The sequence below is a fragment of the Puma concolor genome, chromosome A3, assembly GCF_028749965.1.
Source record: "Puma concolor isolate L17-30 chromosome A3, mPumCon1.1.hap2, whole genome shotgun sequence".
NCBI lineage: Eukaryota > Metazoa > Chordata > Mammalia > Carnivora > Felidae > Puma > Puma concolor.
Window position 1 is genome coordinate 114,074,893 of NC_141669.1, and position 139,889 is coordinate 114,214,781.

Genomic DNA, 139,889 nt, shown 5'->3' on the forward strand with positions numbered 1-139,889 from the left:
TAAATGGGATTGGGTTGTTTTTTTTTTTTAGTGTTTTTATTTATATTTTTGAGAGAGAGAGAGAGACGGAGCATGAGCAGGGGAGGGGCGGAGAGAGAGGGAGACACAGAATCCAAAGCAGGCCCCAGGCTCTGAGCTGTCAGCACAGAGCCCGACACGGGGCTCGAGCCCACGAACCGTGGGATCATGACCTGAGCCAAAGTCAGACGCTTAACCGACTGAGCCCCCCCAGGCGCCCCTAAATGGGATTGTCTTTCTTTCTTTCCTTTTCAGGTAATTCATTGTGAGGGTACAGAAACACAACTGATTTTCGTCTGTTGGTTTTGTGTCCTACAACCTTGCTAAATTTGTTGATTAGTCCTAAGCTTTTTGGTGGAGCCTTTAAGGACGTGTTTATATACACAATCCTGTCATCTGCAGAGGAAACTTCATTTCTTCCTTTCCAGTTTGGATACATTTCATTTCTTTTTCTTGCCAGATTGCTCTGGTGAAGACTTGTAGGACTATATTAAATGTAAGTAGCAAGAGCGGGCACCTTTGTCTTGTTGCTGACCTCAGAGGAAGAGCCTGCAACCTTCCACAGCTGAGTATGACCCTCTCTGAGGTCAGGAGGTAGGGATGCTGTGGCCGGCTGGACTCTGTGGTCGGGTGGGGCTGCTGGCTGTGGCCCCTGGTCGAGAGGAACCACTACAAGGGCTCTGCAGTCCCTCTGGTTGGATGAGATCTCAGGCTGCGTTTCCTGACAGGGTGGTGCCACTGAGTGTTCTCCACACTTGGGCCCAGCTACAGGCTGGGGGTGGGGGCTGGGGGCTCCATAATTAGCCCCGCTGGGATCTCAGGCTATCTCCTGGGGCCACACGGTGCCGCTGGCTGGATTCCGTGTTCAGGCCGGGCTGCAGCAGGCTGCCAGGGTCTCCGGCCAGGCTCCTGGTCAGCAGGACCGAAGGCTATACTCAGCAGTTGGCGAGGGCTGCAAATTTGCTTCCCGGCCGGAGCAGGCCATAGAGTGTGCATCATTGGCCAGGGAGCTGGCAACTGAGCTCCCTAGCCGTTTGGAATCACTGGCTCTGCAGAGGGACAGAAATGCTGGCTGAGATCTCTGCTTGGGTCTGCTGCAAGCAGGAATGCAGTCTGAGAGCGGGTACTGGCTGCTATAAGCCCCGCTCCCTTCTCCATCTCTATCTGATCCCCAGTACTCAAGCCGTACAGATTCCTCCCAAAGATCCCCGTGAAACAAGACCTAGCGAGCCCCTCTGGAAGCAGCCCACAAGGCCCAGCTGGATGCCCAGCTTAGGTTCGCTTTCTCCCCCTGGAGAAACCATAGACCCCGGGTATCCCTCTTGTTGCAACACTGTGCTGGCCTTGGGCGGGGGGTGGGGGGCAGGGTACCATCAGAGTGTATGTTTTTTCTCCTTTTCTGAGGTCCGGGGGTGCTTCAATCTTACCCCCAAGTTCTCAGATTTCCACAGTGCTGTCCTGTCTATGGATAGCGGCTAGTTGGTCTTTCCGTAAAGGGGACTGAAGTTTAGAACAACCTACGCCACCATCTTGATAACATCACTTTCCCCTCTTAGTCCCTCGAGGAACTCAGGAAATCAGGGGGCCCTGATTGGATGGCAATCAGATTTCCACTGTCTGGAGGAGTGAAGGTTTGTAAGTGATACAGACCGTGTTATAAAAAACAAAGCCAGTCACGCGTCTCTCGATTTCCACTCAGGTCATGATCTCGTTGTTCGTGAGTCAGAGCCCCACGTTAGGCTCTGTGCTGGGCAGCCTCAGAACCGGCCTGTGGTACTTCCCAGAGGTGGAGACCAGCCCGCATCCTTGCCCTACAGCCTTGCCCAGTTGCTGAAAATCTGCACAATCCAGATCTCCTCTCCCGTGTCACACTGACAATCCTCCTCTTATCTGAGCAGAAAACGAGAACTTTCTTATCTGAAGAGGCTAACACGTGGTCTCTGGATGGGGGGAGGCAACAAGGCGCCCTCTGAGAGCAGGGGGATCGTATTGAACACAGGAAGAGAGTTAAGTGAAGTTTTACCTATTTAAGGGTAAGATCTGGCCTTCTTTCCCATCTCTGCTTTGAAGACACTGACAGGCAGATTTGTACATTTTGAGCAGGATTTTGGAGGACAGTTTCCAGGGAAATCTGACCAATCCCAGAGGAAAAAAACCCTGAAGATACAGACACTGTATTTGCTTCTGTTTCAACTGCTGTAACAGACTACCATTGACTGGGTGGCTTACACAATAAGCATTTTTTTTTTTTCTCCCAGTTCTGGATCCTGGCAAGTCCAAGATCAAGGCACCAGCAGATTCAGTGTCTGGTGAGGCCCTGCCTCCTGGTTTATTCATAGGCTCTTCTCACTGTCTTTACAGGGCAGAGAGGGTGAGAGAGCTCTCTGGGGTCTTTTCTTTTTTTCTTCAACTTTTTTTGTTTTAATTTTATTTTTGGGACAGAGAGAGACAGAGCATGAACGGGGGAGGGGCAGAGAGAGAGGGAGACACAGAATCGGAAACAGGCTCCAGGCTCTGAGCCATCAGCCCAGAGCCTGACGCGGGGCTCGAACTCACGGACCGCGAGATCGTGACCTGGCTGAAGTCGGACGCTTAACCGACTGCGCCACCCAGGCGCCCCTGGGGTCTTTTCTTATACAGACACGAATCCCATTCATGAGGGCTCTAAGCACCGCCCAAAGGCCCCACCTCCTGACGCCATCCCACTGGGGGTTGGGATTTCAGCATATGAATTCGAGAGGAACGCACACTTTCAGGTCGTAAAGATTGCAGAGGATTCTTCCAGGGGAGATTTGACCAGTCCAAGAGGAAAAAAAGACCTGAAGACACAGGCACTGTGTGTTCTTTGATAAATGAAGCCAGTTGGTCATGGCCCACTCACAATATAAGCAAATAACCAAGAACTACTAACTAGATGAGGAAAGCTTCTAACATACCAGAAAAAGAAGGAGGAGGAGGAGGAGGAAGAGAGGGATGGGTGGCAACAAAATAATAATAATAATAACAGCAACTAAAAAGAAGTAGATTATGCAGGAGACAACGTCATCGGAAAAATCATCAAAATGAGAGAAGCGATTAATACCATGAAACTAGAACAGGATTATTTTTAAAAAGAAAGAAAAAAGGGACACCTGGGTGGCGCAGTCCACTGAGCATCTGACTTCAGCCCAGGTCATGATCTCACGGTTCATGAGTTCAAGCCCCGCCCCAGGCTCCATACTCTCTCTCTCTCTCCCTCTCTCTCTGCCCCTTGCTCACTCGAGTTCTCTCCCTCTCAAAAAGTAATTAATTAATTATTTTACAAAAGGAAAAAGGGGCGCCTAGGTGTCTTAGTCGGTTAAGCATCCAACTTCAGCTTAGGTCATGATCTCGAAGTTCATGAGTTTGAGCCCCGGGTCGGGCTGTGTGCTGACAGCTCAGAGCCTGAAGACTGCTTCAGATTCTGTGTCTCCCTCCCTCTCTGCCCCTTCCCCACTGTGCTCTTTCTCTCTCACTCTCTCTCTCTCTCTTAAAAAATAAACATTAAAAAATAAATATTTTTTAAACAATAAAAATAAACAATAAAAAATAAACATTAAAAAAATAAATAAAAAGAAAAAAGAATAAGAAAAAAATTTTAGTGAATAAAAGTACAAAGATAAAATTTCTAGAAATTAGATTAAATGAGATAAAAGCAGTAGAGAAAATATAAGAAAATGCGAAAATTAGGGCGTCTGGGTGGTTCAGTCAGCTAAGCTTCTGACTTCAGCTCAGGTCATGATCTCACAGTTGGTGAGTTCGAGTCCCACATCAGGTGAGCTTAAGCCCTGCTTCGGGTGAGCCCCACTTCTCTCTCAATCTCTCTCTCTCTCTCTCTGCCCTCCCTTATTTGCACCCTGTCTCTCTCAATTAAAAAAAAAAAAAAAGAAAATGAGAAAATTAGGGAATCCCACATTTGCAAAATAAGAATTCTAGGAAAGGAAGGAAGGAAGGAAGAAAAGAGTTACATAAATAGGAAGCAAGAAACACAAAAGGCAGGAAATCATCAAAGAAATAAGTCAAGGAAAAAAATGTTCTAGAATTGAAGGACATGCATTTCCAAACTGATGGGGTCCATTGAGTGCTGAGTAGAATTGATTAAAATAATCCTACAAAAAATTTAGGCACATCATGATGAAATTTCAACACCCCGTAGTAGAGAGAAAATCGTAAAAGCTTTCAGAGAGAAAGAACAGTTTATAATACCGAGACAAGGGGCGCCTGGGTGGCGCAGTCGGTTGAGCGTCCGACTTCAGCCAGGTCACGATCTCGCGGTCCGTGAGTTCGAGCCCCGCATCGGGCTCTGGGCTGATGGCTCAGAGCCTGGAGCCTGTTTCCGATTCTGTGTCTCCCTCTCTCTCTGCCCCTCCCCCGTTCATGCTCTGTCTCTCTCTGTCCCAAAAATAAATAAACGTTGAAAAAAAAATTAAAAAAAAAAAATAATACCGAGACGAGTCTCGGAACGGTCTCGGATTTCTCCACGGTGACACTCGATGTTGAAAGGGAAATCATTTCCAATATGGAACGAGCAACCAAACTATTAACCGAGTGTGAGGTTAGCACATGGAGGCCAGATGTTTTCCAGAGCCCATCAGGAGGTGCTCTGCCAAAAGTAAAGGGGCAAATCAAGAAAGGTCTAGGATCCAGGAAGCAGGGCATTTATCACAGGAGAAAATCAAAGAGAATCCCCAGAATGATGTCAACAGAGACCCAGGATGGCAGCGGGTCTGGAGGCACCCAGTTCAGTCTGGAGGAAGTCCAACTCCAGGCAGATAAAACTGATACTGAACCTGATGGTTCTGATCTTATTCAGAGGAGATAACAGACAGCTAAATTCTCATTTTTCATATCAGGAATTCAATGGGGAATACGTAAAAATAAAAAAATAAAAAAAAGGAAATAACAATAGTACGTAAGCATATTATTTGGAGATATGGAGTGAAATCCAAAGAAACAACTAAAAGATATGAGGGGCACCTGGGTGGCTCGGTCGGTTAAGCGTCCGACTCTTGGTTTCGGCTCAGGTCATGATCTCACGGTTCATGGGTTCGAGCCCCGCATCGGGCTCTGTGCAGTCAGTGTGGAGCCTGCTTGGGATTCTCTCTTTCTCTCCCTCTCTCTCTGGACTTCCCCTGCTTGTACTCTCTCTCTCTCTCTCTCTCTCTCTCTCTCTCTGTCTCAAAATAAATAAAAGATTTAAAAGATAAGAAAGTGGTTCTCTTTGGAACACAAGAAATGGAGAAAGGGAGATGTGTGGGCTATATGTTATTATAGCCCCTTATTCAAAGCTGAGTCCTAAAACTACGTTTGGCTTTGATGAAAATCCAAACTAAGTATAAAAAATTAAACTAATACACATAGAAAGAAACAATGGATTAAGAATCAGGCCTGGGAGTGAAGATAACTTCAGCTTAACTCTTCAGCTTCTACAGCAATCCCAGAACATAAGACCCCTTGTAACACTGCCTGCCCCAGCTTCCTATCTCAGAGGTTCAAATAAATACGATACGCATCTCTGTTTATATTTGCCATGGTCCAAGAGGCGAGGAGCTATTTCTAAGCCTGTACGCGGACGGGTATGTAATCCCAGCATCTCCCCATGATAGTTATGTGAATGGCACTGAGTAAATCACTTCACTACTGTGATCCTCAGGTTCCCTATCCATAAAATAAAACTGATAACCGTAACTACCTCTCAGGTAGGTCTAAAGGGACGATGAGATCATAGATGCATCTAACGTACAGTAGATCTGGTTTCCTCTCCTGTATCTACTTCCTTACCCAAGCCTTCCTTCTACTCGACTTTGATTAGGTGTGCCAAGAGACGAACACAGAAAACATCCAAAGGTATTTTAATCAAGCTCAGGAATCTGCTGAGGTCAGACTCGGGGCAGGGTTGTCTTCATTTCTGTGCCCTCGGGCTCAGAGCACTAATTCACGTCTGTAACGACTTTGGCTGAAACTTGGGCTTCACGCAGCACAGTTTACCACTCATGCAGAAAACGTAAATCTTTTCATTCTTGATGCATTTCTCACGGCAGGAGCCACGAAGATTCCAGCATTTTTCAGTGCTGCCTGATACAAAGGGCGGAAAGGGAGAGAAGCCGACATCAGTCCTGAGGGGCGCTAGGTCCTGGCTTGAGAAGGCTAATTAATAGCCACGCAGAAGACCCTAGAACATGGAGTCACCTCCCACGATGTATAGGGCGGTGGTAAAGTCTCACATCCTTTCTGGACACTCATGCCACTCACTGCTCTTCCTGAATGTTCCGTCTCATGGGTACAGCGGGTCATAATAATTAAGGGTCATTGGGGTCCGGTCATAACACTTAGGAACACGGACTGTCAGAACCCATCCACCTGGTTTTGAAATCTGTCTATACCGCAGCCAACTAGAAGAACTCAAGCAGGTTACTTCCTTTCTCGGAGCACCGATTTCCCCTTTTCTAAAAAGAAGATACAGAACCTGCCTCAGACAGTTGTGGTGGGGATCAAATGAAGAGCGTATAAAAGCCATCAGCATGAAAAAAACTTCAGATATGACACGATGGTATCTCGGAAAGAATTGTACATTAAAAAAAAATTTTTTTTTAATGTTTATTTCTGAGACAGAGCATGAGCGGGGGAGGGGCAGAGAGAGAGGGAGACACAGAATCCGAGGCAGGCTCCAGGCTCTGAGCTGGCAGCACAGAGCCCGACATGGGGCTCGAACTCACGGACCATGAGATCATGACCTGAGCCGAAGTCGGACGCTCAACCGACTGAGCCACCCAGGCGCCCCAAGAATTGTACATTTAAAAAAATCGCTTTAGGGGCGCCTGGGTGGCGCAGTCGGTTAAGCGTCCAACTTCAGCCAGGTCACGATCTCGCGGTCCGGGAGTTCGAGCCCCGCGTCAGGCTCTGGGCTGATGGCTCGGAGCCTGGAGCCTGTTTCCGATTCTGTGTCTCCCTCTCTCTCTGCCCCTCCCCCGTTCATGCTCTGTCTCTCTCTGTCCTAAAAATAAATAAACGTTGGAAAAAAAAAAAAATTAAAAAAAATCGCTTTATTAGTAAAGACTAAACTAGAAGGAATACATGTCAGGTGAATTAGCAGATAATGGCATAAGAGAAATACAGAGTGAAAAAGAGGCTGTGTTTAAAAAGAAAGGAAGATATGGGTGGCTCAGTCAGTTAAGCGTTCGACTTCAGCTCGGGTCATGATCCCTCCTTTGGTTCGTGAGTTCGAGCCCCACTCTCTGCCTCTGTCTCTCTCTCTCCAAAATAAACCAAATTTATCGACACAGGACTAGTAATGAACATGATTAAACAGAAAGTTAGAGACTCCGAGGGTGACCGGGGTAGAAGCTTCTGTCAGATCACAAAGAGGGGACCGCCCTAGCACCTTGGGCTGGGCAAGTTTGACATGGGCTCTTCTCTACTTAAAACCTTTCCAAGGCTCCAGTACAGGGCCTGGCACAGACGGGCGATGGGAGTTAGGAGATTCTGTCTCTCTTCGGGCAGCTGTAAGTGGGGCAAAAGCCAAGTGATTCCAGGGACTCGTGTGAGAAGAGATCACTATTGCCTTGCCTCCTTCCTGCTTTCCCACTCCTCCTCCCACACCTGACCTCCTGCCCTTGGCCCCTGGAGCTGACCGAGGAGTGGAGGTCAGGGGGAGCCGGCAGAAAAAACGGCAGGTGACATTCGGCGCCTAAGAACTGGCACCTGCCCCGGGAAAAGGAGACTGGCTGAGCGCCAGCCCTCCTCTTACGTGGGTTTAGAAAATAAAGAAGCTACATTCGGGGGCGCCTGGGCGGCTCAGTTGGTTAAGTGTCCGACTTCGGCTCAGGTCATGACCTCGCGGCTTGTGGGTTCGAGCGCCGTGTCGGGCTGTGTGCTGACAGCTCGGAGCCTGGAGCCCGCTTCGGGTTCTGTGTCTCCCTCTCTCTCTGCTCCTCCCCTGCTCGTGCCCCATCTCTCTGTCTCTCTCTCTCAGCAATAAACATTAAAACAATCAAAAATAAATAAAAAAGCTACATCGGTTGCATAAAATTTCTTTGTGTTCCATGTGGATCTCTCGAACCTGATTTATTCTAAACGGAAGAACGAGACATTGCAACTCGGAGGGGCCAGGTAGTTCCCCGGGGACGTCACAGAGCTGGTAAGTGGTGGGGCAGGGTCTCTCCCAGGATCTGGGGGCTCCTCTGTCTTCCCCGGATGAGCGGTGTTCCGCTCTGCCGCCCACCAGCCCGTCCTCCCAGGCGCTGGGGGTCCCCAGCTGAGACCCACCCCCGACCCTCCCCCGAAGAGGTCTGGGTTACCTGGAATGACCCAGGACAAGAGCAGCAGCACAGCCAAAGTTAGCAAAAAGCGCTTCATGACTTCAGGTGGCTCAAGGGCTGGTGTCTGGCCTGAGGAGGTGACAAGCAAAGGAGGACAGGTCTGGACTCTCTGCCCCCTCTCATCACATGGAGCACACGTCACTTACACGTGCCTCAGCGTCCCACAGTTACACGCAGCCCTGGAACAGCCTGTCTCCCTCGGACTTCTCGGTCACTGCCCTGACTACGGCCCGCCCACAGCCGGACCAGCACCCCTGAGCTGACACGCCTGCCTGTATCCACTTTCACCTGTTAGGGTCCGGCGGGAAGAAGTCACACGACAGCCAGAGAGGTTTGTTTTTTTCTGTATGTCAGCACTTTTTATGACTCACCTTGATAACCCTCCAAGACCCCATGTCATACACAGAAAACAAGGCACCGTCTTTTCTATGTGCTACAAAGTAATGAAAGTTAAGTAAGCGCCTTTTTTCTTCTCTTTAATGCTTTTAAGTGTTTATTTTTGAGAGAGAGAGAGAGAGAGAGAGAGAGACAGGGCACAAGTGGGAGAGGGAGACACAGAATCCGAAGCAGGTTCCAGGCTCTGAGCTGTCAGCACAGAGCCCGACGCGGGGCTCGAACCCACGAACGGAGAGATCATGACCTGAGCCGAAGTCGGACGCTTAACCAGCTGAGCCACCCAGGTGCCCCTCTTTTTTATAGTTGTTTAAAGACTTCATTTTTGTAGAGCAGTTTTGCAATAAAATTAAGAGAATACAGAAGTTTCCCATATGCCCCTGCTCACACTCAGAAATAGCCTCCCCCGTTCTCAACATCCTCTACCAAAGGGGGACATTGTTTACAACCAATGAGCCTCCATTGACACATCATAATCAGTCAAAGTCCATAGTTTGCATTAGGGTTCACTCTTGGTATCCTACATTCTACGGGTTTGGACAAACGTATGACACATCCATCATGGTGATATCGTACAGGTTATTTTCACCGCCTTAAAAAAAAAATTCTCCGTGTTCTGCCTATTCATCTTTCTCCTCCTCCCTCCATCCTGTCAATCACTGATTTCTTTCTTATTGTCTCCAAAGTTTAGCTTATGTCATACAGTCAGAATCATACGGTATGATTCTAAGCCTTCTCAGACCGGCTTCTCTCCCCCAGCAATATGCAGGTAAGATTTCTCCCTGTCTTTTCAAACTCATTTCCTTTTAGCCCGGAATAATATTCCATTGTCTGGATGCACCGCAGTTAAGTTATCCATTTGCCTACTGAAGGATATCTTGGTGGCTCCCGAGTTGTGGCAATGGTGAATAAAGCTACCTTGAATGTCATGTGCGGGTGTTTGTGTGGACGTAAATTTTCAGCTCCTCTGGGTCAATACCAAAGAGTGTGTTTGCTGGGTCTTATGGAAAGAGTGTATTTAGTTTTGTAGGAAACCACCCAAGGGTCTTCCAAAGTGGCTGTACCATTTTGCATTCCCACCAGCAACGTATAAGAATTTCCGTTGCTCCACGGCCTGGCCAGCACTTGGTGATATCAGTGGTCCAGATGTGGGGCACTCTACTAGGCGTGCAGTGGCATCCCACCGTTGTTTTAACTTGCGTTTCCTCAGTGACGTATGATGCGGAACATTTTCTTTTCATGCGATTATTTGCCATCTGTCCGTCTCCTCTGGTCAGGTGTCCGTTAAGATCTTTGGCCTATTTTTTAATCAAGTTGTTTGCTTTCTCATTATTGAGTTTTCCATATTTTGTGACGTGAACTCCTAACACAGGCCTCTCTAGGTTCTCTTAGAGGCACGGCACCGGCTAGTGCCCTTACTCATAGGTCAGAGTCCCTGATCTGCAAAACATCTCCTCTGAGCTCTGGAAACTAGGAAATTCCTTTCCCTCAATGTCTAGGTCCCAACCCTGTGGGGTTTTCCCAGCTAATACTCCCAACCTCCTTCTTTTTAAATAAAGTTTGTTTACTTATTTATTTTGAGAGAGAACATATGTGAGCCTGGAGGGGCAGAGAGAGGTGGGAAGAGAGAGAACGAAGAGCAGGCTCCACACTGCCAGCGCAGAGCCCGACGTGGGGCTCGAACCCACGAACCGTGAGATCAGGACCTGAGCCCAAATCCAGAGTCAGACGCTTAACCAACGGAGCCACCCAAGCGCCCCATCCAACCTCCTTCTTTTATTCCCTCAGCCTTTGGGGCTGAAGCTGCATGCAGCAATTGCTATATTTGCGTCGCTGCAACATCCCCTTTCCCTTTGTCAATTCACAAATACCTGTTTAACCAATTCTTTCTATCCATCCCCTTCGTGGAAATATCTGGCATAGCTTGTTTTCCTGAATGAACCTTGACTGTCACAAGTAATAATGGGATTAGAATTACAGTAATGTTTATCACAGCGGTGTCTACAATGCAGACAATCAGAAACAACCAAAGGGTCCACACAGAGAGAGGCCTGGGTAAGTAAACCGCGATGCAGCCATCTGGTACCAGACGGGCCAAAAGAGGAGTTCGTGACATTTCCTGAGGAAAGCGAATTCCAACGCATAGTCCCTGAGGTTAGTTACCACTGTTCATACGAAGTGCTTTGTTAGGGAGATGGAACAAGTCGGTGACTAAGTCACACTCAAACCCTCCTGACGGGACACCCTGGACCAAAGAGGATTTCCTGCCAAGGCAAAAAAAAAAAAAAAAAAAAAGAAGTCCCCAGAAGCAGGAGCTGGCAGAGGTCATGCGAAGTCAGCCAGAGAGTTCATCACTCACTTTTGGGAACAGTCTGGTATATGCATCCGTCAGCGTGCCTCCAAAGGACCCACAAAGGGGCCCCACAAATAAGCCAGCACTGGATGCCCACCACTATTGAGAAGGAATTTCTCATCTGTCCTTGGGGAACTGGGAGGTCCTCGGGCAATGTCACAGTTGAGAATGGAGCGAACAGCAACTGACCAGCCTCCACTCCTCACTGCCCTGGAGGCAAGGCCCATGCAAGTCCCTTCTGGTCCAGACAGAAGACACCCTCCGACCCCAGCCTTCTCACGCGGCTCGGCAACAGCCTCAGCAGCCCCCAGCCGTTCTGAAAGCAAGTCTCTTCAGCCTGAAGCTGCCAGGGTTGTCCAAGGGAACCATCTACCTAGCTTCGCAACAGATATCTGGTCCTGTCTTTTCCCTTTTGCCTAGAACAAGCGGTACGGGTGGTCGACGGAATCCTGCGCGGGAAGAGGGGCCTTGTTTTGAGGAGTTCTGGAACTCCCGGGTTGGAGGTAAAGACCAGGCTGCCTGCCCATGACTCTCTTGGTTTCCTTGTCATCTCAAGGTGCCACATGGGCTGCCAGGCCACAGTGCCCATGTGACCCCTGGCAGACACGGCCTTTGACAACATCAGCACCCCCAACAAGGTTGTGGAGACCCAGGTAAACGTTTTAAGGAAGGCACCCCAGCCTGGGTATCTTTCTGGGAAAGCTACAAATTGGCCTTCATTACCGCTACCAACACCAGCCCACAATCTCTTCTCACAGTTGGCTTCATAGACTCTTGATGGCGGCCAGACCACGATGACATTCAGCTTTAGAGGTTTCTGTGTTGTCCAGAGGGCACCGGGGTCCCACTTCTGGCATTACTCAACATTAACATCTAGTGTATGTGACTTCAATATTTATTCAAGATTTTAAAGATGCAGCAGAGGGCGCCTGGGTGGCTCAGTCGGTTGAGTGACCGACTTCGGCTCAGGTCATGATCTCGCGGTCCGTGAGTTCGAGCCCCGCGTCGGGCTCTGTGCTGACAGCTTGGAGCCTGGAGCCTGCTTTGGATTCTGTGTCTCCCTCTCTCTCTGCCCCTTCCTTGCTCACACACACTCTCTCTCTCTCCCAAAAATAAATAAACATTTAAGAAATAAAATTAAAAAAATAAAGATGCAGCAGAAATGTCTTCTTTTCAATAATTTCTTTGGCCGGAGTTGGAGACGGGGGCAGGTGGGCTATGGGACGTGCAATACATTTTTCTTCTTTTTCCCTTCTCCAGAGGTGAATTCAGTGTCCAAAAGAAAGCAAGTGAATACATTAAGAGTTTGCTCGCCTACGTGGCCTGTAGCAGATTTTTTTTTTCTTTAGAAAAGGAGGAGGAACAAGGGCACCGATGTTTCCATTTGGGCAGAGACTGCAATGTTCGTTGTTCACTGTGGCAAACACCTAAAGATACATTGGTACCTGGGTAGGATGATGTATCCGTTTCCCGGGATAGATAAGTCCAGATAAGTCACATTCACAGGTACTTGGGGTTAGGATTTGAACATATTTCAACAAAAAACAACAGATTTTCTTTAAATTCCAACTATGAGTGAAATTGAGTATCTTTTCACACGCTCAAGAGCCTTCTAAATCTTTTTCGTGAATGGTCTATTCGTATTTTTGTCCATGATTTTTCACGACTTCTACACCAGCTCCCTTAGCGACCCCACCAACGTCCTGAACAGATCTTTACTTTCCTAGGTCTTTCTGCAATTGAATAGAGTCCAATTCTTATAATAACGTCCTCGTCCCATAATACTGATCGTAGTTCTGCTTCCCAGATTGAACCTCAACTGACACATGTTTAAAAAGATGAGCCTCCTTGGGGGCGCTTGGGTGGCTCAGTCGGTTGAGTGTCAGACTCTTGATTTCCACTCAGGTCATGATCCCAGGATGGTGAGATCCAGCCCCAGGTAGGGCTCAGCGCTGACCATGAAGCTTGCTTAAGTTTCTCTCTCTCTGCCCCTCTCCCTCCCTCTCTCTCTCTCAAAAATATAGATAGATACATAGATACATAGATATGCAGATACATGGATAGATAGATAACCCTCCTTAACAGAAATGAACACCCCCGTGGTGGATTTCCAGGCTTTAGGCACCGAGTCCCTTCCTCCCCACTGTCTCCTCGTCCTCATCAAGGTTCTCGAAGGAGTTGTTTACACTTACTGACCTCACTCTTTTGCCTGTTTTCAGTCTTCAACCTCCTATGTTGCCCCTTTGTCAATGGTTCTCGGGTCATTTTTGTCTTGTAAACCCTATCTACGCTTTTATACCCTTGAGGTCTACATCAAGTAGCCTCCAGTTAGGAAATGGAAACCACGCGGGATATTCAAGGGAGGGAACTGGTCACACGTTGCTGGAAGGCTGAAAGAACAGGAGGACCCTGAAAACAGACGAGAGTGACTACAGGAACTGAAGGGAGACGATGGGCTTTCCAGATCCGGGAGTTCAGAGCGGGGACACCAACAGCTGGTCCTTGGACCTCGGGGGGAGGGGCTCAGCCCCGGGTCCAGACGACGTGGCCCTGGGGGTTGGGTCCACTGCAGGGTTAGCGCTGGGTTAGCTGAGAGCACCGCCAGGCTGGTGCTGGGGCTTCGTCTCTCCCCACGGTCGTCCGGGTTTCGCTCCAGCTGGGTCGCGTTTCTCATTTTCCACACCAGCGTAAGCCCTGGGGCGGACTTCTCTGCCCGGGACACGGGTGCACCCCTCTGCAGGTGCCACTACCTTCTCTGTGAGGCCTTCCCCGCCCCTCTGGGCTCCACATGAGTGGCGCCCCCTGGCGGGCCCTCGGTGCGGGGGGGGGGGGGGGTGTTTAGAGCCCCTTGGAAGGACCTTGGACCTGATTGCCTGCCCCCCTCCCCGCCCCCACCCCGCTGACCTTGCCAGCCCTTAGTATGTGGCTGCACACCCTGAGCTCGGGCAGTGCGGGGGCCGGACCCGTGGGTGGCTGAGGGCACGTGCGGGTGGCATCCTTCCGGTTGAACAGAAGGACCGACCGCCAGAGAGGCCGGAGCCCTGCCCCATTAGCTTTGCTGTCGCATCGGACCCGCAGCCTCACCTTGGGCCACTTCCAGCCATGAAGCTCCTCTCGCTGACTCTGGCCGCCCTGCTGCTCCTGTCCCAGCTCACTCCAGGTAACCTGGGCCTCTTGGGGAGGGGCAGGGTGTGGAGACTGAGGCCGGCTCACGGCGTCCCCAGGCTCCTGGCCTCAGGAGCTTCCCTTTGGAACCACGTGGAGGAGGCGCCCTGGCCGGCAGCAGGTGCCAGATCTTAGGTACCAACCAGACATCCAGAGTTTCTTGCTCAGCCACCCATCCATCCCTGCTCTCTCTTCCCGGGAGCAGGTGCGGGTGGCCTGGCATGTGAGAAAGAATGGAAAGGGGGGGGGGGGGGCAAGAATACAGAGAAAGACAGATACCATATGATTTCACTCTTATGTGGATCCTGAGAAACTTAACAGAAACCCATGGGGGAGGGGAAGGAAAACAAACAAAAAAAAAAAAAAAAAAAAGAGGTTAGAGAGGGAGAGAACCAAAGCATAGGAGTCTGTTAAAAACTGAGAACAAACTGAGGGTTGATGGGGGGTGGGAGGGAGGGGAGGGTGGGGGGTGGGTATTGAGGAGGGCACCTTTCTGGATGAGCACTGGGTGTTGTATGGAAACCAATTTGACAATAAATTTCATATATAGGGGAAAAAAAAAAAGGAAAGGGTGGGCAAGAGAAGGAGGAGAAGGCAACCTTTTACAAAACAGTCCCCAGAACGATCTAGGCTTTGTAAAGATCACAACCACTTAACCGGAGAGGAAAACGCACACACACTGTTGCTGCCCCCGTGACGGACGCTAGGGCCACAGAGATTAATGACGTGGCCCTAGGGGAGACAAGAGACAAGAGAATTCACACCCCGAAGTGACATGAGACAGAGGGGCTCTAAGGGTCTGAGGTGCACATGGGAGGGGCCAGCCCAGTCTGAGGGCCAGGAGAGTCCTCCTGAAGGGGTACCCTGTGTCCCGAAACGTATGCGGAGATTAGAAGGGAAAGGCGAGGAGAAGGATGCAGAAAGGGCGTCTCGGGCAGAAATCAGCTTATGCGGAAGGCCCAGCCGTGGGAGGGAGCGTGGCGCCTTCAGGGAACTGGCACGCGGTTGAGTGGGTTAGGGGCCCGGCCGGGGGGGAAGCGGAGGCAGCGTTCAAGGTCCAGGTCCGGCCTTGACTGCCAGGTGAGGGAGCCAGGGCGAGGCTAACGGGAGGGGGGGGCCGTGGTCAGACGTGCCCATTCGAGCACCCCCAGCCTGGCTATGGGGCCCCTCCCGCCCAGCTTGCGGAAGCTTCTACCCACACCCGGGCTTTCTCCTAACCTTTCTGCAGAGCCAGAATATGTGAATTTCCTCAGCCAAGCTGACCTCAGCCCTTGTATCTGCCGGTGGCAAATGTCTGTCACACCACGCGGCACAGGGCAGAGAGGAAAGCCTCAGAACCGGGGTGGGGGTGGGGGGGAGAATGCCCCGGGGGGGGGGGGAGAATGCCCCACCGCTTTCTAACCCCCTGACCTCCGGCAAGCGGATGGGTTGCTCAGCATTTCCACCTCCTCCTCCCTCAAACCGCTACAACAATGGCACGCGTGGAACACGCCGAAACGTCGGCGCGCGACACAGGGCACCTTCTTTATTTTCCACAACCCGTCTGAGTTCTCCCGGGAACCCCCATCCCGCCGGCAGAACAGTCACGAAGAGCAGGACCCATCATCAGGGGCTGCGCCGAACGTCAGCGCTTAACAACTCGTTCTCGTCTTTTCGGGCTGAAAGCGGCTTTCCAAGTCAGTGCAGTCTCTTTTGAGCAACTAACTCCTCGGTCTGCCAGCATTTCTTCCTTCTTCTGTCCCGCCCTCCCCCCTCCCCTTCCTCGGACAGCATCCGGGTTTAGGAGAAGGTGGTGGGATAGGTCATGAAGGAATTAATCGGTTTATTCAGTAAACATGGTTGAATGGATTTCATGTCCTGGGCACTGTGATAGGTTGGGGGGGGGGGGGGGAAGCAGTGAGCAAATCAGAACAAAACAAGGTGAACAAAATTTCTGGTCCTCTTGAGCGTACATTCCATTGAGGGAGGCAGAAAAGGTTTAAAGACGTAAGTGAAATAGACGTAAGGGCAGCTGCTAAGTATATGAGCAGCATGGGCTGGGAGGGGATAGCGAGTACCAGGGGGAGGGAGGTTTGCCATCTCAAAGGGGTGCCCACGAAATGGCTCACTGCGATCTGAGGGAGGACAAGGGGCGAGCTACGTGGATTTGTGGGGGAGGACATTCAAGCTGAAGGGAATATCAAGTGCCAAGGCCCTGGGGCAGGACACGAAGAACCAAGGCAACCCTGTGCTAGGCCTTCATTGACTTCGGGGACAAGGTCCCTCATTGAGTGGCCAGGGAGTGTTCTGGCACTTGCAGTGTACTGGATCCCATGGCTGACGGAAGCTCTCGGTCCTGTGGAGAGCTCCGCGACTGAGCCCTTCACCTCAGCTGTCTTCGATCTGGTCCCCAGGTTTAGACCGTTCGCCCCTCGCACACACCACCTTCTGCATCAGGGGCTACTCTTGGCAGGTCCCTCAGGCTCTCAGCCTCGTTTTCGCATCTCCACCAGACAGACACAGGAAACTTGAGGGTCTTCTGGATCTATTTTATGCCACAGCAGAGCAAAGGGAGACACACGAAGTCGATTTAAGCGCCCAGTTTCCCCTGGGGAGAGCACTGCCCTCTACTTCCTACTAGTAACAGAGACTGGGTGGAAGTTTCTTTAGCTGGACCCTCAGCCTTTACCTCTCATGGCTTATGGTCAGGTGGTTTTATCTGACTCCACCAGGTCACCTAATATCTAAAGGAGCTCTTTGAAATTGGAACCCCCTGACCCTTTCTGATACATTTGGGTTTTAGAGATCATTGTCTTGCCATGAACTAAAACAACTCATCTCATTTCAGCGAAACAAGGACTGTTATTCTATCTCTGTTGCATCCCGTTCCCCGAAAGCCCAGAAGCTGCCGGATTCTGCTTTTTGGCAACCAAGGGTGGGGGGGGGGGGTCTCACGATTAAAGGGGAATGAAATATATACCACTTTAACGTGTTCAAAATAGTAAAGTTAGGTTCAGGACATATATATAAAGAAATTCAGGAGACTGGAAATTCAGTGGAAATTCAGGACATACCTATAAAGCCCAAGAACCCAGCAGAAACTAGGTTTGGGCGGGGGCGGGGGGGACATGTCGCCTACACTTCCTCTGTGATACCCACGTTATCTCTCCTCACGGCAGCCAGAGCACCTCCTTTATAACTGTCATTACAACCCTGGGCAATCAAACATCTGGTGGCTAAACCGGAAGTCCTCTGAGGGCAGGCACCTATCTCTCACTTGTTTAGAGTGGCATCTCGAGCGACTCGGCTTCTCAGTCTGTACCTGTGAGTATTTCCCTAGGACAGACATCTAGAAAGGAGATGGCTGGGTAAAAACTGTGCATGGTTTTAAGAGGTTGTTGAGTTTTTTGCTAAGTAGCCTCCAGAGAGGCCAAAAGAGAGTGTACGAGGCCGCCTTTCCCCTCACCCTCACCAGGAGTTGTAACAACCAGAGGCGCCCGGGTGACTCAGTCCGTGAAGCAACCGACTCTTGATTTCGACTCAGGTCACGACCCCAAGTTTGTGAGATGGAGCCCCGCGTCAGGCTCTGTGCTGACAGCACGGAACCTGCTTGGGATTCTCTCTCTCCTTCCCTCTCTCTCTACCTTATCCCCCCTCGCCGCCCCCGCACATGCACGCTGTCTCTCAAAAACACAGATAAATAAAAAATAGTTAAAACAATTCTTTGCCATTTCTGTATACTTCCCTTGCTAAGGATGCATCCCTAGAGAGCCTATTTTTGACACGCCCACTTTGAAAATCCAATGTTTCTTGAGATCCCTTTCTTGTCTTTATAACTTATCTGTTGGGTCATTTGACCTATGGTTTCCCACGGCACAGATTTTGCTGATTGCATACTCAAGGTGAAGTTCAGTGTATTCCTATGACCTCTGTATTTCCTGAAAATTGGTACGTGGCTCCAGAGGTTTGACCAGGCTCAGGTTCTATCATTTTTGGCAAACTTTTGATGCTAATAAGGTTCTTTCATCAGGAGGCACACGATATCTTGGTTGTCTCTCTTTTAGTGACATTCACGGTTAATGCGCAAACTGTAGCTGATGCTCGTGACTTTGAGTTGATGCTCAAAGCCCAGTTACGTTAATTTTTTGGGCATTGCAACATGGTGGCATTCTATTATGTGATCGTCACTAGTTAGCTGGAAATTTATTATGCTGAAATAATAAAGATACTCATCCTCTACTCTTTGGTTACTCAGTGGTACAGCTTATATAAGAAAGAATACATGCTTGGCGGTTTTTCTGGGTTTCTAAAGGTTTAGGGTTTCTAGAGATTAAGGAGAAAGACAGAGTTGAGGTAAAATGTCAATGAAGTTGTGTTTTTGTTTTGTTTCAAGTTTTTATTCGAACTCTCGTTGGTTAGCATACAGGGTAATGTTGGTTTCACGAGTAGAATTTAGTGATTCGTCACTTACGTATAACACCCAGTGCTCATCCCGACAAGTGCCCTCCTTAATGCCCATCACCCATTTAGCCCACCCCCCATCTCCCCTCAGTTTGTTCTCTATAGTTAAGAATCTCTTATGGTTTGCCTCCCTCTTTTTTTTTTCCCTTCCCTATATTCATCTATTTTGTTTCTTAAATTCCACATATGAGCGAAATCATATAGTATTTGTCTTTCTCTGTGAAGAAGTGTTTGATAGACTTCTTGTGCAAAGCAGTTAACATCAGGCCGAGGCTGAGAAATGGATTCAGGGTCCCATTTCCATGGAAAATACAAAATTAAGAGAGATGTGGAATTTCATATCCTGAAACCCCTTCTCTGACACTCTGCCCTTGGCTCTGAAATCAAGGCTACTTTTCTGTGTTGAAAGACTGGCTCCTCAGAAAAGTATGGAATGTTCCAGTCTTGCTGATATGATTTCAAATACGAAGTTTCAGACGGATGTGATTTGAGACTTTGTCCTTTTGTTAGGTGACAAAAAGCAGTTTCACTGGCTCATAACTGGTTATCTGGCGTGACAAGATATTCTAGGCTCATCTTGTACAACTCTTGCCCCAGATCTTGAATTCTCCATTTTTTTTGAGAAGCTCGGACTTTTTTTTTTTTTTTAGTAGGAAAATGGTATTTCAGAACCATGATCTAGTTGCTAAAGGTATTCAATGCTATTAAATGGGTCCTTCATTTCACATCATTTCAGTAGACAGAGCCAAGTGGGAAAAGCAACACACTGAATACATATAAAATACCTCATGAGTTCATATTAATAGTGCCTATTCAAAGGGGTCTTGCTTAGACATGATAGGGCACACTTAATGAGCGGTGTTCCTATCAGGAGAAAACACATCACTAACAGAAGAGTGCACCCAGGACCAGAGTCTTATTGATAATACCCAGGAAAAGCCACCAGAAGCAAATTCATGGGTCCAGAGGTCACACTATATTGTTCAGCTTTGGTCGGTTGCCTACGTGAATGCATTTACACACACACACACACACACACACACACTAGAAAAGTTTCTGGGAAATGTGCATGTGGCTTCCTCACATGGAAGGATGATGTCTAATGCCAACTGATGGTGGACAACAGTTTTCTGGAATTCCTAGGATCATCAAGTGACTATGGAATTATTTTTAGTGACATTGTCAGCGGCGCAGGTGACTTCCCGAATGAGCACGTGGAAGACTCAGGCACTCCATTGAACTTCTCCAGTAGACTGTTGCTCTAGAAATTGCCATAGCATGAAACCTACCCCCAGTGCTGGTGAGCCAAGTTAGCTTGGTTCCAAGTGGTCCAGCTCTCTCTTCATCACCACATGAGAACGGATGTGTTACAGACAAGTGTACTCATCCCCAACCACTGAGGTCAAGAGCGAGAGTTTGACTCCTGATAAAAAGGCAATAAATCGGGGGTGCTTGGGTGGTTCAGTCGGTTAAGCGTCCGACTTCAGCTCAGGTCATGATCTCACGATTCGTGGGTTCGAGCCCCACGTCGGGCTCTGTGTTAACAGCTCGGAGCCTGGAGCCTGCTTCGGATTCTGTGTCTCCCTCTCTCTCTCTCTGCCCCTCCCCTGCTCATGCTCTGTCTGTCTCTCTGTCTCTCTCCCTCTCTCTCTTTCTCAAAAATAAATAAACATTTAAAAAGGCAATAAATTGTTCCAACTTAATCCAGCTGTGCGGCAAGGAAAGGGAAAAGAGCTGGGCAACACATTGTGGCCCTTTACAATTCTCTGGGGGAAGAAACAATAAACCTTAGACCCACGAACAAATTATGAGTCTCTTAGGCTTTCAAGACCTTATGAAGCCTTCCGTCAGTTTAGCAGGTTTTCATTTTAATTTATGTTGAGTCCTTTCTATTTCTTTTTTTTTTTTTTAATTTTTTTTTTCAACGTTTATTTATTTTTGGGACAGAGAGAGACAGAGCATGAACGGGGGAGGAGGGAGACACAGAATCGGAAACAGGCTCCAGGCTCTGAGCCATCAGCCCAGAGCCTGATGCGGGGCTCGAACTCCCGGACCGCGAGATCGTGACCTGGCTGAAGTCGGACGCTTAACCGACTGCGCCACCCAGGCGCCCCAGGGTCCTTTCTATTTCTTATGAGGGTTGAGAAATGATAAGGGCAGCATGATTTTTGGCAAAATTACCATTCCTTAATTAAAGTCCCAGTAAAAAGAGCACTCTGGTCATTAGACAGGCAAATAGGGTTTCTCAAATAGGAAAAGACAAACTACAAGTGTTTTTAGTCACAGGAGATGCTGTTGCCTCCGGGCAAGAAAAACATCTAGTCCTTCACAGAAAAGGCGGAGAATAGTGAGTCCATATTCAAATCCTTGAGATCTAGGGGGCTGTATAAAGAGTCCCTGAGACAGTGGGTCCTTTTCGTGTCCCGCTTTTCCTGTTTTTCCAGGGTTATGAAGCTGGCAGGTGGGACATATACTAAAGCTACCCTCATAATCAGTTAAAACTTCTCCACATGTTGTCTTAGAATAGTTTATAAGTTTTCTTTACTGTGATGGGTCCAATTTTCCCCCAAGCTCCATTTCAGATAGTCTAGAAACACCAGGTACCCGTCTTCGGGTCTCCGTAACACGACAGATTTCTCTCAATAGACTTTTTCAGAACGCGGTTCTTGTGGTGGCAGTTTGTTCAAGGTTCAAAAGAAATTTTAAAAGATAATTAAAGGAGGGGCGCCTGGGTGGCGCAGTCGGTTGAGCGTCCGACTTCAGCCAGGTCACGATCTCACGGTCTGTGAGTTCGAGCCCCGCATCGGGCTCTGGGCTGATGGCTCAGAGCCTGGAGCCTGTTTCCGATTCTGTGTCTCCCTCTCTCTGCCCCTCCCCCGTTCATGCTCTGTCTCTCTCTGTCCCAAAAATAAAAAATAAACGTTGAAAAAAAAAAAAAAAAATTTAAAAAAAAAAAAAAAAAAAAAGATAATTAAAGGAGCACCTGGGTGGCTCACTGGGTTAAGCATCCGACTCTTGCTTTCTGCTCAGATCGTGATCTCGTGAGTTCGAGCCCTGCGTGGGGCTCTGTGCTGATGTGTGGAGGCTGTGTAGGATTCCCTGTCTCCCTTTCTCTCTGCCCCTCCCCTGCTTGCTCTCTCTCTCTCTCTCTCTCTCTCTCTCTCAAAATATATAAATAAAAACCTAAAAACAAACAAACCAAAACTTGTGGTTGGAATAGCAAAGTTGTTCCAGATTTGTGTGCCTCTAAGTTGAGGCTGCTGGTGCCATCACAACAGCCCCCCAAACTGCTGGTGCCCCCCAAACTGTCAGAACACTTCGAGAGCTGTGTTCGTAAGCTTTGCAGTTTGTTGGTTGGTCAAGATTCCGGGCCAGGAAAGGCACCGAAAACAATATGGATGGGTTGTTGCTGGGGCACCGGGGGAGGAGAGAATGGGAGTTACTGTTTAATGAGCGTAAGAGTCGCAGTCTCACAAGATGGAAAGAGTTACGGGGGTGGATGGTGGGGATGGCTGCGCACGGGGTGACTGTAACAGCTTGTACACTTAAAAATGGTTAAGAGGGTAGACTTTATGTGATGTGTACTCGACTACATCAAAGAAAAAAACCTAAGTACAACTGCCTTCTTAATGATAGGACTTGGCAAAAACAAAACAAGAATGAAATTATGAAGAGAGGGATGGAATGTTAGCCAAAAACAAAAACAAAAACAAAAAAACAGCCAATATGGATGAACCTTGAAAACATGATGCTGAGTGAAAGAAGCCAGACACAAAAGGCCACATTGCATATGATTCCATTGGCATGAAATATCCACGGTAGGCAAATCTATAGAGAGGAGGGCAAATTGGTGGTTGCCCGGGACTGAGGAGAGGGGTGCAGAGTTTCTCTTTGAGATGATTAGAAAGTTCTGGAACTAGATGGTGGTCATGTTTGCACAACATTGTGAATGTACTTAATGCCCCTGGAACTGTACACTTTAAAATGCTGGGGATGTGGGGAGGGTGCACCTGACTGGCTCAGTCAGAGGAGCAAGCAAGGACTCTTGATCTCAAGGTCATGGGTTCGAGCCCATGTTGGGTGTGGAGATTATGTAAAGAAATAAACAAACTTTAAAAAAATAAAAATAAATAAAATGCTTAAACTGGCAGGTTTTATATGTTCTTTGTATTTTCGCACCATTTTTAGAAAAGGAAAGAAAAAGAAAAAAGGCTAAGGTCAAAGGCAAGGGAAACTGAGGACCTTCTATCACGTCTGCTTTAATAGCACTTCTCAGGACTAACGCTGTCTCCCAATTCTTCTTTCTTTTTTGTGTCAGGCAGCACCCAAAAATGCTGGAATCTTCACGGCAAATGCCGCCAGAAATGCTCCAGGAAAGAAAGGATCTATGTTTACTGCACAAACAATAAACTGTGCTGTGTGAAGCCCAAGTACCAGCCAAGAGAAAAGCTGTGGTCAAGTTCTTCGAAGCCTGAAGCCATGAAAACGCAGATGAAGCTGCCCTCAGTCTGACCCCTGGAGATTCCTAAATTCTGTCAATAAATATGTGTGGCTGATCTCTGTGTCTGCCTGTTAGTTTGCAGGAGTCCCCTTGCAGGTGGCCCAGGACATCAAAATATTTTCATCATTGGGACGCCTGGGTGGCTCAGTCGGTTGAGCATCCGACTTCGGCTCAGGTCACGATCTTGCGGTCCGTGGGTTTAAACCCCACGTCGGGCTCTGTGCTGACAGCTCAGAGCCTGGAGCCTGCTTCGGATTCTGTGTCTCCCTCTCTCTCTGCCCCTCCCCCACCCACACTGTGTGTGTGTGTGTGTGTGTGTGTGTGTGTGTGTGTGTCTCAAAAATAAACACTAAATGTTTAAAAACGCAATTAAAAGACATTCACAGAAGAAGGAAACTAGGACCCATCATCAAGAATAAAAATAGTTGGGGCACCTGGCTGGCTCAGTCGGTAGGGCGTGTGACTCTTGATCTCAGGGTTGCAAGTTCAGCCACAAGTTGGGCGTAGAGATTAGTTAAAAATAAAACGTTTAGGGGTGCCTGGGTGGCTCAGTCAGTTAAGCATCCAACCTGATTTTTGTTCAGGTCGTGATCTCACAGTTCATAAGATCTACCCCTATGTCAGGCTCTGTGCTGACAGAGTGCAGAGCCTGCTGGGGATTCTCTCTCTCTGCCTCTCACCAGCTTGCTTTCTCTCTCTCTCTCAAAATAAATAAACATTAAAAAAAATTTTTTTTTAATTTTAGAGCACGAGCAGAGAATGGGGCAGAGGGAGAGAGAGAGAGAATCCCAAGCAGCCTCCACGATCAGCACAGAGCCTAACGAGAGGCTCAATCCCACCACCCTGGGGTCATGACCCAAGCCAAAATCAAAAGTCAGTCACTCAACCAAGTGAGCCACCCAGATGTCCGGTCTGGTAAAAATTTTAACAAAACGTTTTCTAGAACTTGATTAAAATTGTGCACATATTAGCAAATGTTTTGCTAGGGGCATAGACACTGATGATAAAACAATCAATAAAGCACAAATTGAGGAAAATGGTTAACCCTAAGAATACCAGAATCGGAAGGGGTAATGCTAATAGTCTACTATTTTATCTGGATGGTAGGTATAGAGATGTTTGTTGTCTTATTATTTTTATAATATCTTTATATATTTTTTAATATTCTTTTGATTTCTGAGTCTCAAATAAGAATCAAGTTTTTTAAAAAGGAAATAAAATCTGTGAACATTAAGTACCTTAAAATTTTTAAGACCAGAGGGGCACCTGGGTGGCTCAGTCAGTTAAGTGTCCGACCTTGGCTCAGGTCAGGATCTCACGGTTTGTGGGTTCAAGCCCCGCATTGGGCTCTGTGCTGACAGCTCAGAGGCTGGAGCCCGCTTAGGATTCTGTGTCTCCCTCTTTCTCTGCCCCTCCCCCACTCCCATTCTGTCTCTCCCTCTCAAAAGTAAATAAATAAACATTAAAAAAATTTTTTTTTAATTTTTTAAGACCAGAAAAAAAAGGAAAAGAGAATCAGTCATGAGGACCTAGAGAAGAAAATATGTGAAAATTATATCATGGGAATGTAAAATAGTGCAACCACTTTGAAAACACTGGACAGTTTCTCAAAAAGGTTAATGTACCATATGATCCAACCATTCAACACCTAGGTATTTACCCAGGAGAAAAGAAAGCATATGTCCACACAAAGACTTGTATGCAATTGTTCACAGCAGCTTTATTTGTAATAGTCCCAAACCAGAAACACTCTAATGTCCATCAACAGGTGAATGGATCAACAAGTTGTGGTATATCCATACAATGGAATACTACTCGGCAATAAAAAGCAACGAACTATTGATACATGCTACACCATGGATGTTCTCCAAATAATTATGCTGAATGAAAGAAACCAGACAAACCACGAGGCATTCTTGGATCGAAAAAGTCTGTACCATCTGACCTCCATACATCCTCCAATTTTGATGGATGGCATTTTGGGTCCCTAGTTATTAGAGTCAATTCAGAAACGGTACTGCCTTTCCCAGATATATAATCCCTCTGGCCAATGGCCACAGGTGCCCTTGGCCTGAAGAAAGATTTTCAGTATGTGCTTGTGGCATTGTTACAGAGTCCTTCCTCAAAGGGACCCAGCCTCCATTTTGGTCAAGGGCCTTTGGGTCTATGAATTTAAATGAGAAGCCATGACTCTCCACTAAGGCATCTCAACAAAAGGGTTTTTCCCCACGGCAGGAATTTATCTGTTTTGTCGGCTGCTGAATCCTCAATAGTTAGAATAATGCCTGGTACACAGTAGGTATGCAATAAATATTAGTTGAATTCATGGAAGCAGAGTGTTGATACTAGGGAAGTGAAGCGGGCACCTGAGCTGACGATAGTTGAGAAGGCAATGGAAATCATGAGGCACGCCAGATCAGTGAAGCCTGAGCCTCAACCACATGCTCACTGGACCGTGGGTTCAAATTAGGAAGAAACAGAGCAAAACTAATGAACATACACACGATGCTGGAAATGTATCATTGAAAATTGCATCTAAATTGTTGTGAAACTAAGGTTTTGGTGTTTTTTTGTTTTTTGTTTTTTGTTTTTTTTTACCATATGTTAGATCTACTGAACCATAATTCCCATAAAGCATATATTCACGTGTTCGTTCAGTCATATAATAAATATTTGCTGGGGCGCCTGGGTGGCTCAGTCGGTTGAGCGTCCGACTTCGGCTCAGGTCATGATCTCACGGTTCGTGAGTTCGAGCCCTGCGTCGGGCTCCAGGTTAGTCTAGTTACACGGTAGTAAATAAAACAAACATGAACTTTGTCATCGTAGAGTCTACAACCTGTGGAGGGAAAAGGCATGAAACAAGAAATAAATTCATAATTGCATGTGGTGGTAAAGGCTATGAAGAGGGCAGTGATTGAGAACAAGGGATGGAGGGCTCACGAGGGAGGTGGACCTCCACGAGCTGTCAGAGTGACTCTCTGTGAGGAGGTGGCATTTAACCTGGGATCTGCAAGATGACAAGCCATGCTTGCAAAGAGTGGGGAGCGGGTTTGCCTAAGAAGATTCCAGGTAGAACAGCATGCGCCTAGGCCTTTGTGCCAGCAGGTGGCTTGTTCCAGAGGCTGAAAGAATGACCATGTGGCTAAAGCCTGGTGTGCAAGGGAAGAGAGATACCAGAGGAGATTTGGGAGGCAATGTGATAGGCCACACAATATTTCGATGTTCGTGTTTAAAACACAAGTTCGTGGGGCGCCTGGGTGGCTCAGACAGTTAAGCTTCCAACACTTGATTTCAGCTCAGGTCATGATCTCAAGGTTCATGAGCTTGAGGCTTGCACTTTCAAGCAGGGACCATGCTTGGGATTCTCTCTCTCTCTCTCTCTCTCTCTCTCTCTCTCCCTCAAAATAAATAAACTTAAAACGCACAGTACACACAAGTTCAGGAACAATTTATGTGTTAAGGGAGAGGATTTGTCTGCCTTTCTTCCAATCGCTTTTATTTACTCTTAGCTTCTGCTTCCTCGGATTATGCCTAACCCACCCCCTTCCCACCACCCACTCCCTTTCAGCTTCCGCTCCAGTTATAAACTGCTTATTCTCTGTATTTCCCAATTCTGTTCCAAAATTCCTGGAACAGAATCTCACTGATGCAGTTAATCCCTTTGTACCAATCCACCCCGTAGGTCGCTGGCCAGCCTAGGGGATTAGGTTGGTTTGGGAAGGTGCCCACCTCTTGTCCAATCGGCTATGTCTGGGGCATGGAGGAGAGGAGTCTCCTGGTTCTGCACAGGACTGTCACTTCATCCAGGCTGTGAGCAGGGATACAAGAGTGTAAATGGATGGGTCATGCAGCGTTCCATGTATTCACATTTCCATGTATTCTTGCTAGAAACTTCTATAGGGAGGAATAGTCTGCTTTTCCTTTGTGAAGCACAGCCAGCCCCTAGCCTTAGGGGGAAATAGACACCAATGAAATGCGTGTCTTCCTGGAGGAATTCTTAAAGAAGGGTAGGGCGGGGGGCCCCCTCCCTCTATCCCCTCATGAGGTCGCACTAACCTATTGGTGAGGGCTCACCGTTCACTGCGTCCTCCTAGACCCAATGCTTCTTTTTATAATAAATATTTTGTAGTGCCCCCTAAAAAAATACTTAAATATTGTAACCTATCTGCTCACATAATTTCAAGAAAAAAAAATCAAATGAAGCCCTGTAACTATAATATAAAGGGGAAAAGAGACTATTTTATAGTCATATGTATTTTGATGTATAAATACCCTTGAAGACATAATGAAGTATGTCAGATCTTGTACCTATACACAGCCTGAGTGCAAAAGCTACAAATGCAGCCTCCATATGCACAATTCAGATACTACCCCAACTGTTTGCTATCTGTATCCTGACTTTCCAAAAACAGTAAACAACTTGGATAAAGTTCTAACTGGAACAAAGTATAGTCATTCCTTGATTTACACAGTAGTTTCATTCCAGGAAAATTCAATGCGCAGAAAACACTTGTGAAACAGCCTTAGAGTCTGGGCTCAGAGAATTATATATGGGTTTCTCGGGGCGCCTGGGTGGCGCAGTCGGTTAAGCGTCCGACTTCAGCTCAGGTCATGATCTCGCGGTCCGTGGGTTCGAGCCCCGCGTCGGGCTCTGGGCTGATGGCTCAGAGCCTGGAGCCTGCTTCCGATTCTGTGTCTCCCTCTCTCTCTGCCCCTCCCCCGTTCATGCTGTGTCTCTGTCTCAAAAATAAATAAACGTTAAGAAAAAAAAATTTTTTTTAAATAAATAAAAAATAAATGGGTTTCTCACCTGCATAAATGTCTAGCGGAACATTTGAATTTTGTTTGGGAAATGGGTAAATACTTCGTTTTCCAAGACCGTCACACACATTGCATGCCTTCCTGCATCCCAGGTCTCCAAGATGCTAAGGACTCCATTAATTTTGACAATCAAAAAACAAAAACAAAAACAAAAACAAAAACAAAAAAACAGAAAATTCCAAAAATAACCCCTAGAGGGCAGTATCTTCCCATTGAGAATCATCGATCTGCCATTAACAGAGTTCTTTCTGGAGTGTGTTCTTTGTGAGACAGATAGAGCTACATCATAAGCCCAGATCAATTACGGAAATTTAACTGAGTGTGCTCAGAATAAAAGAGAGGAAGAAGTACGTTGCTTCCGGGGTTTTTTAAATTTTTTTTCTTACTTTTTTTTTCTTACTTTCTAAATCAACCTAGTTTTGCCTTTCTGAACATTGTATAGTCATTCAGTATGTACATCTTTGCATGTGGTTTCTTTTGCTTAACATAATGTTTTTGGGATTAATTCATGTTGTATCAGTATATTATTATTTTTGTTTATTGTTAGTATTGTACTGTATGACTGTGATTCAATTTATCCATCCACTTACTGGACATTTGGATTGCTTCCAGTTATGGGACATTATAAATAAAGCTGCTATAAACATTAATAGAGAAGTCTTTGTAGATACATATTTCTATTTAATTTTATAAGTAACTCTGCAACTGTTTTTCCAAAGGGGTTGTCCGTGTTACATTCCCATCAGTAAGGTATTAGCATGCCGGTTGCTCCGTATCTTCACCAACACCCACTATAGTCCATTGTTTGGTTTTTTTAAATCTTTCTGGTGAGCGTATAACGGCATCCCATTGTGGTTTTAATTTGCATTTCCCTGATGCCCAATGATTTTGAGCATCTTTTCATGGGCTTATTGTCCATTTGTATACCTTCTTTTGGAAAATGTCCGTTTCAATATTTGCCCACTATATAATGAGATTGCCTTTTTCCTGCTGGTTTGTAGGAGCTCTTCATCTATTCTGGAAACGGGTCCTTTGTCAAATACATGTATTGCAAATATGAGCAATAGCAGCCCAAACAAACCGGAAGAATCCCTCCTTGAGCCAGTGGCTGTGTGAATGAGACATGGGAATTGTCTCAACTCCCATGCAGGAAAAGCATGTGGTAATGAAGGCATCGCGCTGTGTCATGTGATTCCACTGTGAAGAGATACTTCTTTTCAACAGAAAGAAATGGCCCATTGATAACAGGTACTCTATAAGGTGTAGAGTACAATGGTATTGTAACAGCGCTGCATGGTGACAGATGGTAGTCGTGTGAGCATATCATAACGTATAGAGGTGTCCAATCACTATGCTGTATACCTGAAACTAATGTAACATTGTGTATCAACAGTACTTCAATTAAAACATAAATTATAAGCAGCACCTGTCTGTTCCAATGGGTAGAGCATGTGACTCTTGATCTCAGGGTTGTGGGTTCTAACCCCATGTTGGGGGTAGAGATTAATGTAAAAAAAATTAAATCTTATAAAAATAGATAAATAAGGGCACCTGGGTGGCTCAGTCGGTTGAGCAACCGACTCTTGATTTTGGCTCAGGTCGTGATCCCAGGGTCGTGGGATAGAGCCCCTGCATCAGGCACCACACTGAGGTTCTCTCTCTTTCTCTCTCTCTCTGCCCCTCTACCCCACTCACGCTCTCTCTCTCTCTAAAAAAAATTAAAGAAATCTAAATAAATACATAAATCCATAAATAAAACGAACATTTTAAAAAATAAAGTCTAATTTGGGGGGCACCTGGCTGGCTCAGTTGGTTGGGCATCTGACATCTGACTGTGGCTCAAGTCATGATCTCACCGTTCATGAGTTCGTTCATGAGTTCAAGCCGCACATCACGCTCCATGATGACAGCTCAGTCTGGAGCCTGCTTTGGATTCTATGTCTTCTTCTCTCTATCCCTCCACTCCCCTCTCTCTCTCAAAAATAAATAAACATTAAAAAAAATAAAGTCTATTTTTCTATTTTTTTTTAAAAAAGAAAATATCCCCTAAACATAACCAATAACTTCCTTTGGTGTATCACCAGAGAAACATGATGTGTTCCATTGATGGAAGAAAGTTCACAATGTATACCAGTCTTCAAAACAGTGCCCTCCTGAGCCATTGTCAAGGATAATTTGGGCCATATGTGATTGTTGCCTGGCTCTCCCACTTCGAGGTAGCCCTGGCACAATAAGAATTTCCACTCGACATTGAAAATCCAGGTGGGGAAGGGAGTGGGGAGTCACCAAATCTTACCCTGAACCCCCAACAGTACCTATCTTTGTAACTCCCTTATTTTTTCCTTTCTTGTAAGCCCAAAGGAATCCACCTGTCAGCAGAACAAGAGATTCTTCTAATCTCTAATAGAAGAATCTCCGTGAAAATGCATATATATATATGTGAATATATGTAAACATAATATATATATTATGTTAAATTATATATATTATATATATGTATTATATACGTATATAATATATACGCTAATATTATATATTATATATGTATTATATAATATATATATTATATAACATAATATATATTATATATATGAATAGTACATACACTATATATAATATAATATATGCGCGCGCACACACAGGTTTGTAACTTTTAAAAAATATGGAGGTATCTCCATCCTGAGAATATATGTAGCAAAAGCTAACAGGGATTATGAGAGTGGTAAATATTTTGAAGCTCATCTATGTTTTATTTTCCCACAATGTGTTCTAACCATTCTATTCAAGTGGTAAAAGTCGGAAAATTTTAAAGATATTTTGGGAGGCATTTTAGTGCTAAAAATCTTGTTTTGCAAGACTAAGCACATATGGAAATGCTCATGGTATATTGTGATAAATCGGTAAGTAAAAAAAAAAAAAAGACACCAAAAAATATGTGCAGTTTGATTCCATTTTATTTGCAAGTCACATTTCACATCCTTTTTTATTTGTGGGTAGTTGTGCCTCGTGAAAATACGGATGATTTTTACTTTCTTATTTGCGCTTCTCTGTTCTCTAACTTTTCTCCAATGAACATATGTCACTCTTACAGTTAGAAAAAGTTATTGGGGCGCCTGGGTGGCTCAGTTGGTGAAGCGTCTGACTCTTGATTTTGGCTCAGGTCATGATCTCGAGGCTCGCGGCATTGAGCCCCGGGTCGGGCTCTGCGCTAACAGCGCTGAGCCTGATTGGGATTCTCTCTCTCTCTCTGCTCTCCCTCCCACCATTCTCTCTCTCTCTCTCTCTCAAAATAAATAAACATTTAAAAAAAGAAAAAGAGGGGCGCCTGTGTGGCTCAGTCGGTTGAGCATCCGACTTTGGCTCAGATCATGATCTCACAGTCCATGAGTTCAAGCCCCGCATCGGGCTCTGTGCTGACAGCTCAGAGCCTGGAGCCTGTTTCAGATTCTGTGTCAACAACTCTTTGGAGAGTGTCCTGAAATAGTACTTCTGAAGGCCACTGCATCACAAAAATCCCTTCTCCAGCATCCTCCACTCACCTGGCTCACCTTGCACCCCTCCAGGGCCAGGGAGCGCTCTTCCTTCCAAAGCTTCTCCTTCACGATGGCCTGTCCTACCGAAGTGTGGCTACTGTTCTGTCTCAGAGAGAGCCTTGACCTACAGTCCGAAGATTTAAGTCCAAGTCTCCTCTCTGCGCCTCAGGAGCTGTGTAGCTTCGGACAAGTCACTTTCCCTCTTTGAGCTTGGGAGCCTCATCTGTGAAGTATCTTGAGGAACCTTCCACCCTAGAATTGCCTTGTCTCCTTGGCCTGTTAGAGGCATCTATATGACTTTGGAGGTGGGATGTAGGCTTTGATGATGGTCTGTTAGGGTGCTGGGTGGGGATCAGCCATGTGCCTGTGAGGTGTGAGCTCCAGAAAACTATCTAGTCTGTTTCGCCTTGGTTCAGCCCTCAGAAAGATGATGGCTGCCTCCGACATGACGCTCTGAGAGGGACACAGCATCCCTGCTGTAGTAGTCCTGGCAAGAATGCAGGAGCTGAGGGGCGCCTGGGCGGCTCAGTCGGTTGAGCGTCCGACTTCGGCTCAGGTGATGATCTCGCGGTTTGTGAGTTCGAGCCCTGCATCGGGCTCTGTGCTGATGGCTCGGAGCCTGGAGCCTGCTTCAGAGTCTGTGTCTCCCTCTCTCTCTGCCCCTCCCCTGCTCACGCTCTGTCTCTCTCTCTCTCAAAAATAAACATTCAAAAATGCAGAAGCTGAATCCAATCATGAGCAAACATCGGACAAACTCCAACGGAGGGACATTCCCCAAAGTGACTGGCCTGGACTCCTCAAAAACGTCAATGGCATGAAAGACTGAAGCACTGTTCCAGGTTAAAGGAGATCCAAGAAACCTGACAGCTGAATGTAATGTGTGATCCGGGGGTTCTGTGTTGCTCTAAAGGACTTTTTTGGAATAGCTGGTAAAAGCTGAATAAGATCTGAAGATTAGACAGTGGAACTTTGTCGATGTTAACGTGCTGATTTTTAAAACTGTACTGCGGTTATGGGGCGCCTGGGTGGCGCAGTCGGTTAAGCGTCCGACTTCAGCCAGGTCACGATCTCGCGGTCCGTGTGTTCCAGCCCCGCGTGGGGCTCTGGGCTGATGGCTCAGAGCCTGGAGCCTGTTTCCGATTCTGTGTCTCCCTCTCTCTCTGCCCCTCCCCCGTTCATGCTCTGTCTCTCTCTGTCCCAAAAATAAATAAACGTTGATAAAACTGTACTGCGGTTATATAAGAAAATGCCTTTGTTTTTAGGAAGAACCCTCTGAAGTATTTAGGCCTAAAGGGGATCATGTCTGATAAAATATATAATTTTATATATAAATTTATATTTATATATATAATTATATATATATTTATATAAATTATATATAATATATTAACATATATTATATATATTTATATATTATATATACTTATATATTATATTATATATTTATATATATTTATATAATTTATATGTTATATAAATTATATAAATATATATAAATAATTATAAATATATATAATTATATATAAATATAAATTTATATAAATATAAAAATTTATATAAATATAAATACATATACTTATATATATTTATATATAAATATAACAATATATATAAATATTATATATTTTTATATACACATAGAGAGAGAGAGAGGAAATGATAAGATAAAATGTTAACATTTGGAAAGACCAGGTGAAGGATCTATGGGAATCCTTTGTGCTGTTCCTGCACATTTTCTGAAGTCTGAAATACCGTGGACAAGAAGGCCAGCGGCGTGCCTCTGGCTCAGTAGAAGTGATGGCAACGGCAGTATTTTATTTACTGAGCACTTACAAAGTACCGGATGATCTCACCTGAACCCCCCTACCAGCTGCCCCCTTAAGAGTGATTATGCCCATTTTGCAGAGAAGAATTCTGACATCAGACACAGGAAGTGACCTGCCCTGATCACACGGCCCCCGTGGCCTGTCCGTGACACAGCTGGAAAATGAACTTGAATCTGACTCCTCACTCCCCCAAATCATCACCGTCTACACTGCAACAAGGTCACAAATTCCCTCACACCGTGTCTGGGACTATGCAAAAAAAAAAAAAAAAAAACCAAAAATAAAAAAAAATTTTTTAAAACACAAAAAACAACCAACATAGCTTCTTTACTTTGTAGAACAACGGAGAGGGGAGGGGTCAGCGTGGGGAACTAAATTTAGCTCAACCCAGTTTAAAACTTGGTCTCATTCAACAAGTTAAATAGTCTCTTGAGGTTTCTTGAATTCAGAGAGACTCAGCCTCTCCGGTGTAATTTGCTCAGGCTCTCAGATTCCTCCTTTCCTCCCCTGCTCCTCCCATATATGACGGTTGGGCTAAGGGTGAGGAGATTCAGTGGTCGGGGGCCGGCGGGCATCTGCTGGGATCTTGATGTCACTGAAAGCATCCACTGGCTTTCCAGCTACAGCTGGTTGCTGGTGAACTGGTCTGGCCTCCCGCTGACTCATCATACTGGCTAATGTCGCCTCACAGTAGCTCTCTGTGGTTCTGCGGCCAGCTCTGGGGTTCTTGTTCTCTTTCTAGGCTGACACCAGGCCCACCTCGTCCCTACCACATTGGGTCCTAAAACAGGTCCCTGGCCATCGGTTCAATGTCTAGGTCACCCAGAAACTAAGGGGCTACAGAGGCAGGACTGATAGGTGGTAGGCTTTGCTATTAAAATAATTCAGTGCTTCCCTCCTGGTTGGTAAAGAGCTGTTGCCCAAGACCCTTCAGTATCCCCTCGTCTGCTCCAGCTGCCTCTGGCACATTCCCAGGTCCCTGTCATACTAGAAACTAAAGGGTTAACACAGCAGGCAGTCTCCAAGACTGCTCCAGCCCTGAGGCTCAGCATCCCTCCTGATGACATTAAGTATTCTGGAATGTCACCACTGTTCTTAGCCAGGGCAAGCAGGGTCCTTTCCTTACTCCAAGACTACCTGAACTTCTCTGGAAAGTCTCAAAGGACAGTGGATAAGAGCCCCCCTCCGTCACTGGCGTTCCCCTCAACTTATTGAACGTGCCTGCCCTTTCTGGGCTCTGCCCCAGGGGAAGGTGGGTCACCACTGGGGGTCATTCCCCTCTTCCTTTCCCCACCCCCAGGATGTCTACTATAGAGGCTGAAGCACTCAAATCCCAGCCTCCCTTACACCAGGAATAGCCATGTGACCCAGGTCTGGCTCATGAGAAGGAAGCAGAAGTCTGCTGGGGAGGGGGACCAGAGACAGTTTTTGCTCTCCTGGTAAAGATGAGAAACTAGCTCAATCCAACCCTCCCCCTGCTTCCTGCTTTAAACAAGGATGTTGTGCCTGAAGTTTTGGTAGCCTTATGTGACCAGAGAGGATCCCAAGATGCTTGCCCTGATGTGGTTGCTGCCTAACGGCAGATAAGCCCATGCAAGTTGAGCTCTCTGTTTTTTCAGCCAGAGGCAATCCTGATGCAGGGCAAAGTCCGCTGGACCACCGCCCTGCCTCTGCTCCTGATTTCTACCTGCCTTCCGCGCTCACCGATCCCCGGGCCTGGCCGAGGTTGACTTCTCCTCGCTCAGCTTTCCCTGTATATGCAAAAACTGCTTTCATAAAATCCGTGGTCTTTTTCACCTGGGCAGGCCCTTGAGGTGCTAAAATAGGAGATGAAGGAACATAGAGAAATCCTTTTGCTCTCTCGGGGGGCCTGCCTTTCAAGCCAAATGCACCATCTCATTGTGAATGCCAAAGTGTATTAACTCTACCATTATTAATCCTTACTATAATTAACTCATTATTATTAGTATTAGCTGATATTATTACTATTAACTCTACTTTTTTTTGGCATTCCTTCTATAAATTCCAAATCTCATGATATTATAATTTATCCCCATTTCACGGATGAGGAGACCCAGGAGGCTTACGGAGATTGAGTAATCTTTCCCGAGTTGGACAGAGTGGAAGGGATAGAGGCAGGACCGGAACCATTTACAACAGTCACTAATACCCACTCTCCCCGGGCACCTCCCCTCCCTCCACCAACCAACCCTCTATCCCTCCCATACGGGACCTCGCCCACCCCCACATCCCCAGCATGAGGGTGGCAGGGTGGTGAGCAAGCAAGAGGAGACGGGCAGCAGCAGGTGTTTATTGGAGAGCAAGGGTGTCAGCCCAGAACCAGCTACACAGATTCAGTCTTAGAGGGCAGAGGCCTGATTCCATAGGCGACACAGCACAGGGAGGCATCTGGGCACATGTGCATGTAGGTTTCATGCCTCGTACAGTAAGTTCGGCAGGCCCCTTGGCCTTTCCAGCACCGCTTGAATTCACTTCTCCCTGTGCAGAGGAAGACCACAGGTCACAAAGCAGCCCATGGGTTGCAGGTTAGACCACTGTTCACAGGTTTGACCATAGATCAAGGGTTAGGCCACAGGTCACAGATCAGACCACTGTCCACAAGTTAGGCCACAGGACCCAGGTTAGATCACAAGTCACCGTTTAGCTCTCTGGTCGTTGTGTTAGGTGACTGGTCATACGACATCCCACAGGTCATAACTGAGGCCACAGGACATGAACTCTGACCACAGGTTAGACTAGAGGCAACAGACCAGACCACTAGTCACGGATGAGACAACTAGTTACAAATGAGCCCACAGATTTCAGTCCAGGTTAGCCTATAGATCACAAGTTAGACCGCTGGTTACAAGTTAGAAACTAATTTCTTGTCCAGGTTAACCCACACCCCAGGTACACTCTAAGCGCTTTTCATGACAACACTGTACAATTATGGTTGGTCTTATTATGATCCCTGTGATACAGGGTAAGGAAACTGAGGCACAGAAAGATTAACAACCTTGCCCAAGTTTAGAGAGTCATTAAGGAGCAGGGCCAAGATTCAAACCCAGGTAATAAGGCTCTAGAGTCCGCTTATAACCATAGCATAAACTGCTTCACACATATGGATCCATTTAATGTTAGTGGAGGAATTTCTACCCATGGGCTATGGAAAAGGTAGGGCTTTGGAGGAATGCGTCCTGTGCCCCCTCTAAGGTCCTCTAGGAGACCTCAGGTTCCTCAGCTGTATAACTCCCTTTCAGGGGGGCAGTTATAGGGGATGTAATCATTTTAGCACAGTGTCTGGCACACGGTAAATACTCAATAAATGGAAAGGTAGATTATCAGAATGACAGCTTCTGGGGTGGGGGGGGGGGGCAACCAGGACTCATTGGAGGCCAATCCTCTCATTTTTGGATCAAGAAAGGGACTCACCCAACTTTTCCCAGCCAGTAAGCGGTGGGTCTGGAATAGGAACCCAAGACCCTGACTCCCAGGTGAGGGCGGTGCCTACAACTACTCTTGACACATCATCACATCTTAACCTTCCAGCGACCCTGAGACCCAGAGGTGCTGTTTCCTCCTACATGGTCTGTATTCCCCGCCACCCTTGCTCCACTTCTCTCCTGGTACCCCCCACTCCAGCCACGCTGGCCCCCTCACTGCTCTTCAGACACCCCCGTCATTCTTCTGCCTCCTGCTGCTTGTAAAGATCTTCTTTATATTCTCACTGTAGTCAGATCTCCGCTCAAGCCGACCTTATATACAAAATCGTTAAAGGGGCGTCTGGGTGGCTCAGTCGGTTAAGTGTCCGACTTCGGCTCGGGTCATGATCTCGCGGTCTGTGAGTTCAAGCTCCGTGTCAGGCTCTGTGCTGACAGCTCAGAGCCTGGAGCCTGCTTCGGATTCTGTGTCTCCCTCTCTCTCTGCCCCTCCCCTGCCCTCTTGCTCTGTCTCTCTCTCAAAAATAAATAAACATTAAAAAACAAATAAAGAAAAACAAATAAATTGCTGAGGTTGGGTGATGAGACACAGGGTTTTTATACTATCTTTTATTTGTGTTTGGCATTTTCTAAAATAAGGTTTCTTTTGAAAACTTACATCATTACATTAGTCTCTATTTTTGCATACGTTTACATTTTTCCATAATAAAATGGTTTTTTGTTAACTCACCTTGTTTCTTGTGTTGGTCTCTCTACTTTCATGTAAATTTCAAGTTTTTCAAAACACAAAAACAAACAACCACGCAGGGCCTCCCGTGACCCTCCCCATCAGCTCTCCCATCCTCCCCAACATGCACACACCACCCTAACCCCTTGTCCTGCTTCTATTCTGCTTAACACTTACCACCACCTGACACATGATGTGTTTATTTGGTTCTTTTCTGTCTAAAATTATCAGCCCCATGAAAGCAAGGACTTTTTTTTTCCTCTCCCAGCGGTTGTCATAGTGCTGGGACACAGCAAATGTTTTTCAAATACATATTTGTCGAGTGAGTCCCATTTTAAAGATTAGGAAACTGAGGTGCAGACTGATTTAGAAAGTTGCCCTAAGGTGCCCAGCAACTCAGTGGGGGGGCCAGAACTCAATCGCTGGTCTAGGCCTCCTCTGTCCCCCAGAATCTGGGAGGCTCTCCCTCATTTCTGCACGCACACACACACACACACACACACACACACAGGTGATGTTACCTGGTGGCACATGACCCAGGACCAGGAGGGCCACAATCAGCAGAAGCAGCTGCGTCATGGCCACAGGGCTTCTGGGGAGGCCACCAAAGGAGCCAGGCTTACTGAGCCCTGCTGCCTGCGGCCCAGCCTTTATCAGGCTGCAGATCAAGGCAGGAGTGTGGGCAGCAGGAGACCTAAGTGGGAGGCCGGGGCTCTGTGGTCCTGAGGATCTAACTGGATCTCAGCCAGCTACGTGGGGAACTGGTCAGCCATACCTGCCAGAGATTGCTGAGCTCTGAAGCTACGGACAGGATTTCCTGAAGCGATGTCTGAGGTCAGAAACTAGACATCCTCTCCACCTGAGAGGGTGGGGAAAGGTGGGGCTTCAGAGAAACCTGGTTCAATGCCAGCGTCTCCCTCTGATCGCTGTGCTACCTTGGACAAATCATGTAACCTCTCTGAGCCTCAGGCGGTCATCAAGGAAATGATGACAGGCCCCCCTTGCAAGGCTAAGTACACGGGCCAGAACTCACTAACCCATTCAAACAAGCATGTGTTTAGACCGCTTGGAAAATGGAAAGAGTAACAGTACTTACCTCACAGAGACGAATGGCTACCTAGCTCATTTAGAGGATTAAGCAAAATAGTACAACGGTTCTCGAAGTGTGACACCCACACCAGCATACAGCAGCAATACCTGGGGCTTGTTAGAAATGCAAATCCTTGGGGCGCCTGGGTGGCTCAGTCGGTTGAGCATCCGACTTCGGCTCAGGTCATGATCTCACACTCCAATGATCTCACACTCCATGAGTTCGAGCCCCGCGTCGGGCTCTGGGCTGATGGCTCAGAGCCTGGAGCCCGCTTCGGATTCTGGGTCTCCCTCTCTCTCTGCCCCTCCCCTGCTCATGCTCTGTCTCTCTCTGTCTCAAAAACAAATAAAAACGTTTCTAAAAAAAAAAAAAAAAAAAGAAAAAGAAATGCAAATCCTCACGCTCTGCCCAAACCTGCTGCATCAAAAGCTCTGGGTGCAGGTCCCAGCAAGCTGTGGTTTAACAAGCCTCCAAACGATTCTAATGCACAGCTAAAATTTGAGGACCACTGAGACCATATGTGCAAATAGCTTAGAACAGTGTCCTACCCGGGCATCTGAGTTGCCTCTTGAGAAAGGAATAGCAGAAACAGAATTCCAGGCAGAAGGAACAGACTGTACCTGAAAGAGTGGGGCATGGCCAGAGAGGGGTTCATTAGGAGGAGAGATTGGAAATGGCCCTGCAGAGGATAGGAGCCAGAGCACGAGGAGCCTTGAATGCCAAGCTCAGGCTGTAAGCGTTGTGTAACCTGTCCAGATATCACTGTGAAATAAAGAAACTGAAACCTCAAGAAAGGAGGTGTGTTGCTCAAGGCCGTACAGCAATTGAGCCACAGAGCTGGGGCTGGAAACCAAGTTGCCTCACTCCCAGACAATGTGCAACATGACATCAGTCACAGCCCATCTTGTAGGTAGGAAAGGGACTATCAGAAGGCCAGAGCACAGAGCACAGACATGAGGGGGCTCAGCGTCTGCCCAGAGCCCTGCGGGGCTGAGTTAATCTACAGGCTGCTGTGGGAGTTGCTCTGAGCTGGACACCTGGACCCCCTCAACCATGACAATGAGCTCCACCCACAAGTACAGCCTGCTCTGCATGGCCCCACACACAAACCTGCCCTCCCCAGTCCCTCATGATCTCAAAGGAAGCACCCTGCCCAAGGAGCCTGGATCCTCGTCCCCTGGATGGCCCAAATCACCAGTTCCCTATAGCCAACAGCTCTACTCTACCAGCATCACAGTGTCTCTCTCCTTCAAGTGCCTAGGAAGATTTTTTTTTTTCTAAGCCACGGCGGTGAAAGAAAGGGACAGTGGGTTGCGAGGCAGAAACCTGTGTCCCGGGGCCAGGTAAGCTTCAGTTAAATATCCTTTCAGTGTTGTGTCAGGATTAAATGAGCTAATAATCTAGGCAAAGCGCTCAAATCATACTAGTCACAGCCCAAATGCTCAGTAAATATTCATCAAAGAGGGGACCGCCATTCTTCCAGACACGGGACAGACCCCTGCATAAAGAGTGCTTAACCCAGAATTTGGTGAATGAATGAATGGGATGCCAAAATCAGGTATCAGAAGTCTTCAGCGCAGACTTCCTAAGCTCCCTCCTCCCCTGGACCCACCTCCAAAATTCATTCACCATCCAGAGGAGAGTTTCTCAAAGTGGGGGCCCATGAACTCAGCCTAAAGGTCACTTTGGGCACTTGTTTGAAATGCAGATTCCCAACCCCCTCTCCCAGAACTGCTGAACCCGCCTCTCTTGGAGGGTGGGCCCTGGGAATCAACTTTCAACCAGTTCCGCAGGTGGTTTCTGCGAGGGCGAGATAAAGTTGGTGCACCCGGTTGCGGGCGTGAATGCAGAAGAGGATCCAGACCCAGGAATTCAGAAACCCCATCCTTCCTCTCTCGCTCCCTCCCCCCCCAAACCCTGACACCGCCACTACCACCCCAGGCGAAGGACTTGGGGCGTGGGTCAACTGAGCTCGGTGAAAAGTCGTTCCGCGACCGAGGCCTCGGGGCGGGGACCCCGGGGCTGCCCTGATGGGGCGGGGCTGGACGGGGCGGGGCCTCGGCTCCTCCCCCGGCCCGGGCGGCGGGGCTGGACTGGCCCGAGGGGCTGCGCGCCGAGGCGGTGGTGCAGCCTGGAGCACCCGGCAGCTGCGGCGGCCGGGGACCCTGGACCCCTCCTCAAGCGAGGTAAACGCCCGCGCAGCCCGCAGCCAACTTGGTCAAGTTGGAGCGGAGTTCGCCAGGCGCCTGCACGGGGGGGGCGAGGGAGGCCTCGAACCCGAGTCCCCGGGGTGAGGGTCCTCCGACCTGGGGCCCGGAGGGTTGGATAGCCTCGGACAAGGAACCCTCCCGGGATCAGGGGACTTACATCCAGGACCCTGGGCGGGGGAGGCCTGGACTCAGACCCCGGGAATGGCACATGCGCCCCAGGGCCCTGGAGGTCTCCTCCCCGCCCCCTTCCAGGACCCTGTCCTGTCACCAAACCTGGGGCCCGGCTGCCTCGCAACCCCTGCCCCCCAGCAGCCGCTGGAGGCTGTCGCGCCAGCATCTCCTGAATTTTTCACGTAGGGGGCGGGCCGGACACGCCGTTCCCATGGCACCAGGGCTCTCGAGTTACAGCCCAGGGAACCCCCAGATTCCCATCGCCCTTCGGAATACCAACCCACCCCGTGCTGCCTCTTAGCCCTCAGCGGAAGTGAACCCCCCAGGGGCCCTCAACCCTCCTTCGTACCCCCCAACCCCGATCTGAACCTTGGGGAAGTGAGCTGTGGGGTAGGGGAGGGCCGGGGCAATTCAGGTGTCTTTCAGAACGTAGGTCCCATGTTCCGAATGGGAGGGACACGTCTGTGGACAGGGTGTGTGCATGCTTGTATGGATCCCACCTCCCTGCTGCCCCTCTGCCTGTCTCTGCCTGTGTGTCCTGGGGTATTCGGTCATCCTCAAGGCATAGGAAGTGACCTCTGGGTGTGCATGCGTGTGCTCACAGCCTGCACGCTCACCCCTCCCAGCCTGCTCTAGGCTTACTCTGGCCCTGAAACCAGGAAGCCCCCACCCCAAGGAGCTGAGGTGCCTCCTCCTGTCATTTGAACAAGAGAAGGTTTGGGAGGAAGTCATCTCAGAAGCTCATCTGGACCCTGCAGAAGGGGGTGACAGCACCTGGCTCACTGCCCATTCCTGCTTCTTGCTCACAGAAGGAAGGAAGGAAGGAAGGAAGGAAGGAAGGAAGGAAGGAGCAAAGCCCCTCCCACCCAAGGATGACACTAAACACCCAGCAAGAAGCAAAGACCCCCCTGCGTCGGCGAGCCAGCACTCCACTGCCCTTGTCCGCCCGGGGCCACCAACCTGGCCTCCTGTGTACAGCACCTTCCACAAAATCCCAGCATCCCCGGCTGGGCCAGTCAGCCTCCCTCAATCCTCCCCCCCGGCAACCTTCACCTGCCCCCAATGGTTGGTCCTCTGAATCCAGCGACTCTGAAGGCTCCTGGGAGGCCCTCTACCGCGTGGTACTGCTTGGAGATCCTGGCGTAGGGAAGACCAGCCTGGCCAGCCTCTTTGCAGGGAAGCAAGAGCGAGACCTCCATGAACAGCTTGGAGGTAGGGACTCTGTGGGCTGGGCTGGGTTGTGGCCACAGGAGTAAAAGCCCTGTAGTCAGGGGCACAAGGCTGCCAAGAACAGTTGTGCAACTCACACACTGCTCAACTCTAAAGGGCATCATTCACATAGACTGTGAAGTGAATGATGCCCCCTGACAGTTGTGCAGGGCACAGCCCACACAATGGTCTAGAGGAGGGAAATTTGTTGAATTGTGAGAATTTTGCCAGTTTCTCAGGGATGATTAATTTCCATGTCATAAGGGAAGCAATTCTGAGCTCCATGAGTCTCAAAGGGAAAGAAATAAGTAGGCTTCCAGCCAGCTCAGAAACTCCCAGCCCCAACTTCCACCTCTCAGATCCTCCTACCTCCACAGACAACCATCCACGCCCACCATGACCAGCAGCAAAATTAAGATCTTGACCCAAATGGAGACTTCCCAGGTTCCCTTATCCTCAAGTGATGCAGTGAGCAGAGAGAGCCGGGGGCCCCAGGATGAGGGGAGAAGGGACAGGACAGAGGAAATGAAGAGGGGTCCCTACAGGACTAGCTGAGAGTCCACAGGATGAGTAGAGAGGGAGGTTGGTTAAAAGCAAAGAGACAGTGGGGACACTCTGGCCAGGCCCCTTCTCTAGCCTTGACCCCTCTGAGTGTGAGAACCCATATGAGGCATGTACATACGTGTACCTGTAGGCGTGACCGATGCGGAGATTGAGGCCCAAAGAGGGTTCATACGACCTGCCTGAAGCATGCACTAAGCCAGGGACAGAACAGGAATGAGAGAATTCCCAGCCAACTTTAACCCCACCATCTCATATGTGTCAACCAACAACCAACCAAAGTAGCAAAAGTTTTCTCAGCACCTACTATGTGTCAGATATCTTGCTGGCAGCTGGGGAGACATGGGCTCCTCGTGGAGCTTCCTGACCTGTCAGGAGAGACAAGACATCAAGCAAGTGCGGGGAGCACTTCCAACACAAGTGGAGGGGGCGCTGTGATCAGAAAGGGGACTAGGGGAGGCCACACCCTCCCCAGGCCTGCTCCTCCTCCCTGAGATCTGGCTCTTCCCTTGGTTGCAGATGTGTACGAGAGGACCCTCACGGTGGATGGAGAGGATACCACGCTGGTGGTCATGGACACCTGGGAGGCTGAGAAACGGGTATGGCACAGCAGGCAGGACTTGGGGGGGGGGGAGGTGCTGAGCCTAGGACCAGACCCCTGTCCCCTCCTCGGACACTACACAACAGGGACATGGCAGAGGCCATCCTTGGCAACCCCCAAGGCCAACAACTCCCAAGCGGCCTTTGGAACCAAAGACTGAAGAACCTCATGACCGTGAGTCCTTTCTCACTGCATTGATGCCCTCTACAGCCGTCCCAGGATGTGCTTCTCCCCCTGCCGACCCCCACCTTGTCCTCAGGACCCTCATCCCATACACTACCCCCCACACACTGTGCAGAAGGAGGAACACCGCATTTAGCACCAAAATGTCTGAGGGTAAACCGACCCCCTTTCTCTTGCCTCCCAGCTGTGTGGCTTTGTGCAGGTGACTCACCAGTCACCCTGAGCTTCAGTTTTCTCAACTGATAGATGGGTTGATCATTCCTGCCTTCCTTACCAGCTGGTTTTTTTAAGTCCTTATGCAATTTCACAGTGGTGAGCAAGCGGTGTGCAGCATGAGACAATGCTGAAAATAGGTGAAGAGATGTAAATAATGATCATTCTAATGACTCGTAACTTGGTAGCTAGTAAAGAAAGAAACCAAAGGAAGTCCTTCCCTACCCCCTTCCAGAGCAGGAAGAAAGCAGACAGGGATATGTCCCTGTTATGCTTGTCTCACCTTGTCTGAGTTTTCTTTTTTCTTGCTATACAGATAATACATGCTCACTGTAGAACTTTGAAGAAATACAACCAGAGAAAAGGATGTAAAAATCACCGGGAGTCTATCTCAGTAAGGGGTAGGCCCCGCCCCTAACATGCAGAGAGGCCTCGCCCATGGGGTGGGGCTTAGGAGGGCACTGTTGGGTGATTGGCCAGAATGGCTGACAGCCCTAGCGATAGGCAGAAAGGATGGGGACAAAGGAGCTAAGTGGCCAATTCTTTTCCGGCAGAATAAAAGAACACCCAAGTCCAAATGAGCGTGATGAGGATGATGACGGTCTTCCTAACAGCAGCTGGCATTTATGCAGCTGGGTGGAAGCCCACCCTTTTCCCAAGAGTCAGCCCCTGTGCTAAGCTCTGTATATATATTATGATGTTCAGGCAAAGCAAAATCTGTGAGTATTCTGATTCCCATTCTACTGATGAGTAAACCAAAGCTCAGAGAGGTTCAGTAATGGGTCCAAAGTTGTCAGAGAGCAAGTGGAATTCAAACCCAGATCTATAAGACTCTGATCCTGTATTCTTTTTTTTTTAAGTTTTTTTTTTTTTTTTTTTTTGAGAGAGAGAGAGTGAGAGAGCAGGGGAGGGGTGGAGAGAGAGAGAATCCCAAGCAGGCTCCGTGCTGTCAGCGCAGAGCCCAATGTGGGGCTCAAACTCACGAACTGTGAGATCATGACCTGAACCAAAGTCAAGATTCAGCTGCTTAACCAACTGAGCCACTCAGGTGCCCTCCGAGTCTGCACTCTTATGCACGAGGACTGTCCCTCTCCATCGCCACTGGGAACACCACCTTCTGAGCCTTCAGCTGGGGTTTCACCCCTTTACCCATTCATTAAAAAACACTAGCGGGATATGTATCACGGGCCAGGACACTGGAGACCCAGCAGCGTATAAGATAGATGCGTCCCCTGGCCTTATGGAGCTCACAGGCTGGTGAGGGAGGGGCTACTTTTGAATGCAATTGAAAATCCTATGGGGCAGAGTCCAGTGAATTAAGAAAAGGGATCAGCCTGGAAGTCCCATTTGGGAGGCAGGCGGGGGGAGGATTACTGGAACTGGAATTCTGTGCCCAGCTGGCTGGCTGTATGGCCTTGAGAACGTTTTCTCTCTCCTCTGGCCCTTGGTTTTCCTACAAGTAAAATGGGGAAACTGGTTCAGTTTGAACAAGTTAGTGACGGTGGAGGGTCGAGGCAATTTCCAAAAAGGGTCCACAGTAGCAGTGTCATTGGATTGAGTATTTATTTACTTAGTTACTTATTTATTTGAGAGAGAGGTGGGGGGAGGGAGGGAGGGAATCTTAAGCAGGCTCCTTGCTGTCAGTCTAGCAAGACTGAGCCCTCCTCAGAAACCAGACACAAGAGCTGAACCCTTCTCAGCAGGAAGAGAAACCAAACAAATCTTTGGTCTCCAGTGTCCAGCCCACACTAGGAATCCAGGAATGAGAAAATATAGTCAGGTGGGTTCACTAGCCCAATTTTGCAAAGAGAAACTGGGGCTCAGAGAGGGTTGGTGGTTTGCCCACGGTGACGATACAGACAACAACGGCAGAATTTGTTCCTCAAACCTGTCTAGATTGTAAGCCTCAGCCCCGGTCCACCCATCAGACCATCCATCCCAGCCTCAGCCCGGGTCCACCCATCAGACCATCCCAGCCCCACCTTTCGCAGCGACGCCCCTCTAGCGGAGAGGTAGGTACCTTACGGTTTGAGGATAGGCCTGGGGTCCCTCTGTTGCAGGATGAAAGCTGGAGCCAGGATTCATGCCTGCAGGTGGGCAGCGCCTATGTCATCGTGTATTCCATCGCAGACAGAGGCAGCTTCGAGAGTGCCTCTGAGCTCCGCATTCAGCTGCGGCGCACGCATCAGGCCGACCATGTGCCCATCATCCTGGTGGGCAACAAGGCTGACCTGGCACGCTGCCGGGAAGTCTCCGTGGAAGGTGAGCCGTCTACTCCACCCTCCTCCTCCAGCTTTCTCTCTGCCGCTAACCCTAACCCTGGCCCCATCCTGATCTACTTGCCTCAGCCTGAAAGCTAGGAACTGTTCTCGCCTCCTCTCTCACTTCCGGAAACCAGTCCCCCAAATCCTGTGAGGCCCACCTCCCTTAACCCCACGTTCCCTTCCCCCCATGCCCACAACCTCTGCCCCATCCTGGCATCTCCACCTTAGTCTGGGCCAGCCCCCCTACTTCTCTCTCCCCGTTCAGTCAGTTCTCCTCGCCAGCTGCCAGAGTTTTCCAAAACCAGACCTGACCTTGTCACTACTTTGCGTAAAAATCCCCCTATGGTTCCCCCATGCCCTTAATCAGAGACACTTTATCCACCGGACGGGATAGGTCCACTGCCTACAATCTTTTCAGGGGCTTATACCTGAGACCTGAAACAATTATGAGCTCCAAAACAAATACAGTGAGAAATTTGTAAATTCCAATTTCACAAGCTTTAATCATCTACAAAACTTCATATTGTGACAGCCAACAACTGCAAACCAAAACGTTTAGTTATATGTAAGTTGTATTTAAAGTGGGATGGGGAATTAATTTCAATACATTTGATAACATGTGGGACCCATAAAGATCTCAAAATGGCCTTCCTCACAGGGCAAAATCTAAAAAATATGGAAACTGAGAGCCAGAGAAGGTAAGCCAGCTCCACGGGGTCACCAGCCACTGGGGGCTAGAACCCAGGCCCCTGTCTCCCAGCCCAGTGGCTTCCTGGAGATGGAAGACGATATATGCCTTGTGAGCAAACATCCCCAAATTCCGCAGCAAAACCCCCAGGCGATTTTGTGAAAATGCTGTCCCAGATCTCATCCCAAACCTCCCAAATCAGATTCTTGGCTGGTGGTTTCAGGAATCCGCATTTTAACAAGCTCCCCCAGATAATTCTAATGCACAGCTTAGACCCTTTACCTGGCATTCAAGACCCTTCCCAGCCTCGCTTTGCATCAGTATCAGTCACTAGCCTGTGCACTAACTCCTCAGAGCCGGGTCTCGTTGTCCTCGGAATCCCCTGGCACCCAACGCAAGTTAGGGCACAAAGAAAAAAGTGACTCAGCTTGAGACTCAACGCACCTCTTCCTACCTTTATGTCCCCCTCCACCCGGCCCGTCTGACCCCGCCCCTCAGAGGGCCGCGCCTGCGCGGTGGTGTTCGACTGCAAGTTCATCGAGACGTCGGCCACGCTGCAGCACAACGTGGCCGAGCTCTTCGAGGGCGTGGTGCGCCAACTGCGCTTGCGCCGCCGGGACAGCTCGGCCCCGGCGCCTCCCGCGCCCCGACGGCGCGCCAGCCTGGGTCAGCGGGCTCGTCGCTTCCTGGCACGGCTGACGGCCCGCAGCGCCCGCCGGGCACTCAAGGCCCGCTCTAAGTCTTGCCACAACCTGGCGGTGCTCTGAGGCCGCCCTGCCTTCTGGGGGTGGCGGAACACTGGGCTGCATTCTGAGCTCCACCGATGCCACCGAGGGTCCTCGACGCAGTTGCCTGGACTCGGCACAGTGGGCTGTGCCTGTCCGCTGCCCCGAGGGCCGCAGCATCTCCCAGAGCTGCAGCTTCAGGGACCCCCTCCGCCCCAGGAAGGGGTGGACAGACTATGGGACCGAAGCCTCAAGTTGGGCACAGAGTAGGGTTTTGTTTTTGTTTTTTTTACGCGGTGCGTGTCTTTTTGTAAAAATCTTCCTTGTCCCTTGGCTCTGGCCAACTCACAATAAACCAGACCAGAAGGATGTCCTGTCTGCATGCCCAGACCTCTTCTTTTGGAATCTTCCAGGCATCTCCACCTCCCACTCTCCCATCTACCCTGGTTGCGGATTGGGTTAGCCTGCTGACTTGGGTCAAGGTCAGTCAAATCATTGGATCAATTGTGTGTTCAGGCCCTTCTCCCCTTCTCCGAACACTGGGCATGACCCCTGTGCGGCACCCCTCGTGCCCCCTCCCCCATCTTCGAGGGAGACCCCGTGGAGCATAAACAACCACAGTTCAGTGTGCTGACCTCCTGTTTTCTCATAAACCCATTTTTTGAGATTGTAGATTCATAAAATCTTATCTGGAAGGAATCTCAGCATTCATCCTCACGATGTAATAGCTATCGTTTGTTAGGAGCTGTGTTCTAAGCTGTCACAACTAGGAATTGATCTTCACAAACCCTGTTTACTAATTAGGAAAATAGACCAATAGACGGTGAAGGTCCGCGGTCAAGATCATTTAGCTACTATAAGTGAAGTTGTCAAAATTCCAATCCAGGCTTGTCAGGCTAGGGTTTGTGCCCTTATCTGCAGTCCTCTTGGAGAATGTGACAAAAAGCTATAGAGTCCTGGGGAAGGGGACTTTCAAACACAAGTTTGCATATGATTTAACCTGGAGGGGGATCCTTGCCTCCATGAAACCCATCCATTAATCCCCAGGATTAGTTCAACTCGTTCATTTTTCTGAGTGTGGGAACTGAAGTCCAGAGAGAGGAAGTGAGCATCCCAGCGTCACCCAGCTAGGGAGGGTGAGGACTAGACCCCAGGACCCAGCCTCCTCTCATGTCTGCGCAGGAAGTAGGAGGTAGTGAGGCATCCAGCCTGGCTGGGGCTGTGGGGCTGAGGCTGGACCTTAGGGGTCAGGTCAGGAGTTTCCAGCCGAAGGGGAAAGGGGTGTCACTACTTTGAGAGGAGAACAAGATGCGAATGGTTGGGACCGTCATGTCCCTGACGCCTGACACCCCTGCCCCCAACCAGCTGCCCGCCCGGATGCCTTGGCCACCAGGAACACGGTGCCAAAGAAGGCTGGAGCTTGGGGCAGACGAGCCCCATATCCTCCGTCTTCAAGCCCCCAGTCTTGCCAGCAGGGCACTGATGGCACTTATTTCCTCATCCTAACTCCAGCTCGGGTTAAGGGAGGAGGAGGGGGGTCTTCCCCCACCCCAAGCTGTCTCTGGCCTGCGGTTGTGGGGGAGGGGCTCCAGTTGTGGAAAGTTGGCAGAGGCAGCCGGCAGCAGCCGGAGAGTGGAAAAAATGATATCAAACCCGGAAAAATGCAAGCCGGATGGAGGGCCTGAGCCGGCCCTGGGAGGTGAGAGGGAGGGAGGGAGGGAGGGGGCCCCCACAGGCTGAGAAAGGAAGAGGGGCCAGGGGGAGAGCACAGGAGCTGGTTTTGAGAACACTGAGGGTAATCGCTGTCATTTCTTCCTTTCTTCATCCACAAATATTTATTGAGGGCCTACTAAGTGCGGGGCACAGTGCCAGGCTCTGGGGAGGTAGAGGCAAACCGAAGCAGTAGGATGCTGCTCCCTGGAGCCCCCGTCTGGTGGGGAAAGCAAGCTAGAACACAAGTAAGTGAATAAAATGGTTACAAACGGATAAGGGACTAATGAGGGTGTTCGTGGAAGGCCCTGAGGATAATCCAGTGCAATCCTGCCAATTTGCAGATGGGGAAACTGAGAACCGGAGAGAGGGGGCGGGCTCACCCCAGGCTACTCAGAGTGTGGAAGAAGTCATTGAGACCAGGATTAGGGATGGAAGGGAGGGAGGGAGGGAGGGAGGGAGCAAGGGAGGGAGGGAGGGAGAAGAGTAGACCAGGGTCAGGGGGAAAAGTATGCAGCCAACATGGCAGCTCAGTGGTTGAGGTGGGTCATGGGTCCTGAACCAGAGGGTCTGTGTTCAATCCTCTATCTCTCTGTTTCTCAGTTTCCCCACCTATAAAATAGGATTCATGACAGTTCCCTCCTCAGGACTGATGTGAGGATTCAATGACCTAAGATGTGCAAATTTCTTGGGGCGCCTGGGAGGCTCAGTCGGTTAAGCGTCCAACCTCAGCTCAGGTCATGATCTCACAGTCCGTGAGTTCAAGCCCTGCGTCGGGCTCTGTGCTGACATCTCGGAGCCTGGAGCCTGCTTCCGATATTGTGTCTCCCTCTCCCCCTCACTCTCTGTCTCTTTCTCTCAAAAATAAATAAATAAATAAATAATAAACGTTAAAAAAATTTTTTTAAACAAAAAAAGATAAAAAACATTTAAAAAATTTTATTAAAAATGTTTTATTCTATATTTGAGAGAGAAAGAGAGAGACAGAGCGTGAGCAGGGGAGGGGCAGAGAGATGGAGACAGAACCCGAAACAGGCTCCAGGCTCCATGCTGTCAGCACAGAGCCTGACACAGGGCTCGAACTCACGAACCGCGAGATCATGACCCGAGCTGAAGTCGGACGCTTAACCACCCAGACGCCCCTTAAAAAAATTTTTTTAAAGATGTGTAAATTTCTTAAAACAGTCCCTGTGTCAAGGAAGATTCAGTGACTGTTGGTTCCCACTAGCATATCTTAAGACCTTGGGGAAACCAGGGCTTGTTTTTTTTTTTTTAATCTTCTTTAAATGTTTATTTATTTGGGGAGAGAGAGATTGCGAGAGGGGAAGGAGCAGAGAAAGAAAGAGAGAGAATCCCAAGCAGGCTCCGTGCTGTCAGTGCAGAGCCCGATGCAGGGCTCAAACTCAGGAACCGTGAGATCATGACCTGAGCTGAAATCAAGAGTCAGTCACTTAACAGACTGAGCCACTCAGGCGCCCTGACCAGGGCTCGTTAAGGGTGGGATACTCTGGGACTGTAAAGATTTGCTTGGGAGTCTTTGCCCTGCTGTGACACTGGAGGACTTTAGGAAAATCTCTTCCCCTCTTGGGCTTCAGTTCTCCCATCTGTAAAATAAAGAGATTGAATGTGAACTTGTATCATATATTCATGTGCGAACCCATTTACTGTCTGCCCACCCCCCGGGAATAAATGCCCCATGAGGTTAGGGCCCCCAGTACTTCTCTTTCCCCAGCCACCTACAACAGTGCCTGGCTCATAATAGGTGATCAGTAAATACCTGTTGAATGGAGTGATTAATGGATCTGCAAAATGGCCCTTCCAATCCTGACCCCTCTAACTCTAGGAGTCTGTGAATAAAGCATAGCTGGGAAAGCATGTGACAAAACCACAATACTCCTCCCAGGGACATGACCCGTGATAGTTTAGAAAAGTCTTTCTCACCCACTAAAAAAAAAAAAAGCTAACTTTGTTTTAGCTCTTTCTGTGTGCTAGGCCCCATGTTATATGCTTGATACACATTTTCTTATCTAATTATCACCACACCCATCTACTTAATAAGTACCATTTAACAGATGAGCAGATTTAGCAGAGTGAGGCTAAGAAAACCCAAGAAATTTGTCCAAGGAAGCGTAGTCAGGATTTGCACTCAGGTCAGGTAGGAACTGCTTTCTTTATTGTATAGTTGGGGAAACCGAGGCCCAGAGAAAGGAGATAAATTGTCCAAAGGCATGTAATAATAATAGCAAGCAACTACATCACTCTTACTATGTATCAGGCACTGTTCTAAGTACTTTCCGTGTATTCAGTCCTCAACACCGGTCATATTATCACCCATGCCAGTTTGCAGATAGAGACACTGTATCGCAGAAAGAAAGGTTCACTGCCCTGCCAGGTTTGCACAATTAGCAAATAGCAGAGCTAAGATTCGAACCAGGGACGTGTCGTCCTGTGGTTTGTTAAGGGCTTGCCTCTGTTACACCATCTGTCAGTATGGCAAGTCCAGAGCAGGCTGGTGTAAATGAAGGGGCACCAGCACCCTGCTTCCCGGACTGGGGGCGGGGGTGAGGGGGTGGGGGGCAGAAAACAAAAGCACATTGAGTGTATTCTAAGCCGCCAGCTGGGACTTTCCACCTTGAAGGGAGAGTACTGTTATGGAAAAAATGATAAAGCGCTGGAAAGATGAATGTCTCCCAAAGGGCCCCAAGTCTCTTCACAGTCCCCCCCCCCCGCCCCAGCCTCCTTAGTAGGAGACGGCCACAAACTGTGCTGGCCTGATCCAGATGAGACGAAGGCCACCTGGAACTTGACACACCCCAGCCAGGCTCCCTGAATACTGAGGATCACTGGCCTCGATGGAAAGTTACAATTTCTCAGCCAAGGGCACAAAGCTTCCACTCAGGGAGCCCCCCTCCTGAGTTATCAGGTTCAGGCTGAAACTGCCTGTCCCCGGATGGTGGGAAATTCTCGTCCCCTAGGGGTAGGGGCGGCTGAAGCCTCCCTTTACTCAACAAACTTGGACAAGGGTGTGTGTTCTGAAGGAGGGCAAGGAGGGTAAAGAGCGTCACAGCTGTCTGCTTCATAAAGACCAAGAATCTCTCAGTTCTGCCACGACCGTAAAACCTTAGGCAAATCAAAACATACAGAGCGAAGGCGTTAGGGTAAAATTCTCTATGTGGTTGTCTCTGACTCAAGAATATTGGAATATTCTAGGGGCGCCTGGGTGGCGCAGTCGGTTGAGCGTCCGACTTCAGCCAGGTCACGATCTCGCGGTCCGTGAGTTCGAGCCCCGCGTCGGGCTCTGGGCTGATGGCTCAGGGCCTGGAGCCTGTTTCCGATTCTGTGTCTCCCTCTCTCTCTGCCCCTCCCCCGTTCATGCTCTGTCTCTCTCTGTCCCAAAAATAAATAAACGTTGAAAAAAGAATATTGGAATATTCTAGTACCTTAGCTTGAAAAAATACACAAGTTCAGTTTCAATTTCAGCAGCGTTCCCTTCTGTTCGGATCAGGGTTCAGTTAAAAATAATACTGATGATGGGATGGGAGCTCTGGGTTCAGCAATGTGTGCAATTTTCTCCAGTTCCATCTGGTTCAAGTTCAAGGCTAGGATAGGTCACCGTTCCGGTTTCTAGGCTGCATAAGGAACCACCCCAAAGCTTAGTGGCATAAAAACAAGCATTTTATTATGCTTCTAGATTTTGTGAGTCAGGAATTCAGGCAGGGCAGAGTGGATACAACTCCTCTCTAGGGCCTCGGCTGGGAAACTTGAAGACTCGAGTGACTGGAATCATCTCATGAGTCTGGAGGTTGAAGCTGGCAGTGTAGGGATCTCACTTACACGTGGCCTCGTGTCTTTATTTCCTGTTTTTACTGTAATGAGTTACCACAAACATAGGGGCTTAAAACAGCGCAAATCTGTTATCTCGCAGTTCTGTATAGAAGTCCGACGTGGGTCTCACTGGGCTAAAATCAAGGTGTCAGCAAAGCTGAATTCTTTTCTGGAGGCTCTAGAGGAGAATCTGTTTCCGGCCTTTCCCAGCTTCTAGGGGCCAGGTGCTTCCCTCGGCTCATGATCCCTGCCTGCCTCCATCGTCAAAGCCAACAACATCAGGCCAAGTCCATCTCATGCCTCCATCCCTCTGGTTCTCCCTCTTTTGCCTCCCTCTCCACCCCTGTGATTACGTGCAGCACACCGTATAATCCAGGATAACTTCCCCGTTTTCAAGTCAGCAGATTAGCAAACAATGCCGTCTGTGACCTTAATTCCACGTTGCCATGTAACGTAACATATTCACAGGTTCCAGGGATTGGGACGTGGACATTTTGGGGAACTGTTTTTCTGCCTACCACAGCAGGGTAGGATGAAGGGTGTGGGAAGGTGGTGACTGGGTCTTCACTTTCCCCCCAACACACACACACACACACACACACACACACACACACACACACACAGACACTCAGTCTTGTTCTAATGAATAGAGAAAACCCTAAACTGAAGGGTTTCCCTCCTAGTGGAATGTCAGAGGCACTGGAACACTGTTCCTAGAATCTGACCTTGCCTGCCTTCCTCAGGTTCCTGTTTCTCTCCAGGAACACCAGCTTCTTCAGAGCTCCACTGGGCAAATATCCACCCACCTTTCAGAAAACTTTACTCCTTACCCACAGATGTAGGTCTTGCTTCCGGATCACCCCTCTCCCCCAGCAGTAATGCATCCTCAGAAGTGGGTTATGGGGACTGGATCAAGACCCCCAGCTGCTCCAGCCGGGCAGTCAAGGGTGCTAGAGCTCTTCTGGTCTTACAGAACAGCCTAGAGAACAGCCCACGCCAAACCCAGTGTTCTTTGAGAAATCTGCCCACCTATGTGAATGAGGATAGATGCCTTGTAGACAGCCAATTGTCTAGGAAGCGATCATTGAATCTTACATACCCACATGTGCGTTAATTCTAAACCCCAAACCCAGGGGTCACTAACAGATGCTCATAGAGTCAGATAGGTAACATAAATCATGAAGTAGACTGAATGGAGGACATTAGGGAGCACCAAGGTCTGCAGCCAACTGGAAGCACCTGCCTTGTGTACGGGGAGCAACAGATCAGAGCTGCCTATTACTGCTGTTAGGAAATGAATCCAGTGTTGCCTGAATTTAGGTTTTTCCAAGAAAGCCAGCAAGGCAGATATTTATGTGAAGTATCCCAATTCTTGTTTTTGTTTTTTTTCAACAAATGGTGTTGACTGTTTATTTATTTTTGAGAGAGAGACACACAGAGTGCAAGCAGGGGAGGGGCAGAGAGAGAGGGAGACACAGAATCCGAAGCAGGCTCCAGGCTCTGAGCTGTCAGCACAGAGCTCAACGCAGGGCTCAAACTCACGAACTGTGAGATCATGACCTGAGCCAAAGTGGATCGCTTAACCAACTGAACCACCCAGGCGCCCCAAAGTATACGAATTCTTAAATACTAGTTGCTAATTTTTATTTTTATTTTTTTAAATGCTTATTTATTTTGAGGGGGGGAGAGAGAGAGAGAGAGAGAGGGAAGAAGGGAGAGAACGAGCAGGGGAGGGGCAGAGAGAAAAGGAGAGAGAGAATCCCAAACAGGCTTCATGCCATCAGCACAGATCCCGTCAACACAGAGCTGGATGCAGGGCTCGATCGCACAAACCTCTATATCATAACCTGAGCCGAAATCAAGAGGTGGACTCTTAACCAACTGAGCCACCCAGACGCCCTTGCTAATTTTAATTTTTAAAAACCCAGGGGGAGAGGGGAAAGTGGGTGATGGGCATTGAGGAGGGCACCTGTTGGGATGAGCACTGGGTGTTGTATGGAAACCAATTTGACAATAAATTATATTGAATCAATAAATCAATAAATCAATAAATAATAAAAAGCCTGGACAAGATAAGCAAAACATGTCCAACCAAATTCGGACCAGAGGCCGACAGTTTGTAACCTCTGGTCTGAACCCAAACAGTGACAGAAGAATGTACTCTCAGCCATTCCCCCATCTGCAAGGTCAACCCTCAGACCATGAAGTTAGTACTTAATTATAAGGAACAGCTTGTCCCTTTTGTTCAACTCCTCCCCTCCCCTTTCCAAAAGTGCGTCTTCAAACCTACTGGGATACCAAAGGTGCCCAGTGCCAAGTAGTATATTTTTTAAATTGAACTTTGAATTACAAAAAGAATACATGTTAATTAGAAGAATAGATCAAAACAACAGAAAAATATATGGTAAAAAGTAAAGATGCATTTATTTGTTAAGCTGCCCTCAGCTACACATGATAGAAATCCTTATAAGGATATTTTCTAACAAGGTGTCCAGAGGCCCTAAAAATGCCAGGTCACTGGGTCTGCATCTCCATAATTCTCTCGGCGTTTCCTTCATGGTTGCAATATGGCCGCAACAACCCCAAGCATCACATCTTCACCCCAGTATCTCAAGCAAGAATGGAAAGGGAAAGGTCAGAAAGAGGTTTTCTTTTTACCAAAGAGGAAACTGTTCTCCCAGCAGTTTCCCTTCATATCTCACTGGCCAAACTGGGTCTCACGACCAGATGCAAGGTGGGCTGAGGAAGCCAACTATCTGGCAAAAAGGAAAGAGATTGCCACACCTGGCTCGGGCCAATCATGATTCATCCCTATGCTACCCTAACAAGATGGTTTTTGCAAGCAAAGGATAAGTGGGGAGGGTCATTGGATAGGCAACTTTAGGATTTGCTACAGAATTCCTTTCTTCTCCCCCGGTACCACTCCTTTCCCCGGGGGTTCCCACCATTAGCAGCAGTTTGGGGTGTAGCCTTGCAGATTTTTCGGTACATACATGCAGACATTTGGTCATTTTTCTTCCCTTCCACATTGTCAGAGTTGCAATTTTACTCTGTTGTTCTCTTTTCCATGGGATCTAAAATAAATCCTGATTGCTCAGAACCAGAGATTGGTTTAAAGATGGACCTACAACCCAGCTATGGTCAATAAGACATGAGGGAGATTTTACTGGAGGGTTCTAGAAAAAAGTTTCTTTGCTCTTAAAAAAGAGCTGGGAGGGGCGCCTGGGTGGCTCAGTTGGCTAAGCGTCTGACTTTTGATTTCAGCTCAGGTCATGATCTCATGATTCGTGAGTTCGAGCCTGGAGTCCGGCTCCACACCGACAGTGCGGAACCTGCTTGGGATTCTCTCTCTCCCTCTTTCTCTCTGCCCTTCTCCCACTCATGCCCTCTGTCTATCTCAAAATAAATAAACTTTTCTTAAAAAGGGCTTGTAGATAAACAAACTAAGCTGCAGCAGGAGGAGACCATCCTTTCTCTTCTGCTGGTCATTGAAATGTATGAATGTGATGCTGGAACTGTAGTCAGCATTTTGCAGCTCAGACAAAATCTAATCAGAGGGTGGCAAGGTAGAAAGATGGGAAGTACCCAAGTCCTTGATGAGGAAGTCAGGTCACTGAATTAGCCATCCCAGAAGTATTCCACCTCTGGACTTATTGTTATGTAAAAGAATATGTCTTCAATGCTGAAGCAAATTATCTTGGAGACTTCTGCACCAAAGTCAAAATCACCCATTTGATACACATACATAGATTCGTTTGCTGTTTTTCACATAAATGGAATCAGTTATATGCATTGGCACGGAGTTCATTTGCAAGGAATGAAACCCAAAATAGCAGTAATGGAAATAAGACAGGAGTCTATTTCTCCTTCATGTAAAAGAAGTCCAGAAGTAGGCAGTCCAAGGCTGGCATAGCATTCTACAGAACAGGGACCTTGACTCCTTCTATCTTGTGGTTCACCATCCTAAGTACCGTATTCTGTTCAAGCTATAAACAGTCCCATCCACATTTCAGCCAGCAGGAAGTGGGAAGGAGCCAAAAAAAAAAAAAAAAAGGGCACAGCCTCTCAGAATATGCACACATTACTTCTGATTATATCTCATCGGCCAGTACTTAGTCACATCTTGATTGCAAAGGAGTCTAAGAAATGTACTTTACTCTGTGTCAGCTCAAAATAAGGAATTCCATATTTAAAGAAGGGGAGTATGGACATCGAGAGGTGACAAGCAATCCCTGCCGTGAAATGTACATATTAGATATAATTTGCTTTTTTCATTTAATGTACTCTGGCTTTTCATCAATGCCAGTACACATAAATTTACCTCATTATTTTGAGGTCTTTTTGTTATTCTTTTTCTAGCTTCTTAAAATAGGAACTTATATCATTTGTTTAAAAACGTTCTTCTTTTCTAGTACGAGCACTTAAAGCTATTTTAAAAGGGATGCAACTCTTAATCTTGGGATTGTGAGTTCGAGCCCCGCATTGGGTGTAGAGATTACTTAAAAATAAAACCTTTAAAAATAAAAAAATAAAGCTATTTTAGAAAAAAACTACATAATTTATATAAAGCTATAAATTTCCCTCTACGCACTGCTCTAGATGCAGCCCAGAAATTTTAGCGTGTTGTTTCCATGATCACTCAGTTCAAAATATTTTCTAATGTCCCCTGTGATTTCTTCTTCCCACAGGTGATTCAAAGGCATGTGGTTTAATTTCCAAGTACTGACGGGGGCAGTTCTACGTATCTCTTTTGTTACCGATTTCTAATTTAATTCGACTGCAAACTTGAAACTTGTTCTATAGCACAACATCTGGTCTACCGCGATTCATGTTCCATTGTGCGCTTGAAAATACTATTCATTCCATGATACTATTGAATACTGTTCAATGTCATGATTGGGTGGGGTGCTCTAAAATGTCAGTTAGGCCAAGGTAATTACTAATGCTGTTCAAGTGTTCCACACACTCACTGATTTTATCCCTATCGCTTCACCAGTTGCTGAGAAAGCAATGCCGGAACCTCCAATTATAATTGTGTTGTGTCAATTCTTTCTGTCTATTTGTTTGTTTTCACCTTGTTCTTTTTTCATGGGTGCCAGATATTCCACAATATGGATGTACATAGTTCACCCACTGAAGGACATTAGCTTACTGTAAATGTTCCGCCCTTACAAACAGGATGGCAGTGAATATTTTTGCACATATAGGAGAAATCACCAAATGCAAATTTACTAGGTCAAAGAACATGCACCTTTTACATTTTGACAGGCACTACCAAATTGCATTCCAAAAGGACTACTTTTTTTTATATTCAGACCAACAGTGCCCAATTCCCCATACCATGACCCACATTAGGTATTACTGGTTTTTTCTCGTTTCACATTTTCTTGGGGCCAGGATGAGGAAAGTTTGGAAACAAAGATGCCTCATTACTTACTTTGCATTTCCTTAATTATAACCAAGTTGAGCAGTATTCCTCTTGGTGATTGTGCCCCTTAGCTGCCCAAAACCCCAGTGAAGCTTTGAAATTACAGCTTGTAAGGGCTGGATTAAAAATCTCAGCCAGAGCTATTCTGCTCTTTATTATCTGCCTGAGGCAGAGGGATGTTCTTTCTTCCAGTTACCAGAGCCTTGGTTAGAAGAGGAAGTCTGGAATCAGCCAGATCTGGGTTTGAATCCCTCTGGCTCAGCCATATGACATCTGTGACCTTGGACAAGTTACTTAGCTTCTCTGAACCTTTGGACCCTCGACTTTACAAAGCGGGTGACAGCACCTTGCACAGGTGTTGTATGGATTAGAAATCGGATACATAGGGGCATCTGGGTGGCTGAGCGTCCGACTTCAGCTCAGGTCATGATACCACGGTTCAAGCCCCACATCGGGCTCGCTGCTGTCAGCGCAGAGCCCACTTCAGATCCTCTGTCCCTCTCGCTCTCTGCCCCTCCCCCACTTGCACTCTCCTAACAATAAATAAAACATAAAAAAAAAAGAAAAGAAAAGAAAAGAAATCGGATACGTAAAGCATGTAATACAGCATCTGGCCTCTAGTAGGCTCTAATAACAATTAATTTAAAAAAATAGGTGTTCGTTGAACACTTGCCATGTGCAGAGTGCTCAGCTTATTTTATTGCCCTCACAACAGTGAGGGACAACACCATTTACAGATGGGGAAAACTGAGGCCCCAGGACGTGTCTTGTCCAAAGTCACACAGTTTAGTAACCAGCTAAGCCAATGAATAAATCAAGAATGTCCGACTCCTGGAGTGCCTGGCTGGCTCAGTTGGTGGAGCGTGCAACTCTTGATCTCAGGGTTGTGAGTTCTAGCCCTACATTGGGTGTAGGGATTTCTTAAAAATAAAATCTTAAAAAAAAAGTCTGACTCTCAAGCCTGCTTCCCAAGGTAGCTAGCTCATTTCACAGATTAAGAAACTGAGGCCCAGGAAGATAAAATGACATACAAAATTAAAGGGTCCCAGAGCGGCAACCAGTTGACCAAGTAAGTATTTCCCCTCCTTCTGGGTCCTGGTGAGCAGCTGGAGAAGAGGCTAGAGAGAGTGGAGGCAGGGACGGCTACCCAGCAGAGGAGTCAAGGGCATGGAAAATGTCTCTTTCAGCCAATTTTCCTGAGGAACCCTGGCTGGGGCTCAGGGCTGGGAATAGAAAGTGTGCAGGGAGGAGGCAGCAGCCGCGTCCATCCGTCCATCCGGAGAAGCTGTTTGCAAAGTCCTGCTGAGAGAGACAAGTGGACTGGGGGCGGGGGGAGAGGAGCAGATCCCGGGGGCCAAGGGTCTGGCCTCCCGCCCAGGGCCTAGTCTCCTGGGAGACGGGGAGCAGGTGTCCCCTGAGCTCTCTGCTTCCTCCTTGGGCTCCCCTGCTCTGCCAGCTCCTGCTGTGCCCTCCCCACTAGTCTGGGCATCAGTCATCCCGGAATTGAGACGCTGGCAAGTCTGACTCTCTAGGGATTATGCACAGCCTAGTCCGAAGGTGCAGTGACCAGGAAGGACGGATCCTCCTCTCAGAGATCTTGACGAGGGCTTGGCTTGATCCTTCGCTACTCAGTGCCTATAATGCCACTATCAGAGACACAACAGAGGCTCGCGCTCAGCCAGTATGCAGAGTTATGGCCACCCCAGCGGTCAAAATACTTAGATATTTGCCTACTTGTTAACAACCCCTGTCCCGAGTGCCCTCCAGGTACCCCTCAAGCATACTGGCCACTCTGGACCCTCCTCTGGGACTCCCCAGACCTCCCCACTTACAGCTACTAAAGGGATAACCCCTGCCACTGCAGGGCAGTCCAGGCCTGTGTGGACGGGTCCGTGAGCGATGGCCAGTCATAACAGTTGTTAATACTTTTCCCATCATTCCTGGAAACTACCCTTTGGCTTAAAACTTTGTCTCTTATTTAAAGGCAAACTGATAGGGGGCGCCTGGGTGGCGCAGTCGGTTAAGCGTCCGACTTCAGCCAGGTCACGATCTCGCGGTCCGTGAGTTCGAGCCCCGCGTCAGGCTCTGGGCTGATGGCTCAGAGCCTGGAGCCTGTTTCCGATTCTGTGTCTCCCTCTCTCTCTGCCCCTCCCCCATTCATGCTCTGTCTCTCTCTGTCCCAAAAATAAATAAACGTTGAAAAAAAAATAAATAAATAAAAAATAAAGGCAAACTGATAGGAATCTAGAGTGAAAAGGGCCTTGTGCAACGTCTTCATTTTCCGGATGTGGAGAAAGGCCCAGAGAGAAGCAAAGACTTGCCCAAGGTTACACAGCGGGTGAGGATAAGAGAAGGCATGACAAGGCAGGTCCCTGACTCCTGACGCCATCTTTGGGCGTCAGTTTCTCTGGCCCCCACAAACACTGAACTTCAGTGGGTGATGGAAGGAGGTGACAGCGAGGGGCCTGTGTCGAGGCGGGACTGATAGCCAGTCCATTGGCTCTTGGACCTTGTAATCATAGTCATGGCAACAGTCTCCTCGGTCACTATCTCCACAGAGATAGTCGTCAAGGCAACCACCACCTAGGGCCCCAACTTCCTGACACCAAGAGCCTTAAGATAAACCAGAAGCAAGTCTTTTCCATAGCACTGACCCAGATCGGAGCTCCGAGTAGGAGAGAGACTTGCCTGACATCACACAGCAAGTTGAGGGCGAAGGCTCTCACAGCCACTCCGTCCTTTGGCTGACACCCCCACCCTTGACCCATTTTTCTGCCTGCCTTGGTGCTTCCCACATTCCTCCAGCCCTCAGTCAGGGTCTCCTTCCCACGGCATCTCACCCTTGGCTGCCTGTCAGCCAGATCACCCTCCTGGGAACAGGCTGACATGAGCTCAGTGTAGGACTCCTCACAGGGGTTTTCATCATTCCCTGGGGTTCCCTGGGGGCCAAAACGTCTTCGGCACCCTTTGCCCCCCAAAGAAAGTGATCTCTCCACTGGAGGAACTTCAGGCACTCTTAGCTCAGAATTGAGAAGCTCTTTGGGGGGCGGTCAGGCCTGTTCTCTGTGTAACACCAGAGTTGCTGCCCCATCGTGGAAAGGGCTCTGGGCTGGGAGGACAGTGGCTCATATTTCTAGCACAGTCCTGAATCTGATCCCCTGTTGCTTTTCCCAAGTCCCTTCTTCTCTCTGGGACCCTGTATCCCCACCAGAGAGACGGGCACGGGAATACTGGCCTTCTTCAGCACCACCACCGCCCGAAGGCTGCTGGAGACCAGATGCAATCCAGCATTTTAGTGTTACCAGCGAATGATGTGGTTCAAAGACCTGGCCTCCCTTCCTTCCGGGCTTCTCCTTTTAGAAGAATGGAATCTCCGGATTGGAAGGGCGGTCCTGGCACAGGCAAGAGCAGGAGCCAAAACAGACAGGCTGAAAGAATCTGGAGACCCAAGAGTAGTTAATATGTTGAAGTGTAGGTATGATGCTGGGGGCGAAGAGAGAATAGGCCAGAAGGAGAGGCCAGAGGTGAGTGAAAACAATCGATCGGCAGTTCTAGGGGGAGGACATCGCCTCAGGGACTCCCGCCTGGGTCTGACCCTTGTACTCCCGGGCGCCTTGGGACACAGCCATGCAGGAGGAGAGACGGGAGAGCATACCAGGAATCAGTCCCTCATCCGTTGATTCATGAATACTTATTAGACATGACGCAGGCTGTGTGACCTTGGGCAAGTTATTTAGCCTTTCTGAACTGCAGATTCCTCACATGTAAATGAGGGCAATGAAGATGCCTGCCCATGGGATGGCGTGAGGATCAAATGGGTTGGTTACTATATATAGATGTCGAGCGCAGTGCCCGAGAAGTAAGCACTCCATGCGTGTGCGTGACAATGACCATGATGATAATTGAGTATCCACATATGCCTGGCGCTCTCTAGACAGTAGATGTGCAGGGTGAACACGGATGAACACTGTCCGTCATTCTGCCCTCGAGGGGCTCACAGTCTAATGCAAGAAACAAACCAAAAAAGAGAGCCTCATAAAAGCGGAAATAATAAAAATAATAATAATAATTACAGACTGTCACATCAGATGTAAATCTTAACCCCCAGACTCAGGTGTGCAAGAAATATTCATTTCTTTCTTTTCTCAAAAACCAAATCAATTTCAGGATGCCTGGCCGGCTCAGTCGGGACACTATGTGAATCTTAATCTCGGGATTGTGAGTTTGAGCCCCACATTGGGGTCTCTACCCTTTAAAAAAAAAAGAAACATGGGGTGCCTGGGTCGCTCAGTCGGTTAAGCATTTTGACTTCGGCTCAGGTCATGATACCACAGCTTGTGAGTTTGAGCCCCACGCTGTGCTCTGTGCTGACAGCTCGGAGCCTGGAGCCTGCTTCCAATTTTGCGTCTCCCTCTCTCTGCCCCTCCCCTGCTCGCACTCTCTCTCTCAAAAATAAACATTAAGGGGCGCCTGGGTGGCTCAGTCCGTTAAGCGTCCAACTTCGGCTCAGGTCATGATCTCGCGGTCCGCGAGTTCGAGCCCCGCGTCGGGCTCTGTGCTGACAGCTCAGAGCCTGGAGCCCATTTCGGATTCTGTGTCTCCCTCTCTCTCTGCCCCTCCCCTGTTCATGCTCTGTCTCTCTCTGTCTCAAAAATAAATAAACATTAAAAAATAAATTTAAAAAAACATTAAAAAAATTTTTTTAAGAAACAAAAAAATAAACTTCTACCCCTACTGCCCCCATCCTTCTGGACTAGAGAGAAATTTAATCTCTGCCCTTACTGAAGGCTACTCCCCGCCAGAGGACAAGAAGGGAAGCCGGGGGGCTCTCCCTGGCACTTGGACCACGGGAGGCCTCTGACGGCTGTGCCCAAAGCCTCAACAAGCCCTAAAGTCCAAGCCTGCTTCCAAGCCTGGGGCCTCAAAGTCTTGCTGGAGTCTGGCATCTCCGGGCCTGGATCCATCCCCACAGAGTCTGGCCACCTGTTGCCGCACTATCAAGAAGGGGGCAGGAGGCTCCCCTCCCCCCACCCCATGCCAGCCTCCATCGACCTTCCTTCACAGCTTCCTAGAGCTCCTTTGTGTCTCCCACCGTCCCTGCCCTCAGAAGCAAGGAGCATTCTCTCTGCAACAAGAATTTGCAAACTCAGAGTCTCTGGAGACCAAACACTTAACAACAGCAACAAAAGTGTGAAGCTTGGTAACGAGAGAACACGTGCTCTACCTAGAGAGGGCAGCACAGCTCAGCCCACAAAACTGCCATCAGGCCATGCGGTCTAACGGTTAGGAGCCCACATTCTAGAGCTTTGTTACCTGGGTTCAAATGCTGATGCTGCTGTTTACTGCCTGTGAGTTCTTTTTTTTTTTTTTCAACGTTTATTTATTTTTGGGACAGAGAGAGACAGAGCATGAATGGGCGAGGGGCAGAGAGAGAGGGAGACACAGAATCGGAAACAGGCTCCAGGCTCCGAGCCATCAGCCCAGAGCCTGACACGGGGCTCGAACTCACGGACCGCGAGATCGTGACCTGGCTGAAGTCGGACGCTTAACCGACTGCGCCACCCAGGCGCCCCGACTGCCTGTGAGTTCTTAGGCAAGCCACTTAACCCCTCTGTGCCTGCTTCCTTAGCCATGAAAAAGAATATTTGTACCTACCTGTACAACAGCTCCAGGGGAGAAAGCACTTGGAACGGTGCCTGACATCAGTAGGTACTCAATAAATATTAGTGGAAATGCAAGCGTGAGATTGCCAGATCCTCTTAAGTGTTCAAGAGAAGCTAGAGATCCAAATTTTTGCTTTGAAATTGCGTTTTCAAAAAATGTGTATTTGTTTGAGAGAGAGCGAGAGCACGAGCATGAGTGGGGAAGGGGCAGAGAGAGAGGGAGAGAGGGAATCCCAGGCAGGCTTCGAGCTGTCAGCACAGAGCCGGACGTGGGGCTCAGTCTCATGAACCATGAGATCATGACCTGAGCTGAAATCAAGAGTCAGACGCTTAACTGACTGAGCCACCTAGACATCCCCAAATTGCTCTATTTTTGAACTTTGGCAGCAGAGTGAAAACAGTTGTTGAACCTGTGAAGGTGAAGGTCATACAAGACACATCTGTGAACAGGACTGGACCTAGGGAGCTGAGTTTCCGTTATCTGTTCTATGATGTTTAAACGTGTACAAAATGGAAGCCAGAAAGGAAACCGTCTTGGAGGCAGCTTCAGCTTTGAACTCTATGACCAAACCTTCCCTAGGCAAGAAATACAAAAAGGGGAGGAGAAAAGAGGGACAAAACCACAAACTGATATGTCAAATTACCCTGGTACACAGCACATTACCCACTGCAGTGTTATGTGCTATGAGGATTTTTTTAAGATGCTGAGATAAAGAATTTAAAGTAACATTATCGACTGATGAATGGGTAAAGAAGATGTGGTGTGTATATATACAATGGAATATTACTCGGTGATCAAAAAGAATGAAATCTTGCCATTTGCGACAACATGGATGGAAGTATTGTATTACGCTAAGTGAAACAAGTCACTGGATGATAAAGATAAATATCATATGATTTCACTCATATATGGAATTAAAAAAAAAGAACATAGGGGAAGGGAAGGAAAAATAAAATAAGATAAAAACGGAGAGGGAGACAAACCATAAGAGACACTTAAATATAGAGAACAAACTGAGGGTTGCTGGAGGGGCGGTGGGTGGGGGAATGGACGAAATGGGTGATGGGCATGAAGGAGGGCACTTGTTGGGATGAGCACAGGGTGTTATGTGTAAGTGATGAATTGCTAAATTCTACTCCTGAAATCCATACTGCACTATATGTTAACTAACATGAATTTAAATTAAAAAAAAAAAAAAGTAAGGCAACATTTAAGCTAAGACTCGTGAGAAAGAGCTAGCTTAGCCAAGAGAATCAAAGTGAGAGAAGACCAGGAAAGGAGAAACAGCTTATGCAAAGGACCTGAGGCTGAAAAGAGTTTAATGTAAAAGAGGAAAGCAATAATGGATGAGCTAAGTATCTTGGCAGGGACAGTGCATTCAGGGCCTTGAAGCCCATGGTGAGGAAGGAGCACGCGATTATCTTGAGGGCAGGGGGACCATTGAAGGGTTTCAAGCAAAGAGATAAGATACAGGGGGGGTCTCCAGGAGTTGCATGAGGAAGCTGTTGAAATGGCCTAGAAGAGACAACGTGGCCTGGATTGACCAGCAGCTTTGGGCATGGACAGCCCCAGACTTCGGTGTCTGAACTGGCCTCAAAGTCAAAGGCTGGATTTAGGCCTGAGAGCAAACCTACTGCTTTTCCATAAGCCAGGCAATGAATGGCTTTTCCAGAGTCAGGGTCCCTGGGACCATCCTGGATATCCTCCTACCGCCTATGCTGTGTCCGTTCACTGGCCTAGTCTGCCCTCTGCTGGCAGAAGGAGGCACTAGCGCAACGGGAGCATCTGCCTCTGGAAGAAACCGTAAGGGAAAGAGAGGACACCTGGGCTCCCAAATCTCCCCCATCTCAGTTCATCTTTATCTCAGCAACTTTATCATCCAGTGACTCTGTTCCGAAATGCAGGCCTCAGTTTCTCCTCCTCCCTTACACCCCATCAGGGAGTCTTGTTGATGCCGTTTCCTAAATAGAATCCTAAATCAGAAATTTCCTAAGTATATCTTAATCACACCCACTGCTCCCCATGTCCACCAGGCCACGGTAGCCAAAGCCGCTTCCCTCTCTCCTTTGGTCTACTTACCTTGTTCTGGCCAATCCATTTCCCACTGGGCAGCCAGAGCCCTCACGATACCCTCTAATGCCAAAATTCTTTCTCCTCAATGGATAGCTCCTCGTACCGCTCAGTGTGGAGCCCAACGGGGAAATCCCTGGCATACACATGCCCTGGCTTATTCATGTCCTTTCGTTGGCTCCTCTCCTTCCTCCATCCTCCCCTTCATTGCTGTTTGTCTCGTTCTCTGCCTCCTGTTCATGTCTACCACAAAGCAGTTTTGCTATTTCTGTTTCTTTGGCATTTGCCAGCCAGGGCTCTCGGGGGCTCACATTCCCCTGGTGCGAATTGTCAAGGTCTTCCCATGCTAACCATATAGACAGTTGCTTCCCTGGGAATAATACCAATGCCAAGGCGATAACACTTTCACCCTGAGTACAGTGTGATGCTAACATGCTAGGACTCTAATGTCTCATCATTCCAACATCCTATGGCTTGGCCCATGGTTACAGAAATCCTCACTGACCCTCCCAACCCCCACCATGTAATGGAAGGCTCACCCACCCCAGAGGCCTTCTGACAGTGGGGCGGCACATCATGACCACCCTGAACCAAGAGGGTTCATGAACCCAGGAGCCTCTGGGTTCTGAAGGCAAATCATAACATGTTAACTCAGCTCATGGGGGATGCCATTTGTAGGGCACAGGTTTGCTGTGAAAGAGAATAAAGACGGGGGCAGAGACGAGCCGAGAGACAATCCTGGCAGCACAGGTGCCCTGGTTTCGGAGGGAAACTGAGGCCCAGCTCGGTCCCTGACGTCCTGTCCACAGGTTCGGTTATTCACCTCTTCCTTGTTGTTCAAGAGCCAAACATTCCTGTCGCTGCCCAAAGTGTTTGCAGCTGGGTTTTCAGCCCTTGCAAACCAAAGAACCCTGACTCACTGTCTGAAGGGCACTTCATTCCTTTTGCAAATCCAACCTCTGTCCCCACCCAACAAAGAAGAAATGAGTCTTTGCTTCAAGTCTTCAGAGATCTTGTCTTTTCTTTCTTTTTTAAGTAGGCTCCATAGCCAACGTGGGGCTTGGACCCATGACCCCGAGGTCAAGAGGCACATGCTCTCCCGACTGAGCCAGGCAGGCGCCCCATATATTTTCTTTCTTGAATCTCCAAAGTAGAGGGATGAGTTCATCATTCTCCTTCCTTCATGGCAGACTGTCTTCACTGCTGTCCGGCAAAGTCCCTGTTTCATTTTACTTACGTAAGTTTTGTTGTTGCTGTTGTTGTTCAAAGTTTATTTATTTTTGGTAATCTCTACACCCGACGTGGGGCTTGAACTCGCAACCCCGAGATCAGGCGGCGCATGCTCTTCCCACCGAGCCAACCAGGCACCCCTGTTGTCGTTGTTTTAATCCCCAGTTCCCACTCTCATTCCCACCCCTCTCTAGGGAACCATTCTTTTTTTTTTTTTAATTTTTTTTTTCAACGTTTATTTATTTTTTGGAACAGAGACAGAGCATGAATGGGGGAGGGGCAGAGAGAGAGGGAGACACAGAATCAGAAACAGGGTCCAGGCTCCGAGCCATCAGCCCAGAGCCTGACGCGGGGCTCGAACTCACGGACCGTGAGATCGTGACCTGGCTGAAGTCGGACACTTAACCGACTGCGCCACCCAGGCGCCCCTCTAGGGAACCATTCTAATGTGCTTGATGTATACTCTTTTCTTTTCTTTTTTTTTTCTTTTTTTCCTCTTAGGATTTATTCAGACCCAGGGTTTGGTTTCGTTTTGTTTTTTTTTTTTATAATTTATTTATTTATTTTTTAATTTACTTCCAAATTAGTTAGCATATAAGGCAACAATGATTTCAGGATTAGATTCCTTAATGCTCCTTACCCATTTAGCCCATCCCCCCCCCCACACTCCCTCCTTTAACCCTCTGTTTGTTCTCCATATTTAAGAGTCTCTTATGTTTTGTCCTCCTCCCTGTTTTTATATTATTTTTGCTTCCCTTCCTTTATGTCCCTCTGTTTTGTATCTTAAAGTCTTCATGTGAGTGAAGTCAAGAAATTGGTCTTTCTCTGACTGACTAATTTCGCTTAGGGTAATACCCTCTAGTTCCATCCACGTTGTTGCAAATGGCAAGATTTCATTCTTTTTGATTGCTGAGTGATACTCCATTGTGTATATATATCCATTCATCATTCCTCAAGGGACATTTGGGCTCTTTCCATACTTTGGCTATTGTCGATAGCGCTGCTATAAACATTGGGGTGCATGTGCCCCTTCAAAACAGCACACCTATACCCCTTGGATAAATTCCTAGTAGTGCAATTGCTGGGTCGTAGGGTAGTTCTATTTTTAATTTTTTGAGGAACCTCCCTACCGCTTTCCAGAGCAGCTGCCCCAGTTTGCATTCCCAGATGTATATTCTTTAATATGCAAATATTCCTGTTAGATTTGCAATGTTGCTATGTGATAAGGACTTGTGATTTATGGAAATCATGTTGCACATTTCTTCATACTCAGCTCCACATTTTATTTAAAAAAAATTTTTTTTTTCAACGTTTTTATTTATTTTTGGGACAGAGAGAGACAGAGCATGAACGGGGGAGGAGCAGAGAGAGAGGGAGACACAGAATCGGAAACAGGCTCCAGGCTCTGAGCCATCAGCCCAGAGCCCGACGCGGGGCTCGAACCCACGGACCGTGAGATCGTGACCTGGCCGAAGTTGGACGCCCAACCGACTGCGCCACCCAGGCGCCCCTCAGCTCCACATTTTAAAGATCTCTACATGTTGATGAAGATTAGGGAGATTATAAGAGATGTATTTGGTGCCCCACCCAGATCCCCTTTAACAGACATAGTGGCCCATCCCCAGCTGTTGGGAGTGTTGGCTGAAAGCCACTGGCAATGGCCACCTTCTCTGGAGAATTGCCCTTGGTCAAACGGGGGCCAACTAGTCAGGGTACCTCACCCCTGACTCTTACACTTTGGCCAGTGACGGACAGATACAGGGTACAAGAGGTCAAGGCAGGAACGATTCTGTGATGCCCCAGAGCTCTCCTTGGGGTCACAGAGAACAAAGTCTCTGGCTGAGACCTCCTCCTCACTTAGCCTTTTATTTCCTGCATTCCCTCATGCCCATCCCCCTAAAAACACTCTTCCTCAAAATCGCTTAAACAATGGGGTGTCTGGTGGCTCAGTCAGTCGAGCGTCCAACTCCTAAATCTCAGCTCAGGTCACGATCGCAGGGTTATGGGATCGAGCCCCGTGCTGGGCTCCGTGCTGAGTATGGATCTTGCTTAAGATTCTGTCTCTCTTCCTCTGCCCCTCTGCTCTGCTCAAACATTCTCTCTCTCTCTCTCTCTCTCTCTCTCTCTCTCCCAAAAAATCTATTAAGTAAGAATCCTCATCTCAGGTTCTGCTTCTACTTGACCACTTGACTATAACCATTATCATCCCAACCAGTACCCTTTTGAGAGTGCAAGGGGTTCTATTAATAATTAGGCCAGGGGAGGGCTGCCTGGGTGGCTCAGTCGGTTGAGCCTCTGACTTGGGCTCAGGTCATGATCTCACGGCTTGCGGGTTTGTGGCCTGTGTCAGACTCTGTGCTGACAGCTCAGAGCCTAGAACCCTCTTCAGATTCTGTGTCTCTGCCTCTCTCTGCCCCTCCCCTGCTCAAACTCTCTCTCTCTCTCTCTCAAAACTAAATAAATGTTAAAATTTTTTTTAATAAATAATAATTAGGCCAGGGCAAAGGGCATATACCATGACTCCCCGCCAAACCAAGAGGCAGCGTCACCCCAGCTGAGCATGCTCTGAGATTGCTTCCTGTTGCTGGCTAGCGTTCCATAGACACATCCATCACATTTTGTCAATCCTTCCCCAGTGACACAGACCTAAGTTTGCTCTAACTTCCTGCTACCAAGAAAAATAACAAACACTGCTGGAAATCCCTGGGCATGTCCCTTGATAGACCCGCGTGAAAATTTCTCTAGGATTATGGAGCTGAAAATAATCCACATGAGCCATTTGGGCCTCCAAAAAGATTTTCCAGGGCACCCGGGTGGTTCGGTTGGTTGAGTGGCCAACTTCAGCTCAGGTCATGATCCCGTGGTTCATGGGCTGGAGCCCCACATCAGGCTCTCTGCTGTCAGGGCAGACCCTGCTTCAGATCCTCTGTCCCCCTCTCTCTCTCTGGACCTCCCCTGCTCATTCTCTCTGTCTCTCTCCCTCTCGCTCTCTCTCTCCCTCTCGCTCGCTCTCTCTCTCTCTCAAAAATAAATAGACATTAAAAAAAAAAAAAGATTTTCCTGAATGAGAATTCCAGCCCTAAGGCAAGGAGGTATGGAGGCACCAAAAGTGTTTCTCCCTGTTTCTTTCATCTTAGTGAAACCCCAGGGGCATTTCTGCCAGCTCTACTCTGCCAGAGATACAGGGGTTCCTTGGGGTTCCCCGATACTGGAACCTGACACAGAGCTGACATTCAACTCAAGCTCGGAGGGATTGTGGGGTGAGAAAGTGAAGGTTACGTGAAGAGAATGATATATTCCCTCATTCATATACAAACATTTATGGATCACATATATGTAAAGGCCCCATGGCCTTGGAAGATATTGAGAACAGTAAACATTTATAGAGTTTTACTGCTTTCCTGCCCATTCTCTTACAGGGATCAAGAACATGGGACTATCTGGGCCCTCGGGCAGACATATACCATCTAAGAATAAGGAGCTTCTCCTACACCAGCATTTTTCAGACTAAATGTGCATGTGGATCAGGTAGAGATCCAGTAGTCTGGGTAGAGCTGAGATTCTGGATTTCTTCCAGGTTCCCAGGTGATGCTGATGGGGCTAACCTGGGCACCACACCTGGATTAGCGAGGTCTTACAATCACCAGACAATCATCACACCTAAACAATCCACGTTTGAATTTTCCCACTCATCTCAAACTTTCCTTTCCAGCCTTTTTAAAAATGTTGTGAACGGGGCGCCTGGGTGGCGCAGTCGGTTAAGCGTCCGACTTCAGCCAGGTCACGATCTCGCGGTCCGTGAGTTCGAGCCCTGCATCAGGCTCTGGGCTGATGGCTCAGAGCCTGGAGCCTGTTTCCGAGTCTGTGTCTCCCTCTCTCTCTGCCCCTCCCCCGTTCATGCTCTGTCTCTCTCTGTCCCAAAAATAAATAAATGTTGAAAAAAATGTTGTGACCCAGGGGCGCCTGGGTGGCTCAGTCGGCTGAGCGTCCGACTTCGGCTCAGTTCATGATCTCGCAGTTTGCGAGTTTGAGCCCCGCGTCGGGCTCTGTGCTGACAGCTCAGAGCCTGGAGCCTGCTTCGGATTCTGTGTCTTCCTCTCTCTCCGCCCCTCCCCTGCTCACGCTCTGTCTCTCCCTCTCTCTCAAAATAAATAAATAAGTAAATAAATAGACATTTTTAAAATGTTGTGACCCAGGAACCAATCAAGAATGGTACATTACATTTGTTTCCTTTCATCAGCAACAATCCCCCCATAGAATTTTTCCCCCACGGCACCAACATTTTTGAAGAGTCCAGACTACTTGTCTTGTAGAACCTTCCACAGTCTGTACTTTTCTGACATTTTCTGAGGTTTCTTCATGAGTAGATGGGAGTCAAACATGTTTGGCAAGAAGACCACCCAGATGATATGTCCCACACATCACATCACCTGTTGTCATATTGTCCCATCCCATCCCATTTTGTCACTCCATTGTAAAGGAAACCTTTTGTAGCTAACAGGTAATCTGTGAGGTGACACTCTAAGACCGTATGGATAGCTCCTCAACCTTTCTCACAACTTTAGCATCCATTCACACTCTTTGCTTTTGGGGTCTGGAAATATTTAAATATTTGATAGCGTGTGTAAGTGTGAGTGAATATGTGTGTGGGCATGTATGAGGGAAAAAATTAGAAAATCTGAAACCCATTCACGGTGACTGAACACAGTAATAAGTGAACAAGAGAGAGGGACTACATCCTTCTCTGGAACAAATATTTGGCCATTTAGCTACCTCAGGCTCTCAACAGGCTCCTTTCTTGACGTCAGTTCAGAAATTGGGAAAGTAACCCCATACAACAGGCTTCAGCAGATAAAGCCTCAGGACACCCACCTGCAGAGTGTCTCATCCCCGTCTCCAGACAATATCAAGACAGGTCTGCTCCAAGCCAGAAATCCAACCCTCCGGAAGCCTTGACAGGATCTTTCTGAACTTGGGTCAAGCCCTCAGTTCCCTGGGTCACATTCACAACCTCCCACTCTGGAGTGTGAAGAGAGATGGCCGGATCCGCCTTAGAACAAACTAAATCAAGTGCTCAGCCTGGCGGGAAACAGGAGCGTCCAACTTCCGGTCACAGACTCTCAGCTGGGGAGGCACAGAGCCATGAGGCCTGGTTGCTGGGCAAATCCTGTGGCCTGAATTATTGATGGATGAATTGATCGGGCACACCACCTTCACCCATCCATTCATGTCAGGTCCAGCTTAGTGAAAAACAGAGCCTGAAACTGTACACCATCCTCCCAAAACTAAGTTACTCTGGTCCAAACTCCTTAGCCTCTTGTGTAGCTGGAATATTGCAAAGAGCAAAGCTTTGGAGTCCTACAGACCTGAGCTCAAGGGTCTCCTTTTCCACTGCTGACTGTGTGTCCTGGGCTGGCTAGTTTAGCTTACCTCAGTGAGGCTCAGTTTCCTCATCTGTAAATTGGGACCGATCAACTCCTACCAGTATTGTGGAGATAACACACACACACACACACACACACAAAGTTACTAGTACAGTGCCTGGCATGTCCTAGGCAAATAACTCTATCATTCAAACTCTTATAGTCTGACTCCTTGACTTTGTCTGCCTTCACCATGAGCCCCACACTCCAACCCCACCTCACCACCTGTCAAGCTTGGACCAGGCCATGGGATTTTATACCCTCTGTGCCATTTATCAACTTATTGCCTCTCAGCTCTCAGTCCACTCTTTTTGCCTGCTCTGGGCTGATGGAGATGGGCCTTGTAAGTATTTCTCCTTTTCCAGCTGACATAGTTAAGCTTTTTCAGTACCGTGTACTAAAGGGACATTGGAGGGGTGCCTGGGTGGCTCAGTCGGTTGAGCGTCTGACTTCGGCTCAGGTCATGATCTCGTGGTCTGTGAGTTCAAGCCCCGCATCGGGCTTTGTGCTGACAGCTCAGAGCCTGTTTCTGATTCTCTCTCGCTCTTTCTCTCTCTCTGTGCCCCTCCCCACTCATGCTCTGTCTCTCTCTCTTTCTCTGTCAAAAATAAATAAACATTTTTTTAAATAATAATAATAAAGGGACATTGGAGGGGAATGGATCTTCCTTCCTGGTTTCAGATTGGCTTGCTTCTTGGGTTCCAGGAGAGCATACTTTTTCTCCATCACTTGGTCCAAAGTTTCTCCAGTGCTAGGTTTCTGCAGGGTGTAACTTCTCAGTTTGTCTGCCACATACTTTCTCCAGCTTTTAACTAGGGCAGCGATAACATAGCCAGGAGCCCCAGACAGCATGGGCCTGCACCCAAACTCAGATCACGTCTACCCACACCTTCTCAGCCCTGGACACACGTACACTGGAAGCTCCACAGGGCTGTCCATCTACAGAGCCAACCACCTGACTTTTGTCCGCTGGAACTGACTGAAGGGAATCACTCTACAGAAGTGCCCAAGCCATATAAATATACTAGATTCCTAGAGAGGGAGATATCTATGAACTATTTATGTCCCTTAACATGCTATGGAACACACAACTACACACTAACATCCTACACGCTTCATATTTTATTTTGCTCATTTTATTTATAGTCTTCCCAACACCTCCCCCTACCACTGCACTAAAAATGCAACAACCCTCATGAGTATAGGGACGGACTTTTGCCCGTATTCTCCCTGTGTGCCCAGAGCCTAGGACGGCGTCTGGCATATAACGGGATATTCAAATACTTAAGGAGCGGTGCAAAGATTCAATATTGGATGAATGATGCATGCATAAACAAATTCTCAGTTATTCGGATGAGGACTTGTAGGGAGCAGAACAGCCTGGGATCAAGGAAGCCGGCGAGCACCGGGGCATGGGGTCCTCAGGTTTCTCTCTCCGGATGGATGCCCACCGCAGCCGTCCAGTGTTCCTTTCCCGACCACTCGCGAGTTGCTTAGCAACTGGTCGCCCGGCCCTCCGCTTCCAATAGAGGGCGCGCGGGCGGGGAGACGTGAATGCGCACGCGTGCGCGGCGCGGGCCGGCAAGCGGGGCACGTCACTTCCTGTTTCTTTAAGGGAACGTGGCTTTTCCCTGCAGCGCCTGTCTTCCTGTCTGCGTCTCTGCTGCGGCGGCCGGAGCTGGAGTCGGACCTCGAGCGCAGCGTCGCCATGGACTCGGCCCTCAGCGACCCGCACAACGGCAGCGCCGAGGCGGGCGGCGCAGCCAACGGCACGGCGCGGCCGCCTTCCACGCCCGAGGGCATCGCGCTGGCCTACGGCAGCCTCCTGCTCATGGCGCTGCTGCCCATCTTCTTCGGCGCCCTTCGCTCCGTGCGCTGCGCCCGCGGCAAGGTAGGTCGGGTCAGAGGCAAAGCCGCGCGCGCTTTCCACCTCCTCTCCGGGACGTGACTGACGCGGATCCTTCCCCCACCCGCCCTACACGGGACAGACACTACTTCTCCCCGGACACTGACCTTTCCCAGCTTGGATCACCACCGCTTCCCCACCACATCCGGGAGCTGGCCTTAGGTGTCCCGGGATCTGACACCTTCCCAGATAGGGGACTGGCTTCTACCCGCAGCCGGACCCTGACACATCCCTCCCTCTCCGTGCATCATGCTGCATGAGGCTGTCAGCCTCACATGCGACTCGGGCATGTATTGTTCTGAGCCTACTGGACCCAGGCAGATCGGCCGCACCCTCTGCTCTGGCTGCTCATCCCATATGGGACACCTCATCTTGGGCTCTGGGTCAACCCCAATCTGTACCTGATGGGGCGCTGGTCCTGACAACTGAGTGGTACAATCCCTTGTCATTCCTCCGTTAGGAACTCTGCCTCACCCCCCCTAGGGCAAGTTCTAGGATCCAGGTCCATCCCTAAGCTGTGACACCTGTCTAACTGGAATCTGTGAACCGCGTTCCTAGAACGCCCAGATCAGGCCCCTGCCCTGCCTCAAAAAAATTAACCCAAGGATATAGCCGCAGCTGAGGCCCCAATTTTTTGCATCACCTCTCAAAACACTTGGAAGTGGGTTTGCCAGCCCCTCAGAGCCTGACACCATAGCACTTCTCTTTTTTACCAGGCATAGACCCTTCTTTTGCTGGTTTGCTCTTCCTGACTGGTAGACACCTTCTACCTTGGACCTGTCCTGGGCTGAACCCAGACCCTACCTCAAAGTAGCTTTTCTTCCTGTGCTCCCTAAAACAGTCTCTCCACCAACTTTGGCTTACCTGCTGAGGAACTAAGCCGCTATGGGCCTCTCTTAGGAGACTAGGCCAGATCCACTCCTGACCTTCCTCAGTATATGTCCCACTGGATACCTAAGAGGACCCTGGCACCTTCCACCCCCTGACTTCCTCCCCTCACCCTTCTTCCCTATATGAAGCTCTCTCCAGCCCATTACACCGGTGGCTTCTCACTTCCTGGCACCCTCTCCCCTCCTGATCTGTAACTCCTCCCTGGCCCAAACCTGAAATTGAACCTAAGCGGAAGCTGTCTTACCCAAAGAGGGCAGGTCCACAAAGCAGCTGCCACTTCGGAAACTGCTCGAGCCTGGGTTCTCAAAACATTACCCAACTTGAGGGCTGGCACCTTCCTTCCCCAAGATCAGAGAACCTGCTGTTAGCTCCTTCTGTGGACAAACACAAAGGGGAGTAGTCAGGCAGGGCTTAGGTGGCCCCATTTGCCTGCCTTTCCATTCTGCCTCTTCTAAGCAGAGTTCAGATGGCTTTCAGCCTCCCTGCCATGCCTTTTGGGCAGACACTTGTGGGGGGCGGGGGGGGGGGGTGCTGAAATAGACCAGGACAAAGGAAAGTGAAGGTGGCATGGTGTGAGCTGATCTGAGGGGCTCCCAAAACTGAGTAATTCTCCTTGGTGTCTTCTCCACAAGGATCACTAATCTCTTAAAACACGTTACTGACAACAGAATTTCCTGAACCTCCACTGTTGTTGGGGGGGCATGCTGCAAAAATGAATCGGTCAGAGCTCTGTCACCAAGGGCTTTAGGTGCCTGAATGGAGAAGGAATAACTAGTTATGTGATTGCAGTACAGTCGTGCTGCAGAGTTTAGGGAGAGAGTTGGAGCACACCTGAGGCAGGGCAGAGAGGCTTTGTGCTGGAGGTGGGCTTGAGCCTTGATGCAGAAGTAGAATTTCAGCTAGAAGACATTCTAGGCAGAGGAAACCAGGTACGGAGCTGTATGAAGCAGTTTAGGAGGTGGTGGAAGGTCTGGTGTGGCAGGCACAGAAGGTGTGCATAGAAGGGAGCTTTCGATCCACTGTAGCCTCTAAATACCTCCGCCACCGTCTCCTGCAGGGTAGGGGAGTTAGAAAGCCACATGAAATCGTAGGCAGCCAGACCCACCACCGATAACTAGGATATTCTGAGAGTTACAGAGCCTTCACCATCTTTGCTTCTCCCAGCAACTGAATGGGACAGATGGAGCCAGTTTTATTTTCCCTGTGGTTCAGAGAAAGAAACTGAGAGTCAGAGAAATGACTTCTCATGATCACTCTGCCAATTAGGGACAGAACTAGGTGTTGCTAGATCTAGTCCAGGTGCCTCCAAAGACCCACACAAGTGGCATTTGGGCCTAGGGGAGAAAAAAAACAAAACAAAACAAGCCAAACAGCTCCCTTTTTCTACCCTGACTCATGTTTCCCTGGTCATGTGGCAAGGAGAGAGAAAAGTTAGTGTGGGGGCCCAGGAGTTTTGATTTCCCACCAGTGTTAGACCTTAAAGCCAGCTGAGAGAGGGCGTGTGAGGACAGAGTTCTCCCGGGAGCCAAGTTGTCCATAACAGGCAGAGCAAATTGTGAAATCATGGGGAGAAGAAGGTGGAGCATCCAGGAGTGTGTTGGGAAGAAGTAGCCATGGGAGGAGCAGCCTGAGAGGGGTGCCCATCCCTGTCAGAGACCTGTGTTCCCAGAAGGGAGCAGATCCCAGCCCAGGCAATAGCTGGGGATCAGATTGCTTCAGAGGCTCTTGGCCTGTAACTCAGAGGAGCCCCTCAGCCAACTGGACTGGGCTCCTGCTGTGTGCCAGGCCCCGGGCTGGGTACCAGGGGTGCTGGGACAACGAAGGCCAGGACCTGCCCTCCCGGAGCTTAGTCCCCATAGAGAAACAGATGTGTGAGCAGCCGCCTAAACCGAATCCTGACATGCCTTCCAGGGGAGAGCACAGCTGCCTTTACACGGATGGGCGCAAGTTCAGCAGGCGGAACAGGAGAGAGGGAGGCGTGGCACCGAGGAGTGTGTTCAGGGAGGCAGTGAGCACTGTGATGTGAGCCGGGGCAGGGGCTGGGAGACCGTGACAAGAAGATGCTCAGGCAGCGTGCAGCCTTCCTGGGCGACAGCATCCTGAAGGCAACACAGCAGTTCATCTTCATAGTTAACAAAGCGACCACACACTGGCGCTTGTAAAGCCGCGCAGAAGTATAAAGGAAGAACCTCCTCAGTGCCACTCCTCGAAGGAACCCACTTAGCTGTTTGGTGTGTAATCTTCCAGAACTTGTCCTGTGTGTATACAAATGTATTATGCGTGTGCCTATGTGTATACACGTACATGGGTTTATTTTTACAACAGTGGGATTTTACAGTACTTACTGCTCTGCAATTTGATTTTTTTTTTTTTTTTCCTGCTTTAGCCCTATGTCTTGGTCATTTTTCTATGTCAGTACATGCAGATCTGCCTCATTTTATGGTGGGGAGGGTGAGTACTGCATGCTCGTGGCATAGATTTCCAAAGGCGCAGAGGGGCACATGGTGAAAACCCCCCACCCACCCCCGCTAGCCATTTTCCCTCCCCAGAGGCAGCCTCCCTTACCTGTTTCTTGGATGTCCATCCAACAAATTCGTGCCTTTACAAATAAATAAGCATATGCTTTCCCCCGTCTTTGTTGTATAACTTCTATGTTGTTATAAGTACTCCCTTTTTTGCACCTGCTCTTTTCACCAAATATATCCTGGAGATCAAATACGTCAGTACATACGGAGTGGTCATGTTCTTTAACAGCTACATAGTAGCCTACCTGTGTCCCACAGTTTGTTTAGACACTGGTTTTCAAAATGTGGTTTCCTAGACCAGCAGCGGCAGCATCACCTGGGAACTTATTAGAAATGCAGATTCTGAATTAGAACCGAAGGTGGGCCTGGCAGCCTGTTTTCACAAGCCCTCCTGGCAATTCTGATTTCTGATGTGTGCTCAAGTGCGATTTAGAGTCCTCCACTGGTCGTTCAGACAGGTGTCAGTCTTTTGCTATTACAAACCATGCTGAAATTAATCTAATACATTTGTTACTTCACACTTGTCTGTGTTTGTGGGATGATTTTTTTTTTTAATTGATCTGCTGGGTCACAGGCTATGTGCATGTTTGACTTAGATGGATTTTACCACATTTGCACCATAGAGGTTGTATAAGTTTTACACCGCCACCAGCAGTGACCTCAATTCCTGGGTGATGGCTGTGTGATAGTCCAGTCTCCAGGGCTTTCTGAGCCAGGTACGTATATGATACAGTCAAGCCCAGGCTTCAGAAAGCGCTCCTGGCAGGGTCAGTGATGGGTGGCAGAGAGGACAGGAAGGAGGTCGTGTTAAAGACTCAAGTGGGGCACAGGATTGGAGTGGGTAGTGCTAGAAACGCCTACGAAGCAGAGTTGTGGTGACGTGAGTGAGTGAGTGTAGTGGAAAGGAGAAGAGACCCTGGGGTCTCCAGCTGGGGTGTCAGAGGAACACAATGGTCCACAAATCCCAGATCATTTCTAGGGCATGGCCTGGAAGCAGTACTCCCAGAGCTCAGGCCGAGCCAATGACTTGACGTTGGGCATCTGTCTTCCCTCACTACTTTTGCTTCTGCCCTGCTAACTGAACGTCCAGAATGTCACTGGAAGCTAAATTTATTTCTCCTATTTGTGTCAGCTCCCCCCCCCCAACACATATTCTCTAATTACGTTTTGTGTTTCGGGAGCTATTGTGTTTGCACAAGAGCGTCTGGCTTAAAAATCCACATTGAACTGATGGAGAATCCTCATAACCTTTTGTATTTTTGTAATGGTGAAGGTCAACTGTTTTATGGCTACAGGCCCCCTGAGCATCCTGTCACCGCTTTCCAGCAGGAATTTCCAGGTAGGGAAGGTACAGGTCATCTAGGAAGTAGGAGCTAAGAGTTGGCACACTAGAACCAGACTGCCTCAGTTTGAATCCTAGCTCTACCACTCACCAGCTGTGTGACCTTAAGCAAGTTGCTTCACCTCCCTGAGCCCCTGTTTCCTCATCTGTAAAGTGGAGCTCTTAAAAATACCTGCTTCATAGAGTTTTTGCGAAGATGAAATCACGTAAAGCACCTAGAACAGTGCTTGGCATCTAGAAAGCTGTCTGTAAATGTTATGCTTATTACTGTTGTTGTCACATTTCCAGTCTCCCATTCAGACCCAGCATTGCAGCATGGGTATTTACATAGTCACCCACCAAGGAGACCAGGTTCCTCTGTGTAGTGGAGCATGTGTCCCACCTTGGCTTGTTATCAAGTAATTTTAAGCCTCTCCCCACCCAGGTCACTGGGCCGAATTAAAAGGAATATGTGGAAATGAGCCATAACACCGGTTTGTAGGTGAGGCCAGAGTCCCATGTGTTCTGCACCTGCAGCTCCCTCTGCCTTGTTCCCTACCTTGTACACAGAGCGGATTCCTCAATTCAGCATTTATCTCGCTCCTGCCCCATACCAGAACCTGCGCTTGACCTTCAGGGCCTTGCCCTGCTTTCATGTGATTCCCTTCTACACCACCACCACCACCATCACCATCATCATCTTACAGAGACTCTAGACAGCTTGTGTGATAGCTCAAGGCACAACACTAAGTATTTCCAATGCAAAAGTCATAGAATCCTGAAGCTCATACAGGATGAGCAAATCGAGGCTTTGAGAGAGAAAATGACATTCCTGGGTCTCACAGCTGAGAAGAGGCAGAACTGGAAGTCGGGCTGGGCTTTCTGACGTCAGAACCTTCTCTCAACCATGTGGCACTCGTACTGGGTATCACACCGGTATACATCTTACTTTGTCACGTGTCACATTGTATTGTGATATTCTGTTTACACAGCAGGGTCTTGGCCCGCCTGCCTGTGAACTCTCTGAGATCAGCAGCTGTCTAATTTATGTTTGTGCCTAAGCTCCTGCTACACGGGACATGCTCTGGATTTGTGGAGGAATTTTCCCAAGCCCCCCCTAGCACACTGCTGCCCAAAGCAGAAACCTAGGGCCAGGGGAGAAGGAGGGAGAGAGCCCTGCCTCTCTCTGTCAGTACCACTCATCTGCCCCACTCCCCACCTCCCAGCAGAGCTGCCCCCGGGGGCTCCGGAGACGAGGGTCTCCCTCCCAGCCCGGTGCCTAGCCCACCTCAGTCATGCGTGTTGGGGTTTGGTGAAGTGCCTCTCACTCACCTCTCCCTGACCATCATGGCTCCTCATACAGTCTTTGTACTTTACAGTTTGCCAGGCTATTTCACATCCCATCTCATTTCATTGAAGTCTTTTGGCCCTTTTAGAGGTAAATAAAGCTAGAGATTGTGCTCCTGTTTGACGGATGGGTAAGCTGAGGCTCAGAGAACAAGGACTTGCCACAGTCACCCAGCAAGCTATTAATAGAGCACTGCATACCTTGGCCATGCTTTACATGCATCATTTGCAGGTGTGTGACTTATCTGTAGGAAAAATTCCCAGCAGTGGAATTGCTTGGTCAAAGGTATGTGCATTTGTTGTTTTTTTTGGTTTTTTTTTTTAAGTTTATTTATTTATTTTGAGAGAGAGAGAGAGAGAGAGAATCCCAAGCAGGCTCAGCACTGCCAGTGTAGAGTCCGATGCGGGACTCGAACTCACGAACTGTGAGATCATGACCTTTAAGCCACAGTTGGACCACCAAGCAACTGAGCTACCCAGGCATCCGCATTTATGGTGTTGACAAATATTGCCAACATGCTCTCTGCAGGAAGACCGATTTACCCTCCTGAAGGCACCGTGGGTCAGGCCCTGTTTCCCCACAGCCTTACCAGCTCCACCTGTTAGCCAGCATGGGGGCTTTTACCATTCTGATAGATGAAAAATGGAATCTCTGTGTACTTCATTTCAAGTTTCTCTTACTAAAAAAGTGAGGGTGAACATTTATACCTGCGATTAAGAGCTTTAGGTGGTTCCTGGTCGGTGAACCTTCTCTGTCCTTGGACATGTGCAAATTACAATTTGATGCAACTGCTGAGTCGTCCTCCTCAAAAGGCTGGACCAGTGTATACTGAAACCTACAGTGTATGTGCATCCCCGTTCCCCCGCCCCCCATCTCCATCTCGTAACCACTTAACGGGCTTGCTACTCTCTGCCCCCCTCACCTTCCCCTCCTGCAACTTTCCTTCCATCCTTGAGCAGAAGGCCTGCCTGAACCAAAATCTTCCCTCTCTGGGCAACTTCCCCTTGAGCATGTTTTGTCCTGTTGGTTTTTAAGAGGCAGCTGTGAGCCAAAAAATTAATGAGACTCTACAGCTGAACATGATCCCTTGTCCCAGGCGTGCTGGTACCTTACTCATAGGACAGATGTGGTGATGGTGGACTCTCGGGCATTGTGACGAGAGAACTTCACTTTGACATGGGCAGAAGTCTCATCTGGCATTGCTAGGACTTCAGGTAGCTAGGTTATGAATAGAATTACACATATAATAGGAATTGCCTTGGGGGGAGTAGGCTTAGTGTGGTGGGAAATCTGGGAAAGATTGGTGGCAGGGACATTGGCCAGGTCCTTGAGGACGGAGGACCCTGCCTAGCAGAGAGGGCATGGAGAGCATGATGATCTTGAAAGCTGTTGACTCTGTGTCTTTTTACTATAAATTTAAACCAGAATTCTACTACCATTGATGGATTTTCATTAGAACGTTTTCTGGCAAGAATTCTATGAAGCTGATACAATCCCTGTGCTGCACTGTTGCTCTACTTTCATCTTTTTCCGTTTTTAAAGTACTGACATTATTTTGACTACATTCAGGTTTTTTTTCATGTAAATATTTATCCTCTGTCATCTCTTCACCCAAATCGCATTGTCACCAACTATGGCATCTGCCATTGTAGATTTAATTGTGGCTTTTACTCTTACCAGATTCACTTTTCCCAGTCAGATTCCTTAAGTATTGTCCAGATTTGCTTCTTAGAGTTGGTGTCTTCCCACATACGGTGTCCGCAGCTGTTGTTGATTTGTTTCTACTCCTACCTATTGGATAAAAAATTCATCCTGTTGAGCTAATCCAGAAGGAAATTGGGAATAGTTCTCACGAGGTCTAGGACTACTCTAGTGTTACCGGTTTCCAGGGTTTTTTCTCTCGGTTATCATACACTGGAACTGCTCCTGTTGTCACCCTTCTCCCCAGATGGGCCACATGTCCTCCCTGGACTGTCCCTGTCGGGGTCCAGATCTCCCCAATGGCAAAATGGCAGGGTAGACCATCTTGCTCCAGACCGTCTTTGTCACACGGACAAGTCTTGGGTCCGGAAGACGTGGAGGGGAAGGAGGTGAATGAGCTGTGGCCTTTGGAGGCCCGAACCACAACCCCTGCTCACAGCCACCTTTCTTGTCTGCTCCAGAATGCCTCGGACATGCCTGAGACTATCACCAGCCGGGACGCCGCCCGGTTCCCCATCATCGCCAGCTGCACGCTTTTGGGGCTCTATCTCTTTTTCAAAGTAAGTCCTTTGCCACCTGTGTGTCATTTGGTTTCGATAACTTTGTTTTGTTTTGTTTTGTTTTGTTTTTCCCATCACAGGCGACATGCATGTTCATTTGTAGAAAATAAAGAGCAGGGGGAAAACCATTAATCATTCACCCCTAGACCGACTCTATAGAGATAACCACTGACGGTGTTTGGAACTCATTCCCATGGTCTTTATTTCTCTTCTCCATGTAGCTCTTGTGTTTTGTTTTCACGACGCTGTTTTGGTTGCACTGTCGTGTTCATGCTGGGACGGGGTGTGTAGCTTGTGTCTCCGCCACGCCTCTGCCCTACTAATTGCCTTCTTTTTCTTTTTTTTTTTCTTTCTTTTTTTTTTTTTTTTTAATTTACCGAGGTTTATTTTCCCAATAAAAGTTACACAGGCTCAGTGTTGAAAACCTGGAAAACACAGAAAAGTAAAAAGGGGAAAACAGCAGTCATCCAAAACCCCACCACCAGAGACAATCACAGATTCCCTTTGGAGGTGTGTCCTTGTTCTGTCTTCCCGGTGCGTGGTTGTCCGTCGCTGTGGCCGCGCGGCCGGCGTACTCACTTGCGTAGCTGCTGCTTTCCCTCCCCACTAATGACGTCATGGGCATTCGCTCACGTGACCTCAAACTCTTCTTACGCTTCCGTGTTTTTTTTAACGCAGCACGTAATATCTCCCGACTGTGAAAGCAGTGGTATCTGCGAAAAACTTAAAGGGAGGGGAAGATATCAAGAGAGGGAAGAATACGCAGAGGTGACGATCGTTGTTAACATTTGGGCAGGTCTCCTTCCAGGCTTTTAACACGCACACTTTTAACGTAATTAATCGTCCTCTTGTAACCGAAGCGGTGTGTCTTTTGGTTTTGCGGTAGTGCTGCGTCACACGCGCTTTTGTCCTGGTCACTGAAAGTTCCTCAAGAAGGACTTTTAATTTACATTTAAGACATGTTTTCATTTTTAAATGTTTTTATTTTTGAGAGCGAGAGAACAGTGCAGGAGGGGCAGAGAAAGAGGGAGACACAGAACCCGAAAGCAGGCTCCAGCGTCTGAGCTGTCAGCACAAAGCCCGACGCGGGGCTCGAACTCACAGACTGTGAGATCATAACCTGAGCCGAAGTCAGGCGCTCAACCAACTGAGCCACCCAGGCGCCCCTAATTTACATTTTAAAAATACACGTAGATGGTTAAAACACTGTTTTCAGTCTAAGGGAAGGTGTCAGTGAGCCGTAAGCTTCTCCCTAGCGTAGCGTCTTGTGAGTCATACGCGTAAATCTACGTTTATGCAAAAATTTAAAAGCATAGATCTGTGTCAGATAAAGGGTTCTTACCACGGAGATATTTTTGTATCAGCAAAAGTCACATCTACCTCATTCTTTTTAGCAGCTGCTTGTGGTTGTATCTTACAGAGGTGGCCCCGAGGGATATCTAATGCTGGGCTGTCACCGCAGGGCCGTGTGAACATCACGCACAGTATTTTGGCCCGGCCCGTATTCTCAAGTGTTTCTGCAGCGGGAGAAGCAGGTCACATACCACCTCCACTTGTCATTTGAATAGATAGTGCCAGATCCCTCCGAAAAGACTGCACTCATTTACATTGCCTCTAACAGTTAGGAGTATGCTGACTCCCCTGTACTTTCACCTGCATGGAGCAGTATCTGAATTCTTTCCCAGTCTGTGAGTGAGTCAGAAACATAATTTTTAACGCCGGTTTGCTGTTCCATCGCTCCCTCGTTGTTGGATCAGAACTGCACTTCTTAACGGTTTCAGGATACCCCCACAAGCAGATTCCCCACAGCTCACCTCCAGCATCCCCCTCACTTTAAACAGAAGAGGCCATCCCAGTTTTTACTCTTAAAAATAAGAGTGCATCAAATAACGTTAGATATTGACTGATGGGTTTTTTTCCTGGACCTCGGGTGAAGAGTTGAATTTATTCCCTGCTTTGGTTCACAGCCCACGATCATGCGTCTGTGCCAGGCTCCCCTTCACCCCTAGTGCCCGCCTCCATTTCCCACCTCATCTCCCTCTCCACGAGCAGCACCTGCTCTGATGCGTTTGCTTTATGTCCTCAGATGTGTGTCTCCTTATAAAATGTACGGTGTTAGTATATCTGTGTGTGCCGAGAGTCTAGCTTCCCTAAATAGAACTGTGTGGTACATCTCCCTGTATGCTTTCTCTCCCCCCTATACTTCTTTTTTTTTTTAATGTTCTTATTTTATTTTTGAGACAATGCGAGAGACAGAGTGCAATCAGCGGAGGGGCAGACAGAGGGAGACACAGAACCCGAAGCAGGCTCCAGGCTCCGAGCTGTCAGCCCAGAGCCTGACGCGGGGCTCGAACTCACAAACCGTGAGATCATGACCTAAGCCGAAGTCGAACGCCTAACCAACTGAACCACTCAGGCGCCCCAGCCCCTATACTTTTGAGAGAGCTCTGTGGCTGTCTCTACATCCAGCCCATTGCCCCCAACTTGGCTTTTGGCAGATAATTCTCAAGTCTCTGCCGTGCTGAGTGCCAGGGATACATACCCAGGCCCTTGCCTCAAGACCTTCTAACATTTTTACTACTTAGGATTCTTTCCTTCAGCCAGGTTCCCTCTGAGAAAAATTTCTGGCAGCAGAAGGCATGGGCATTTTTCTTTAAAGCACTGGATGCTCAGCCTGTCCCCCTCTCCAGGTAGGTAAGCCCCAGCCTGCCCTGTGGCAGAGGACACAGCATACCTCTTGCCCACGTCTCTAGAGGGTCCATACTGAGATTTCTGAGAGGCAGCTGGACAACACAGCCAGCCAACTCTGGGCTGGCGGCTTGTGGAGTGGTTTGCCAAACGGTGGTAGCCCTCAGCCCCTTTCCTCCTCTCCCGCCGGGTGGGACAGAGAGAGTTTGTAACGTTTTTCAATATCCTAAAATTTATCTTCTCCTTACCTCATTCAAAACTGATTATTCGAGGCAGCTTATAAAAATTATACCCAACAGTGTAAGGAAAAAAAGTAAAGGAAGAAATTGGGGTGAAGGAGAGAATTAAAACAGGAGAAAACAAAGCCTTGGGTAAGGACCACACCCTGACCCCAGGCTCTAAACTTGAAAGACTTGTACTCTTGTCAGAGTGACTCTGAAACCCGTGTGGCTCTGAGTTTCTAACAGCTAAAGCACAAAGAAAGCCAGACCTGGTGCACCATTCACAGGCCGCACAGTCAACCCACTGGGTAGCTCAGAGTTGCAGCCAGAGAGGTTTCGCCAAGGGCCCACGTGAAAGGAACGCAGCCGAGAGGTTATGCCGCATCTTCTAAAACACGGCCCACATGCCATGGAATATGTCCATGGGGCCTTTTCTTTTCCTAGTCACATTATAGGCCACTGCTTTGCTTATCTATTCATTCTGCAAACATTTATTGAGTGCCTGCTATGTACAAGGCCCAGAGTGAGAAAAACAGCTGACCCATCCCTGCCCTCGAGGAGCTTCTTATTAATTGGTGGAGGTGGACACCAGTCAATCACATCGATAAATGTGGAGTGACGGTCCCGGGAAGCATCGCAGGGGCAAGGTCTGTAGCACCAGGGAAGCACGGAAGAGCCAGCCTAGCTAGCGGGAACCTGCTCCTGCCCCCACCCCACCCCTGCACCCCCCATCTCAGACAGCAGCACCTCCGCTTCTGCCGGTCCAGAACAGATCTGGAATCTGACTGCTGCTCATCCCTTCCCTCCGTCCCCCAGCTGAGGGCACCATCCTCCATCCGCCGACTATGCAGTGCCCTCCTCACCAGGCTGTCTGCTTCCCCCTTTGCCCTGTGGAGTCCGTCTTCCACACAGCAGCATGGGATCCTCTCACGCCGTCAGGTCAAGTCATAGCCCTGCCCTCAGCCTCCAATACCAGCCTGCCTCACCCAGAAGAATCTAGTTTTTCTCGTGGCACTGCAGGGTTTCTCTCCCTCTTACCTTCCCAGCTTCATCTCCTGATACACCATCCCATTACTCCTTCGGCTCCAAGCTCACAGGCCCTCACTGTTCCCCACACACATAAGCAATGTACCCACCTCAGGACCTTTGCACTCACCCTCACCTCTGCCCCAAATGCTTCCCCTGCCCGCCCCCCGCCCCCCCCCCCCCCCCACCGGCCCTCCAGTATCCTCACAGCAGCTCTCTTGCTTCGTTAAGGTTCTACTCCTGAACAACAGAAATCTCTTCCCATTGGGAGGCTTTCCCTGGCCACTTGTCTACAGGAGCAGCTCTCCCCTCTTCTCTCTGTCTCCTTGCCCGGCTCTGCTTTTCTGAGCAGCGTTACCCCCTGACAAAATATAGTGCGTATTTGTTTCTTTTGGGATTCTTTGGCTCATGAACTCCACGAGGGCAGGGACTTGTATGCCTCATTCCTTGCTGTATCCCCAGGGGCTCTCACGATGCCGTGCGCATAGTAGGCAGTCAGTAAATGTGAGCTGAATTGATGAGGGGTGGTTGTACCCAGGAGAGCTGCTCCGAGCTGAGAGCTAAAGAGGGAAGGGTGGTCTAGGCGAGGAGAGAAGAGTGTGTACACAGGCTGGCTAACTGTGCCGGGGCTGTGGCGCCGACAAGGCCCTGCAGAAGGGCCACTGTGGCCACAGCAAATGAGCCGCAGCTGAGAAGGTCTGCAGTGACCGTCGGGGGTGGTGAGGGCCGAAGTGAGCGTATGAGTCTCAAGCTTATGAAAGCGAGGCTTGAAGTAGGGGAGCAGCAAGGGGAGACAGGCATTTAGAAAGATTCCATAACAGCCTCCTTGCGAGTGCTGGTGCCCCTTTGCCCCATACCACGGCTACAAACCCTCCTAAAAACAAACTCAGCAGAGGGTGCGGAAAACATGGAGTGAGATGGCAGAGGCTTCCCAGACTCCTGAATTCACAACAGTGACAGCTGGCTTCAGAACATGGTGAAAGAGAGCTTGACAGTAAGGCCGAGAAGCAGAAGTCAGGGCCTGCTGTCGTAACTTCCAGCCATCACCATGGGAGGAGTCGTCCAGAAGCACATAAACGTAGAGGATGGAGCCAGGCACGAGTGACTTGTAACTAGTGTGCTTGGGGCGTTGGTGACCGCCGTAGGGGGCTCCCTAGATATTTGGGCAAGGAGAAGGAAACTTGGAAGAGGGCATTCTGAGGTTCAGATGACTGCCTTGGGACTCTGCACTCCAGACTGTCCTCCCCTGTGATTCCCACCTGAGGACGCTGAGCACAAATCTATTGCCTGTCTCCCGATAGCGGGGCCACCAAGCCCAAAAGTACAGACTCCTTTGCGAGTGCATCTGGGGACCTGAGGCTCCTCCCTTCTTCTCTATAGCCACAGGAGCTAGAAGGCCCCAGCACTCCCTGAGGTTCTTCCTGACACCGTTCCCTAACTCCAGCGGGTGAGACCAGCCTGGAGAAGAGAAGCGGGGACTCTGGTTTCCTCCTAGCCACTGGCAACCCTGACTTCCTGTTTCTTTTTTTATTTCTGCCTCAGATATTTTCCCAGGAGTACATCAACCTCTTGCTGTCCATGTATTTCTTCGTGCTGGGGATCCTGGCCCTGTCCCACACCATCAGGTCAGAAGGCATCTCTGCAACATTTGAAGCAGCTTTCTCAGGAACCAGTACAGGGTCTTGGATGAGAACATGACCTTTGGCGTCATTCAGAGCCAGGTTTGAATCCTGGCTGTAAAACCCAAGGGCACCTTTCCCCTGTGTTACACCGTGGATGACCTAGAACAAGAACCTTAACCTCTGGGGGACACAGTTTCCTTACAAGGAGTCATAAGAGTATCCAGTGGGTGTTTCCCACCAGCACGGTTGTTGGGAAAGTTAATTTGTGAGCAGTAACGTGATGTCAGTCGTCACGGTGCTGAGGTGGGGAATACCAGTGCCACCTGCCAGGTGTTGTAGGCTGTTGTGCACCAAGCACTGAGCCCGGCTTCTCCCACGTGATCTTATTTCATAATGAGAGAGAGGTAGTATAGTGAGAAGAGTGCAGGCTCTGGAATTTGATTACCTGAATTTGAATCCAGACTCTGCTACTTAATAGCCCTGTGGCTTTGGGCCAGGTATTTAATCTCTCTGGCCTCAATTTCCTCACCTGAACGTGGAGGAAAATAACGGAACCTTCCTCGTGGGTCGTGTGGAAAGCTTTTTGCATAGCATCTGGCACCTGATGTGTCCGGTGACTTAACTGTCGTTGCCATTATTACCTGTGCTCATCTGCCAGGTCACTTTATGAGGTTAGCTGTTGCTTTTAATCTGTGTTATCTTCAGAAACTGAAGCTCAAAGAGATTAAGGAATTGGCTAGGATCACACATTGGATAAGCAGCAGAGCCAAGATTCAAATCCAGGTCTGGGTGACCCCAGAAGCCCATCTTCTCACTGCCAGCCTGCTAAGACTGCCACGTGCTTATGTCCGTTCTGTGGGGATGAAGGACCTAGGCCAGAGGCCCTCAGGGGGTGCTGCTGTTAACGTTGTGGACAGGCCAGTTCTCCGTGTGTTGTAAACATTTGGCATCCCTAGCCCTGCTTACCAAATGGGAGTTGTGTCCCCAGCCCATCCCCTAGCTTGTGACTACAAAAGCGTCCCCAGCTGTTTTCACCTGATCCCTTGGGGTGGTACAGCCTCAGGTTGAGAACCACTGACCATGAGGTGGCCAGCAGACCAGGAAGTTCCCAGAAGGAAGGAACTCAATTTGTAGTCAACTTTGAAGGGTAGGAAACCTGGAAGAGGTGTGAAGGAGAGGGGGAAGCCAGGAGCTGGAAGGTCTGTATGCAGTGAAGGCACAGTCAGGATCTTTCCACAGTAGTCAGAGAGAAAGCTAGAGAGGAAGCGCAGGGCCTGCTCACCAAAGGCATTGGAAGCCATTTGAGTTTGACTTTGCTCCTCTAGGCACACTGGCAGAACAGTGTGGTTGGTAATCAAGAGTGTGGGTTCAAGAGACAGTTGGCCCTGGGACCAAGGCCGGCTCTGCCGGCTGCATGATTTGTGTAAGTTTCTCAAGCCATCTGAGCATCAGTTTCTTCACCTATAAGACAGAGGCACTACAGCACCTCCTCATTGGGGCGTGGGAAGGAGCAAGCGAGCCACATCTATCACCTGCCTGGAGCTCGGTGCTGGGCACACTGTGAGTTGTGCTTCTGGCCCAGGGTCGCATACTTGAACTCTGGTCTTTTGACTGAGTTCATTGTTGTCTTCAACTATACCTACCCTTTACCCACAAAATCTTGTTCTGGCCATCTTATGAGAACTTTAGTCCAGCCCCGTCCTTAAAATTAAGGCTCAGAGAACCTACCTAGGTAACTTGGACCTAGCAGCAAGATAGAGGCAGACCCGGTCTCAAAGGGCGGACCTTTCTATCTGATGGATCTGGGGTGGGGTGGGGGCGGTCACTTCCAGGCACTGGGGCCCCTCCTTCCCCATGATGATTAGGATCGCCCTCCCCCCCTTTCACCCATCCCACCCCTGCATCTGAGAGGCTTGAGATTCCCAGGCCTCTTGGTGGCCCAACCCCCACCTCAGAGTGAGAGAACCCAGTATATTTTGTTTGTCTGTCTTGTAACTAATTCGTGATTTTGACTGGTAGAAATTACTGACGGGAATAGAACCAACAGCAAACGGAAGTGCGTGTAGTAAAAACTACATCAGTGACCGAAACGTCACGGAGGAGTCATTTTCTTGATAAAGTTGAGGGCACAGTATTTGACACATGGGAAAATCCGACGTCCTAAGGCTAACAGATGACCAGGGACAGGCAAGGTGTTCACCGCACAGGGTCAGGGCTGTCCTCTGAAAAATTGCATATGGACCAAAAACAGTGGCATGAAAGAAATTGCTTTGAAAAATTTACAGGGAAAAGAACTGATCAGATGCAAATAATTTTAGCAAAAAGGGCGGAGGGCATAATTTAATCACGTTGTTTAGAAAGCTGAGCCAAAAATTAAATTTATTTTTCTTCTTCAGTCAAATTGAGTTTCCTCAAATACTTTATGGAAGAAAGTCTACAGTGTTGTTAGCATTTCCATGAGCTGTTTATATCCAGACTTGGAGTCAGACCTCTGTCGGGATCCAAACCAGAGGGTCTGAAGGTGGGATTCGGGGAAGGTGTGGCTCCAAGGGGTTGTGTGACCACTGGGATTCACAGCTGGTGGGAGCAGATGGGGTTTTGAGCCGAGGTCTGTCCGACTTTGCAGCCCATGTTCTTTCCGATTTGGTGAGAGTAAAGGGGAAGCAGAGCTTGGAGGGGGTGACTGGCTGTCCCCTTGCAGCAGTCCTGCGGTCCCCAGAGGACTGGGGTGGGGAACAGACCTGCTGAAGGGCTGGAAGAGCCCGCCCCGAGCCAGGTCAGCCCCGGGAGGAGATTCTCATGGATCCTTCCACCCCCGCTGCCATCGCCTGGCCGGCCACCTGCCTTCACCTCGTACAGCCACCGAAACTCGAGCCCCTGCCAGCACCCTTCCTGCCAAGGGAACCTCAGCTTATTTTTATCATATCTGCGCTGACCTTTAGAGGGAAAAGGGCCCACAAGGCAAAAATCTGCCACCCCGGGAGGAAAAGGCCAGTTTCACTGCCCCTTGCTTTCCACTCGCAGGGGAGAAGGGCACCAGGATGTGGTTTCCCAGCAGGAAGCGGTGACCTTTATTTAGGTTTGATGTGAACCATCAAGGGCCAGAAAGAATCTGCCTGCTACAAAGTCTGCATTCAGAGGCATTCAGCAAGCGTTTGCTTACCACCTGCCTCCCAGGCACCAGGCCTGTGGTGGGTGGGGGTGAAGGTGATGAGACAGGACCCCTACTCTCAGGTTCAGCCTCACCAGCCAGGTTGCTTGACTGCTGTCCCATGTCCTCCAGCAGCCCTTCTTTTCTAGGGATAACCAAGTCGTCAGTCTAGAGACTTCCTACTTTAAGTCGAAGCTGCAGTCGAGCTTACAGCGTGTCGAGCATTCATTTAATACCCTTAATAACTAAGAGAAAGATATTATCGTAGTGTTCCAAATGATCCAGATGAAGAGACCGTTGTACAGAACAGTTAAGTAGCTTTCCCAAGGTCACGCAATTAATCAGTGGCCGGGTCAGGATTTGAAGCCAGGAAGTCTGGCTCCCAGAGTCTGTGTTCTCAGCCACTGCACCCTGCTCGTTCCCAAGTTCAGCATCAAGCTCCTCAGGAAGAGACCGAGCTGCGGTGAAGGGCTTAGCTTCTCAGCCTTTTCTCGGCCTCTGCTTCAAGCTCTGGCCCAGCGTCTCCCAAAAATGATTCAGCAAACGGAGCTGAAAGTAGTTTCCAGCCTTACCTGTCCCAGCCTCTGCCCCCCACCTCTTCAGAGCCCTCCTGTGGAAGCCTGCTCCCAGTTCCGTCCTTGTGCCCACTACACTTCTGTTCACAAAGCCTTTCGTTCATGGCACAGCCCTGCAGACAGGCGTTGGCTGTGTGATGAGTGGGGAAACTGAGGCCCTAAAATAGTTCTTAACTCCACATCTTCTTTCTCTAACCTCCAGGGTCTTAGAAAGGGAGCTCTCTTTCCCTGCCTTTACTGCTGTGCCCTGGGTACCTCTTGGCCTGCCTCCATTTACCTACCAGTCGGGAGCACCATCCTGGATTTGCCCACCTCATCTGCCATTGTCAGTCTGATCCGGTGTTGCCAAATGCTTTTGAGCTCATGCTCTGGACAAGTGCCAACGCTGATGGACACTCACAGTTCTTACCTCCCTGCTGTGGGTCCAGAGCTGGACTAAAGCCTCTTCCCTGCCTTCTCTCTATCTTTACAGCAACCCTTTCAGACAGTGGTATTATTACCCTGACATACAGCTGAGGAGATGAGCCACTGAAGTGAGTCGCCCAAGGCCACACAGCCTGGTATATGACAGAATAGTCTTCCGGGCTGGGCTACCCCCAGGGCCAGGCTGGGCCAAGAGGTCCTTATCTGCTCATCTTTCTCTGAAGGTGATCCAGAAAAGAATTTCCGTTGCCTGCCTGGCCAAGGCATAGAGTACACTGGATAATCAGAGACAGTTTTTCCAGAGATGAAGCTAAGCCCATCCTGAGCAACAGAGGCCTCATGGAAGAAGTGAATGTGAGGTGCTTCCCCCCACCCCCCACCTTGGGGCTGTGATTCATCCAGCTAATTGAGTCCAGCTGAGTTTATAAAAATCCAGGCCTGACAAGTCATGGAGTCAGAGGTAGGCAGTAGCCATCAGGTCATCTGACTTGATAGGTCTGGAAGGGAGTCCAAGAATAGGCATTCTTGACAAAGGACTCTCACAGAGACAGTAAGCGGACCAGGCTTTGGCCTCTCTTGCTGTCCTAAAAGTGCATTTTACATGGAAGTCTGCCCCTGCTTCGTGCTTCTTGGACGATAACCAAGAGGCAGTGTGGAAGCACTAGGAGTCCAGAGGCCTAGGTTCGCGTCTCAGCTCAGAGACCCTCGGCTGTTGACCCCGGGCGGTCACTAACTCTCTGAGGGTCTCTGTTTCCATCTGTAAAATAGGGACAATGACTCTTCCCCACCGGGGCAGCCGTGAGGGTGCCAGAGGGCAAGAGCTGTGAGTGGGTGCCTCTGGGGTGGTGTTGGGGCTGTGACTGCCTGTGGGGGCCCAGTTTGCCAACCTGCTTTGTCTTTCCTTCCAGCCCCTTCATGAATAAGTTTTTTCCAGCCAACTTCCCGAATCGACAGTACCAGCTGCTCTTCACACAGGGCTCTGGGGAGAACAAGGAAGGTCAGTGCTGCCCGCTTTCCCTTGCCTTGGGGATCTCCCACCTCCGTTCCCCTTTGTCTCCAAATTCGGGGCTCTCCAACAAAGCGAGTGATGGAAAAGGTGGGCTCTCGAATTACACCGCCTGGGCTCCCGTCCCCACTCTGCTGCTACCTACACATAGGACTCTGGGTGAACGCCTTTACCTCTCCGAGCCTTGGGTGTTTTGTTGGGTTTTTTTTTTTTTTTTCATCTGTAAAATGAAAATGATAATCTAGTACCTCCCTCATAGGCATGTTGTTGGGACTGCGAGTACGTGATGAGGGGAGCACTCAGCACCCTGCCTGGCTCACAGGAGCACTCAGTCAAGCTGGCTGTCATGGCTCCTTGTGTCATACCTACTTTTAGTGTGATTACTCTCCCACCAAGATTTGGAAAAGGGGTTCTTTGGCTTGAAAAAAAATTGAGAACTATGAGGGGCGCCTGGGTGGCTCAGTCGGTTGAGCGACCGACTGCAGCTCACGTCGTGATCTCACACTCCGTGAGTTCGAGCCCCACCTCGGGCTCTGTGCTGACAGCTCAGAGCCTGGAGCCCGCTTGGGATTCTGCTGTCTCCCCCTCTCTCTGTCCCTCCCATGCTCATGCTCTGTCTCTTAATAATAAATAAACATTTTTAAAAAATTAAAAAAAAAAAACGCTAAGCTTACACCACAGAGTCTTTGGGGTCCCAGGTTTCATCTGTCTTGTACTCTGCCACACTCGGGTGGCCCTTAGGCCCAGGATGATGTACCGTCCCTCCACAGGGAGGGAGAGGCAGCTGTATCATGGGCCCGTTTTAGCTACAGGGCAGGCCAGAAGATGTGGCCGTGAGCTAACTGACCTCATGTCCAGTTAAAAATCGCCAGGGTGCTATTACCACAGAGGAGAGAACAGAAATTGGGGCCAACCAGCAGTCCACTCCACTCCAGAATCTGAAATAAATGACTGCACTCCGTGATCGTGGGCAAGCCCCACCACCTCCCTAGGCTTCCTCACTAGGAAACTTGAAAGTGACAGAGATTGGCTGTAAAGGGACGTCTACCGTAGGGCTCCCCACGGGAGCAGACTCGGACTCCCTCCTGCTTTCTCTCCAGGCCTCCCACTCTTACCTACTTCTTCTTCCTCCTTTGCTGGTGAGGTAGGACTGCCAGCAACCTTCTTGGTTTCCTTTGGTGGCAAAGTAGAGAGACTCCTGAATGAACTGGGACCTAGCTAAAGACTGGGGCTCAGTGGCAGCTAGTATTCATTGAGCACCCACTGTGTGCCAGGCACTGTGCTGAGTGCTTTCTAAGGACCATCTCACTTGGTCCCCGTGGCGGCTCTATCGGGGAGGTGCTGCAACCCCCTTGTTACAGAGGAGGAAACTGAAGCTCAGAGAGGGAACTGCCTCCCCCAAGGTCACCCAGCTACAAATGCTGTGTCTGTGCTTCCGGCACCTCGGACCACCTCCCACTGACCCTGTGCCAGGCCTGAGTTCTCTCTGGGCCTCCAGTCCCTCTGCTAGGAAATCGGGGAGGGGGTGGGTGCTGGGGAGGCTCTGACGGTGCCCACAGCCATGCCCTCCTCCGTCCAGGGGCTGACAGGTGGGAGGGGCAGCCCCGCCCCGGGGAGTGGACTTACCCGGCCTCTCTGCCCAGAGATCATCAATTATGAGTTTGACGCCAAGGACCTGGTGTGCCTGGGCCTGAGCAGCATTGTGGGCGTCTGGTACCTGCTGAGGAAGGTAAGGAGCCAGGGCCCGGGGGAGGGGACGTGGGGGCAGAGGGGGCAGATAGCTGATCTCACTCCCCCCTTTCCCCAGCACTGGATTGCCAACAACCTCTTTGGCCTGGCCTTCTCCCTTAACGGGGTGGAGCTCCTACACCTGAACAATGTCAGCACCGGCTGCATCCTGCTGGGCGGACTCTTCATCTACGATGTCTTCTGGGTGAGTCGGGCAGGGACACAGAGGGCCCCTCGCTGCCTCCTCCCTGTCTCTCTGGCCCCGGTGGCAGTCATCTGGTGGAAGGCAAGACCCCGGAGCGGGTCCTCTCTGGGTCCACTTGCCCTCATCTGTGAAACGATGAGAGGACAGACTCCCCCCTCGGCTACGAGCCCACGGTGTGCCCGGTGCCTTCCAGCCACTCTCGCCTCTTCCCGCTGGTGGCCCTGGCAGGGCACTTCCTTTCCCATGTCTTCCCAGCAAGTGAACTAAGACTCAGAGTTCAGGCAGGGGCGGTTAATGATGATGAATGGGCCCAGCGAGGGCACTGATCCGAGGACAGAGGCTGCTGTTGGCAGCACGCCCTGGCACACACCAGCCCTGGGCTGAGGGACCTGCCACACACACTCCCGACAGGCATTGCCGAGGCATCAAGGTCAGCCTGACTTAGGCCCCCTTTCCCTGGCCTCATGCAGCCTCTCTCCACCTTAAGTGGGTGGTACTGAAGGACTTTATCTCTTGGGAGAGGCAGAGCCCTGGGCAAGCAGGAGGCCTGGCTGTGGCCATCAGAGGCCCTCTTCCAGCTCCTCGAATCGTCCGTTTGTTGCCCAGAACCAGGAGCCCCATGAGGTGTCCATGTGACCAGTATCGGTGGCCACCTAATCTCAGCTTCACATCTGCTCTGGAGCGCCTCCTCACTCCCTGCCCCTCCCTGCGGATCTCAGGCAGCATCGCATCCAGAACCCCTAGGACAGCCATTCTTTCCCACCTGGCCCTCACCTCCCTCCAGACTCCTGTCTTCTCCTCCTAGGTATTTGGCACCAACGTGATGGTGACAGTGGCCAAGTCCTTTGAGGCACCAATAAAACGTAAGTGACCACATCCTTGTGGGGAGCCCCTCTGCTTCTGCCTCATGGCCCTTCCCCTCGTGGTCCTGTTTTGGTCAATACCTCTCCTTTGGCTCTTCCCCATGCACCTCCTCCTCCCCCAGGCTTCCCTGTGTCTCAGGCTGGTTTCTTTCCCCTCTTAGACTCATCTGGCTGTGTTCGTGCGCAGCCACCCTCTGCCCAGGTCCTGGCGTCCGGCCGCTCGGGCCCGGTGGAGTGTGACACGGGATGAGCTGGAGGGGAGCCAGTACAGAGGGGGCATCTGACACAGCCTGTGGTGGGGCGTGCGAGGACTCTCCAGGAAAGGAGATTCCACGCTGAGACCTGAAGCCTCACTAGATGCCTAGCTATGGGCGCCGTCTGTCCCAGACCCCTCCCACTGCTCAGGTTTTGTTCTTTGGTGTAGCTACCCGTTGTATAAATATGAGAAAGTCTAGCTGTAGGCACCTAGGCGTCAGTGAGCAGTGCGGAAATTTTTTTTTAATTTTTTTTTTAATATTTATTTATTTTTGAGACAGAGAGAGACAGAGCATGTGCAGGGGAGGGGCAGAGAAAGAGGGAGACACAGAATCCGAAGCAGGCTCCAGGCTCCGAGCTGTCAGCACAGAGCCTGACACAGGGCCCGAACTCGTCAACCGTGAGATCATGACCTGAGCCGAAGTCAGACGCTCGACCGACTGAGCCACCCAGGCGCCCCAAGCAGTGCGGAAATTTTATCTCACGCTATAGCAGGCCCATGGCAGAGCGTCTCAGGAGTGAGTTAATGACCCTCACAGGGTGGAGGCCCCAAGAGCTGGCTTGCTCCAGTGTCCACACCACCGTCTTCAACACGTTCCCCTGTCCCTTCAGCTCATCACTCCGTGGTCCCAAGCTGGCTGCCGCAGTTCCTAGCACTAACTGCCCGTGTCCAGGGGCAGAGAGGGAACTTTGTGTCTCTCTCATCAGAGAGAAATTTTTCCCCCACAGGCCCAAATCCAAACTGGTCATCAGCAAGGAGGTGGGAAAAGTATGATTAGCTTTACGTTTAAGGCTCAAACCACTCAGTCACCTCCTGGGATCACGAGACCCAAAGAAGAAGATGGGATGAGTCAGGCCGATCGCAAGGAAGAGGATAGCGTCCTGTTGGGAAGGCATCGTCATTGAGAAGTGAGCACCATGGGCACTTGGCAGCCAGGGTGAAGCCAGCCTTGGAGAAGCAAGAAATAACTGTCCTTCTCACAGTCGTACCCACCACTGCTGCAGACTGGCCTCTATGAGCTAGACAGGCTCCTGGCCAACGCTGCTCCCAGATGCTGTGGTCCCGGCTCAGAGACCCCGAGGAAAGGAGTTTCTGCCAGCTTGGGCTTGAATAAACCGATGGGGCCCAACCCAGCCCATGAGCCAGGCCCTCCCACTGGGAAGATGGGGTATCACAATGGACAGGCCTGGGTCACTGCCCTCCTCAGTGTCTGGGAGCACAGTATTTGAATTGGCCGTCCCCCAGAACTAAGGATGTAAAGCAAGGCAGTTCTCCAGCAGGAGAACAGATGCTGGGCCAGCCAGAACAGCAGCTATTCCCCACGTGCTGTGATAGATGAAGCCAGCCATGGTGCCAGGAAAGCTTTCATGAAGGACGAACACGTGTTTGCGGAGCAGGCGGGAGCAGTATGCAAAGGGCAGAGGCACAGAAATGCATGGAGGGCCCCGGGAGCAGAGAATCGGGGAGGGATTCTCATGGCTGAGTTTAGGGGAGCAGCAGAAAAGAGGCCAGGTTGGGGAAGTCAAGAGTATCATGCCAAGAAGCCTGGGCTGCCCAGTGGGCGGTGAGTGAATTACTGGAAGACTCTGAAGGGGGAAGTGACACTATCATGCTTGGGTTCCAGCATGGGGAGAAGCCCCATTGCCCTCCACTGCTAGGCGTAGAGCTCAGGAAGGATAGCACAGTGGTTAAGTCAGGCTGCCTGGTCTAGAATCCCAGATCTGACACTTGCTGGCTGTGTGGCCTTAGGCAAGAGACTTCGCCTCTCTGGGGCCTGGTTTCCACATCCGCCACTTCAAAGTGGATGGTAGCAGGGTTGGGAAGATTGAATGAGGAGATCTGTAAATCACTGACTGTGCATTCAGTGTGGGAAGAAGTGGGAGGGGAAGGGCATCTGGGTGTTCACTAGAGAGGCACAAGCCTCCCCCAGTTTACCTCTGCTTACATATCATTGGTCAGAGCTAGACCCCACAGCAGGGTCTGTGCTAACAGCTCAGAGACCGGGGCCTGCTCCAGATTCTGTGACTCCCTCTCTCTGCCCCTCCCCTGCTCGCTTGCTCTCTCTCTCTCTCAAAAATAAATAAAAACATACCAAAATTAAATTTAAAAAAAGAAGGCATGGGGTGACGGTTAACAATGTGTGCAAATCATCTGATCCTCACACAGCTCTATGGGGTCAGTTCTGTTATACCTGTTTCACAGATGAGAAAATTAAGGCACAGAGCAGTTAAGTAACCTGTGCAAAGTCACAAGCAGAGCCAGGATTCAGACCCACTCAGTCTGACCCTGAAGCCCACACCTAATTGCTCTCCTGCATAGCTTGCAAGATGCTGTGGGTGAAGTCCAGTGACAGCCACCTCTTGCCGTAACTGGACACAGAAGGAGGCATTTATCTCAGTGTGTGTTTATATAAATAAGCAGGTGGGTCAGCGTGGTTTTCGAGTGGGGGGCTTTAAGTACAGAGAGTGTAGGAATGTGGCCTTTTCCATTCAGCATATCCAGAAGGAGCCTATAGCCGGGGCGCTCCCTGCTGCGGACCAGGCCCACCACCTGTCTGTACCCCTGCTGTAGTGAGACGGAAAGCCTTTGAGATGTCAGCACCGCATGGGCTCTTTGGTCTCTTTTGTGGCTTTAGGGTCAATCCCACTTAACCAAAGGGTTCCATAGCTATCAGAGGTCACCGAAAGGGTATGGTGTATGAGTCTTAGCTTCAATTCTTCCTCTTCTAACTGGCCGTGATTCCAGGTGGAGGCTTTGCCGTTCAACTCAGCATCCTCTTACTTCCCCTGCCCCCTTGACCGCAGGTGTGCAAGTTTTGTGTCACAGAGGTGGGGAGGCTGGGAGGTGGTCTGAGCTGGGCTTTCGCCGATTCCTTACATCCCCGCCTACCCCCCACAGTGGTGTTTCCCCAGGACCTGCTGGAGAAGGGCCTCGAGGCAGACAACTTTGCCATGCTGGGACTTGGAGATATCGTCATTCCAGGTGACGGGGATGGGGTGGGGGCCGCAGTGCGAGTGGTGGAGGGACTGAAAGGTGGGGCAGAAGCACTGTGAGACAGTCTCGCCCGCGGGGAACCTGGAAGGGTGAGGCCGGGCGATTCCAGACACCCACCCCGTGGCTCAGCCCAGGGTCTCAGCACACATTGTAGAGCGCCAGTCACATGCCTGGCCCTGAGCTGGGTACTGGAGGGACGGCAGTGAGTGAGACTGTCCCCACAGAGCTTCTGATCTGACAGAACACACCTTACTCAAGAGCTGCAAAAGTGTCTTGTGGCCGACCGAACCATGTTCTGTGAAAAACACAGTTCATGACCCTTCTCACACCTACACACATACGCTTCCCTTGCCAATGTTTATAGGCATTACCAATATGCTAGAACTGCCAAGGCCCCTGTGGTCCTCCTCCCCCAGCTCCCAGGAGAATGTGCCCGGGTGTGTGGACACCAGCGCCGTGAGCGTGGGCTCCTGTACTCTGGGCAGAGGGACGTGTGGCACGCGCCTGCTCGTCCACATGAGCTGACCTTTGAACCGTCTGCATGTGGGCGCCAGTGCACCTGTGGCTGTGGGCATGCATCTCTGGGGGCCCACAGCCTTGCCTTGGGGTGCCGGCAGCCTGAACCACCAGTCAGAAGACTCAGAGCTGCTGCTCTGCGCGTAGCTGCAGCGACTGTGCCCGGGATACGCACATCCTGGTGACAGGGGTCCAAAGGGGACACTTGTTCCTGTAGTCCAGAGGCTCAGACTCAAAGGATCAGAAGCACCCCTGGTGCTTGCTTGAAAGAAAGAACAAATGAAAAGCCAACCTATTCTTCACTCGAAGAAGTAACAGCAGTTCTAATAACCTGAGGTGGCACAGGCACTTCCGTCGTGACACTTGGATTTTGTGTGCGGTAAGGCAGCGGTTTTCTCTTTTACCAGTGAGGGAACTGAGGCTCAGAAGTAAATGGACTAACACACTTTCACACACTGGCTCAGGGCCAGGGCCAGGACTCAGGTCAAGTTGTCTGTCCGCAGAGAAGGGCTTCACTGTCAGAACTGCCCTCTACGAGCAGTTACAGTGAGAAGAGGATGATGAGCACAGCTACCATTTGCCAGGCACCTGTTTCATGCCCAGCACCGTGCCGGATGCTTTTCATACAGTGTCTTTGCTGCTCCTAGCAGCCCAGGGAGCTAGAGGGTATTTCCATTTTACAGATGAGTTAACTGAGATTCAGAGACTTGCTCACGTTCCTGGGCACGTGGGGGTATGGTCTTGAACTCAGGAGTTTCCATAATTTGCAGTGCTGGGAGGCAGGGAGACGCAGTTCCGTCAGACAGAAGAAATTGAATCCTGGAAAGCAGTCAACCCACTGTGCAGGGCACCGACTGCCCCAGGCACCCCCACAGACTTCCCCGGTATCCTTGTTGGCTATAGTTCTGGACTTGAGGTGTGCACGGGGCGTCACTGCACGTCCCTGTGTATCTAAGTCTTTGAGCAATTTCTGTAGGTGGAAGTTGATGGCACCCTCACAGCGCCCCAGTGATGCTCTTCAGAGGATAACGGGTTGCTGCAGACCGTTGTTTTGAGGACCAGATGCGTTACTAGGAGTGAAAGCTCTTAGCAGAACTCTGGCCCCTGGATTGGTAGGAGAGCAGATGTAGAATTCGGCCGTGGGGGGCGGGGGGGAGGGCACTGGGTTCCCAGCTTTGTTTCCAGAAAGGCAGCATGTATCTTCTCGTTGCACCCGCCCACTCCTTCTCACACACAGCCTCATGGTCTTCAGGGAGGATTAATTGATTTCCCGATTTAAAATAAGTCCTGTGTCAGGGCGCCTGGAGGGCTGTCAGCAGAGCACGTGACTCTTGATCTCGGAGTTGTAGGTTCGAGCCCCACATTGGGTATAGAGATTGCTTAAAGATAGAATCTTTTAAAAATATAAGTAAAAAATAAGATAAAATAAAAAAGTCGTATGTTGCCATTCAGTGCTTCTGATCAGTACAGAATGTTTTGTTTCTTGAGAGCCTACTCTCAACTAAATGAGATACAGCCCTTGCCCTGTCTGAGCCCAAAGACCAGTAAGGGGGACAGACATTGGTATGTGAACAGCATACAGAGTCTGGGCTAGCCTGCTGTGTCTCGGGGACTCTGGCTTTTGGGGGTGTCTGGGCTGGGTTTTGAAATGCGAATAGGAGTGCAGCGGGTAGACAGAGTTAATCCTCTCCTGCGCTCCCCCAGGGCCTCCAGGTGGTCTTCTTGCTCCTACTCCCTCCAAGCAAGCAGTTGCCACATGATTTGTTTTCAGAATCTGTTTAGGTTTTTCCCCTGCTTGTAATTTAATTCTTCCACGTGTTCCCTTAGTCAGGATGGAGACCCAGTTCCTCCTTGTGCCCCATGGCCCTCCCTGCATGGCTGGTCCAGCCCCTGCATCTCCTGCTCTGGGCTGCGTGCAATCTCAGCTGGCGCCTTGACCCCTGCCACAACTCCAGCCCCTCTTTCCTCGGGACCTTTGCACGTGCCGTTCCCTCTCCCTGGCAAGTGTCACTTCCTCAAAGAAGCCTGCCTTCCTCTTTCCCTCCACTCCCCCTAGCCTGGCATATCTCCTGATAGACCTTCCCATGACACAGAAAGCACCCTTTCACGGTATGATCTTACATTGCATTTTGTTACTGTTTGATCAGCTTGTCTACCTCCTGCCACCTCAGCTGAGCTCTGTGTGCGCAGTGGTCTTGCTTACTGTTGCCTACAGTGCCTGGTACTTAGGAGGCCTCAAGACACATACGGGTGGATGGGCCCAGTGTGACACAGTGTGGTGCTCTGAGGTGCCGGGTCAGTGTGGTCCCAGACCAAAGCAAACCCCTGGGACCTTCTCATTGTTCTAGGTGGCCTGATGGCAGAGAAGCGGGATTTCTGCTGGCAGTTGGCAGTGTTGGCCACACCCTTGTTCCCCAGTGATTGCTGCATGACTGGGAACACGAGGTTGGGGACCCGGTTGCGTGTTAGTTTACTACCCCCCACTCCTCCCCATCCCAGGCAGGGGACTCCATCCCCGAGCCTTCCTGAGTGCCAGTTTCCCTGCCACCGTCTAACCCTGGCTCTCTGCCCACAGGGATCTTCATTGCCTTGCTGCTACGTTTTGACATCAGGTAAGCTACCTGGAAATTCTAGCCCTCAAGCTCCATGAGTGGGGGGCCTTCTCTGGGCAAGGTACTCCAGGGGCTTCCCAGAGGCTTTCAGACTCCCAGAAGAGTAACTTGGAGATCAGACCCTCCACCTCCACGGCAGCCAGTGCAATTCTGATTTTGTCTGCACTTGACGTCTGAGTGTTCAGAGAGCCTACGGCCAGAAAGAAAAAAGGATCACGGTCCGAGAGATTTAAACGCAAAAGGTCCTAGTGGTACTCACAGTGCTTTTACTGTGTGTCCTTGCCAAGTGAGCTGACCTTTCTGTGCTAAGGTTTCGCATTCTGAATGTAGTGTATTACCAAGAAAATCTGGAGGGAGTAAGCACAGGGCCTCAGGGCAACCCAGCTGCAGCCCAGTCAGCCGTCACCATGTATTATCAACCGAGGGTCGGGTCACTGCATCCCAGCTGCTCTAGCTGCTCCCGCCCTCTCTTTACTCAGATTTTTTCAGTCCATTGTAGGAAGTGAGCACAGGGAGAGGGAAGGGGGCCAACTTGAGTCCCCACTTCCAACAGAAGAGGTTGCACTGTTAACTAAGCACTTGGGCCCCTGGGCCTCCCACCAGCAGGTGGCGCCCGGTCTTCCCTGTGTAAGGCTGGCAGCATGTATGCTGAATTTCGAGGTGGTTCATGAACTTTTCTTAATCTCCTCGTGCCCAGTAGTTGCAAAAGCAGTAATGGTGTTGACAGTGATAGCAAGAAACTCTGTACCAGTGTCACTGAAATCGAATTGGCCTGTGAAACTTGACCCTGCCGACGTACATCCGGGTTATTTGTGTAGTACCACTCGGAGCTCATGAACATGGGCTTACAGGCGGCCTTTGGAAGGGACCTGGCCAGTTTGTAAGTAGAGGCACATCTGTGCCAACTGGCTGTAGTCTTGGCTGTTCAGAGGCAATACAGAGAGAACCCCAGGAGAGTCCCTGGGCCACTGGCTAGGGACACAGATTCACATTCGGCTGCCAGCACCCTCAGAGGTGGGATCTCCTTCCTAGCCTGGATTTGCAGGATCAGCTAGCCCTTCAGAGCTGGTTCCAGAATCCGGGCGGCATTCCCGAAGTGGTCAGCTTCACCCCACGGTCCACGGCAGCATAGCTTTGAGAGCACTTGCAGCTCTGGGCTCAGCAGCAGCCAGGACAAGGAGAAAAAGGACTGGAAGGACTCATTCACTCCACAGATGGTGCTGGGAACACACGGAGGTCATAGAGCTGATGTGAAAGGGAAGTCCCGTCATGGCAATGTATCCAGCCCTTCTGAGGCTGATCTTGGATGAATTGCCTCCAGGAAGCTACTGGCACTTTATCCAAGGTAGTCAGGGTCTATTTAGCGTACAGAACAGGTTGCTGAACTGTTACATCCACTGTACTGAAAAGTAATAACTCAGCTTTGCAGCTTCTGCATCAGTGTTTCTCAAAGCATGACTCCCCCATGTGAGATTCTCCTGGGTGGTTTTTCAAAGTGCACATTCCTGGGCACCTGGGTGGCTCAGCCAGTTAAGCATCTGACTCTTGATTTCAGCTCAGGTCATGATCTCATGGTTCGTGAGTTCAAGCCCTGCATCCGGCCTATGTGCTGACAGCACAGTACCTGCTTGGAATTCTCTCTCTCCTCTCTCTGCCCCTCCCCGACTCGTCTGCATGTGCTTTCTCTTTCTCAAAATAAATATATATATATTTTTTTAGTATATGTGCTGCCGAAGCGAGCACAATATATATTTTTTAATGTAGGGGCGCCTGGGTGGTTCAGTTGGTTGAGTGCCTGACTTCAGCTCAGGTCACGATCTCATGGTTCATGGGCTTAAGCCATACATGGGGCTCTCTGCTGTCAGTGTGGAGCCCACTTCGGATCAGATGTCTCCCTCTCTCTCTGCCCCTCCCCCCTACTCGCATTCGTTCCGTCTCTCTCTCAAAAATAAACTTTAAAAAATATATGAAAAATAATTTTTAAAAATGCAGATTCCTGGGGGCGCCTGGGTGGCTCAGTTGGTTAAGTGTCCGACTTCGACTCAGGTCATGATCTCACAGTTAGTGGGTTTGAGCCCTGCATTGGGCTCTGTGCTGACAGCTCAGAGCCTGGAGGCTGCTTTGGATTCTGTTTCCTCTTTCTCTCTCTGCCGCTCATGGTCTGTCTCTGTCTCAAAAATAAATAAAACATTAAAAAAAATTTTTTTTAATAAATAAAAATGCAGATTCCTGGTCCTTGCCCTAGACCTATTTAATCAGATTCCCTGGGATTTGGACCTGAAAGTCTGCTGGTTTTTTTGGTTTTGAGGGATTTTTTACAAGCTTTCTAGGGAACTTGTATGTTGGCTGAAGTCTTAAAGCCACTGTTACAGGTCATGGCGCTTGATATTCGCAACCACTGAGCAGATGGGTCATGGTTTTCCCGTTTTGCAGATGAGTAAACTGAGGCCTAAAGAAGGAAAGTGACTTGTCCAAAGACATACGGCTGGGGCAGCACCTGAATACACAGCCAGTGCCAAACTCTCAGCCGTCCCAGCCAGCCTCCATGGAGGCTCTCCCCGCGGAAGAGGTGGCGCTGCTCCCATGCCTGTAACTAACCCTCCTCCTCTTTCTCCCCACACCTTCTTGAAGCTTAAAGAAGAACACCCACACGTACTTCTACACCAGCTTCGCAGCTTACATCTTCGGCCTGGGCCTTACCATCTTCATCATGCACATCTTCAAGCACGCTCAGGTGAGTAGGACTGTGCTCGGTGCCTCGGGAATGTTCTCACTGCAGGTAGTAGGGACTTACATACCTGGGGCTTGTCTGTCGCATACACAAGCAACCCAGAGGTAGGTGCTCCCCAGCGATGTCAGAGTGCGCACGTCTGTGACCCTTGGCCTTTCCCCCATGGCAGGATGCTGCTGCTTCTCCAGGGAGCACAGGCACATGAGTGGCAAGGGAGAGGAGCATGGATACCAGCCATGCCTGTGGCCTTCATCAGGAAGGCAGAACCTCTCCCGGAACACTTGTCAGATTTTTGCTCGAATCTCATGGGCCAGATCAGGGTCACATGGCCCCTACTGCAGGGAGACTGGGAAAGAGAGGCTGCAGCTTCTGAGCCTCAGGAGTGGAGCCAGTGGAACAGTGTCGGGTGGGTGTTGAGTGTTTCGGCCCGGTGCCCACCCTACCGGATGAGGGAGAAGCTGTTCGGGGCCATCCCTGACTCCCCAAGCATCCAGCCTCTGCTTCCTCCTCCCACCAAGATGGGTACTGAGCCGCCGCAGAGTGAAGCAGGGTGGATGAGGGCTGAGAGCTTTTATTGAGACCTGAGGAGGGGGCGACAAGGAGGAGACCGCCAGCAGATGGGCTTGCTGAGTACTGGAAAGCAGGGCCCTTCCCGTACACCAGTCTCCATTCAGTTCTTCCCGAGGGTCCTCACGAGCAGGTAAGGGAATTGGAAGTCAGGTGCCACATGGCAAGCATGTGCTAGAGCAAGGATCCCAGATTGTGACATGTGGAAACCAAGCCCAGGCTCTGAACCCTGGCAGTGGGAGAGGCTGGGTGAAATGAAGGCCAAGGGGACTCGGGGGAGGAAGTCCAGACTCCCCCATCTGTTCAGAGCAGGACTGTGGGCAGGTTGCAGAAGTCCTGCTTGATTTCCTTTGGTAGTTAATTAAGAAAAAAAAAGTGAGATCAGTTAATCGTAGCTAGCTTGGAGTTTTTTGAAGACGAAATGAGTTAGCGTAAGGAAAGTGCTCACAGTTGTGCCTGGCCCAGGTAGTAGTAGCTGTCATTGTTGTCACTGTCCCCTCCATCCTCCACTCCCTCTGCTCCCCCGCTTTCTCCCTTCCCCAGGGCACCAGCCACAGAGAAGCCACCTTTGAATTAATCACAAGAGCTGTTTGTTGAGCAGTTACTCTGTGCCAGGCGCTGTGCTAAACCCTTTTGCTCATTAACTCATTTAGTTCCTACAGTACCTATGATGTTTATGAACCAAATAGTAGTCTCTTTCTACAGAATATCCAAGGGCCAGAGTCCCCTAGCCTATAGGTAGAGAAACCAAGAACCAGTGAGGAGCCATGTCTTATTCACTTCTACCCCAAATGGCCTGCAAGCCGAGAGTGACACACACCTGACAAGAAGGTCTCCGAGACTGACTGGGCCTGGCTTGGGGGACCAACTCAGAGTCATCTGGGAGGTCTCTGCTCCCAGCCCAGATTCCAGGCCCGGAGCCATTCCCCCAGAGGCCACCAGGTGGCAGCCTAGCCCGCTGCCTGGGCTAGACTCCAGGATCTGGTTGGGAGCTCCCATACTGGCTGGAGAGGTGGTCCTCTGTGCAGGGACACTGTAGGCCAGAGAGAAAAGGAGACTTCCTGGGTCATACAGCAAGTTAAGCTGGGCCCTGGCTGGAGCCCCGGACTCCTGACCCCTGGCCCCAGGCCTGTGCTGCCCCATAAGCAGCAGCCCAGCCATTGCCCCATCATCCACCTGGGCCTCCCCCTGGAAATCTTGGGAAGGGGATCCAGGACACAAGGGTAGCCTGTTTCTTGAAGACCCTCTTCCTCTCCATGACACAGGCAATCCCAGTGCCAGTAATTCCCTAGGTGGAAGTCCCAGTGGTGCTGCTTAAGTGGTTTTCAACCCATGTAGCCTCTACCAAAAACCCACTCCAAGCCAGGGGTCTGGCAGCCTCCTAGAAAAGCCCCCTCCAAGATGATCAAGTGTCCTCATTGTACAGAGAGAGGGAAGCGGTTTAGCTGTGGTCACACAGTAGAGCAGAGGCCAGATGGAAAGCCAGGAGCCTGACACCCAGTTCACCATCCCAAGCTATACATCCTAGCCTCTCCTCAGCGCCAATTTTGGAGAGGTTCCTCGGTGCCTTGAGAGGAAGGAAAATAGTAGGCGTGTATTCCTGTGATGATAGCAAAGTCGCCACCTCTCAGAGGAGCCTCAGTGGCCCCCAGCCCTCAAGTGAGGCAGGCCTGGAGGGAGCCAAACTTCTTCCACCCTCCCCCGGGAAGCCCTGTACTTTGCCCAGCCTGGTGCTGGTGACTTAGAGACAGAGGCACCTGGAGCCACATCCTGGCCAGCTGTGTGATTAGGGCAGTCCTTTCCCTCCTCTGATCTTCAGTCTCTTCATCTGTAAAGTATAAGGAGATCTTTTCAGGAATTAAATTCTATTAAGTTTGTATTTATTTCATTTTCTGTTTCACAAATTTCTGCTTTTTGCCTTCCTTATTTGCTTTCTACTTTTTGGTGTTTTATTCTTTTTCCAGCTTCTTGACTTGAAAGTTAAAATTATTTCAAGTCTTTGGTGTTTTCTAATAAATGCACCTAGAGTTATAGATTTTCCTCTGAGTACTGCTGTGGCTGCCTTTCACAGGTTTTGGTGTGGACTTTAGTCATTGTCATTTCTATCGCTCTCCAAAAGGCCTAAAGCCTAACTCACCCAAGTCCTGACTCAGCAAACACCTAATATAGTGAGAAAAGCTCAGCCATTTACACACCTCGTGTGGCCTTGGGTGAGTCATTTCTCCTTATCTAAACCTCAGTAGCATCGTCTGTAGAACTCAGATTGTGTTACTAGCTCCAAAAGTAATACATATGAAGCGGTGTGGTACATGACCCATGCGTGGCAGGTGCCAAGAAATGGTCTGAAGGTCAGGCTTGGGGGGCTCTGGAGTCCTGTCCTCTGAGCAGGGGCTGGCTTCCCCTTCGGAGTGAGGTCTCACCTTACATCTACAAGACACCCTCTTAACTTTGCGAGCACCCATGAAGAAGCCGCTTGCTTAGGATTTACCAGGCCTCCTCCTGAAATGCCAGGAATAGAGCAGTGACCAAGATGGCCGTGGACCCCGCCCCCATGAAGTTCACAGCCTAGCAGCAGAGAGGCTGAAGTCTGCAATGATACAGCAGTGTTCCACTCCACATTGCCAGAGAATGCTGCAGGGCATGGCAGGACCTTGAGAGTGGATAACAAGGGGGCCTGGCTCCGTGCCAGGGAAGGCTTCCCCGGAGAAATAAAACTGAGCAGAGGTCCAAGGAGGAGGAGTCTAGGCAAAGGTGGGAAGAGCATCGCAGGCAGCAGAAACTGCCGGTGCAGAGGTCCTGTGGCTGGAGGTGACAAGGAGGACCAAAATCAGGTCATTGTGGCCAGAGTAGGGCAGGTCAGGTGACGTTGGAGAAGGAAGTGGGGTCACGTCTCATGGGGTCTTCAGGCCCTTGGGAGCATTGGTGGTCATGGAGGGCTGGGCAGTAATGTCCAACTTTCGGATGCTGTGGGGAAAAGAATAGGTTCAGTCCCCAGTTTACCATTTAATAGCTGAGGCCTGTGCTGTCCCCTGTCCTCCCGAAGCCTCAGCCTTCCTCCTGTGAACAAGAGGATGGTCATAGGGAATTGGAGATGGGCTGAAGTGTTCCTTGGGAGGCTGAGCTCGGCATAGTGTGTCCAGCACATGCTCCATCCTGCCCTCCAAACCCAGCTTCAGCAGGAGTCTCCACACACAGGCTCTGGAGCCAGACTGCCTGGGTCATGTTATTGTAACAACACCTCCTGGAATGTTTGTTAAGGACGCAGACTTCCACCCTCAGACTCGGGAAGCAGGGGTGAGATCCGAAGCCTGAGCTCGGCACCTGCCCTCACCCTCTGGCTCATCTGTTCTCAGCCACCCCCCTAGTCTCTGGGACTAGGACCCACCCAGGAGGTTGTTTGTTTGAACCTGATGTCCCAGGTGATTAGGATACTGCCAGCCAGACTCCTGGGGACCCTTAAAGCCCTGCATGCTTGAGTTTCTTTGGGTTCCTTGCATTCCCTCCCAAGGAGGAGCAGCCTGGTCAGAGAGCCAGGAGCCCCAGGTAAGGGCCCAGCCACTGACTTGCTCTGGGAACCTGGGCAGCCACTGTCCCTCAGTTGCTCCCAGAAGAGGGTTGGAGTGATGGGCGTGGCCCTGAGCAGGTACCCTATACAGCATTTTGTCACCAGCCTCTGTTCTCTCATAGCCTGCCCTTCTATACCTGGTCCCTGCCTGCATCGGCTTTCCCGTCCTGGTGGCACTGGCCAAGGGAGAAGTGACAGAGATGTTCAGGTAAGGCAGGGCAGGGGGCGGACGTCCGCATGGCCCAGGTGCACCTGCAGGCAGCTAGTGGGGCCTGCCGGGGCTGCTTGTACACGTCTCCAGGGGAACATTGTTCCTGCCACCAGCCCACCTCTTGTCCTTTCTGCCAGCATGTGGGTGCCTGGCCTGTGGCGCCAGTGGGCACCTTTCCTCGGGCCGAGAGCCAGGGGAAGGCAGCCCCCACATCCAGGTGCCTGCTGGGTCTTGAGAAGGGACTGGCTGGGAGAGTTTCCCCCCAGGCTGCCCCACTGTCAGGAGCCCTGGGTTCCCGGCCTGACTCTGCCACATGACTTCAGGCATGTCCTTCCTTTCCCCGACCTCAGCTTTCCCATGTGAGTAATAGGGAGGATCCTAGTGTGGTGGGAGGTGCCCCAGGTTGGAAATCAAATGTCAGTCCCTGTTGAGCCGCCTCAATGGCTCTGACCCACAGCTCTGTCTCAGCAAATGTCTCACTCACACACATACCCCTTCCCCGTGGCCATACGCACACCTGCCACGCCCTGTGCACAGCCCCACCCATACCCCAAGGCCTGCGTGACTCTGACAGGTGTCTGTTCCCCAGCACCACTGACCCCGCCTGCCAGGGACCCAGAAATAGCTGCCAGCTGCGACTGAAGCTGCCCACTCGGGGGCCTTCCACCCAGCTCCACCTGCCTGGCCTCCAAGTTGTCCCTCGAGTGCCTGCCAGGGCCATCTGTGCACCTGGCTGCCTGCAGGGGAACCTGTGACTCACCCCCTCCCCCGTACCTGCCTCTGCCCTCCCTGTCTTGCCTAGAAGCCCCAGGCTCCCAACCTGCCTGCCCGAATCTCCTCGCCGGGCAAAGCCCTGTGGACTCACGCAAGGCTGGGGGATGAACTTGGAGGCAGATCTGGGGGCAGGGGTGGGATCTGATGTCTGAGCTTAGCACCTGCCCTCACCCTCTGGCCCATCCATTCTCAGCCACCCCCCTGCCTTGGGGTAACCCCCTCCCGCCAGTCCCAGTCCTGTTGTGTCCACGCTGGGCCAAGCTCTGAATATCCACAGCCAGGGCACCTGTTCGGTGCTGGGCTCCCCTGCATATTCTACCACTTAGGCACTCCACAGCCCTTCTGCCCCCACCCCCAGGATATCCTCTGGTTAAGGTGAAAAAGCAGGTGGTCTCTCTCTTTCTCCATCTCTCCCTAATTCTCCACCTTACCTTTTATTTTACTTTTCCCTTACGAGGCTCTCTCTTTTTTTATTCACTTGTTTATTTTTAAATAGGTAACACAGTCACATGGCTCCAAATTTCATAGCCATGGAAAGGAAAACCCCCTGACACCCCAGCCATCTCAGAGCTCTGTCGCATAGACGTTCCGAGAACACTTTGCTCCTAACAGCACGTGTGTGCGTGCACGCTCCTGCACAGCCGGTGGCCCTCTCCGAGCATTCTGCATCTGGGTTTTCACACCACGGTAGTCTCGGAGACGTTTCTGCAGCAGCACGTGCACATCTAGAGCATCCTTGCTCTTTTGCACAGCTGCATAGTGTCCCCTTGTACGGGTGCATCATTTTATTCTCCTAGTAATTCCGGCTTCTTTCCACGGAGTCCAAAAGTGCAGAGGAAGACAAAATTAAGACACGGCTCTGCTCCCTGCTCATTGCAAGAGAAGTCTCTGTCCTCCCCCGTCTTTTCCTCTCCATCTCTTTTTTCTGTCTTCTCTGTCTCTCACACAGCTACGAGTCCTCAGCGGAAATCCTGCCTCACACCCCGAGACTTACCCACTTCCCCACAGTCTCGGGCTCCCCAGCCAGCCTGGCCGACTCCATGCAGCAGAAGCTAGCTGGCCCTCGCCGCCGGCGCCCGCAGAATCCCAGCGCCATGTAATGCCCGGCGGGTGTCCACCTGCCCGCTTCCCCCCACTGCCCCGGGGCCCAAGGTAGGGCAGACATCCCAGCTCCAGTGTACGGGGCAGGGAGCATTGCCAGGGGCAGGCAGCAAGTGGCACCTCCACAGCCATGAGGCAGTCACTACACCCAGCCTCAGGGCCGGGAGCAGGGCTCTAGAACCTCACTGTCCTCACCGGTAGCGTGGGGCTCATGCGAGAGAGCGAACAGTACAGCCCTTGTTGTCCAGGAGTAGATATTCTTACATGTAACCCTGGGCAGATCACTTTCCTCTCCCGGAGCCTCGCTCTGTTCATCTATTAAGTGGGCACATTCCTGCCTCATGGGGTTCACCTGGGGAAGAGATACAGGTACTATCCTTGGTGTGAACTCAGTTGTTCAATAAAGGGCGCCCATAGCAAGAGCTAAGCCAGGGTGGTGGCCTTCGAGAGTGGCACCTTGCTACTTGCCAGTAGAGCAATCCCCTAACTGCCTGCACCCCTGGGGCTGAGTTGTTTGACCCTTGCCATGTGCTCTGGGAAGCAGCCCATCTCCATAGCCTCGTCCTGGTTGCCCATTTTTTTCCCCACTCTCTCCAGTGGAAAGTTCAAGAAGCTTAAAGTTAGTCCACCCAAGCCCAACCAGCCCTTCTTCCATCTGCCACTGCCCTTGCCACCTCGTGGCACCACCAGGCACAGAGAAAGGAGAGAGCAGCCTGTCTGAGGAGGGCATACAGTGGGGCCAGGGCCAAGTACTGGAAGATGCTGGGCCATGGATGCCAGGCTGGTGTTCCTCGTGTGCCCAGGGATTTTCCTGGGATGGTGGGGAGGCGGGGCCCAGAGATTCTGCCCTCCGCCTCCTCTAAAGGTGTTGTTTTTTATTGTTTTGTTTTTTGGTCAGTTATGAAGAGTCAAATCCTAAGGATCCAGCAGCAGTGACAGAGGGATCCAAAGAGGGAACAGAGGCCTCGGCATCGAAGGGGCTGGAGAAGAAGGAGAAATGATGCGGCTGGTGTCTGACCCTCTGAGGGCCAGACCAGGCAGGCGGGGACGGACCAGCATAGGCCTGCACGGGCAGAGGGCGCAGGAGGCCTGGCAGCTCCGGGAGAGGGGCGGGGGCAGCAGGATCCCTCCAGCAGGGCCTCCCATGGCCTGATTCCCTCTTCCCCCTTCTCTGGCCTTCTTCTGCCCCTTCACATCCCCTGCAGGCAAAGGAAGCCCCCAAACTCCCCCACCCTCCCAGAGGCCAGGTGGGAAAAGTGGGTCTGATTTTTAGACTTTTGTATTGTGGACTGACTTTGCCTTACATTAAAAATTCATCCCATTGCCCGGGCAGGCCACTGTGCCCCTGGAGGGGTTCTCTGCACCCAGCATCTTGCATTGACTTTACTAGCTCTCACCCTCCCACCCAGAAACTTCCCTGCAAGCCCCTTCCTGGGGACTGTGAACTCTCACAACCTGGGGGAGAGGCCCCGACCTCCAGGTCCTTCCATACTCCTGGGTGCCCACCCAGTGCCTGGCTAGCTCAGCCTCCCATGGATACCCTCTAGCCAGCAGAGGGGGCCCACGAGCCTGCCTTCATTCCCCCCCCCCCCCCACCCCCACCCTTTCAGTTCTCCTTGCCACTTCCTCCAACATTTGGGGGCTATGAGGCTGTGGGACAGGTGCTCTATGTGTCACCCACCCATCCCAGCAAGTCCACAAGGAAAGTACCAAAAAGCCGACCTGACTCTGCAAGGGGACCAGTATCTGCAAAGCTAGTGAAATGTGCAGGGCCTCATGGACCCCAGGGATGAGTTTAAATTTTATTCCCATGCTGGCAGGAGCCTGCTTCTCTGGGCCTGATGTCCATATGGCTTCAGCTGGAGAGCACTTGGACTCTAGGTCACCCTGGAGATCAAGCCCCCATCATTCCTATTCTGCTCATTCCCAGGGTTGTTCCCACAATGACTGTGCAAGGCCAGGAAGATGCTGTTGCTAGAAGCCACCCACCCCACCCCACCCCCACATTGACGCCACTCACAGCACAGGGGCCAGGGCCCTGAGAGGCTGGAGTGGGAGGACAGGAGGCCCAGTGCTTTTGGGAGGTGATCCAGGCCCCAGAGCTGGAGATCTCAGAGCCAGCGTTTCTCCAAAGTTTGCTGAAGACAGTAAGCAGCCCAGACCTGTAGGAGAATCTCCAGTGGACCAGGCGAGGCATGGGCACCACCCTTCTCCACCTGCCTGGTGCGGGGTCACTGGGTGGAGAAACAAGTGGGAGGGGGTGACCACCAGTCTGAGACTCAGGCCTCCAACTCCCATTCCAGAGCTCTCCTGCCCAAGCTTCGGGTTCAAAGGCTGGAAATAACAGTGGCTTCCAGGCAGTTTGGAGGTGGCCAGAAGACAAGTATGAGCAGAGAATAGAAGTATCTCTATAGTAATCACACCTCCATACGGGATTTCACTTCATTTCCGTCTTAGGCTCCAGGTGCTAGTATTAGTCCCCTTGTGCAAATGAGACAATTGAGGTGGGTTGCCCACAGAGGTGGATATGACCTCAAGCAATCCACGCTGAATTCCAAAGTTCCTAAGGACTGTGCAGCTCCCCTCTAGACCCTGGGCCTGCGTCACTGACTGCTGTTCTGGGCACCTTTGAGACAGCCGACCAATTTCTCTGGGCCTACAGAGAAGGAAAGGAAGGGTAGGAAATCTCAAAGGTTTCTCCCAGCCATGGGGTCCCTTTCAGGGGCTTCTCGGATCTCTGCCGGCTCCTGCCGCCTCCAGAGGGGAGGCCGTGTGGTCCTGGAACAAGGCCCCTCTGAGGGCAGCAGATGGGGCAGGCAGCCCAGGCACACAGCATGGTTGGCTCTGCGGCCCAGGGCCCACAAAGGCTTCATTGAGTCACCGCCGGCCCCCGGCGGAGGCTGAGGTGGCAGTGGCGCCGGGCGCCTGCCACCTAATGACCGTCCTGGCCCGGCCAGATGTTCCACAGACCTCGGCAGCGGCCATCCAGGGCCCGCCCGGCCAGCCGGCACCGCAGAGGCCACTCTAATTCCAATTAACCAGCTTCAGCTGAGCAAACAGCGGGCAGCGGTGGCCCAGCCCGGGCGGTAGGCCCGGCCCGCAGAGCCTCCGAGTCTAGACTCCAGATGTGAACCGCCACCGCCAGAGTCCCATGGAAAAATGGCACCAGGCCGGGCACGGATTGGGCCTGCACGCGGGAGAGGTGGGGGTGGGCGGGTGGCTGGGCAGGGCTCTGGGTGGGCCTGGTGCCAGCCTCACCCTGGGGTAGGGGTGGACTCTTGGGAAACAAACTGCTCCAAAACCCCCAAGTTCTGTCCCTGATAGAGGAAGTGTTCCTCTCTGGCCTCCCATTTCCCCTGACTACAGTAGGCAGCAGGGGGCTCCAATGGGGAGGACCAGCCCTGCTGAGAGCCCTGATACGATTTCCTTTGTATTTAACATGTTTCTAGCAAGATGTTATGTATTTTAAAAACATTTATGTGATCGTTATAACAACCCTGTAAGGTAGTACCATCATTTTTACAGATAAAGGGAACTGAAGCAAAGAGACATGAAGTGCTTAGGGGGGGATCTGAACCCAGGATGTCTGGCTTCCAAGACCACGGTGTTCACCACAGGTGCTGTTTGACATAAATCAGGATACTGGATTCCGGGTTCCCTTCCTTGGGAGCGGCGCTGGAGAAGAGGGTCAGCATCTGGCGGAGCAGGGCTGGCTGCCACCCTGTGCCTGGAGGGGCCTGCCCGCTCTGTCCTGTTTCCTCAGCTGTGAAATGGGTAAGACCCTCCCAGGGCCGCTCCAATCTCTGGGGTTAAAGCCTTGAGATAACCCTGTCAGAGCTCAGCACCAGGAATGAGCTGGGCACCGGTCAAGTCAGTGGGCACAGCAGGGAACACAGGTCAGCCCCCCCCCACCCCCACCCCGAGCTGAAACTGTGATGGGGAAATAGACTTGAAACGGCTGAAAAAGTGAATAATGTCAACACTTGCGGCAGGAGTGGTGCCTCCGGTTTCCACAATCTTGTCCGGGGTCCCTTAGAGGCAAGGCGAGAGCTTTCGAGATCCAAGAGGTCAGAGTTCATCTGTCCTTGCACACGTGGGAAGACTGGGCCCCACCCCAAGGAAGGGCAAGCCTTACCCGGGGTCTCACAAGGAGTGGATACTGGGGAGGGGTGCTCCGACCCCAGCCGGCTTTCCCACCGCTGGGACTCCCTCCGCGATTCCAGGCCGGGTCTTGGGAGGCGGACGCATCCTGCCCGCGGGTGCGTCAGGAAGGGCCGAGCGGGAAGGAAGGCACCACCCCCACCCCCGCCGCGGCCACACCTGGGCTCTCCGGGCGGGCGGGGGGCGCGGGCCGGCGCCTGGCTCCAGCGAGTCTGGGCCGCCTCCCCGCGCCGCCTCTTGGGGGCCGCCAGATGGGCCGGCCGCCCGCCCAGCGACGCAGGCAGGAAACGGCCGCCCGGGCTGCCAGGGACGCGGCCGCGAGCGCCGGGGGCGGGGCCCGACCTGGGGCCGCCCCCTGTGGGGAGGGGCCAAGCGGCCAAGCGTGGTGTCGGGTCAGCGGGTGTGGTCCCTGAACTCCCTTGGGCAAACCTCTCCCTTTCTCTGGCCCTCAGTTTCCCCACCAGTGGAACGGGTCTGCTTTTCCTAGCTCTTTTCTCAGCACCACATGACACGGGGCAGTTTCTTGCCCTTCTGTTCCTTTGTTCCCTTACCCGGGAAATGGGGTGACGGTGATGGGCCATCTCCACTAGAATACCAACTCTGAGAGGGCTGAGCCGCCCTCGCCACCATTTGAACCTGGCCCAATAACCGAAAGATGAGGACACTCAGTACCCTAGGGGCCTGACACATAGTAGGCACTTCATAAACGAACACACGTTACCTTGAGTCCACCGCTTACCAGAGGTATAGCTTCAAGCAAGTGGCTTCTTGTCTCTGAGCCTGTTTCCCCATCTACCTCGTGCGTGGCTGTGAGGATTAAGTGAAATCATCACGGGAAGCACACGTAATAGGTCCTCCATAGATGATATTTACCAAAGCATCTACCAGATGTGTAAAAAGAGATATCATTGGGGTAAATTTGAGGGCCAGAAAGATAAAAAGGAATTGGTCAGCTTGGGAGGAAAATTCTGTTGTATTGGTATTCTTTTGTATATTTTGTATTTTTAAAATTTTGAGCCAGGTGAACATACTTTTCAAAAACAAATACAATTGAAATAATACAAATGAAATGGAGAATAAAAAGAAATCCAACCTCAGCAGAAAGAAATACTAACTATTATCTGCCTCTGGCAAAGGAGGCATCTAAAACTCAGGAAGGGTCTGAAACCTGCCCAGGGTCCTGAAGAGCTAGGAAATGGCAAGGATGTGATTTGCACAATTTGTTGGACTCCAAGTCAAATACACAGAGGAGAGATCACAGCTTCCAGGAGAGATCCAGTCTGAGCAGAGGGGCCAGATGAGAGAGAGTGAGAAAGAGTGAGAGAGCCAGCAGAGTGAGAAAGAGTAAGAAATGAGGAAAGGTAAGCAGGTCCCACAGGCCAGGCCAAGGAGTGTAGGTTTTATCCTGGAGGCAGTGGGGATCCAAGGAAGGATTCCGAGCAAGGGAGTGACATGGTCCTTTCTAAGCATTAGAAATGGAGGTCAGGAAGCCAGGTGTGGAGCTACAGGCCAGTGATAGTGATGTTAGGGCAAGGGCCATGGACATGAATAGACGAGAGCAGGCCAGAGAGTGGACCCAAGTTCATCCAGATGTCCCTCTGTAGCACAGCAGGGCCACAACCCCAGATGTCCCAGCTCTACTTACCTCTGTCCTTCTCCTTGGAGGTTTTTGGGGGTTTTTTCATGTTTATTTTTTGAGAGAAAGAGTGCACACGCCAGCAGGGGAGGGGCAGAGAGAGAATCCCAAGCAGGCTCCATGCTGTCAGCACAGAGCCGGATGTGGGACTCCAATCTCACAAACCCTGAGATCATGACCTAACCTGAGCCGAAATCCAGAGTCTGATGCTTTACCAACTGAACCACCCGGGCACCCCTGCTTGGAGGTCATTCAACCCACACCACTCTCACCCTTACAAATGTCCTAAGACCCCTGAAGCAGCCCTGGACCTGGTGAGGTGCCAGGAAAAAGCCTAGATTTCCAGCGACTTTCAGCTGAAAGGATCGGGGACAAGGGTGCTGGAGGTGGAGAACTGAGAGGGTGTCAGCACCGCCCACCGAGGGGCCCTGGGCCAAGGGTCTGGCTCCTGTTTGCATGCACTTTGCGCATGTACGTGATGTTCCACGTGTGTGCAATGTGCACGGTTTGGGTGTGCACACATGGGCGGATCTCTATGCGTGTGAACCTGCACAGGAAGTCAGCCTAGGGGACTCGTGCACACCCTTCCCTGCGGGCAGTACAGATGACACTGTACCCTGGCAGTGTAAGCAGAAAACCTTCACTGGAAGAATAAGAAGAGCAGCTGCCTTTATCGAGCACTTACTGTGTCCCGAGCACCAAGCGTTTACATGCAGTACACCCTTAAAGCTCACATCGCCCTCCATGTGGCGAGTCTCCATTATACAGATGAGGAAAATAAAGGCACAGAAGAGAAGGCACCAGCCACCGCCCGCCTGCAATCAAGAGCCTGCCCAAGCTCTGGGCTCCCATGAGGCCACCACCTCCTTGTCATTTTTTATGCCATTAAACAATCATTTACAAAAACCTGTTACTATCCAGAAGCTGCATCCATGCCCTGTAGAAAATTAGAATATGTGTTTTAAAAATGGGAAAACAGCATACTCCTGCCACCCAGAGATTATTGCCTGCCGTTGATACTTTAACATAGATTTCAGATTTGTTTTTTGTTTTTTTTTTTTTAATGCTCATTATGTCTTTTTTGTAACGCAAATTATATCTAGGCTGCATCTATGTTGACATCTTTTTTTGTTTCCACAGTTAACAACCTTCCCCTTCCCATTTTGGTCAGTTGTCAACTCAGCTAATGCCCTGCCTGACTGCATCCAACCTTTTTTGTCATTTAAAGGCAGACCAGGTGAGACAAACAGGCTATCTGCATGTGAAGGCAGACCCCTGTGTGGCGGATGAGACCCGCTGGGATCTGCGGTGAGCCCTTCCTCCCCTCTGGGCCCTGCCCTCCCCAAAGCTAAAGAGTGGAGTGGCCCGGCCCCACGCCCGCCTGGGAGCAGCCCTGCGGGGACAGCGGAAGGAAACCCAGAGAAGAATGAGCCCCTTGGCTCTGCATTCAAGGCCTCCACGTGCCTGTCCCCCGCAGGCAGGTGCCCACCCTTGCTGCTAAGAGCTGGATGCCCACCGCTTCTCGGGCTCCCCCAAGGGCCAGCTGGGGCACCCCAGCTGGAATGGGGGAGAGGGGGTGGAGGCACACTAGACACACGCGTCATTTTGTAGACGTGCCTCCACCTGGTTGCGTCTGTGAACATGTACTTGTGCTGTGTTTAAGGGTGTGTGTTTGTGAGCAAATGCCTGCCCTGGTGTGCGTGTGAGAGAGAGCAAGATCGATCGTGCATGACTGGGAGAGTGTCTAGGCTTATAAAAGGGTTTTTGGAAAAGCTTGACTTGGAGGAACTTCTGCAACCTTCTTCCTGCCTACGTGTGTGTGGGTCTGTGTTCCAGGTCTCCTTCTGTGGTCCGTGCTCCCCTCTGCGTGGGTCCCTATGAAGCCTCAGTTCTCCCACCCGTGAGACACGGGTGCTTGGTGACTGGTCACTGTTGGGGTTGTTCTGATCACCCTTATCTTCCTCCACCGCCTGCCTCCTTTCCAAGCACTGGCCAGTCCTTTCTGCTCCAGTCAAATTGATGACATCTTTGTTTTTTAAGCCGAAAACCTGCTTCTCCCAATTTGCTCAGCAACTCTTCGCTAATCACCCTGGATTTACCTAGGACATATTTTACAGGAATGAAAGAGCCATTCAGGGAACAGCCTGGAAAATGCCCCCACGGAGCTGCTGATCTGTGCGGCATGCTGTGAAAGGCTCTGACTTTTAACTGTTCAGGCCCAAATGTGCAGCGCTATCAATGGAGAGGGGGAAAACAAGGGTTTTTTTGTCCTTTAAAAAAAGAAAATCTTTTTGTTTTCAATCGATGTCTCTCTCAAGCCCCACAGGATGGAGATGTCCTAAAATAAGAAATTAGACAAGAGGGGAATTCCCATTATCTGAATTTTTTTAATGGGTCCCTTAGGATTCCACAGGGACCCCCTTCCCAGCTGCTGTGTGGTCCAGGCCTGTGAACGCCAAGCCCCCCCGCCCTGGGGCCCGCGCCCACCCACCACCCAGCCCCGGTGGCAGTTTCCCAGGATTCACATGGTAATGAAGGCATCCATCTTCTTCCAGACACACACTGGGCCCTCCGACCCTCCCCGGCCCCCCGCACAATGGCCCCCAGCGCCTCGGCCTGCCACCTGTTGGACTTTCCCAGGGAAGGGGGGGAGAGGGTGGAGGAGAAGAGCCCCTTCCTCCCAGCCCCCAGCCCCATTTGCCCCCTGGTCCTGGGAGTCAGACACGGGGAGAGCGCCCAGGTCCTCGACTCCCCCTGCCCCTCAGCCGTCTGCCCCCTCAGTTTCCTCATCTGCAAAATGGAGGCGATGTACCTGGGGCACGGTGTGGCTGGAAGGATTCCGTGGGGGATGGTGCCAGGAAGCGTGGGCTATGGACAACGGAGAGTCAGATCAATGATAAAGTGTCAGGAGTCGCTGCATCCTTGTCAGGATGCGTCCCCACCACAACCTTTCCGAGTGGCACTGCTAGAATCCCATTTGCAGAAGAGGACACTGAGGCCCAGGGAAGATGGACCGTGTGCCCAAAGCACCACGGTCCCCAAAGCATCAGAGCCCTGGTTGGAATCGAGGTGTGCCTCACCCCAGAGCCTGAAGTCTCAACCCCTACATTAGATCATTACCACCATTATTATCCTCACAATTACTGAGTTAGATAATGATCCTGGAAAAGGCTTCATAAAGTCCCTAAGGAAGCTAGGAAGGGACAAAGGCCTAAATGCCACTCATGTAGGACTTGGCCAGAGCCTGGCACACAGCAGGTGCCTAATGACTGAATAGAGTCTGCTTCCTCATCTCCTCTACCCTGTTGAGCACCTGCTGAATGCTGGGCCCTGTGCCCTGCCTGGTTTCAGACTGTCTCTGCACTGTTGCTCTTTGAGTGAGGCTGAAATTGTTGTCCCTATTTGGTTGACACCCTGCAGAAACCCAAAGGCTCCTGAATACATGAGTCCTCAAATAAATGCATACTTCTGCCTGTGACAAGTAACAGGGACCTGGGGTGGGGGTGGGGTGCAGGGGGAGAGCATTCCCCGCAGGTCTCTGAGAGCAAGGATAGTTACCAGTTATAGCAAGCAACAGAAAATCAAAATCATGGCCTCTTTAAAAAAAATTTTTTTACATTTATTTATCTTTGAGAGACAGAGCGAGACAGAGCACAAGCGGGAGACACAGAATCCGAAGCAGGCTCCAGGCTCCAAGCAAGGGGTCTGCACAGAGCCCGACACGGGGCTCGAACCCACGAACCGTGAGATCATGACCTGGGCCGAAGTTGGTCACTTAACCAAGTGAGCCACCCAGATGGCCCAAAATCATTGCCTCTTTAAATGTAGTCTTGGGGGAGCCCAGCTGGCTCAGTCGGTAGAGCACACGAGTCTTGATCTCGGGGCCATGAGTTGAAGCCCCACAATGGGCAGAGAGTTTACTTAAAAAATAAATGTATTACCTATTTAAAGAAATAAGTCATAATAAACGGAGTCTTTGGAAATCACTGGATTCTGCCCCACCCCCCAGCTGCTCCCCAGTGCGTTCCTACAACTTGCCCAAATCCAGCACCCCCCACCACACACACACTTAAGTATTCAGAGGTTTTCTCTCTGCATTTATGGGTGCACAGATAGGATTAAGGAGGATTTTAATTTTGTTTAGAGTTGACCTGCATGTCCAAATTCTTTATAATAAGTATGTATTACCATTGTAACCAGCTTTTACACCAAGAATGAGTCCATTGTTATGAAAAAGCAGATCCTAGAGAAGTACATACAACAAAAAAGAGAAGGTCCACCTTCAGTCTGAGCCCCCTACTTATAGGAAGTATCCAGAACAGGTAAACCTGTCGAGACAGAAAAGAGGGAATAGATTAGTGGCTGCCAGGGGCTGAGAGGCAGGGGCAAATGGAGAGTGACTGCTAATGAGAACGGAATTTCTTTTTCTTTAGAACATCTTGATGAAAATATTCTAAACTTAGCTGTCATGAAGGTTGTGCAACTCCATGATGTACTAAAAACCGCTGAGTCGTACCCTTTAAATGGGTGCATTGTATGATATGTGAATTGTACCTCAAGAAAGCTGTTGGAGAGGGGCGCCTGGGTGGCTCAGTCGGTTGAGCAGCCGACTTCAGCTCAGGTCATGATCTCGCGGTCCATGAGTTCGAGCCCCGGGTTGGGCTCTGTGCTGACAGCTCAGAGCCTGGAGCCTGCTTCGGATTCTGTGTCTCCCTCTCTCTCTGACCCTCCCCCGTTCATGCTCTGTCTCTCTCTGTCTCAAAAATAAATAAATGTTAAAAAAAAAAAAAAAAAAGAAAAGAAAGAAAGCTGTTGGAGAGAGAAAAAAAAGGAAACTCTTGTCTCTGAGCCCCTAACCTAAAGATGGGGTGCTCACTACCTTCAAGACCCACTCCCTCCTGGTCCCACCCTCAGGTGGTTATGACTCTCAGACTCATCGTTCACCAACTTCTCCAAAACACACAGTCCGCGATGGGATACAGCACTCTCCCTTCATCTTTAATGGGTCCAGACCTCTCCCCTTTACATTTCAATTCCACTTCATTTTTGAACACATAATACATGGTCACAGTACAAAAGTTTTAAAATGTAACCATCTCGGGGCTCCTGGGTGGCTCATTTGGTTAAGCATCCAACTTCAGCTCAGGCCATGATCTCACAGTCCATGAGTTCAAGCCCCGGGTTGGGCTCTGTGCTGACAGCTCAGAGCCTGGAGCCTGCTTCGGATTCTGTGTCTCCCTCTCTCTCTGACCCTCCCCCGTTCATGCTCTGTCTCTCTCTCTCTCAAAAATAAATAAACATTAAAAAAATTTTTTTAATAATAATAATAATAATAAATCCTTAAAATTTTTTAAACAAATAAACAAGTGTAAACATCTGGGTTTTCCTCCTCAGAGGCAGAGATTGATCAGTATCCCATCGAGATACAAGCAAATGCAAAACAGGTATATGATCCTTTTTCTTTTCTTTTAAGTTTATTTACTTATTTTGAGAGAGAGAGAGAGAGAGCGCGGGGGGGGGGGGGGGCAGAGAGAGGGAAGGAGAGAGAATCCCACATAGGCTCTACACTGTCAGCACAGAGCCTGACGTGGGACTTGAACTCACAAACCATGAGATCATGACCCGTGAGCCAAAATCAAGAGTCGGATGCTTAACTGACTGAGGTAACCCAGCACCCCTTTTCTTTTTCTTCTTTTAACTTTTTTTTAAAATTTTTCTCCTGTTTAAAATATAAGTAGATGGGGTACCTGGGTGGCTCAGTCCATTAAGTGTCAGACTTAAGCTCAGGTCACCATCTCTTGGTCTGTGAGTTCGGGCTGTGTCGGGCTCTCTGCTGTCAGCTTGGAGCCTGCTTTGGATCCTCTGTCTCCCTTTCTCTCTGCTCCTCCTCCTCCCCTGCTGTCACTCTCTCTTTCTCTCAAAAATAAATAAACATTTTAAAAAATTAAAAAATAAGATAAAATCTAAGTGGCGGCAGTCTATGCATAGTACTCGGCAACTCATCTTGTTTGGGGTTTATTTCCACTTAACAATGTACCGTGTCGATCTTAGATCCCTGTAACAGGCAGCTTCCTCCTTCTCTTTTACAGCTGCTTGGATTCCGTTATATGGAGAGAACCTCCTTCATTCAACCAATCCCCTAGTGATGGGTTTTTTCCAGTTGCCTGTTCTTCCTGTACATACATCATTTCACACATTGGAGTGTGTCCTTAGTATAAATTCCTGAGAGTGGAAGTGCTGTCTCATGATTTCCCAGGGCCACATGGCATTTCGTAGTTTATTTAACCATTCTCCTTTTGTTGAACACTTAGGTTGCTTCCAATTGGTGGCGCTTCTGAACAAATTTGCTATGAACCGAATAAATCTGCTATGAACACTTTTACATCCCTCTCAGACCCCTTGAGCAATGTGTTAGGACCTGTGGATCCTCCCCACTTCTGACAGCCACCCCCAGGGAAAAAAAAAAAAATGCGTCAAATTCACCCAACTTGGAAACCTACCCAGAAGCATCAAAGTTAAGAAACTCTGATCTGGGGGCATCTGGGTGGCTCAGTCGGTTAAGCGTCCGACTTCGGCTCAGGTCATGATCTTGCGGTTCGTGGGTTCAAGCCCCATGTCGGGCTCTGTGCTGACAGCTCAGAGACTGGAGCCTGCTTCAGATTCTGTGTCTTCCTCTCTCTGTGCCCCTCCCCTGCGCTCTCTCTCTCAAAAGTAAATAAAACATTTAAAAATTTTTTTAGAAAAAAGAAAGAAAGAAACTCTGATCTAAACCAACTGCTGCCATCATTCAAATGGAGAAACATAAGACCCGAGGTGGTCAGGGTCATGCTTCACACAGTGGGGATAATGACTTTGCAGGGGTAGCAGCAGAGCTGTTGAGATTCGGCACAGAGTCAGGTCACACAGTCCTCTCTGCCGAAAACACTCCCTTGGCTCCTGCCTCACCGAGAATAAAAACCAAAGTCTTCACTGTGGCCTATATGATCCCAGCTATGCCTTCTACCCACTCCCCCATATCTCCTTGACCTCACTTCCCAACACCCTCCTCCTTGCTCATTCTGGCTAAAGTCACACTGGCCTCTTGAACACACCAGGCACACTTCTGCCTCAGGACCTTGGCACTGGTTTGTGACTTCTGCCTGGAATATTTTCCCCAGATAGCTGAAGGAAGTGAGAGAACAAGTTTTGTGGGGTTTTTTTTTAATTAAATTTTTAAATATTTATTTATTTTTGAGAGAGAGAGAGCACGAGCAGAGGGACAGAGAGAGACAGAGACAGAGAATCTGAAGAAGGCTCCGCGCTGTTAGTGCAAAGCCCAATGTGGGGCTTGAACCCACCAACTGTGAGATCATGACCTGAACCAAAGTTGGACTCTCAACCATCAGAGCCACTCAGGCACCCAGAGAACGAGTTCTTTACTGAAATATCACCTTTGCAGAGAGGACTTTGTTGACACCCCCCCCCCCCCAAACCCCAGCCCTCCTTATTCCCTCCTTCCTGATTTAATTTTTTCCATAATATTTATCATTAGATAATATATATTGTTTCAACGTTTTTTATTTATTTTTGGGACAGAGAGAGACAGAGCATGAACAGGGGAGGGGCAGAGAGAGAGGGAGACACAGATTCGGAAACAGGCTCCAGGCTCCGAGCCATCAGCCCAGAGCCCGACGCGGGGCTCGAACTCACGGACCGCGAGATCGTGACCTGGCTGAAGTCGGACGCTTAACCGACTGCGCCACCCAGGCGCCCCTAGATAATATATATTGTATTGACCCTGTTCACTGTGTGCCCCCCCCCAACACAAACTCCCACAGGACAAGGACTTCTGTCTGTTGTGTTCACTATGACATCCCAGCTGGCTCAGAGCCAGGCATACAATAGGTGCTCCCCAAATTCTTGTCTATCGAGGGTGAGAATAAAGTTTGCAAAGCACGTAGCACACAGGAAAAGAAGTGTGGTATCCAGGAACCCACAGGCTTCCAGAATCCTGAACTCCGACTCTAGCCCTGCCACAAAATTGCTGTGACCTCGGCCAAGTCACTTATCCTTCATGACCTCCATGTTCGTGCTCCCTCGATCCGGAGCGGAACTTAGCGCACGTTCGGCACAGCGTGGTTGTGACAATTAAGGTAATGATGTTAAGTCCGATAAATGCTTAATAAACGTCAGCCAGCACTGCTGCCTGGACGGTGGTGGTGCAGCCCCGGGTTGTGCGCGGACACCTCCACACGTCCACCTGCCAGGACGCCGCGTTAATACGGGTGGCTGGCGGGAGTAGGGCATAGGGGCAGAGCTTTCAGCCCAGATTCCTTTCTGGCACTTAACTGAGACAAGTGGGGCGGCTGGGGGCAGGGCCAGAAGTAACATATTTGCCCTAGAGAAGCCCTTAGACCCTGCCTCGGCCCTTCCTCCCCAGTTGCCCCCGGCGGTGGATACCCCGGCCGCACCTTGCTCGCTGCTCGCCCTCAGCAGCCGCAGGGGGAGGGCGGCGGGAGAGCAAGCTGGGTTTTCCCAGGCTCCCCACCCCATCCCGCGAACATCTGGCCGCGAACATCTGCCCCGAGACTTTGTCTCCCGGCCCCAGGCCGGCCTCGCACCCATCTGCCGGCGCCCGCGGCCCCCGCCCATCTGCACGCGCCCCCTCCCCCCCGGGGCGGTTCCCGGCGCCCTCGCCCCCGCCCTCCAGGCTCGGTTCCCACGGGTCTAGCGCGGGAAGCCGGGCGGCCCATCTGCCCGGCGCGGCGGGTCCAGCCGCCAGGCGTCCCCAAGGGGCGGGGCGCCGTGCCCAGGAATGCCTTTCAGGCGGGTGCGCGCCCCGAACAAAGCCCGGGGTGCGGGGCCTCTCCTGCACCGCTGGGCCCGCAGTCCCCGCCCCTGGGCTCCTCCCGGCCTCCTGCTCTTCCCTCCGGGGCCATTTGCCAACCTGCCCGCCCTCTGACCCCCACCTCTGCCGCCTGCAGCGGACGGTCGGGGTGCCCCTGCGCACCCCTCCACTTCCAGCCCCTAGACCCGTAACTGTGCCGCTCCCGCTGCCTGGAGACGCCGCGGTCTCTCGTTGCTCGCCCAACTTGTGCTGTGAAATGTAAAAGTTACCGACTAGTAACAGCGATTTGTGCTCCTAACACCACATTCCCACCACCCAGAGCTACCAACTGTGGGCAGCGCGCTGTATTTGCCCCCCTTTCATCTCCTTTAAAATATAAAACTTTAGGGGCTCAGTTGGTTGAGCCTGGGACTCTTGATCTCGGCTGAGGTCACGATCTCATGGCCCTGGCATGGAGTTCCCTGCTGAGTGTGGCCTGCTTAAGATTCTCCCTCCTTCTCCCTCTGCCCTTCCCCCAACCCTCAAAAAAAAAAATAAATAAATAAAAATAAACAAAATTATGTCTTAAAAATAATTAATTAATTAACAATAAGACTTTACAGATTGGGCTGACCATTTTGTAACCAGAGCCGCTGCCCTTTTCTCCAAGACTTTTTGTCACCCACTCCCCAACTAGCCATGACTTGGGCATGTTTCCCTATACTTTGACTACGCATACATGTATCAGTGTTACTTGTTGTGTGTGTGGTTTTTTTAATGTTTTATTTATTTTTGGGAGAGAGCACAAGTGGGGGGGCAAGAGGGGAGGGGCAGAGACAGAGGGGGACAGAGGATCCCAAGAGGGCTCTGCTCTGACAGCAGAGAGCCCAATGCCCGGGCTTGAACTTAACAGATGGGTCAAATCATGACCTGAGCCAAAGTGTGACGCTCAACCCGACTGAGCCCCCCAGGCGCCCTGATATTAGTGTTACTTGTGTGTGTTTCTGTGTTTCCGCTTTTTAAAAAAATCATTCAGCATTTTCCCTAAGTAACATCAGATTTTGCGTGTCTCCAGCAGAATACACATGGGGTTAATTCCTTCCCGTTAACTCTTGGCCGATTGTGCCACTGTCATTTTGTTTCTGCTTTCCGTGGTTGGACAAGGAGGTAGTTTTCCATCTGTTGCTGCTGTAGACAAAGCCGCCATGTCTGCCCCCCCACCCCCACCCCGTCTCTGGTGTCTGGTGTGCAGAACTTGCAGGGAGTGTCCGTGGGAGTTAAGTGCCGGGTCACAGCGTGTCCCAGGGTGCACTTTTACTCGATATTGCCAAATTGAGCCCCGAAGTGATCATACCAGTTTACACGCTCACCAGCAGGGGATGAGGGTGGTTTCCCCACATTCTCACCACGTGTTATATTATGGGACTTCGAAGTTTTTGCAGTTTGATGTGGCACTTGCGTCCTTGGCTCGCTCCACAGGTGAAATGCTGGGGCTCAGGAGCGTCTGTCTTGCTTTTCCTCATCTTTTTTCATCTCAGCCCAGATTTTGCCTCTTCTTAGGAGAAGGCCCTCCCTGACCTCCCTTAGCGGAGGGAGGTCTCTCTGGGCCACGCCTCCTCAGCCTCCTGTGTTTCCCCATCACCGCATCGGGTATAGGCATCGGGTATCGGGACGTGACCGCCTCCCCCAGCAGACTGGGAACTCCCCAGGCGGGACCCAGGTTTGCAGACCCACTGGGCAGGCTGCGAGGAGCCCCGAGGGGCTACAGAGAGTGCCCTCAGAAGCCTTCATCTACCCAAAATAAAGGGCTCCTCTTTATTTCTTCTTTTTTTTTAAATTTTTTAAAAACGTTTATTTTTGGGGCGCCTGGGTGGCTCAGTCAGTTAAGCGTCCGACTTCGGCTCAGGTCATGATCTCGCAGTCCGTGAGTTCGAGCCCCACGTCAGGCTCTGTGCTGACAGCTCAGAGCCTGGAGCCTGCTTCGGATTCTGTGTTTCCCTCTCTCTCTCTGACCCTCCCCCGTTCATGCTCTGTCTCTGTCTCAAAAATAAATAAACCTTAAAAAAAAAAAAAGTTTATTTTTGAGAGATCGAGTACGAACGGGGGAGGGGCAGAGAGAGATGGAGACAGAATCTGAAGCAGGCTTCATTCAGGCTTTTAGCTGTCAGCACAGAGCCCGATGCCGGGCTCGAATTCGACCTGAACTGTGAGGTCATGACCTGAGCTGAAGTCGGGTACTTAACCCACCGAGCCACCCAGGCGCCCCAAAGGGCTCCTCTTGCTAATTCCTATAAAGTGCCCCCTTGGGATGGCAGCAGCCCACAGATCTGAGGCATCCGCCTCCCAGCATGTGGCCACAGCAGCCAGGAACCGAACACCCGGCTCGTACTGTTCATTTCCACTTGGTTACTCCCAGCTGCACATGGCTCCCTGAAAAGCGTCAACCCGCACTCATCTTGTTCTTTCACCGCTGGGCCTAGCTCGAAGTAGACGTGCACTAATTGTTTATGGGATGAATGGTTGGCACGTAACGACTCTAAAGTTTTGTAATTCAGTGGTGGAGCATATACCCAATTACCTAACAGGGGTTACGTGGAGGAGAGGTAGAAAAGTCACAGTGCTAGGAACGACTCGAGTCGGGGCCCCGGGCTGGCCCAGTCGTTAGAGCAACTGGATCTCGAGGTGTGAGTGCAAGCCCCACGTTGGGCCTGGAGCCTACTTAGAAAAATAAAAAATAAAGTGAAATAAAAAGTACAATAATTAACAACTAGAATCTATTGAATGTTGCCATTGCCAGACACCGTTCTAAGCTCTTTGTTGTGACTCAATTCATTTAAGCTTCATGGAGATGGGAACTCATACCTTCCTCACTTTCACAGATGGGGAAACTGAGGAAACTGATAAGAGGAAATGAGGTGACTTGCAGTCAGCTCATAAGCAGAGGGCAGGATGCAAACGGGGGCTCCTTGGCTCTCTGAGAGACCTCGGTCTGCAGTGTTCTAGAATAAAGGTCTCTTCTTAAGTGTTTCTGAGATGTCAACTTCCTTTCAACCGGAACAGCTTTGCTTTTGCATCAGCAAAAAATAATAAGCCTTTTTTCAAGACTTAAGAGATCGTCGTCGTGAGTCACAGTATCTGAAGAGTAGAGCCACTCCTGTGACCTGAGGCAAGGGCGCAGCGGAGGTTCCACCCCCTAGTGACAGGGTACTAGGGTTGGGGTGAGCGGAGAGGGTGGGGACTGCTCCAGGCTCTTCTGGGTGGGCAGGTCCTGGGCAGGTCTTGAGAGATGCACCCTCAGCTGGTTCCAGGTTCCGGGCCCCCAGGCAGGGGGAGGAGCCAGGGGTAGGGAAGGCAGGTGAGTCAAGGGAGGGCTTGGCCAGCTCGGGGTAGAGGTAGGAGAAGAGGTGCGGCTTCCGGGAGGGGAGACTTTGGGGCCTCCCGTCCATCTCCCCGCCCCCCAGAGGGCATATGAGGAAACACCACTGGAGACTCACTGGAGGCCTCTTGCCGGGTCTCCCTTATCCCACCTCTGGTCCTACACTGCGCTTGCCCAGGGTCAGTCGTGTCTGCCGGGGCTCTGCAGAGGGCCCCGAGTTGGGGTGCTCCTGGCCGGTGCCATCGGCCTCCGGCCGCTGAGCTCAGACCAGCTCCCGCAGGACGAGAGGCCCCAGGCCTGCATTCCCTGGCAGGAGTTCCTGGGGTCTGCGCGGGTGTGGTCGAATGGTGCGTGTCCCCGGGGTTTTCGCGGGATTCTGAACGGCGTGTGTGCTGCGGGGCTGAAGTCCGCACCCGAAACGGCTGAGAGGAGAGGAGGCAGTGTGGTTGCTTGAACCAACCGGTGGCGGTGAGTGTGGCTCAGGGATGTGCACTGCCGTCGGGAGGAGGGGCACGGGGGTGGGGAGTTGCTCTGTCAATTTGCATGTCATTTTCTCTAAGGCTGCGGGCACTGTCGGTGGGCACCTGTGGGGCCAGCGCGGGTCGTGTCTGGTGGACGTGTGGCGCAGAGGAGGGCGTGTGCCTGTGTGTGCTGTGTTTGTTGGGGGCCTTACTGCGGCATGTGGCTGTGGTGAGGTTCTGGGAGGTGTGAAGGTCAGGTGTGTTGATGCGTTGCCTCCTTGGTCTCCGAACTCTTGCTGGTGTGTTAGTTGTGCGGAGTTGGCTTCCGATGGTGTGGCTTGAGGTCAGCGTGGACAGAGGGTGCGTAGCTGTGTCGTGCGTGCTGACGGGCTGCTCTTGTGTGTCGTGAGATGCTGCTGTCCATCGGATGTGGCAGTTACACACAAGTGCTCTGTCTGGTGTGCAGATAGGCGTGTTTGTAGTCGCTCTGTGGGTGTGGGTAGCACCGTGTTTGTGCAGCCGTGTGGCTTTGGCCTGTGCTGAGTGTGGAGCTCCCTGGGCCTGACTGCCCTTCCTCTTGGCCCCTGAGACCCCAGGACAGCAGTGGTCCTTTGTCAGGCCACAGGAAGGCCCCACCCCCTCCATCTGCAGGGGACCCAGGGAGGGGCCCAGACTGGCGGGCTCCAGCCTCCCTGTCCATTGTTCTGGGGCCTCTTTGGAAAACAGGATGAGAGGCAAAAGGTGGACCTAAGCCTGGACCCCTGTACTCCCTGAAATGACCCAGGAGTCCAGCACAGAACCCCTAGGGCGGAGGGTCGGTAATAGTCCCAATTTTGCAGATGGGGAAACTGAGGTCCAGAATGAGAAAGGGACTGGGCAGAGGTTTCACGGCTGTTAAGGACAGAGAACTTGAAGCCTCCACACCCTCATCTGCCCCTCCAGGGCCCCGGCTGGGTGTGGGGGGTGGAACAGTGAAATCCCTAGAAGGATACACAGGTGTATTCTGGTTCCCATTTCTTTTCTTTTTCCTTTTTTTTTTTTTTAATGTTTTTAAATGTTTATTTTTGAGAGAGAGAGAGAGAGAGACAGAGACAGAGACAGAGATCAAGCAGGGGAGGGGCAGAGAGAGAGGGAGACACAGAAGCCGAAGCAGGACAGAGCCTGACTCGGGGGCTCAAACTCACAGACTGTGAGATCATGACCTGAGCCGAAGTCAGACGCTCAACCGACTGAGCCACCCAGGCACCTGTGGTTCCCATTTCTGAGAGCTTACCATAGGTGCTAAGTACTGAAGTGTCATATCTGTAGGTTAAGTTTATATTTTGTCCCCATTTTGCACATGAGGAAACTGAAGGCCATAAGGTAACAATTCATTGATTCAACAGATATTACTCTAAATATTACTCTCTTCTAAGTACCGTGCTGTGCGACTTTGACCTCACTGATGGAGAGTGCAACTTCACAGCTGGTTTGTTTTTGTTTTTTTTAAGTTTATTTATTGGGGCACCTGGGTGGCTCAGTTGATTGAGCGTCCAACTTTAGCTCAGGTCATTATCTCACAGTTCGTGGGTTCGAACCCCACATCGGGCTCACTGCTGTCAACCTATCAGCACAGAGCCCTCTCAGATCCTGTCTCCCTCTCTCTGCCCCTCCTCCACTTGCACTCTCCCCAAAATAAATAAATATTTAAAATAAATAAGTAAATAATAAAATAAAGTTTATTTATTTATCTTGAGAGAGAGAGAGAGAGAGAGAAGGCTCAAGAGGCGGAGGGACAGAAAGAGAGAGAGGAAGAGAGAATCCCAAGCAGGGTCTACACTGTCAGTGCAAAGCCCGATGCAGGGCTTGAACCCATGAACCGTGAGATCATGACCTGAGCTGAAGTCAGATGCTTAACCGACTGAGCCACCCAGGAGCCCCAATTGTATGTTTTTTTTAAGTAATCTCTATGGGGTACCTGGGTGGCTCAGTCAGTTAAGCCTATGAGTCTCGATTTCAGCTCAGATCACGATCTTGCAGTTTCGTGAGTTTGAGCCCCGTGTTGGGCTCTGTGCTGCCAGCACAGAGCCTGCTTGGGATTCTCTCTCTCTCTCAGTCCCTCCCCCACTCATGCTGTCTCTGTCTCTCTCAAAAATAAATAAATAAACAAAAAAATTTTTTTAAATAAAAGTAATCTCTATGTCCAACACGGGGCTCAAACTCATGACCATGAGACCCTGAGATCAAGAATTGCATGTTCAGCCGCCTGAGCCAGCCAGGCATCCCCTGTGCTGTGGGACTTCGAGCAACTCACTTACCCACTCTGGGCCAAGGCCTGTGCTTAGCTCTAGGCAAACAGCAGTGACCAAAGGAGCCATGCTTCCTACCCTCCCAGGGCCCTCCTAGGGCTCACAATTGTACCTCCTGGGGATACAGTTGGGAGGGAGAGCATGGAGCTAGGAAGATGGGCAACACCCAAGAAAACAAAGATCATTTCCGATGGTAATAAATTCTATGCATAATTAAGACCAGGGGAATGTGAAAGAAAGTTGAATACCCATAGGAGGTTCTAAGTGGGCCTCTGAGGAGGTGACATTTAACCTGAGACTTGAAGAAGAAGTCTGGTGCCGATCTGGATCAGCGTTCTAGGCAGAGGGAACAGCAAGGGCAAAGGCCCTGAGGTAGGACCTGCTAGTGTAGCAGAAGAGGCCCTGTGGTCAGTGAGAGGAAGGGCGGAGAAGGCAGCGAGGTTTGAAGCGGTGAGCCGGGCCTGCAGGCTGGGGAGAGGTTTGGATCTTATCCTCAGTGTGATGGGCAGAGAAGCAATGTTGGCTGAGGCAGGGTTCTGGGGGTAGAGTTGGGGGGGGGCTTGTCGTCTCCTGTTACAAGGGAGGGGGCGGGGACTGCCAGAGCCAAAGGTCTCTCCCCCGCAGCTCCGGCAGTCCCAGCCCAGAGGCGCCGGCCTGGCGGCTGGAAGACCATGCTGTGGGCACATCTGGGGAACAGCTGCCGGGCCAGGGCCAGAGCAGGTCACGTGGCACAGGCTGGCCCGCCCTGGAGCCTACAAGGCCAAGACTCCGAGAGGGGCAGCGGTGAATGTGCCGGGCACGAACCCGTGTCAAAAAGGATGCGCTCTGCAGTGTAGACACACATGCACACAAGTCTTTCAGCCCCACATGGCCAATGCCTCAGAAGCCAGTGCCCTGAGATTCAATGCCATGTCCCAGCTGATCTGAAGCAAATCACTCAACTTCTCTGCGCCTCGGTGGCCTCAGTTATAAAGGGAACACAGTATTACTACTTCTGTCATGGGTTGTTTTTTCCTTCATTCGACAAATCAGATGGTGCCAGGTGCGTGTAAAGGGCTTCCAAAGAGACCACGAGCACGAACCCTGGGCTGGGACCACGGGAGTTCATTTAATGAGTCCTCCAAATTTCCTGGCCACCAAGAGGAGTCCGTCAATCTCAGCGGACCAGTAGGTAGGACTGGGAGGAAACTGCTCCCTCAATTAATAGCGCCAAGGAGAGGGTGAGAAAAATGCCCATTTGGCAACCAGATACGCAGGGAGTCTTTGTTTAAATTCCTTGTCAGGCCTTAAAACTGTAAGAGGGGCCCCTGAGTGGCTCTGTCGGTTGAGCGTCCGACTTCGGCTCAGGTCATGATCTCACGGTTCGTGAGCTCGAGCCCCACGTCGGGCTCTGGGCTGATAGCTCGGAGCCTGGAGCCCACTTTGGATTCTGTGTCTCCCTCTGCCTGCCCCTCCACTGCTTGCACTCTGTCTCTCGCATTGTCTCAAAAACAAATAAACCTTAAAAAAATTTTTTTTTTTTAAAAACTGTAAGAGATGATAACCAATGCCTGGGAGTACTGAAGATTTTCTGGAATGAGATGAAGCCAACTTTTACCCCTAGGCCTGGGATCAGTGTGCGTATAGGAGGATGTCCTTATTTCAGTTGGAAAGTCTGAAGGGAGTGCCGTGAAGAGAATGTTTCAGGGGATGGGGAAGCCCGTCTTACAGAGCCCACTAAAAACCCCCAGAAGCAGAACCGTAACCAAATGGGTCCTAAGGGCCTGGCCTGGAATTGACCAGTTGCTACTACCATCGGCTGTTTAGTTAGCATCTACTGTGTCCCAAGACCATGGCAGGCACTTTGCCAGCCTAATCTCAGTGACTCCTCTTAGTAACTTAGGGAGACTTGTACCTTCAAATCCCGGCTCTACCGTGACCAAGCCACAGGACCTCAGTTTCCTCGTCTGGGAACTTAACCATTTTGCCAGTGGGGAAGCAGAAGGCTCTGAGAGGTGAAGGGTGTTCCTCCAGGTCACACGGTATAGCAAGGATTTGAAGCCTGAGCTGATGGAGCCTGAGCCCCGGCCCTTTCGACTAGTCCACAGCCAACAGACTCTCCTCAAATTGTCAAAGTTTTCCATGTGTCCAGACACCAGTGCCCTCACAGGTCTTCATTCAGCCCATTTCTCCTTGTGCCTTTCCTATACAGAATGCCAGAGCATAAGTCACCTCCTCTAGGGAGCCTCCCTGAAATAAACTTAAAAAAAAAAAAAAGAAAAGAAAAAAGAAGTGGGCAAAAGATTGACAGGTAGCATGGGGGTCTCTGTGATGGAACTGTTCTGTCTTCACTGTGGTAGTGGTCGTGTGAATCTGCACATGTAGTAACATCGCATAGCACTAAAAACACGCCTACAAATGAATGTGTGTAAACCTGGTGAAATGTGGTTGTGATTTCGTATTGCCAGATGATACCCTTAGGAAACTGAGTGAAGGCTAGAAGAGATTTCTCTGTATTATTTCTTTTAATTTGATTATTTAAAAAAAACTTTTTTTTTTAACGTTTATTCATTTTTGAGAGAGAGGGAGACACAGAATCCGAAGCAGGCTCCAGGCTTTGAGCTGTCAGCACGATGCAGGGCTCGAACCCATGAACCGTGAGATCATAACCTGAGCCGAAGTCAGATGCTTAACCAACTGAGCCACCCAGGTGCCCCTCTCTGTATTATTTCTTATGACTACAGGTGAGTCTACAATTATCTAAAATAATGGGTTTTTTAATGAGCAAAAGAAGTGAATGACCCTAAGAAGATATATGGATGGCATATAAACACATGAAAAGATGCTCAACATCCTTAGTCATTAGGAAAATGCAAATTAAAACCGCTGTGAGCTTCTACCACCCACCTGTTAGAATGGCTGAGAAAGACTGAGCATACCACCTCTTTGAGAGGACGCAGAAGAACAGGACTCTCAGCACCCCTGATAGGAATGTAAGTGGTACACTCCCTCCGGAACACAGTTTAGGAGCTTCTTGTAAAGTTACATACATTCCTGCTTTGTGACCCAGTCATTTCACGAAGTATTTGCCTAAGAGAAATGAAAGCAAAGATTCATAGACTCACTTGTACACAAACGTACAGCAGCTTTATGTGTCCTACCCCCAAACTCCAAACAACCCAAACGTCCGAGGGAGGCGAATGGATAAGCAAATTGGGGCATATCCACACACTGCTACTTCTGAGCAATAACGAAGAATGACCACGGATGAATCTCCAACTAATTATGTTGAGTTGAAGAAACGAGGCTGAAAAGCCTTTACTTATTATTTATTTATTTATTAAAAAAATTTTTTTTTGGAGAAAAGAGTATATATACAGTATATCCTATACTCCATTTATATAGAATTCCAGAAAATGTAAACTAATCTATAGAGAAAGCTAGTGGTTACCTGGGCACTAGGTGGAAGAGGGGGGAGGGAAGGATTACAAGGGGCAGTATTTGTGTTGAAAGTTATCAAAGTGTACACGTTAGGGTGGTTTAGTCGGTTAAGTGTCCGACTTGGGCGCAGGTCATGGTCTCACCGTCCATGAGTTCGAGCTCCACATTGGGCTCTTGGGCTCTGTGCTGATAGCTTGGAGCCTGCCTGGGATTCTCTCTCCTTCTCTCTCTGCCCCTCCCCGACTCGTTCTCTTGCACTCCCTCACTCTCTCAAAATAAATAAACTTTTAAAAAGAAATTTTTAAAAATGTACAAGTTAAATATTTGCAGTTTGCAGGTGTCAATTACACTTCAATAACACTGTTTAAGGACAAATCTAAGAATGAAACACCTATGTGAAGGTAAAAGTGAAATTCCTACTTCATAGTGTTCTCCTTCCCTTAGTCCTCTTCACAGTGGTGAGTCATGTCAGGAATTTGATGTTTGTTTATCTTTTTTTTTTTCTTTCTAACATTTTTTGTTGAGGTGCAATTTATTTATTAATTTAAAAAATTAAACTTTTTAGACATTTATTCATTTTTTGAGAGACAGACAGTGTGAGCGGGGGAAGGACAGAGAGAGAGAGAGAGAGAGAGACAGAGAGAGACAGAGAGAGACAGACTCCAAAGCAGGCTCCAGGCTCTGAGCTGTCAGCACAGAGCCCCACGCGGGACTCAAACTCAAGAACCGTGAGTTCATGACCTGAGCAGAAGTCAGACGCTTAACCAACTGAGCCACCCAGACACCCCCTAAAAATAATTTTTTTTAAAGTAATATCTACCCCCACACTGGGGCTGGATCCTGAGATCAAGAGTCCCATATTCCACTGACTGAGCCAGCCAGGCACCCCTGGTGAGGTGCAATTTAAATACAATGAAATGCACAAAGTATACAATTCAGTGTGTTTTGACTAATTCATGCACTGTGTACCCCACACCTCATCATCATATAGAACATTTCCATCACTCCAGAAAGTTCCCTCACATCTCTTCCTTGGCAACCTCCCATAAGCAGCCATCATTCTGATTTCTTTCACCATAGATTAGTTGTGCCTATTCTAGAACTTGATATAGGAGAAATCACACAGCACTGTGTTTGAAATTCTTCCTGGAGCTTGATTTCCTCTCTTTTTTATTTTTATTTTTATATTTTTTAAGGATTTTATTGTTAAGTGATCTCTACACCCAACATGGGGCTTGAATTTACAACCCCAAGATCAAGAGTCACATGTTCCGCTGACTGGTGACCTGACTCAGCCAGGTAACCCCTATTTCCTCTCTTTTTAAACATTCATTTCCAGATACACTTGTACTTGGGAGCAATATGTTTGCTTTTTTACATGCAAGAGGTCCTACCTTGACCCCCAGTCTCACACTTGCTTTCCCAACAGCAGAATCCAGGTATCTCTCAGCCATACTTCCCGTCTGCTGCATGGCCATTCCACAGCACTGATGTTCCATTCATAGTTTACATAATGCCCCTGTTGGTGGACATTTAGGTTATTTCAAATTCCCCTCTTGCCAATAGCACCTCAGTGAACATCCTTGAGCAGATATCTTTGTGTCTGTGAGTGTTTCTCTGGAATTAATGCCAGCAGGTAGAATTGATCCGTCAATTAATAAACACTAGGTAATGAAATCATACTGTAATTTCCTCTGGCCAGTCATTGTCCTTCCAATTCTTCAGGAATTGTTTCGCACACCAAAAAGTTATCTCTGGTCATTAGAAGATTGCTAAACAAGGCTTAGGGACTTTGGAGAGTTGGGGGGAGGGGTGGTAAAGGGGATGAGGAATCCAGTTAATTAATTAATAATGTGTCTCTCCTTTGAAGCTGGTCTCACTGATCAGTTTTCCTGGTTTCCCCATGTGGAGGCAGAAGCAGGGGTTTACTGGCCCCTCCCCTAGACTTCTGTGGGAAAAGCAAACCGGCGGATGCCCAGTGAATTAATTGCTGGTGGGGGGTGGGGAGGGACCATAATATCAGTTCTGTCTTTGGTGGGCACAGTATTTTAGTCCTGCTAAAGCTGTGTGCCCTTGGGTGGCTATTGTAATCCACCGTGTCCCCGCCTCTGGCCAGTCTAGGGCTCCGGAGCAGACTGCCTACCCCCGCAGGAAGGGATTGCATTACAATAAAGTGCCCCTCTTATAATAATGCAACCATTACAATAGCCATGGCTCTTGGGAGGCTTTTTGAGCCTCAGTTTCCTCCTTTCCAAAAAAACAACAGAGCCCCACTCGAGAGCTGGGGCCAGGGTTACAGAAGATGATAAGGGCGAACGCCTCACACACAGTGAAGTACACAGTGCCCGACGCGAACTCAGAGTTCAATAAGCCGTCACCTTTGTCATTATCATCAAAATACCAGGCAGATACTGTATTAGGAATCAGAGAGGGCCGAAGACCACTAACTTCACCCAGCTTCAGAGTTGGGATCAGAACTCTCCCCAGACGGGAGGGGAAGCTGGGGTGGATAAGGAGGTGAAGAAACGTCCCAGTGATCTGAGGTGTGGGCCTGGTGGGGCGATTCCCAGGTGTGGAGCCGGGAGGTAAGGTGACCCTTCCCAGCGACCGCGCCCGAGAGGAGCGCATTCCCAGCCTTCCCGCCCGCCCGAGATCCGCAGGTGACTGGCCGAGCGGGGCTCAGTGGGGGAGCGCTCTAGCCGGGTTTGCAGTCTCCATGGCGACCGCCCGCGCGGCGCCAGCCTGACAGCCCGTCCCGGTTTTATGAATGGGTGACGTCACGGGCCTGGCGTCTAACGGTCTGAGCCGCTTGTTCAGACGCTGACACAGACCCGCCCGGGAGGTGGGGGGGAGACTCGAGCTCCGCAGCTGCCGCGCCGTGGGAGGGAGACCCTGATCGGAGGTCTTGGGGGTGGGGGAGAAGGAGGGGACAGGAAACAGCCAAAAAAGGGAGAAAAATTCAAAAATAACTAGTTGATGCAGATATGGGGAATTTTTGCAGGGCGATGCAAACTTAGGGTAGAATCAGGGGATGCAGACCCCTCGGGGCTCCTTCTATCTAGTTCGTGTCCCGGAGGACCAGCCCCCAATGCCAGAGGAAGACTTTCTCGAATTAATTGCTCCCAGCCCGAGGAGCCTGGGTATAAAAAAAAAAAAAAAAAAAAAAAAAAAAATGGTCCCAGAAACATTAACCAGCAACTTTCTCCGGGAATTGGGTAAGGGAGACCAGCTCTGGGAAGCAGTGTGTGAAGGGGGGCCCGCTTTAAGTTTTAGTCCAAAGAGCCGGGAGATCAGGCTCCCAGAAGCCCAGGCCCTAGTCAAGGGCTCTCTAGATAACCCAGAGCCAGCCCCTTCCCCACCCGGGCCTCAGTTTCTCCCATCTACAAAAGGGAGCTGAGAGGTGAGAAAATGAACCTGAGAAAACGGATTGTTAAAGTCATTTTCCTGTCGGCAAAGCCTCCTCCGCGAGGAGCCCAAGGTAGCCCTCGCCTCCACTAGCCACCCCGCCCCGTACCCTCCCACTCTCTCTGCTGCTGAGACGGGTTCCCTTTCCAAGGCCGCGAGGGTGCACAAGCAGAGCAGGAGGCGGAACCCAGAGGCGCTCGAGGCCACGCCTTGAGATCTCCCATTGGCTGCTTTTGAACCCCTGAGCCCGCCTCTAGTGGGGTGTGTTGGGTTGGCGGGGGAGAGCCCGGCGTCTCTATAAAATGTGGGCTGCCGGGCTCAGACCTCGCATTCTACAACCGTCTCTTCCCTGCTCCGAGGTCTCTCTTTACCTTCGCCCGGCGTCCTCTGTGCGCTTCGTTTCCCTCTTACTCCGACGCCAGAATCATGAA

General features: G+C 50.2%; 6 protein-coding genes and 2 long non-coding RNA genes across 16 annotated transcripts in view; 4 read left to right on the top strand and 4 right to left on the bottom strand.

The window, feature by feature from the left end:
• The window catches only part of LOC147582701 (beta-defensin 122-like), an 8,938-nt gene extending 351 nt beyond the window's left edge, over positions 1 to 8,587 (bottom strand). Inside the window, exons 1-2 of the mRNA XM_086699859.1 lie at positions 8,334 to 8,587; positions 5,976 to 6,111 (exon numbers count right to left, since the gene is read on the bottom strand). Of these exons, the coding sequence (XP_086555985.1) occupies positions 5,976 to 6,111; positions 8,334 to 8,391 (194 nt within the window). The 5' untranslated portion in view covers positions 8,392 to 8,587. The remainder of the gene's footprint in view (positions 1 to 5,975; positions 6,112 to 8,333) is intronic.
• Positions 8,588 to 14,078: 5,491 nt separating this feature from the next.
• On the top strand, positions 14,079 to 23,261 carry LOC112869547 (beta-defensin 36). Its single transcript, XM_025932690.2, has 2 exons — positions 14,079 to 14,260; positions 23,024 to 23,261. Exons 1-2 carry the CDS (start codon positions 14,203 to 14,205, stop codon positions 23,215 to 23,217), a joined length of 252 nt encoding a protein of 83 aa, XP_025788475.1. The 5' UTR covers positions 14,079 to 14,202; the 3' UTR covers positions 23,218 to 23,261.
• A 12,416-nt stretch (positions 23,262 to 35,677) lies between these two features.
• Positions 35,678 to 38,711, bottom strand: DEFB124 (defensin beta 124). The gene is made up of 2 exons (XM_025932475.2): positions 38,075 to 38,711; positions 35,678 to 35,885 (listed from the first exon to the last, which is right to left on the bottom strand). The coding sequence occupies exons 1-2, from the start codon at positions 38,130 to 38,132 to the stop codon at positions 35,731 to 35,733; spliced, it is 213 nt and encodes a 70-aa protein (XP_025788260.1). The 5' UTR covers positions 38,133 to 38,711; the 3' UTR covers positions 35,678 to 35,730.
• A 2,016-nt stretch (positions 38,712 to 40,727) lies between these two features.
• Positions 40,728 to 47,846, top strand: REM1 (RRAD and GEM like GTPase 1). The gene is made up of 6 exons (XM_086701911.1): positions 40,728 to 40,829; positions 41,834 to 42,236; positions 42,959 to 42,961; positions 43,314 to 43,393; positions 45,852 to 46,053; positions 47,242 to 47,846. Exons 2-6 carry the CDS (start codon positions 41,897 to 41,899, stop codon positions 47,508 to 47,510), a joined length of 894 nt encoding a protein of 297 aa, XP_086558037.1. The 5' UTR covers positions 40,728 to 40,829; positions 41,834 to 41,896; the 3' UTR covers positions 47,511 to 47,846.
• A 26,567-nt stretch (positions 47,847 to 74,413) lies between these two features.
• Positions 74,414 to 113,268, top strand: HM13 (histocompatibility minor 13). Of its 9 annotated transcripts, none has more exons than XR_015249428.1 (14): positions 74,414 to 74,709; positions 82,972 to 83,070; positions 83,452 to 83,580; positions 88,548 to 88,630; positions 93,685 to 93,773; positions 95,372 to 95,511; positions 95,590 to 95,715; positions 96,521 to 96,578; positions 99,733 to 99,816; positions 102,920 to 102,956; positions 105,588 to 105,690; positions 109,942 to 110,027; positions 111,754 to 111,956; positions 112,804 to 113,268. XR_015249428.1 is itself a non-coding variant. In XM_086701915.1 (14 exons), the coding sequence occupies exons 1-14, from the start codon at positions 74,527 to 74,529 to the stop codon at positions 112,904 to 112,906; spliced, it is 1,467 nt and encodes a 488-aa protein (XP_086558041.1). In that variant the 5' UTR covers positions 74,414 to 74,526; the 3' UTR covers positions 112,907 to 113,268. The 9 variants fall into 9 exon arrangements, 5 of the variants coding, with proteins under 5 accessions (XP_086558041.1, XP_086558038.1, XP_086558039.1 ...); XM_086701915.1 differs by having other exon boundaries at positions 111,754 to 111,900; XR_015249429.1 differs by having other exon boundaries at positions 74,415 to 74,709; positions 95,426 to 95,511.
• On the bottom strand, positions 106,243 to 107,131 carry LOC147582702 (uncharacterized). The gene is made up of 2 exons (XR_015249433.1): positions 107,075 to 107,131; positions 106,243 to 106,602 (listed from the first exon to the last, which is right to left on the bottom strand). It is a non-coding gene; the product is annotated as an uncharacterized LOC147582702 (long non-coding RNA).
• Positions 108,113 to 116,522, bottom strand: LOC147582703 (uncharacterized). Its single transcript, XR_015249432.1, has 2 exons — positions 116,041 to 116,522; positions 108,113 to 109,218 (listed from the first exon to the last, which is right to left on the bottom strand). It is a non-coding gene; the product is annotated as an uncharacterized LOC147582703 (long non-coding RNA).
• A 23,214-nt stretch (positions 116,523 to 139,736) lies between these two features.
• The window catches only part of ID1 (inhibitor of DNA binding 1), a 1,244-nt gene continuing 1,091 nt past the window's right edge, over positions 139,737 to 139,889 (top strand). Inside the window, exon 1 of the mRNA XM_025932481.2 lies at positions 139,737 to 139,889. This exon is cut by the window's right edge and continues 418 nt beyond it. Within this exon, the coding sequence (XP_025788266.1) occupies positions 139,885 to 139,889 (5 nt within the window). The 5' untranslated portion in view covers positions 139,737 to 139,884.

Excerpts from the sequence above, each read along its gene's own strand:
- LOC112869547 (XM_025932690.2), top strand. The coding sequence starts at position 14,203 with ATGAAGCTCCTCTCGCTGACTCTGGCCGCCCTGCTGCTCCTGTCCCAG. Across the intron at positions 14,261-23,023 it reads CCTGTCCCAGCTCACTCCAG|GCAGCACCCAAAAATGCTGG; the intron begins GTAACCTGGGCC and ends TTTTTGTGTCAG.
- DEFB124 (XM_025932475.2), bottom strand. The coding sequence starts at position 38,132 with ATGACGCAGCTGCTTCTGCTGATTGTGGCCCTCCTGGTCCTGGGTCAT. Across the intron at positions 35,886-38,074 it reads CCTGGGTCATGTGCCACCAG|GGAGAAGTGAATTCAAGCGG; the intron begins GTAACATCACCT and ends TCCTCTGCACAG.
- REM1 (XM_086701911.1), top strand. The coding sequence starts at position 41,897 with ATGACACTAAACACCCAGCAAGAAGCAAAGACCCCCCTGCGTCGGCGA. Across the intron at positions 43,394-45,851 it reads CCTGGGAGGCTGAGAAACGG|GATGAAAGCTGGAGCCAGGA; the intron begins GTATGGCACAGC and ends CCTCTGTTGCAG. Across the intron at positions 46,054-47,241 it reads CCGGGAAGTCTCCGTGGAAG|AGGGCCGCGCCTGCGCGGTG; the intron begins GTGAGCCGTCTA and ends CCCGCCCCTCAG.
- HM13 (XM_086701915.1), top strand. The coding sequence starts at position 74,527 with ATGGACTCGGCCCTCAGCGACCCGCACAACGGCAGCGCCGAGGCGGGC. Across the intron at positions 83,581-88,547 it reads ATCACAGATTCCCTTTGGAG|ATATTTTCCCAGGAGTACAT; the intron begins GTGTGTCCTTGT and ends TTTCTGCCTCAG. Across the intron at positions 111,901-112,803 it reads CCGCAGAATCCCAGCGCCAT|TTATGAAGAGTCAAATCCTA; the intron begins GTAATGCCCGGC and ends TTTTTTGGTCAG.